At 39.5% G+C, this 143,881-nt stretch overlaps 2 protein-coding genes across 2 annotated transcripts in view; one reads left to right on the plus strand and one right to left on the minus strand.

Annotated features, from left to right (window-relative positions):
- Positions 1-40,971: 40,971 nt before the first annotated feature.
- Positions 40,972-116,226, minus strand: LOC311250787 (dolichyl-diphosphooligosaccharide--protein glycosyltransferase subunit TUSC3). Its single transcript, XM_084342835.1, has 10 exons — positions 116,092-116,226; positions 84,918-85,087; positions 78,411-78,528; positions 73,900-74,040; positions 71,126-71,266; positions 70,650-70,739; positions 57,931-57,994; positions 54,859-54,933; positions 44,837-44,927; positions 40,972-42,851 (listed from the first exon to the last, which is right to left on the minus strand). Exons 1-10 carry the CDS (start codon positions 116,194-116,196, stop codon positions 42,836-42,838), a joined length of 1,011 nt encoding a protein of 336 aa, XP_084198961.1. The 5' UTR covers positions 116,197-116,226; the 3' UTR covers positions 40,972-42,835.
- A 6,609-nt stretch (positions 116,227-122,835) lies between these two features.
- Positions 122,836-143,881, plus strand: part of LOC311272887 (zeta-sarcoglycan-like) — a 335,957-nt gene continuing 314,911 nt past the window's right edge. Inside the window, exon 1 of the mRNA XM_084379627.1 lies at positions 122,836-123,633. Within this exon, the coding sequence (XP_084235753.1) occupies positions 123,595-123,633 (39 nt within the window). The 5' untranslated portion in view covers positions 122,836-123,594. The remainder of the gene's footprint in view (positions 123,634-143,881) is intronic.

The following is a 143,881-nucleotide window of genomic DNA, read 5'->3' on the forward strand; positions in this document are numbered from 1 at the left end:
ATCCAAATGGCTCTATCATTCATACTCAATGGGCAATTTGTTCAAATGTAGCATCTGAAATGGAGTGCAGGTAATTTCTCTCCAATTTTCCTCTAAATTCTCAGCCGCCATGGGCAGTGCATCCTCTTAATTAAAGTTTAGCTGAGCAAATGTCAGGTCTTTCACCCCCCTTCTAATCACTTCTCGCTGATATGCTTCAATATACCAATCCTTGTTTTTTATCCTGGCTTGGGGAGAAAATGAATGACTCTGTGATCTTGCAAATACTGCCAGGGCCTAAGGTTATATCTCAACATGAAATAAATGGCAACCCAAGAAATAACACTCTTAACCAATGAGAGCATTCCAGTCCAAAGACCATGTGACAGTGTAATATTGGTTTGGAGAGTGAAGTGTCACAATATGGTGATTGATCACAATGGATATGTGGCGTGGTTTCATGTTTGTGGTGTGTTGGTTTGTGTATGAATGCATAGACACATTTTCACATTTGCATGGTTTCACAATAAATCCAACGTCATTTGATGTACGACTTTAAACAGAGGCTCTCGGCTTTAGCTCAGGGACTTCTTGTAGCTGTCAAAGCATATGTATGAGGGAGTGCATTCCCAGATGTTCATGTGTTTGCCTGTGTGCATACTGTAACAGCATGTGTGGCAGTGTGTGTGCGTGTCTATGCATTGGATGTGCAGTTATTTATCCGGTGTGTCAGGCTGACAGATCGTTATTTATCAATTATAAAGGAAAATTTGTTTAACAGAGCTTTCAGCAGAATCAATATAATATGGTCAGGCAAAATGTGTATGTGTGAATCATATGCGTCAGTGTGCAGTGTTTTCTTGAACTGATTGTATTAAAAAATCTGGGAAAATCCACTGAGACCCATTGGTTTGTTGAGTATCGTTTTCAAGAGTATGGCAGTTAGGTGAGGGTGAAGCTCAGGAGGATATCATTAGTGGATCTGACTTAGACCCTGAGGACACGCTGTGGTAGAGACTTAAGGTAGACTTCTGTTCAAGACTTGTTTGTGAAACCAATAGAGTCACCCCCTACTGGCCATTAGAAAGAATGCAGGTTAAAGGCACTTCCACACTGGCTTCACTTTTCAGGCCGTAAAGCTCAGTTAATATTTTACACAGTCAATGACTTTAACACACTCACTATCCTTTTCTCTCCCCAGGCAGGTCACATCCCATAACCTCATAATTCCTATTCACATATCACCAACAGACACCTCTCTACCCCGGTTTGCATGCCTGCTTCATCCCCCATGTGTTCATTCTGCTTTAGTGTTACTTTAATCAAACCCACATTCACATCCCCATTGACAACAATATCACATACCTTTTTTTTTCTCTCTGGCAGTTCTGCTGGTGTTTCAGAGTACCTTTGATTTGACCCCCGAGCTAAGTTCGCACTTCAAGATTTTATCCCTGATCCTCCATTCGTTGATGGTTTTTGGAGATCGCTGACAAAAAGCCCCAGTTTAGAGGCGATAGGGGAACGACGATAGGTATGTGTGAACTGTTCGAACAGGAGCTCGGGGACAGCTCTCTGACGTGTTGCCAATGCCTACAGTGACTAGCTAGTCATCAATTGTCCGTTGTTTAGCACTGGAACCCAATTGCCTGAATACATTTCTGCCAACCATGCATACGTTGAAACTATGCTTGTTATTTTTGGACATTTTTCATTTTTCTGTGTTCTTTTTGTTAAAGTTTTAATTTTATGTTGTGGTAACACTGTACTTATGGTCTTGTTAGGTTTAGGCACATAAACCACTTGGTTAGGGTTAGGAAAAGATCATGTCTTGGCTTACCTTATTCTGTTGCCACAAACATGGTTGGAAATTGAAGTGTTATATCCGGTAGTTTGCAGAAACATAAAATGCCAATATTATACCGGGTGTGCTGAGTGCTGTGCAGCTACTGCACAGTTAATCAGAGCTTTTTAGCTGAATAGCAGCCTGCTGTGACTGAAAAGATTGTTGAGAGTGGTGAAACTGAACTAAAACCCATGTTGTGGGTTGTGGGTGGGAGCTAAAACATGCTAGGATTAAGGTAGAGCTTAGCAGGGGGTTAGGGAGTTTGACTGTTAGTTTGTCAACAAGAGCAAACATAATAATTTGATAAATTATTTATCGTAACATTTGGAGCGGTTCGGCTTTAATATTACTTCAAATACATTTACAGCTACATCTCAAAATACAACAGAAAGGCAGAGGACAGTGTCAGGTGAGCACTGTGCTTTAGGGGCCAGATCCCATTTCAACCTGCTGAGGGACTTCAGCATTGATTCCAAGTTAAACATGAAAAGCACTGGTGCCTTTCAGAGCATGTTGCATCACGCTGTTTGCTTTCCAGTCTTACAGTTTGAGTGATGATGTCTGAACATTGAGATGCAGGCAGATCAGCGGTGCGCTGTAAAGTAGAATCTTTGACCGCATGTTGCAGTGTTTTAAACCACAAGAAGACAGAAATGCCTAAAAATGAGATGAGGTTTTGTGGCCGTTTCATACATGTGATTTCACAGAAATGCTCCACAGTCATGCGTGATAACATTTCACATACTCACACACACAAACACACTCACAGTTTATATTACAATCAAGGGATTCCAGGCTATCAAATGATGACAAATCCTTCTGAAGGAAAGGCAATCCTGCTCATTGTCTGCCTCAAACGCCATGCCGTGAATGGATTGCTCAGAGCTGGTCGGTAGCTGATACCTGGGGTGATGGTAAGCCACGCAGATCATTTTTGCAGTATTATCTTGAGTACTTGGATGTTATAGCTTCTGATTTAATAGATTTTTTAGGATCGGGATGAATGAGGTGCTGAGAGTGAGCGTGTGCAAGAGAGAAAGGCCGTCTAAGGTGAACAGAAAATATTTTATGCATGTGTTCATCCGCCTTGCCCTTCTTTTCTCTCACAGTCAGCCCTCTTTACCCCTCAGGGTTACAGCTGGGGATAAGGCGTGTCCGTTGTTCCCTCAGGGTGACAGACTCTCTGCCTTGGCTATGTTTCCTGCAGTCATTAGCACTAATCACATTAACAACAGTGTTATTTAAAGACCTACACTCAGTCACACAGGACAGTTAGGGCTTCCTTGGTGCCTTTATCCCAGACATTTTGATCACGTGAAAGGGATAAACGGTTTTCCTCTATGTCACAGTAGATACAAACAGCTGCGGAGATCAAATGTGTCTTAAATTGTGCAGCTACATGTTCGTCTTTTAGATATTCGTCCTAGTTTCATTGGGGCCCAGTGTAGACACTTTTCATCAGCATGGTTCTATCTCAACTATGTGAACAGTGTGGAACTATACATGCAAATATTCAGTAACCGTATGTCTCTGTCTTATGAGCTTTACAAACTAAAGAAAGAACAAAACCCCTGAAAGGAGACGTGGTAGTTAGGTTGCACTTGATTGTACTTGATGAAAAAGTCTTTGCCTGATTTCCTTAATTTGCTCGCAGCAGGTGGCTGTTTCCAAAGAATTCAATAACGGAAGGCACTATGTGACCTGCAACGGCAGGAATTCCTCAAGAGGTGATTGTCCGATAGTAAATTATAGCAACAATTCCCCAGTGCTCGGAGTTCCCATTCTGGGCAGAGTCAGCCAAAAGGACCACTAATTACACAGCTAGCTGAGCTAACTAGCTAATGGCAGCTAGAGTTAGCAGCAGTTCACAGTTACTCTGGTGATATGCTGCCCCCTATTTATTTGAATTGGACACATGGCGAAAACTGCACCTTTATGGAATGAAAGCTGCGTTTCACATTACGACTGCAAGATATCCTGACAACACATTTAACAAGAGAAAATTGGACTCATTTTATGTAAGAGCTCTTTATATGGCCAAATAAGAATTCACTCTTGAAATATATGTTAGATAGCATATGAAGAGGTCATTTTCAACTCTTTGTATTAAGTCTGAATCAACCGAGCACCTCAAGGAGGCTCAAGGACAAAGGACTTAGGACCAAAACTGGTATCGCAGCCTTGTGTTCACAGAATTACATGGAAAATTGCTTTGCAATAAGTTTAGTGAACCTGTGAAGTAGAAATGGTTATATTCACATTTTAAAGAAACTGCTTAAAATGATTCAAGTTCTGCTGTGTGTGTTCTTATAGTATCACCGTTGCTACTGAAATCAAAGGACCTAAACAGAAACATACCAAACATTATTGTGTTATACTTGTCAATTAAGGTGAAGTACCTAAAATAAACTAAAATGGTTTTGTTTCTTGTGTTTCATCTAACTTATTTTTGACAGTCTGAATGTAGCCCATGGAACTGGTTTACTGATGCTGTTGTTCAATCAGGGGTAAATTAATTACAAGCCATATGAATGATCATTGTGCTTTTTTCTGTTAACATGTTTAGTGCAATGACTTCAGGGGGCAATATGGAGCAGTGATAGCACTGATAAAGTAATGACAACAATAACAAATGGGTCAGATATAATTCATATAATCCATATTGAAATAACTGAAAAATGTTGGATAGCAAACATGCATTAATAATTTATATGTTATTATTTGTTATTATTGTGTGTATGAATTCATGATCTGTGCTGTTTTTGAGGCATTGCAGGATGATTATAACAGTAAAGCCAAAAGTAGTGACATTAATAGAAATTTACACTGCACAATACCATTATATTTATTTGTAGATGTTTCTCAGCTCTCTCAAACTCTTTTTCTCAACTCTTTGTGAATCTTTTCTTTACCTCTTCAGGCCTTTAACAGAGTATTAAAATGCTGATAGACAATAGAGAAATGGATTTGGTATGGAACCAAATATGATGGGTCACAAGTAGATATTGCTTCATTTTAAGGGATCTCAGACCAAAAAGGTTGAGAGTCCTCTGCTGTTACATAATAACATATTATACATGACATCTCACAGTCAAACTAAACAACTTGTTTACGCTTTTTACCAATAACTGTTAGAGACCGACACATTTCTCAGAAACACTGTGATTTCAGCACTCCCTGATAGAAAACAAGACCCCCACCATTACCCACTTCATATGTTGGTGCAGTCCAAACTTGACCTCAAAACCTCATCATTAGCGCACCTACAGAGAGCACACTTACCACTCAACATCAGAGGAAAGGCAGCGGAACAAGCAGAAGCTTTGAAGTGCTTTGGCACCACACAACACTACAACCTCACTTTTAACGGTCATATTTCAGAAATCCCTGAATATAATAACTCCATAAACTTTTCTTGGAGTTGGTCATAATGATCTTGGAAACAATATTGAATGCATCCTTTGTTAAAAATGTACAGAATATCAAAACAAAATATTAGCTCAGCAACTTAATACTGGTACCGTTGTGGGCCTTTAAAAACTCCATCTCTCCCTGCAGAGAACAGTGTGTTACCTCAACTTTATGAATATTTGTCAGGACTGTGGAATCAACTAGAAATATATTTTATAAAATGAACAGAACGCCCTACTTCTTGGGTTTTTCAACAATAGATAGCACATTGTTTTTAAGCAGCTCCCATCTTAATGCTCTGCAACTGAAGCTAAATTCTTGTCTTCGTCGTGAATCGGTCCTGTCCTCTTGGTCTGACCCCTAGCATGACGCAAAGAGAGCAAACTCATACAGCGACTGATTTACTGGAACGCTCAGGCAGAGGCAGAGATGGAGGCAGAGACGGCACAGTCAGGGAGCTTTTACAGCTCATTACAGGAGTCCTGGAGTTTCTTATGTAACTCCCTGTCCGTGTCTCTGTTGCTCTGTTTATGTGTATCTTGTTTGGAAGACAGACAGAAACATAGAGAAACAAAAAGTGAAATATCTGCTTCCAAAAGTACTGATAACAACAATGAATCATCCAGCCAATTAGGCTTGATATTTTTTCCCAAATGCTTTATTTATTCCATAACTTTTTTCTTACCAACATTGTTTTGCCTTTGATTTGCCTGTTTACCCTTTGAAACTCCATGAAAAGGAAAAAAAGTGTACTTGTTCGTAGCTCATTGCTGTGACTGCGCCTCGCGGAGAGTGGCTTAAAATCAATGCAATCCTGTTAAGTCCCTCACCATGAAGCTTTGGAGGGAAAAAGGCTGTTCTTCTCTGTGGGTTTCTACGTTCTCTCAGACATACATCTCTCTTATTCCCTTATGCTGTGTGAAAGCTCAGTCTTTTTATTTTTCTTGATGAATTAAAAGGTTATGTAGTGCTCAGGGAGTGAAGTGGTGCTGGGTACAATTTATGACCCCAGGACCAATGTGACGCCCACTCCTCGCTGATGTTAGGATTGCTCAGCTGGGGTTCTTTCACTCCTGAAAAGTTTATTTTTGATGTCGACTTAAGGTCTTTAACTCACAGCTGTGTTGTACCATATAATCTCCTCTTCCTTCTACCTACTGTGCACTTTCCTCACCTGCCTCTATAGCCTCATTACACAGAGAAACTTCTTGCTGATAAACTAATGGGAGTGAAAACAAACAGAGGAAATGAGTAAAACAAATTCTCCATCACTTTGCATTTAATCGAAGATGTGCATACCATTTAACCAGCAGATTTAAAGAACAACCACCTCATTTAGCATGTCTTTAGAAGACATCTATTAGGATGGCCTGAATAAACTCCACTGATAAATGAGAGCTTTATAAACATTCAGTTATGCTTGGCTGAGGTCATTAAGCTTAAAAGGCCATTAGTCGAGCACCCCTGAGTGCACTGGCCAGGCTTCAACGCGATACACATCAGTTAGTGTGAAGTTTGGGTCACTTACTCTTCGCAAAAAGTAAACGGTGAAGTTCATAAAAGCACTTGGCATCATGTTAAGGTTACACTTATAATTATACTAATTATTATAAAGCATTGTTTTTCATCTATAGAATCACTCACTAATCAGATTGGTGATTGCAGTGCTGTTTTTTTGAGCTGGCCAATTATTCTGATTGGCAAATATAAAGGAGATTTACAAGAGCCAGGTTGTTAGAGATTAAATCAATGTGTCAGGTTTCTCAAATATTAAATATACAGCTTTTCCTGTATGTTTTGATTAGAAATAAAACATAGACTCAGAGTAGAAGTAGGAAACAAGAAACAGGTTGGTTACAAATAATGTTAACTCTGCCAAAAGCCTGTGCCAACAAAGACAAGAGTTTATCACCTGAAGCATCACCATCCAATAAAACATGCAGATTGAAAACAGACTCAAACGCCAGAAGTTAAATCTCCTAGCAACAAACTGCAAGATCACTTTGAGTTTTTTCTCTCTGCAGAAGTAAACACATCACACCTGCTGCTGCTATTCGTTATCATGTTTTAATGAGGAATTGTCAAGTCAGAGGTGCCTTCTTGTTCTATAAGCTGAAAATTGGACTGTTTGAGAGCACACATGCTGGAGGCATACAGACTGTGGTGGAGGGTATTTGAGTTTGTTTACTTGAGTACAAATTCAAGGTACTTGTTCCATTTCATACAAAAGTATACTTCTACATCTCAGAGATAAATATTGTACTTTTTACTGCACTTCATTTGTCTGACAGCTGAAATTACTTATTACTTTTCAGATTACAATTTCCATACCTTTCCTGTCCAGTGAAAACCGTGTTTCTCCAAATTTGATGATTTTGAATGAGATTTTTTCTTATAAACTGAAGAATAAAGTGAAAATCCTCTTACTTCCTAAACGAAATAAATTCTTTAAATGCATGACATGGACCATTATTCTGTAGATCAGTGCTTTTTCTTTTGATACAGTATGTTCAATAAATCTTTACACAACAGCAAAAATGGTGTCAGATAATTGATTTATGAGTCTCATTCCCGACTTGTCAAATACTGAGGCTTTCAGATGGTGGCTGAACTGACTTGCAATCCCAAAGTATATTTGAAATGTTGAGAAAGCAAAAGCGTCAGTCTTACTATCTTACTAACAGGAGCTATATTAAGGCTTTGAATGCAGGTCTTTGACTTGCAAAGGAGTATTTTCAAAGTGTGGTATTGATACTGTTACCTCTAAAGAGCGTGAAAGGATCTTCTTCTAACAGTGCATACCCCAGTGAGCACCAAACAGGATTTCAATATTGATTTCTAGGTAGAAAGTAGGTGATATTTGGTCTGAATGTCTGTTACCCAAAATGTGATAACAACACCACAAATTTGAGTAATAATTTAGATCATTTAATCAAGTTTGGATTTTGAAAAAGAGACAATAATAATTATTGTGAAGTCATTTTGCACTGGTAAGCGATTTGTGGTCCACATCCAGATGTAATTTCAACATATTAAAATTTTATAAGATGTCATAAATATGTAACTATATAGGCTGTGAGCTGCAAACAAGAAGCTAACAAGACTTCAAACAGGAGCAGTTTGATACATTAATGTAAAATAAAACATTGTGCTTACTGCTATCAAGCACAGGCGCCACTACTTAGCTGTGGCTTAGTGGGGAGCGCGCCGTCCCCCAGTCAGAAGGTTGGTGGTTCAGGTTTGCTTGACCCCTACAGTGAAACATCGTTCAGAATGGGTTATTACAGGATCATCAAAGAGACATTTTTATCCTCTACAATGTGCAAATAAGAGCCTATTGTGATATTGGAGCCTTACTAAGAAACCACATCCACACAAGCCAGTAAATCCTGGTGAAATATGGTGTAAATGTGAAGGTTTTATTAAAGTGTCAAATAGTCTGTGACCTTCTCACTTCTTCTTGTTTAAATGTCTTTTCAATGAGAAAATGCACACTCCAACACAATGCGTTTCAGATATGCATTTGTAATTAGCATAACAATTGTATCAGGCTGGTTTAGAATAGCTGCCTCAGAATCACTGCCTGATTGAATTGACAAATCAGTTTTGTTACAGAGCGAGAGTCTGTGTGGTGGCACTTGTCTGAATCACTGCTAATAGCGTTAGCTGTAAACACAAGGTAAGTGCAGTCGGAGGCTTAATTTCAGGTCAGGGTGCTGCAGCATACTGTGAAGTGAATGAAGAATTGTACTGGACTGGAACTAAAGCATGTATTGCTGCTTGCTTTCACTTTGCCTTGCTTAAGCTAATACTTGTTTATAATAATTTCAGTGTACTTCAGTGACAGTGGCACACTCCAGTTTTGTCATGCATATAAACTGCGTGCAAGTCAATCGTTGAAGACAGCTTGTCAGGGTATTTTGCATGCTTAGCGTTTTACTTTGATGATATCTTGTGTAACCTTAGAGCTGCGTTTTTGTTATTGACAAAGGATCCAGTGACTATGTAGTAGTGAAAGGGATTGTTTATAGTGACAAACTCACAGAGCATTATCAACTGACTCTCCAGTTTCCCTCAACGCTACAGAAGTTTTTCTTTTTCATTTTTAAAAACTCATTCTTTGGTTTTCAGCCCAACATTCATTATTGTGGTTCAGCCTCACTGTTCTCATCAATTTCATTTTGAGCTGCTGCAGGCTGTTATTTTTGGTTATAAAAAAAAAGGTCTGATAAACTCACCGCACGTTACATGTACCTGCCTAGCATCACATGGTAGACAGACAGAGTTAGCGACTACAGTGAACACAGTAGAGCATGTTACAGCTAAAGAACCACATATTTCCCTCAAAAGGTGGTGGAGACCAAAGCAGAGTTATAATCAGCAGTTGCCTTTACACAACACTGACATTATAACCAGCTTAAATAGTATGAATCTGTAACAAACTTTATGCTGTATTATTATTATTTTGCTCACATGTTCTATGAAGGCTACATCTATAGTGCATGGGTTAGGGGACATTCAAAGTGAATTACAATGCATTCGTTATGCTTTATTAAGATTGACAGATGGGCTCTTAATACATTATGACCACCTATATACTCACCTCAACAAGCATCTGTAGGAAGGACTCGAAATGTGTGCATGCAGCGTCATAAATTACCATTGTAAGTGTTAAAGGTGCACTACGTAGTTTTGGAGAAGATATTCTGATCAGAAGGGAAAGATCTTCATTGATTGATTTTCATGCCTAAACAAACTGTCGACTGTCGATTTCATGACCGAATAAACTGAATAAACAACGTGACCTTAAAAGATAACACAAGTTCATACTGTTTTAGCTTTGTAGCTAGAAAGGTAGCAGGGTCTGGCAAATATAAACAAACAGTGTTTTGTGGACCATATTTTCCTCTCAGAATAGCTTGTTTATTCAGTTATGGAAAAAAATAAATGTATTATTATTTTTAATATTACCTCATTGATATTGTAAATATGACATGAGTCATGTCTGAGTTTGAATTTCTTTTCCAAACCACATAATGCCCCTTTAAGTAAAGTGAAGTGAAATGTATCTTTATGCAATTAAAAGAATGTTCTGATGTTATTTTCTATGCTTAAAGTAAATGGATAATAATCAGAAAAAAAGAAAGGAAACAATGTCATTAAGTCTCAGGTATCAATAACCATGTGGCTGATACACACCTGACACCTAGACAACTTTTCTAATTTGTCTTTTCAACCCTTTAGCAACACTGATACCACCGCTCTGCATCAACAACATTTGTTCTGCTGAAAACATTTATTGCTGCCACTGTCAAATTAAAAGCTTGCCCTGGAGAACTTTTGACTTTGAGGTGTAATCTACTTTCACCTGTAGGGACAGCACTCACACACTAACTATTTTATACGGCGTAAAAAACACCATGAGTGTGTGATCTCAGACAAAAGGATAATAAGTTGAGATGACACCTATCAGCTGGCCGGAGGCAATTACACCTCAATAAAAGTGCTCATATGTTACTGTGTGCGTCTTTGTGAGAGTGTGTCTGTGTGTGATTATCCTGACAATGTCATGCGTGATTATGGTAATAAGCAAATTACAGGATAAGATCAAGATTATTATTCCACACACAGCTGTTGAGGAAAACGACAGGAACACACACAAACGCACACACACACTCGGGTATATCAACGCAGACCCAATGAAGGGGTAAGAGGATGTGAGAGCAATATATCAATGCAAATGCCAATGTCCATCTCCTAATGTCCCCATGAATATGAGGCAGTGGGTTGGAACCATCCATACACAGATTATAAATCAGTGCTTAACGAGCCTAAACGAGCCTTAACGATCCTATAAGCCCTTGATTAGAGGTTGATTATCAGGACGGCGGGCTAAAGCAAATGGCTGTTTACCACTGGCCTTTGGCTGTTTGTTTGAAACAGAGGTAGGACGCGCCTGTGTGTGTGTGTGTGTGTGTGTGTGTGTGTGTGTGTGTGGAGAAGAGAGTCAAGTGAATCTTCGTGTGTATTTTGTTTTGTGTTTGTGTGTGTGTGGGTCTCCGCCTGTGCATGTGAGCGACTGTGTGTGTGCTTGCTTGTGGGCCTTCAGGGATGAGGTGCAGACTTTGGGTGAAAATGTGTTTCCAATCCACCAGGCTTTGAGCAGGAAACAAAAGGGGAATTGCAGTCACCCGTGAAACAAAACAGACATTTTCTCTCCCTCGCTCTCTGTTTCTCCACCTCGCTGCTATTTGCTAAAGACAGTGATCCATTGCCTTGTCTGAGATTAGGGAGCACAGGTTAAATAAATGGTAATGGCAATCGCAGACAAACCAACAAATGCTTAATTAGTCAGTCACTTAGTCAGAGTATTGCTGTAATTTTTTTAACATTTAATTTCATTTAGATGAATCTTTTGGATGCCTTTTCCACTGCCAGCTACGCTAGTTTAAAAATTCGCTGAGCAGTTACTGTTCTTCAGATGGGTTTCCAATTTGTTCTGTTTTTATATTCTTGATATGGTAATTAACATGACTTTGGTGTTTGAAATTGATAAATAACTGTCAGAGTGGCGTAATTTAGGGTAATTTTCTAGTTGCAGTTAAAAATGTTCAGAGTTTTGTGTCCCATTAAAATGAAACATTTCTAATTTACATGCATAATAAATATCAAGGAAAGCTCTTTGACTTTCAGTCAAAGTGGAGGGTGATAATTTTCCAAAAATGTCCAACTTCTGATCTAGGCATAGACATTCCAGGCACATGCCACAAGGGGGGCTCAGACATAGTTGAACTGCTTATTAATGTTGAACGTACTTATTTACATGCACATTCAACATTAAAATAAAAAATCTTAAAGAACCTCAGGTCTTTTCTTGTATGACTTTAACAATAATCTAAAATACATACCTAACTTAATGAGTATAATAATAATAATAATTGCGTGTCACTTAAAACATTTTGTTCATTTACCAAATCAAATCATCAAAATGTGCGTATCGAAAAAAGCTTGCCTATCGTAATCTGTCCATTTTGACACAGCCCTGTGTACGACACCAAACATCATGGCTGACTGTGACAAACAGGTGTTTCTTTGGCAAGTGTACACACAATTGAACCCCCTGTAAAGCAGCCACCTTGCATACATAAACGAAACAGAGGAGAAAAAAATGATGCCTGAGAGAAAACAGGCACTTTTATACTTGGAAGCAAATCAAAGTATTCCATTCATTACCCTAAAACAAATAGTCTACTATAGTCGAAACAATACATCCTTCCTCCCTGTAGGTGCTGCCATTGTTGTGTGACAACTGCTTTTTCTGGAAGTGTGGACAGAAGGATTTCCCTGGAGTTTTACTTAAGCATGCTAATATTTGCTTATTAGCCATAAACACAAACTTCATCTGAGGTCATCCAGTAGTGGTGGGGACATCTCAAAACCACAAATATCTGCTTCTACAAATATCAGCTGTTTTTGAGAGGAAAGCTTGGTTATCACATATACCGTGCTTTGGGTAAAACTGCTGCCAATTCTCATGCATTGACGGTGACACACAATTGACACTTTGCATATGCTCTCACACCACACGTTCGTTTTCTCATACACAAATTCATAACTGATAACGGCATGTGAAGAGGACACTAGCAGCAGCACTGTGCAGCAGCATGTTGTTCAGACCATCAGGAGGAAAGTGAGAAATATACACAAGTGTTTTATATTGTAATTTATGCTCCTCTGCCGACAACTCAGCGCCCCTTCCTCTCTTCTTACAAGCAGGAGTGACAGTTAGTTACTATGGTTACAACTCTGTTTCTCTATCGCTCTGAAACTCTCTCACGATTCCCAATAATAGGTTTCAATGTAAGTATAATGCAAAATCAAGAATGTGAGATAAGAATTAGACTTTATTGATCCTGCAGACGGGAAATTCAATTATCAAAGCAGTTCAATAGTCAGCAGCAGAGGAAAGAAAGTGATCGATGGATAAAAAAGAAGCAAGATAGAAGAACACAATAAAATAGAAAAGATTTTTAGATGATTAAAAAGGAACTCTTAAAGCCATTTTCTCTAAAATATATGTATATGCTTGGCTTTCTGGTCACACAGCTCAAGGTCTGAAAAGCAGGCCTTTTCCAGCTAGAGTCCAAAGCGCACCGTTTGTTTGGCTCTAAGCTAAAGATATAATTGCTTTTAACCAAGCGTTCGCATGGTCATGATGGTTGTGGTTGGTTCATCAGAAATGGAGGCAATACGTCTGCAAGATGTAATACGCACATGCACAGCAGGGGCAGTGTAGGGTCAAGTATGGTGATGTGACAAGTACAGCGGTCAGCAGTGACAACAACGTTTTAAAAGTTTAAAAAGTAAGCTGATACACAGAGTCTGCAATTAGCAACGAGAGAAATGGACTCACCATCATCACAATGTGTTTATGTAGGGGCCTCAAATACCATCTAGCACTGCGCCGTTGAGAGTCGCCAATTGTTTGTATCATGCAACTCCAGAACATCTATACTGCCTGAGTAACCTGGTGTGCCTTCTATCACAGGAATCCTCCATTGATACATGTGGAACATAGTATGTGAACAATTACATTCATAACACAGCTGCTTGTCTTCATGAGACAAGTTTATCTCAGGTCTAAGTTGACAGAGGCACACACATACAGCTCTAAAACAATAATAAAAATAAACATTCATGTATGCAGAGTTTTGCATTTTCACATCTACAACAAACTGAAATGTTCATAAAAATACGAGCTTCAGGATTAAGACTGCTTAGGTTAGATTAATTAAGACTGTCCCTGGAGGCGATCACTACACATTTGGAAATCAAATCATCATCGTCCATTAGTATTTATTCTAGCTCTTATTTATCAGACAGTTTTAGCAAAGACCTAATTGAGCTGCCAAGGTGTCAGAAGATGAATTGCCTTTGTACTCATTTCAATAAATATGTATGAAAGCACCTTTGACATAACCAACATGAAAAAATGACAAATCCAAACAGAAAAGTTCACCTCTTTCTCCCGCCTCTATTTCTGTGCTGGCTTTATTAGTTCAATAAAATATAGTTTGTTTTCTGGACAAAATTATCCTGCAGGATTTAATTACTTGGCAACCCTCAAGGCTCAACTCCACATTTCAGAAACAAAACTACTACATACATTCACTGCAATACAGGAAAACAGCTTAGTGAAATAAACAGTTTACTGGATACCTCCTGTTCCTCTGATGTCTGGAGATTTTCAAGTATGCTGATCAACCAAATGTATTCATCGCTGACTATTATTTATTATTATTATTATTATTATTATTATTATTATTATTGATTTGGCTTTTCATCTATAAATGCATTAAAATTGTGAATCTTGCTGCTGAACTTTTTAAACCAAAATTTGTAGAGTGAGGGACTGAGGAGTGATGACATTCACCCCTGCAGCGGGTAATGTCACAGGAGGCCAACTCATAAAATGTCCCGAATTCGATACTGACTCTCACTCCAAATTAGACTGAAAAGTTGGCACCCGTGCAGGAAGGTTCATAACAACACAAATGGATAAAAATGCTCATACTCAACACTAACACCAAACCCTTTAGCAACCAGCAAAGGCTTTTGTTTGCTTGAAAATACAAGGATTGGAAACTTGGATACAGCTGTCTTAGTTTTTTTCCAAGCAGATTACCATGATAGAGCTCTGCGGGCTAAAGGTGAAGGAGTCTCCACGCATCAGCTAACTTAAAGCTCAAACCTTTGCCTCAACAGACAGGACAACTGAGGCACAGTAGGATCTGGTTGGATGAGATCTGGAGCACACTGATATAATATGAGCTTTAACAGGGTGCAGCATCAAGCCAATGCAATGAAAACACGGACAAATACAAAATACACAATTTCTCTGAGTATTGATAACAATGGGATAAATTCATTTCTGGTTTTAATATATATGGTTCACTTGTGCTCACCGTGTAAATCCTGTAGCTTTTCTGTGTAACAGTTTGTTTCCAATGTCCCCTCCCCAAGGAAATCCTTCCAATACTCAAGAATTTCATGGCTGATCCATGATTTGCATTCACATAATGACTTCAGGCTTTATGCTACCATCTTTCTACTACTGCTGGGTTACTGCCCATGTACGCCTACAGATACCCAAAGCTGATCCAGGTGCTTGTGCAGCTAACCGGCTGGCATTGCAATCAGTGTTGGAAGAAATCACAAAAGGCCTCATTCTTATTAAAAGCTGACAGCTTCACTGTGGTTGTTGTGGTTTTTCGCAGTATTTAATCCTGAAAGAACCCAATGTTTCCTCTGCTTGTTTGTAATTGGCTTAATACATTCGTAGCACAATCTTGTTTCCTTCAATTAAATGTATGTTTTCCATGGGTTTTCTGTAATTATCAGCGGCTCTTGAACAACCTGAGTTAATGACTGAGTCAACGTGGTATTTGTAATTGGCGGCGAGTGGTGTTACCAAGCAGAACGTTCACCAAGTCCGTCTGTAAACATAATCCTGTTATCACTAATATCCTGCAGTTAAATACAGCTTGTTGCTCAGCTGACAACGAGGAACCTCTTTCATTGCAGTTCCCATCTGTCTTTTAACTGAACCCACAGTCAAATGTAGCAGACCATCTGTTGTCATTTACTTTCTTTAAGATTTCACCACTTAACTTCCATTACTGTAATTTTACGGTTTATCAGTTTTTAACTTGTACATATCATCATCACTGTCAATTAAAATCCTGTACATACCGTATGTATACATGCATATGTTTTTTTTATTTCTGTGCAGTATGTTTTAATACAAATTTGGCCAATATGTTCGATTCTGATTCTGCTTAATAGCCAAATGTACAAGCACAACTGAGCAACACTGTGTCTTTAATGACAACAGGTTATATTGTATTGTCCAAATGGCAAAGTCTTATTACCAGCTGCAACAGTTGGACTTGTATGTGTCTGTGTGTGTGTGTCATTATGGCAAAATTGAGTTTTGCAGCTGGTGTGATCCCATTGCATGATATTGTCAGGTTTCATGGAAATTTATGTGTGTGTGTGTGTGTGTGTGTGTGTGTGTGTGTGTGTGTGTGTGTGATAGGCAAATGTGATTTGTTTTTTTCATGGCGTTGGAAAGCAAATTATTTTCCCCAACAGGTGGTATATTTCTAGCTGCTAATCAAACGACATTTGTGCCTCCAGCAGTGGAAAATGTATCGGCTAAACCTGTCGTGTGATTTCGCAGCTCTCGGGATATTGCACCTGAAGCATCTGGCAAAGACACCGGAGGACCACACAATTGTTGATGAGGTGTGACCCAAAACAGAAAAACAGACGTCAAAAACACGTCAAACAAAAGTGTGACGCTGTGATGTCAAGCACAAAAAAAGCCACATAAGCTACGCTAGACTCAAATCAAACCTGGGCCCCGATACTGTTCTGGGACTGTGTGACAGGAAGTGGTCTGCAGGGAGAGACACATGCATCTCTGAGAATCTTATGGGAGAAGAAGAATTGACAGCTAAGCAGTCCTTCTGTAGTATGTGTGTGCGCTACATGCGCTTGTGTGTGCATGACAAAAAGCTCGAGAGCAAGAGAGAGACCGCTACAGTGTTTCTATGTGTTTTTATGTGTCCTGGCCCTTTTTTCATCAATCATTTTTATAAAGTCTTTCATGTTACGACTTGAATGGGAGATTAACCTTCTGATCTTCTCAGAGCTGTGTCCTGTAAATCTCACTCATCACTCTCGTTCTCTCCAGTTTTAAAAGCAGCCAGTTCTACATGAGTTGCCCACTATGCATCCAACTCTCATGAAAGTGTCCCCGTTTTTGCCGTGTTAGCAGTAGAGCCGAGGGATAATGATGTTGATCTGCTTCTTCATCAAAACTTTTAAGTCCTCGGGAGGATATCTCAGAACCGTCATCAGATTTGGTGTGGATATTTTGTTATGGATCAAAGTACCAAGAAAACCATTGCTAATGAGTGTGGTGAGCTTTTCTCCAAGGTCACTGTCAGGTCACGTGTTTTTCTTGATGAAAATAAATCTACTGATTACACTTCCAGAAAAATGAATTGCTCGTATTCGTGTTCTTCATCGGATCTTGAACAACTTATGGCAACCTTTCCCAGGCTAATATTTCTAAGGAAATAGTTAAATGAGAAATATTCATGGTCCCCAGAGGATGAACCCCACTCTGTCACTCCACCTTATTGCAATATCATCAGGTCAAAATATAATACATGTAAAGCAAAATTCAAACAATTTGTTGTGAAACTACATTTCAAAGACAAGTGCATGGGAAAGATCGTGGGAACACAATGTGAGGGAAGAAAGGAAATAATATCAGTGTGTTGTGTTTGTTATTTTGTTACATGGCATACTTAGGAGGGATCTGAACTCCAAACAACAGATGGTGGCCAGGAGGTAATGCGTTTGTAGACCTATTGTGTGCAGAGAAAAATCATCATTTCACCAGACAGCATGGCTCTACAAATTCATGTTTATCCCAACCACTCGCTCAGCTAAACAAAAAAAACAAATCCCTCTCTTCAGTCATCCAGTTAAGCATCATCTTTGTGTTCTTCTCGTGATTTGTAGCCGCTTCTGTATCCCCTCCCCTTCAAGGCTGAGTGAGCTGTGTTGTTTAAGATGCCCTTCAGAGCAGCATATAAAGCTGTTATTTGCATACTTGTAGGCCACCTGTTCACTCGCACCAAGTCCGTCCATCCTCTTCTGACCTCTGCTGATGCCTGCGAGGACTGCTTCTGTGCAGATATGTTTGGGTTATTCTCATTAAACCCCACACGCTGCAGAATGGTCGTTTCTGATATGCTGCAATGGGTCTGTCTGCCACCACTGATCCGGAAATGAACCAGTCTAATGAGTGTTTACTAAGGCTGACACACCTTTTTGTAGAGATGCAGAGGGAGTGAACGCTGGTGGAGGAGCAATAGTGACAGGCAGAAAGAGAAAGATAGGCCGAGATGTAGACAGATTAATGGCCCACAAAAGGCCCGACGCAAAACACTGTCAACGTGAGGAACCCAAACACCTGTGACTGACTGTGTCCGACATCATTTGACAGCCCGACGGGGGAAATCGTGACAGACACAACACAAATGAATGATCAGCTATTCCACAGAGATGGGAGGCTAATTCATGTGTGTGCACCCACAAACACTATGCAAAGACCTGACATGGCAGTGTTATAATTGGTTACGACGCTTCAGTAATGAGACTATAATAATACTCATGCTTCCTCACCTCTCATAAACACACACACAATGGAGAAAACATTAAAATGACTTGACACTCTCACAAACAGGGCTGGCAGCATTGGTTCTGTAGTGAAGTTGCCACAGCAGTTATTGAGATCCATGCAGTATTTGTTTCTGTGTGAACGTGATTGCCTGCATGTCTATCTGTGTGTGTGTGTGTGTGTGTGTGTGTGTGTGTGTGTGTGTGTTTGTGTGGGACTGTGTCTGAACAATCGATGCCTCCTTGTTCCAGATACCAAGAGTGGAAAAGTTGCCGACAGAAAGAAAAACAAGACGTATAAAAGTTATTACGCTTCAATTGGCTGTCCTCCTCCTCCATTCCTCCTCTGCCCCTCCCTCCTTTTATTTTTTTGCTTTTAGCTGTTAGATTATTCTCTTCATCTCCTCCCCCTCCATCTTCCCACATCACAAAATAAATGAGAGAAAACAAGCACATTTAGTGGTTATTGTCTTTCTTACTCTCCAGTTCTGGCAATTCTACGGGCTAGTGGCAAAACACACACACACGCACACACACACAGACACACACACACACAGGCACACACACAGAGGCGCTCTGTCACACTTCAGCACATACATTTTCACATAAACACAGCCCCTCATACACATCCATACACACAGAGCGCACGCAATCTGCAACTTGGATGGCGCTATAAACACATTGATAAAACCATTTCTATAATAAGCCGTGTTTGTCAAAATGTCATCCCTTGGCCCCGCAGCCATTATCACTGCTTCAACATTTATAGTGGCTCTTTAAATAAACGGCCCAGGCCTTCATGGCCTACAGTGATACCCATCTCAACGCCCACATACACACACAGACGCACACATTCTCTCTTCTCACCGCATCTCCGACCAATACACTGCAGACTTAATGGGAATATCTTCTTAGCTGTGACTGAGGACTTGTTTTGTTTTTTTTTGTTTTTCAACAAGTAGCCATAATTGACTGTCAGTGAATTTCTCGGAGTATGACACATGAAAAACATGAAAAAATACTGGAGAGTGTGGAAATGATTGGATGGACATGTGATGGAAGGTGCAAATTATAATGTTATTTTTTATTTCAAGGAATTCTTTAGTCTGCACTTATCAATATTTTTGTACGAACACTGGATCTGATTATGTTGTCTAATGGCCTAAAACACGACTCCAGTGGCCAGAAGCATGACTAATGTTTAAATAAGCTATTGTTTGCTAACTGATTCGCCATATCAACTTTAAGGGAGACAAATTATGCTCATTTTAAGGTTTATAAATTTATTTTGGGTAACTATTTGAACAGGTTTACATGCTTTAGTGCTCAAAGAAGACATTAGTTTTCTCATACTGTCCAGTGCTGAAGCACTGTATTCCCCCTCTGTCTGAAACGCTCTTTTTTAGCTCCTGTCTCTTTAAGACGCCCGCCTCCCAAATATCCAGTCTGCTATGATTGGTTAGCTCACAGAAGCCTGAGCCAGCACAGCTAACAACTGAGCGGCAGTACTAAATCAGCTTTTATGTACCGAACTAGCATAAATTATGCAAATGTGTGACGTCAAAAAGTCACTACTACTACTACTACTACGGACTACTGACGAGGCGTTTCGGGAGCAGTGTTTTTGTGGGAGAGAGGAGCTTCTGTTGGTGCGGACTTTGACCTAGCATAATAGGTCCCCTTTAAAAGGTTACAATATGTCAGTCCTATGTTCACAGTTTTTTTGCGCTGCCCCCCAAATGGCCAAAATAATCATCATCTTTCAGTTGAACATGAAAAATCATCTAGTCAACATCATATGAGTTTTGAATGGTCACATAAACTTCAAAACAAAGTTTTTGTTCAAATGTTTTTATTAACGTTTTGTAGCTGTTTAAATGTATTTTACTGCTACAGCCAGACTGTATTTCAAATGTCTTTTTTTATAAAAGCCCTTAATAAGGCCTTTCTAAATTTGCACTCTTGTCTGTACTTGTGTTTTTCTGGATTAAAAAATCAGTCCAGATTTATTCATGTACAGTCCAAACGACCATAGTGTTCTTACTCTGCCCATTTTATAGAGGATACTTCAGGAGCTGACTTTTGTCACACCAACCAGCAGTGATGAGATTTTTTGAGAGCCTGCACACAAGCATACCTCATGAAACAGGTCTTAATACTCTCACGTATCACCTTGTTAGTAGAATTTGTCACCACCATCACCACTGTTAGAGATTATTCTCACCTTGAACGTCTTTAAGAATTTGGACTGCTATTACTATTAAGGTCATGTCACAGCTATGAGCAGCTAGTTTGCCTCATCCTGTGCTTGTCTTGCTATGGGTCTAGAAGAAGAGAAATTCATTCATAACCTACTCCAAATCACATTTTTGTCCAAGACTGCTTTATGGAAAAGATATATTGACAATTTTATGGTTACACGGAGAGGTAATAGAGTCATGCTTCAGTCTTTTTAATGAACATTGTTCCTGACTGTCACTGTTAATTGATGTGATGATGATATGTTGTGCATTACTTGGGCTGTGACCAAACTTAGTACTGTGGAATATTGCCAGCCATGACTATGTTGAATATGTTAGGTAACAGTCATACTGTATGAATCTTTACGCTATTTATTATTTATGGTGCTGTGCTCTCCCGATTGTCTATGCACCAGCATGAAACCTTTGTTCAGTTTCTAGACTTCACACTTAACAAGGGGAACAACAGCACTACCCAGACTGCAACTTATTGTAAACCCGTCAGCAGAAACACACTTCTAAAAGCTGAGAGTAATCGCTCAAAACATCTAAACTGTCAGCTCTTTACACTACGCGTAACTGCAGTACTTTTGCAGAGTTCCAGTCTAAACCTGTCGAATTTAAAGAGTGTTTCCGGCACAGGGGTTTCTCCACGGCATTTATCTCTACTGCCTATCACAGGGCCCTGTATATAGTTGAGAAAACCAGAGATACCACGACCTCCTCGTGGATCACTTTCTCCATTGAATATTCTCCTGTGGCAGGCCGGCCTCAAAACATTATCCTTAAACATTGCAATGCCCTCAAAAGTGATAAATCTCTACCAGCTTCGTGCCTCCCTTGATCACGATTAAATGTTCTAACAATCTGAAAGACAGATTCAGGTTCATTCTGACACTAGAAAAACACCAAACACTGTCTTCTGGCTGTCTCATTAACCCACATTTTTTTCTCTGTGGCCACTGTGCATTTCGTCTTGAATCTCATTGGACAAAAAGCTCTTAACACATCCACGTACTGTAGTGGTAGAAAACAACACTATAACATCCATCACTAACGGCAGAAGCACCCATGCTGAAATGTCCTTGCGGTAAACTAAAATAGTTTATACTCAATTATATTTATACTCAACCATGGCTTTGCAGCATGATTGAAATTTCTGCTGTGCAGAGAGGGATATTGAATTCACACTCTGAAAACAGTGTAGACCTCTGGCCTAAATGAGGAAGTGAATTTGTCATGTTTCCTTGAATGTATTATACTTGATGGATGCAATACTTGTACCCCCGTACTTATATCTTTGTAACTGTAAGATACATGTATGATTATGTTGTTTGTTTGTTTGTGTTTGTTTCTGATGTGAAGATAGCACATGTTGCACTTGGACATTAATTATGGCAACTCCCACCATTGAATCTTTTATCTAATAGATTTAAAATCATGTTTAACCAAGTATCATATTACAACTGTACACCTATTCTACGTTGACTATATACTGTATGTGTTTATTTGTGTATATGCATGTTGACTATTGAGTGGTGTCAAGCAACACTTAATAGCTGCAGATCAGTTAGTTTGCTCCAGTCGCAGTCACACTCTGCTGCTAAATGTAGCCGCTATTAGCTAGTTAGCTCAGTTAGCCGGGCAGCTAGTGCTCCTATCAGCTGAATCTTAAGGAGCCCCTCTAGGGTCACATGGCAGAAAAAAAATGTGTGGACATCCGTGGGAATGGCTTTGTAAACTCTCGGATTCACAATCTGTGTGCACAGATTTTGCCCTATTCTCATTGATCAGCTGGAGGCACCATGGATACAAGCAACCCAGCACAGCCACTGACAGTCCTGTCTTTCTACATGGAGTTATCCTTTGATAGTGATCATTAATCAATAAAGATGATAACAACAACTCCGTTTGACTGCATATGAGCAAAATGCTCTCTTTAACTGGAGGAGGAGCACTGCGCTGCATTTCAGTGTGGTAAGGCAACTTCACTTTCTGTTGATAATCTTAGTCTCATTTTTGAATGATAGAATTTGTACATATTACACCTTTAAAGACAAAAATGCACACATTTGATATGACTTCATACAGTGCCCCACACCTCACATAATACAGTCCAAACTCAAGGCATGTTATGATAGCTTCATGAGCCTGTACCTGTCCACAGCCTTATGTCATACAGTAGGTAAACTGGAATTACTGTGTATGTGATTGCATATAAATTATTCCTGGTGTTTAGTTTGGGAATCATGACGCCTGAAGACTATAAAGTCAGGCTTAGTAACCTGGCAACAGCCTGATAGTGAAGAGCTGTCAAGAATTACAACGATTATCCAGACAAGTCATTTCTTGCTGCACACCACCGTCCACCCACACACTTACTGTATCATCATAGACACACACTGACAACACACACGTGTTATAATTGATTGTAACTTGTCCCTGCAGTAATTACATTTAAAAAAATGCACAATTTCTTCTGCAAAGGTCTAAAGCCAATAAGCGATCCAGCTTATTCAGTGACAGTTAACGCATATTGGATTTTTAAAGGTATGTACTATACGGTTATACAGTGTGATCTGAGAAAAAACAAACGTCTACCTGTTTTTATTTGTATGCAGCAATGGAGGCCTGCGTGGAGAGCAGTAACAACAGGATCTCAGAGGGAAACATTCATCTTGTTTGAAGTCATTGTTCTTCATTCCTCATGCAGGCCAAACCACAATGGCGGGCAACAGTAATGGATAATGGTCCCAGCTTTCTTGAAAATGATCTGCTGCAATATTCCCAGCGTTATTGTTTAATAAATTCTATCATGTGCCAGCAACCACACATTGCATTTACTGTAAAGAGCTCAGTTTATTATCTTTGATGTTCCAGAGATTTACCACATTCACTCTCAGGCTCCAGCGATTGAAGTGGTGATATGTGCATATGCAATATGTATGTGTGAAAACAAGCTTGCTTGCATTGTATGTATTGCAATACTAGTGCCTGCACTAGTTTTTTATTATTGGACCTACTTTACAACTATATTAAGCATTATTGGAACCTTCCAGTCACAATGAGATCTTTTCAGAGGCTGGCCCCGAGGTCAAACCTAACGGATCTCCAGAATATTAACAAAGATAAGAGGCCATGGGGCTGGACGAGAGGTGAGGAAGACTAAACGAAAGAAAAAGTGAATGCTTGAGAACGTTTGAGAAAGAAATGGAAAGAAGAATAAGTTGGAGGAAAATACACTGACACTTAAAAAATAGGAAGTCCATTATCATTAGAAGTCAGAGGTGGTGCGAGACTATGGCATCATATATCAGCACAGGGGAAAGATCATCATGGTAAATCTCTCTAAATCATGAGCGTAAACTAAAACCAGAACAAGCAAAACTATTTTCACATTAAATGGAAACCATAATGTTTTTATAATACATGCATTCCACTAATGTTAGCAGCAAACACACATTTTATTTCTTTTGGGCTCTTGTTCTTGGTTGAGATGTCACATTTACAGATCATTTTTCATTTAACACGTTTTTTACATTTATATTCCACGATTTGACTCCATATTTAAGCTGTTAACAATACACATTTGCTAAACTCATCACTAAGCAGGAACAATTGTATGAGTATGAAATTCCAAATATTTTCACATCAGTAGCTGATAGAATCACAAACCTATTCATGTGTTCTCTTGCCAGGCTTTATGACATGTGGCCAGACAAGAATATAATGTAAATTGTTTTGGGAAAGAACATTTAATTTTTCAAATGGTTTCCTTTTTAAACCATTCCTAAAAAACTAAACACACATAACACAACACCATGATTTCCATATAATGGGCATGTTACTTAACCAGTGCTGTACAAGGACATCACTACTTTTCAGCAGCACAGTCCACAGAACAATTTACAGCAAATGTCAGTCTGAAAGTTCACCACCTGTGGTTATATGTTAACATTTATACATTAACATAAAAGAGTGAAGGCACTGCGGTAAGAGTGAGACATGTGGTTCATTTTTTTTTTACTAAAAGGTAGGATTGGCTCAGTGAAGAGACAGGTACAGTGTTTTCCTAATCCACCCATTATCTGAGACGGCTTATCCTTTTCAGGGTCACGAGGGGCTGGAGTCGATCCAAGCTGACATTGGGCGACGGCAGGGTACACCCTGGATAAGTCCCCGTTCATCACATATAGGGACAAACAATGATTCACGCTCAGAATTTAGAATAACCAATTAACATAACTTTTTTGCATGTCTTTGGATTGTGGGACCAACCAGGTCTCGTACCACGGACCTTCTTGCTGTGGGGCAACAGCACTAAGCACTGCACTGCTGTGCTGTTTTCTTAATCCTTTAGGTGAAATGTTTTTAAAAAATCCTTTAATGGCAGAGTAGCTTGAAATGAGTGCCATGTTTAACTTCCACTGTACTTTGTTTAAGACACAATAAGAAAAAGGTGTCATATAAAAAAACCCGCCTAATCTCAGTCCCAAATTAACAGTGTTATCCTGGGAACACCAGAGAGAATACCTGCTAAACCTGATTATACCAGAAAATCCCTTTACTCGTTCAAATGCCAGACAGTGTAGCGTGCTTCAGGCTTCCAAAGAGCATTTCAAAGAGATTCACCACAGCTTCAGAGATTCTTTTTGAGGCCAGAGATGCACTCAAAATGAAATACACTAATTTAGGAAAACTTAATGAGACACTGCGCCGATAATTGGGTAGTTTCTGGAAAACAGAGTTTGCCATGAAGTAAACACTTCTCCAAATAATTACCTCAAGGGAGAACTTCAAGAAGCCATGTTGAAAAAACGGTTGTGTGCTCTATGACTGTAATGTACTTTAACTCTGCAGGTTAGACCTCTTTTGTAGTAGTACGATGTACAGTAAATGTACTTTTTAAAGATAGATAGATAGATAGATAGATAGATAGATAGATAGATCATTAAGTGGCAGCCTTTAGTAAACACATTTAAAATAGGGCCATTTGCTGCCACTGGGTAATTGTTCTTCAGTGCATGAAGTAAGTTATTATGTTTGAGAAAGACTGCATACTGTTTACAACAAGATGTCTTCCTTCTGAAAATCACACTAATGTGAAAACACATTCTAACGGCAGGCGTACCAGGACATCTTTGCTTTTTAGCATTGTTTTCTGCTGTCTTTAAGTTTAAATGGTCACAAACAAACACGTTATTCATGAACTAGAAAAGAAGGACTGGTGCTCCAAATATGATGTTGAGATTTTGTCTGACAAATCATTACTTTGTTCATCTTCTTTTTATTTTCACCTCTTCCTCGTTGCTTATCTAAACTGAAGAGGTGGAATCTCAAAATGTGACTTTACTCTATAAAGTTGGACAACAACTGAGAGACATTTACAGGAGCTATTTTGTTTTGTATTTTGCTGAGCTGAATCATTTCATGAATTACTGAGGTTGATGAGGTTTGGCTGTGCTAGCTAAGCAAGCCATCTAATTTAGTTTGTAATTTACTGAGGCGAATGCAAGCTATCATGACTCAAACCCAGAAATAGTCAAAGCTCATGCTCTTGCCACAATTATTCTTGTTGTTTTGCACGTTTTGCAGTCAAAACATTTGCAGGCAATTTGCAAACAAGGTTCCTGAAACTCAAATGAGTTCCCCCAAATGAATGTGAACTTCTTTACATTAAGATGCATTTTTTTTTCCTGATGAAAAGGTTAAATAGATCTGTTGCATTGCACAAGTTAAAAGTTAAAGCTTCTTCAGGGAACTGTTGATTCTGCCAGCCTTTGTGGAGAAAAGCAGTATGAGCCTGTGGTAAAGACCTTGATATGATGATAAGGTGAGTGAAGGAAAGAGGCAACGCATTTTAAAAACTGTTTTTCTTTTTTAAACACATCTGTTTACAGGATGCCTAGCGGTGAGGTAATGTACCTATTTGTTGGATTTATAGGATTATTATCTGAATTTGACTCAAATGAGCAGCAGAGTTTGGTCATCTCTAGACATGATTCTCACCAATTCATGCTCTTTAAGTCGTAGACATGTATACTGAATATAACATCAAAACACTGCCCTGACCACATGCTATGACAACCTGATATTTTCTCAAATCACGGCATCAAAGCAAGCTATCATGTCTTTGCTGACTGTGGGTTTTGTGAAGACAGCTAGTAAGTTTAGCAATGCAACAAGGCCTTTTCTTTAGCCCAGAACCATATTCCTTACCCAGAAATACAGTATGGCCGCCAACAGGTATTAAATCAACTCCTGTGGCCATTTCCCGGCCTCCCTTTTCCCTCTCGAGGCTCCTCCACCCTTTACTTTTTTATCCTCGCTCTCACTTCCATCTCATCTGACATTCACCTCCTTGCTCGATCCCCCATTACCATTCTGTTCACTGAACTGATATTTGAACTAATGAGAACGATATAAAGTCAGAAGATGAGGCTGTATTCACTTTGTAATGAGTCTGCATGTGAATATGTGTGTGAGACAGAGGGAAATGTGTGCACTGTGTGTGGGTCTGTGCATGTTGTGATTGTCATGTAGGTGCGTGTCTTTATGCATCCGTGGCCTGTGTCTACATTATCATATCTACAGTATGATTTTTATTTAATTCACATCTCCAGTTTAGGTTCAGTAGGATGTTCTTGGCCTGTGTACATAGATGAGTGAACTGTATGTACGTGCGTGGGTGCATGAACATGGTATGTCTGCGATTTCTTGTTTCCTCTTGTTTTCATGTGTCACTTTCTTTTGGCTGTTTCTGCTGTCTTTCAAACAAACACAGAGAGACGGCAGCCTGGCCAGTCCTATGTTAATGAACATGGCTTCAAAAAGTGTGAATATGTTACAGTCATTGTGTTCTGTCTTTCTTTTTTTCCACTGTGTATTATTAACCCCCACTTAAAGAAAAGCCACTCAAAGATTAAAACAAAATGTCAGGTTTTCTCCACGGCAGTCTGATTTTTCTGGAATGGTGGTAATTTACTTGAGTGACAGCTACCATGGTGAGATTGAGTTTGTTACTGTAGAGCGCAGATAACAAGATGTGTGGCGTATGCAATCAGCTTTAAACCAGCACACACATCCATGCATGTTGTTCTCACTACATGAAATATACATGCATCATTAAGGCAAGTCTTGAGCTGGAATCCAAGCACAGACGTTCAGTTCTGTTGTACATAGATTGTATTGCTGGTCATTACATTACAATAATGTTGCCATCAAAGAGTAACTCTACGTTACAGCGTTACCTACTGAGAAAACTCAGTAAACAATGAAAACCTTGTTGCGATTCTTTGCGCATATTGCTGCTCACGTATATTGTCCAGAGGTGCACATCTATCTTTTAATATATTGACTACTCACACTGAATAGCATATTCTGCTACCCACAATTTAGAGTTGCAGAAAAATGCAGGCAGGCTAATTATAACAGGGATGATAGATGCATTACCCTCTCAGAGCTCTTTATTAATCTTTTATCTTTGAGTACAAAACATAAAATCAAGTGGGTAGGCTGCAGGGGCGCATATCAAAGCCAATACAGGCTCATACAACACTTAATTTTTCTGCAATTCAACTGCAATGAAAAAGGTTGAATTATTTAAAGTACACAGAAACTGACTTTCTGACAGCAAACTATACGTAACAAGATATATGTAACAAGAAAACACAGGCGCGTGTAGTGTACAGTACATCATGTTTGAACATGCGACTGATGAACCAGAGGCTGCCCTCTCTGCTCTGGCAGAGAAGTAGAAAAGAAAATGCATCAGGGATTTTCTTTTTTTTTTTTTTCCTGGCAACAAAAGAAATTCCTGGGAAAGTACGGTGACATTCTTACAGTAAGGGATTACTTATTTGTAAACGGTAAAACGATAATAATGGATTACTTGGATTGAAATGGAATGAATGCGATGCAATGCGTTACTCGTTATAACAAAAAGTAATCTGAGTATTTTACTGATACTTTCTCAAAATTAGCTACATTCTCTAGTTTGTTTGCCGCTATCTTTCAGTGTGTTTGTGAATGTGTGTTTATATGGTATGTGGTGAGTCATCTGCCAGCTTGGGGTTGGTTTGTGTGTTTGTCTATGTGTGTGTATTGCTGGGCTGACCAAAATGCTTTGAAGATTCGAAGCTTCTACAATTGTAATGACAATAAATATCTAAATGAGTACTTTAAGTAAGAAGCTCAAGCTTGAACTTCCCTGTACAATTGCAACTGCTCAACGCTTTCTTGCTCTTATGACACTCATAACTGCACTAATTGCTAAGTAGGTTAATAATGAGCACAGGTTTGAACAGTTGTGTGTGATTCTCACTGAAGCTTCAAGGTCTAAAATCTGGTAATCTGGACAGCTCTAGTCTATAGTCCATATAGTCTATTTAGTCTGTGTATGTGTTCTATAACGAGCCAACAGGTTGAAATCTGACTTTCCTACATCAACTGGGTAACACTGTGACTGTGTGTGTGTGTGTGTGTGTGTGTCAAGCAGCTGAAAGGCCACGCAGACAGTTTCATACTCATCAGCGTCAAAACAAATGACAAAGGTGCTATGCAAATTACTAATATGCAAATGAGGCCCATGTTTTACCCAGGGCTTCCTGTAACCCGGGCACACACCGTGACTGTACTTACTCTTTGTATGTGCGTGTATGCGTGTGTGTGTACGGATGCTAGACACCAATCTTGGCATCGGAACTATTTTTGCTCAGCATCTCGTTGTCGGCAGCTGTCCCTGCACTGTCTCAACCGCAGCCAAAACCTGTGGGGGTTGTTAAGGAAGCACCTCCAGGGGAAACAGAGGAGGGATCGGAGGAAGGAGCTAGGTCTCCGAGAGTTCAGAAATGTTTTCTGAAAGTGGAGTGGAGATGGAGAAGAGCCAGGGAAGACACTGGAGAGGCAGACGGGAGACATTGTTTATAAATAGCTGCTGAAGAGTGACAAAAATACATGGAGGAGATACTAAAAATGTGTTCAAAAGGTTATATCAGCGCTGCACACAGAGATGATGTGTACGTGTTTATGTTTTGCATTTATGGAATTAATTAAAAGACAGTACTTAAATACAACTGTCATAATAAACTCAATAAGGTTTTTCTCTCAGGCAGCCCAACTGGTTTTTAGGTCGATTTAGTACAGCAAAAGGCCAGTCTGTCAAAGACTTTAAACTTGCTAAAAAAGCTTAATGTTAGTTAATCTTCGCACTTTAGTCATTTTGTCAAGGTTATGTTATCATTGCGTGGTAATGCAGTCAAAACCATTTCTTATCAGCGGGGAACTCCAACGTCGAGGGCTGTGGCACCGAAGTCATGGTTCTGTCCATACCCTTGATTAGAAGCAGGCTTGGGAGTAACGAACTACATGTCATGGGATTATGTAATCAGGATACAAAAAAAGATAGCTGTAATCCAGTAACAGGTTTACCACTTAATGATATATTAGTCTGTAACTGTGCACATGGGCACACATGACAACACTTCACGAGTCTCATACATACACATCACTCTGGTCTGGAGTTAAACCAAACACACAAGTGTGTATTCACACAGAAAACACACATTTCTTTTCTTTATTTGTATATTTTTGATTTTGAGGTAATCCAAAAGAAACAGAGTGAACAAGTTGAGTTACTTAAATTTTTTGATACGTGGATTACATCACTGACTACATTTTTTACAGGTAATTAGTAACTATTTAGTTATTTTAGTTTACAAATTAATACATTTTGAACCAACCCTTATTAGGAGTCTGCATTTTGTGTATTTATCTATATACCTTGTCTGTGTGTAGTTGTGTGCACTGGATTGTGACCATGGTTGTTCAGCACAAATACACAATCTGTTACAGTGCTAGAAATATTTAATATTTTACAGTCAGCTGCAGAAAAGTTCACATTATACTGGCAATGTTTCTTTTGTCCATATTAGTTAATTGTTAAATTGTCAATTTCCTGGTAAAAGTCATCGTGCTTTTTGGCCCCTGTGAAGAAAAGTCACAAAGAGTTGTATGTACTTTCTCATAAGCAGAGTCTCTGAAAGTTTCTTTTTAATAATGTACTGGCATAAGCTAAAAAAAAAATGTAAAAAAAAGACAAAGACTGCCTGTGCTACGAGATAAATAATCTAAAAATGTTATTGTGAAAAATGGCCTGAAGGCAAATGAAGTATAAACAAAGTACAGAGGATTGGTAAAAACACTTCTTAATGTTGAAATACAAACATGTCTATCTCAACTGACTGATTATTGTTTGAAATACTAAATTTCACTAAATAATGTCTTTTAAGGCATACTTGTTGGGGTGTAAATATATACCGTATATATATAATAATTAATAATTAAGTATAAACAGTCATCAACCTTCAAAATCAGCTGAACTCAGTTACCTAGCTTTGGCTGAAGGCGAGTGAACAATAGAGACTTGTGTGTGTGTGTGTGTGTGTGTGTGTGTGTGTGTGTGTGTGTGTGTGTGTGTGTCTTGATATGTGTTTGAGTGTCACTATACTTTTTCCACCTTGTTAGTGGATCTGGCAGGTGTAGGAGGAGGAGGTGGTGGTGGGTGACAAGAGATACAGAGTGTTGATATAATTAAAAACAAATTTCGAGGGTTATTACTTTTTCACCTGATTCCATCTAAATCTGGCAGGTTGTTGCCGAGGGAGACGCGCAAAAAATATATATATATATAGAGAGAGAAAGCGATAAAGAAAGAGCGAGGGAAGGAGAGAGACGACAACAGAGACTGAGAGCCTCCATGTAATAATTAAAACCCTCTTTGAAGGCTACCCTTTGAAGGGCTCTTTTCTCAACAACCAGCCAATGCGCGGCTAAAAAAGCACTTCTCTTTAAAGTCGTAACGTTGATGATGATCTCAGACCCCTCCAGTCGTCGTCTGAAACGTGTGTTTTGACGGTTTGTTTGTGAAAGAAAATTAGCTCTGTTGCTCCCTCGCAGGAAGGCCACTGACTTATCTAATTCCTCCTTTGAAGTCATGGAGAGAGGCGCTTGTTTGTGCTCAGGGTGGGGGAGGCTTCACTGCTGTCATCCCTCTGGGAACCCAAGGGTGGGGACTGTTCGGTTCCTGCCTCGGCACTTGAATCAATTTATTAATTACCACAATTATACCGTTAATTGGGAGCTGATGGTGATTTGATGAGTTGTCATTGTTGCCTTCTTGCGCGTCCTGAGGGGAAGTGGAGAGAGCGATTGAGAGACAGTGATAATATGGTGAGAAAGAGGGAAGTGCGTGAGTTAGAGAGTGACAATTACCGTGTATTACTGTACATGTTGCTGTGCGACAAGTACACTTCACAGAGAATGAATTGGGCCTGTCAAGAGCAACTTTACTGCATCAGCTGGGTATCACTGAAATTGTGTGTGTGTGTGTATGTGTATGTGAGAAAGTGAGAGGGAGAGAGAGAGAGAGAGAGAGAGAGAGAGAGAGAGAGACTGTATGTCTTGGTGATAGCAGTGTACCTACTTGAGGTATTGGAGCAAACTGTAGCCTGACAGGTCCTAAGGGTGTCACTGTACCAGCACATAACTACAGTCCGCATGGTACAGTTTGCATGTGTGTGACTTTGTAGGTGCCAGTACGTGTGTGTGTGTGTGTGTAACAAAGTGCAATTAGAAGCTTCAACACCAGAGGAAAAATCTTCATCTCTGAGAAAGTCTGAGACTACAGAAAATTAGCTGAAAAGCTTTTGAAAAGCAAAAGCAAAAAAAAAACCTTGTCGACAAATCTTGTTTAAACACAAAGTAATTAAAAGCTGTAAAAGTTATATTTAGCAAAACATGAGAAGAAAATGCAAATGGTGTTTTGCTCAGGCAGCTTGTGTAACTACTGTTTTTCCTCTGACGTCTCTCACGTACACATCGCCAAAAAAAGTTGACTAAGATATAAGCGATATAAGTGAAGTGTTATGAGTGCACTTCCTATACGTCTGAGGGCACGGTTTGCCATGGAGACAGTGATGTGGTGTTATTGGATGGAAGGTCTCGATTGACAGCAGATCTCAGATCTCTGCCAGAGGAAACTTTCAGACTTGCTGAGGAAGTTGACTGCTGTCTCTCCAAGGGTTCAGGATGTTGTTTGGTGAAGAAGTGAAGAGTCAAGACGGTTTCAGAAATCTTGGAGAGAATCGATGATGAGCATTCTGTATATTCTGTTATATTCAACTGTATGTGCAGTTAACATTGGGAATGCATAGTTATAGTACACATCGTCAGTTTCAGAATTAAAAGCCCTGCAGGTGTTCATGCTACAGAAAATCTTTGTTACTCAGCAACCAGTCACACTACCACAAGTTATTGTAAATCCAATTGACTTTGCAGCCCGCTCTATCACAGGGAAACAATAGGAATATATTTCAGTACAACTGCACATTAGACCACTCAATACTCACCTATATTTAACAGATGGGCTGAAATTGTCGTCCTTGTCTAGCTTGGTTTGACCCTTGTCCTGTTATATTTTTGCGTTTTAATTGATCTCTTTTGCTTCCTCTGGCTGCGTAATCACATCATCCCTGATGTAACATGTCATTTGATTCCACAAGCTGTCCTTCTGCCATAAATCAGAATGAATCCACCACTGAAAATAGTCCCCAACCAATGGCAGTTTTATTCTGTTTAAGTGTTGTTGTTGGGAAATTATTTGACTGTGGAATGTGCAATGACATGCATCCATATTTTCATGGACTGTCAGAAATATTAGGTGGAAAACTTTATTTTTACCCATCATGTTGTATATTTTATTATATTATTGGAAATATGAAGGTGTCAGAAGAGTTTTATTATTAATCTGGTCAACTGTCTTTGGAAAGAAAAGGTATTGAAAAAGATTGTACAATCTGTGAGTACATACAATCCCAAACTTTAGCACAGGATGTATTTTAACTTAATGCTAATGTCAACATGCTAAAATGTTCTAACTAGCATTAAAACACAAAATACAGCTGAAGTATTACTTAGTCATAACCCAAAGAAGTTTGGTGCAAGATGAAAAGTTAATGAATCAAAGACCTTTTCCTGAGGGTTGCATGAATGTCTATACCAAATATTTTAGCAATCCATCCAGTAGTTCAATTAAAACCACATGTGAACATCATGGTGGTGCTCCATGAAAGGTCAGGCGGTCACCAACGGATGAGGATTCACCCTTTGAGGACATCATGGCAATCCTTCCAATATCTGTCAAAACATTTTTAGAAAGTGTCAACCTGCTGGTGGTGCAAGAGGTAAAGTCAGGGAATCATCGACATTATTGTGATTTATCCGCTAAGGACCATGAATATATGTGCAATTTGTTATGTCAATCTATCCAATTGTTGTTGAGACATTTCAGTTTGGACAAAGCGTTGAGCCCAGTGGCTATTCTAGAGTCTGCTGGGGCCAAAAACTCCCAGAAGGGCCCCTCCAACCGGTGTTCATCACCATCATGTTATAAATGATCTGACACCAATGAAACATGTATGAAATCCAAATGAAATACCAACATTCACATTAACAGACTTTTCAAATATAAATAACATTAAAAAGAGAACGAATCCAAATTAAAATCTAAAGTAATAACGAACGCAGAGATGCACAATGTACTGCATTTAAGAGTGCTTTCAGTGGGTTTATACATTCCATTGAAAAATGTGCCAATACGAGCGGCCATCAGGGGCCAAATTTCTGCCTGGTTTGCCTCTGGCCGAACCAACCAACGTTGTCATCCCCCGAGGCTGAGAGGGTAATCTGCCATTCACTGGAGTGAGGGGGAGGAAGGAGCTGGCAGCCTGCGGTGAGGCTGCAGCTTCTGTTATTTTTGTTGTTCTTCTTCTTTATTGCTTCAGCTTAATTTACTTCTTTTAAATTTGCTTGTGTTTCAGTAAGCTTTGTCAATAAATGTCTTTTTTATTTGCACTCACATATCAGCCTGTTTCCTCAACATTTCTTTGAAAGTTTTCTAGTGATAAGCACCATCATCTGCACCTTATATGGGATGGTGGCATTACAGATGGAGTAACACATTAGTGGTTTTGGTCCTTTCACAGGATATACTGACATTAAGAAAACTTTCAAACTAGAGACCTTCTTGAGATGGCATCACACCAGCCCATCAACATGTTCATGCTCTGACCTGTGACTACTCAATAGTGATTACCAATTACTACATTAGAGCACAATCATCTTTGAACTTGGCCTTCGTTTTGATCTCAACTACACACCTACAATATAAAGTTTCCTGACTGAATCTTGCATCTTGTGAAGATAGACATATAAACACCTCGCAAAGTACTCCAACTCACTTCTGTGGTAGCTACAATGAGTGTCTCCAGTCTCCAGGACATTTTTCATGATAACACACCCACACAGACTCACAAAGTGAAGACCTTACCAGTCGACACTGTTGCCATTCTTTTTAAACAAGACACATCAAATAAATCAGTTTTCCAGCACATCTAAATGAGATAATGATACAAAATATACATTTAGCCACAGCAACATCAGCTTTTGGCAGAAATACCTTTTTGATAAATGCAATTTTCTTACTTCTTTTGAAATGTTGTACATGTAGCTGTTACCTGATAAAGGTGGAACATGAGCTGAAAGAAGTTTTGAGAAGTGGAAAGTTTTAACAAGTTTTAATGCAACACATAGAAGTTTCACAATTAGATAACATTGCATCTCCTCTACCCTCGAATTTCACACCCACACTTGCAGATTCTTTCCTTACTGTTTGTGATTATCAATTTTTCATCAGAAAAATAGATCTGAGCTGAAATGTCTCCTCGAAATGAGTTCCCCCTGCAAATAAAAGTGGTAATATCAAATGTGGTAGATGGTACTTCTGAATATCGCACCTCACAAGCCGTCAGGCCAAAGCATTATCAGTATTATCTGTAGACTTACCATTTTATTTATGCTTTTTCTTCGTTGCCTTAACACACTCTCTGTGCCTCTCCTTCTCCATCTCTGCATCTCTCTCTCTCTCTCTCTCTCTTTGCAGGTGATGCTGCTGTGATTGCTGTAAATCTTAGTCATTATATTTAAGGGCAGAGCCCCGCTTATCCGCAGGCAGGATCTGGTGGGAAGGGTGATGGCGGCGGTGTCAGTGGGCGTAGAGTTGGGGATGTAATCATGGAAATACTTTGCTGAATCTTCCTCCCCGCAATGCGTCTCCTGAAGTATCTTTTCTCATCAGTGTCGTGATTACTGCAGGAAGTTATAGAGGGCCCTAGAAGATGTTTCAGAGATTGAGTCAAATGAAAATAAATGAGTTCTCGCACACATCCGGGATTGATGGCACACATGACGCATGTCAATGCTTCCAGAAGTTAATGCATAGCCTCGCACGCTTTGAAACAAACACAATTGTTCATTTGTTTAAGGTGTATGAGGGGCTTCCAACAACTGGAATCCCTACATCTTATTATTATGTTATTTAACTGTATGCAACTTAGAGAAAATTATGACACTTGTGAAGATTTGTCACCCTGTCCTTGATGCACACACGAAAACCCAACACACAAAGAACTCATCACTTTCTGCAAACCACGGATATGTTTAATTTGTATGTTTCATATCATATCAACATTTCTACAATATGTGTCCAATCATGTACAGTTTACATGTGTTTGAGCTGACATTCATGTCAGTTACAAGAAAGAGGGGATGGTGGTGGTATGGCAGCTAAGAGGGACTGTCAAGTGAGAGAGCACTGCTGTAAATGGTGTTTCTTTACATCTGTAAGAGTGAAACCACTGGATATTTTCACAAGATGTCAGGACATTTTCCAGCTGTGTTAGTGGCAACAAAACAGAGACAGTTGCCAAGGGAGATACCACTGTTGGAGATGCTTTTTTAACATCTGTAAGCGTGAAACTACTGGATATTTTTATGAGGTGTCGGGACATTTTCTCAGCTCTGTTAATGGTGACAAAACCTTGTTAGTGGCAACAAAACCAAGTGAGAGACCACTGTTGGCGATGGTGTTTTAACAATATGAAGTGTGAAACCACTGGATATTTTTAATAAATTGTCAGGACATTCTCCAGCCTTGATAGTGGCGACAACATTTCTAAGCGTGAAACCACTGGATATTTTTATGAGACGACGGAACATTTGCCAGCTGAGTATGTGGCGAGAAAACCTTGTCAGTGGCAACAAAACCGAGGCAGTTGTGAGAGACCGTTGTTGACGATGGTGTTTTAACACTTGTAAGCATGAAACCACTGGATATTTTTAACAACACATCAGGACATTTTCCAGCCTCTGTTAGAGCCAACGAAAACAGATATTTTTGAGATATTGAGACAATTTCCAGCTGTTTGTGGTGATGGAACCAGGTGTCAAAACACAACCTTTCCCTCACCGTAACCAAGTGTTTTTTTAGCCTAAGCCTAACCAGACCATAAGCACAGTGTAAACTTTAAAATTGAAATAAAGAAGTGTAAAACTGCAACATATAGAAACGTAAAGCTTCAACAATCAAACCTAAATTTTCAAACAATCTGTTGTTTCTAGAAACATGTGTTGCCAACATTTATTCTGACATTTGGTGTCTTGAAACATCATAAAGGATCATTTTTGGAAAGTTCCTCTGACAAGGGGAAGTTTTCCGGAAAACAGCTGTTCAAGAGTGACGAGCCACAGAGATGTAACCATGTGGTCTAATTCTCATATATGGAATACAACTGTTTCCTCTAAAATTACTTGTCCTCATTCCAACTTGCACAACAAATAATATTTAAAAAAAAGCATGTATACTCATAAACACTTGCACACACTTTGATCCACATGCACGCGCACACAGACACAAGCACAAACACACACACGCAAACACAGACACTGATGCAACAAAACAGCAACAACCGGAGCAGCGCTCTGATGATAATTACTGTAGCTGTGGTGTGGGTGCCTGGAGAAAGTGTTTGTGGACTGCAGATGAGAGGAGAGGCTGTTGCACAGTGAGGTGGCATCACGCCTCGAACAGACAGACGGTCGAGGACTTGCTTCAAAGTTTGTGGTGACGCAGCAGGACGCCGACACAGAGGTCAGGTAAGACGAGGACATTAGACACTGGAGTGGAATCAAGCAAGGCAGCAGGTCGCAGCACCGCTGCTAAGAAATGACACACCAGTAGCTGTGAATTTATTCAAGATTTATTGTAATATATTAAGTTGAGGAAGCTGAGTGGAAATTGAAAAGTTCAATAAAGCTGCAAAAGACCATTCAAGGTTCCTCAAAGCTGAGAAAGTTTTTTTAACACAAGGCTTGGCCCAATGATTAGTACCACCTCATTGCACAGCAGTTCATGAATGACTCTGCTGAAGTGTTACGCCGCTTGTCAAGGTCGAAGAGATTCCCTATGCACACACCAACAGTATACATTACACCAGTTACAATGAGGAGGCACTGAATAGGTACAGTGACGGTGCATGGCGACCTGACCAGGAGCGCCTGTTCAAAGGTTAAGATGAAAAAACAGAAAGTGAGAAAGTGATGACCAACCTGCTGTCAATTCATGACTGTATTCGGGGACAGCAGGGAGAGCTTGTTGGCTGTGTGTGAGTCAGGTGGTAAACAGGCAGCTCTTTAACAGGATATCAGAGAGGAGAAAGAGGCTCCTGGAAAAGTGGAAACATTCTCTGATTTGCTATCTGTAAAATATAAATAAATAAATAAATAAAATCCACCATGACCTCCACAAATGCCAATCCTGCTTTCATCACCAAATGCCAATTGCATCTCTTAGTAGTTTTCTTCTTCCGATGGAAGCGCGGAAATAAACATTTGCAGGTACAAAAGGACGATAACACGTCGCAATGTGCTAATGTATTTTTCAAAGGTTTCTTTTCTTGTGAATGTGTTCCTCTGTTATTCAGAAAGCCTGTCTCTTTTTATTTAACCCAGGTGATTTCAGTTTGGACCAGCTCTAGTGCCCGTACTGGGGAACAAGTAATGCCTTCGGATTGTGCAGCAGATTTCCATTAATTTTATGAATGTGCTGTGTAGCCTATTCTGGGAAGCATTGGACTGAAGGCACACTGAACAGGCTGCCACTACATCACAGGGAAAGATCATGCCCACACCAATTGAGTCTCACCTGATGACTTGCTGTTTTAGTAATTATTTCCTGAATGTGTGAATGTCACCAGTCTGCCAGTTATTACTTTCTTCTGTCAGCCTATTTAATTAATACATGGTGACAATAGGAGATAAGTGTGGTGGAACACTTTAACCTAATGTTCTCTTTGGGGTTCTCGACACCCCATGTCCTCTTTAACAACTCATAAAACATAATTCATATTCTTTCATCAGCTTCATACTTAAGTCAGACACAGGATTTTAATACTTTACATCTGTGATTAGGTTTGACAGTAAGCTTTAAACAGCATTTCACCTCTCAAATCCCTTTATCCCCAAAGTCTATTTGGAATTCTGCTATTGGAGTTTTTCACAGGAGGTCTAAGAGACCAAGAACAGAAGTGATGTAATCTTCAATACTTCAATACATTTCTACATAGCAGGCTTTAATAAGGACAGAGGACAAGTGAAACAGTATTTAGAGGGAGAACGATGGATTTTCACAATACAGCCAGCAGTGGAGCCTATGGGTTCCCAAACAATGAGGGAGTAAAGAAACTTTCAAGGCTTAAACTGAAACTTAAGTGAAGTCAGTGTGATTGAAGTTGGTCCCCATGAAACACAGAAAACTGGTTTCACAGGTTGGTGTAATATATTGCATATTTTAGTACGATTACAAAAACATTAACAAACTTTGATTTAAGAAAAAAATACATTCCTCATACTTTATGTGGATTATATTATTTATCTTACTGTTCATTGGTTCTATTCTGTACCCTCTGGCTGTGTACATTCACATGTACAGTATTTTTATGCACGTATGTTTGTAATTAGCATATATTGTGTTTGTTACTGTGGATTTACTGTTGTATGCTTTTCTGGGTGCATTTACATTAACAGTGATTGTATTTGTCTTTTATGCGTTATAATTCTTTATTGTAATCATATCCATGTTTGGATTCTATATGTATGTATTTATACATATTGTTTATTACTTTATGTATTTTTTCTTTGCTTGCTTGTTGAATAACTTACCCATGTGCCTAGTGAAACAATTTTGTTTTGCATTATCGCAATAAACAATTGATCCTTCTTTCTCTCTCTCTCTCTCTCTGTCACACACACACACACACACACACACACACACACACACACACACACACACACACACACACACACACACACACAAAAAGACTATTATCCGACACGAGCCTAGAGGGTAACCAAGAGTGTATTTTCATCAACTGAAAATGGGATAAAATTTGCACATTAGTAGAGAAAAGCAGTCAAACTCATACTTTTATTGAAAACACACTAATTCTAAAAGACTTATGACTAATTTCAGCATGTAAAGTGTGACTTTTTGAATCAGAGGGGAGATTATTCTACATGTAATTATGTCTTTTGATCCACAAATGCCCTCTATCTAATATCCTCATTGATTTCACTCCATTTGCCAATACTTATCCCTCCCTGAAGGTGACATTTGTTCTGCTTATTTCCACTACACCGTAAAGGCCAACAGTTGCGGAGAAACAGATGGGAAAGTCAGCTCTCAGTGATGACAATCAGCACAGTTCTGCTGGTTCATTCAAATGTATTTAAATTCTGTTTTACCACAACTCGGCATTTATACATGCTCAATACACAAATAATCTTACTCTGGGTCCAACAATCAGCCGACTGTGGCATGGCATGCCGTTGGTTATTACTATATTATACTCAGTCTAGGGTAGGAAGTTATGTACAAGTACAAATGACCAGGTGTTATTTGCTATAATTATCTCTCATCTCTTACAAGTTGGCTATGCATTTTACTATCTTGCTAAAAGTAATTATTCTATTAATACAATCTCTCTGCAGTGAAAAGAAAAGAGCTTGAAGTAAGTTGAGATAGATCATTTACTGGCAAACTGAAATACACTATTCAACAAGTCAATAGCCAACTGAATCATATCGTTTTCACAAAGTTAAATATATTGCACTTCCCGACTATAAAAAAGGGAAGGAAAAGCTGAGAATACAGTGAGCAACTCAGTTTACAGTCTTCAGCTCAATGTATATTTGTGTTTTGGTGAGATCAGCTTGCACACACACACAAAGGTGGACAGTGGTTCACTCTTCAAACGTTTGGGAACAAAAATAGACAACAATGGGAAGTCTGAGAGGGAATATTTTTATTACATTTGTCAAAACTGGTGTATGTGCAGTACCATTCCTCTGCCCGCCCACGCACAGCAGGTTACATAAATGGTTTCAGTGCTCCAGCCCACTCAGTGTTTCAGTGGGCAGTCCACAAGTGAACGAATTAGAAATTTATGTATTCTCTAAATGACCTCCGTATGCTTCTCACATTCAGCTAGAAAAAGTTACAGCACTCGCAGCCAGTCTTCTGTCAACTCAGTTCATGTGCTACTATTTTGCATCAGTGATTAAAGTTTGGTGCCGGTGCAGAGAGAAGTGACTGTTGATGGAGTGCAGCAAAAAGTAAAGTTTTCTGTGGGATTTCTTCAGTCTCACACACAATTATTAAAATTTAACCCAAATTTTTGCTTAAAGGAGACATATTATGCTCATTTTCAGGTTCATAATTTTATTTTGGTTTACTACTATAATAGGTTCACATGCTTTAGTGCTAAAAAATCATCAGTTTTCTCATACTGTCCAGTGCTGCAGCACTGTATTCCCCCTCCGTCTGAAATGCTCTGTTTTAGCTCCTGTCGCTTTAAGGTCCTCCCCTCCTCCCAATTACCCAGTTTCCACTGACTGGTCAGCTCACACACGCCTGAGCCAGCACCACTAACAACAACAGAGCAGCTGTGCTATATCAATTCATACATGCCAAACTAGTCGCGAGGCATACATGATGCAAATGTGTGACTCTGTGACGTAGTGTGATGTCACAAAGTCACAGAATTAAAGGCGGGACTACTGTCGAGGCGTTTCAGGAGCAGTGTTTTCTGTGGGAGAGAGGAGCTTCTGTTGTTGCGGACTTCTTTTACATGCACAAGAACCTATATAAAACATAATGGCATAATAGGTCTCCTTTAACATAACATTAAGTATAGTTTCCTATAGTTGTCAGTTTAAAATACAGAATGAAAAGTTACTTTGGAAGGGAACATTTTGCAGACACATTTAACTTGAAGGTTCTGTGAGATTACAGTGTTTGAGTCAGGAAAGGAACAATTTTGGTACTAGTCCAAGAAAATCTATTGCAACCGCACTTGCATTCTGAGTAAACCCTGTCTAAGCCTGAACATTAGACACAAAGTTCTTACTTAGGTACTGAATTACTGAGAGAGAAAGCCCTACAGCCTGTGATAAATGACTGGATTTGTTCCATACGCGTCTGTATAAATCTGCAGAGTGTTCATTGTTTGAGCCATTCATATTCCAGCTATAATAATTCAAAACTGTTCGCCCCAGGAAACTGAATCTGACTGAGTTTCAAATCTACAGCTGTAGCAGCAATTTACCAGGAAGAGATGAGTATCTTTATCAGTGTTTCTCCAAAATGCTGCATGTGTTGTCACCGTAAGAGATGAAGACGTGACAAGCACTTGAAAAGATTGACTCTGTGGAGATTTTCCAACTCATTTTACACATGAAACTTCAGCTGGGTGCTTCTGTGTTTTCCACATTAACCATCTTTCTAACCTGCTGTGTCACAATTTCCATAAATAGGATCCAATACATGGATGGAAAAACAGAACAGTCACAGGTCAGTGTATCTACCCACACTATTCAATACACAAAGGAACCATAAAGAAATGACAAAAATACAGAGACATGCCAAACACCTTTATTTTCCAGTGTAAGAAGGATTAATTTATTTTCTTCTTTTCAGCTTGCAGAGTTTATGACTGCAGTCGATAAAAAAAAACAACACACAAAAAAAAAGAAACCTCGCCATCCACTCATCCACTAGACGCTGCCTCCTCCTCTTCAAGTATCTTCTCGACTCCTCTTCCTCTCACCTACTGCCTCTTTGCCATCCTCTGACCTCCTCTTCTGTCTCTTCTCACTTAATAAGGAAGCTGAGAGACAGCAGAGGATTAAACGGAGTAGAGAAGGGGAAAAGAGAAACACAAAGAGGGGAAAGGAAAGAGAAACAGGATGGGATATAAATAAAGTGTTTTGTTGTTGCACAACAACAACACATATTTTTAGCAGAGGCCAAAAGATAAAACTAAAAGCCTGCGCCCTTTCATGATTATTTTTCCAAAAATGCTTCCTGCCGGTTCAAACTGTTTCTGGAAGCATGAAATCAGGAAAAAAAATGCTCAAATGCTTGCTGAAGGTGCATATATCTGTCAAACAGGAAAGGAAATTGAGGAGTGCTAGTGGTCGACCGCCTCTAAACATGTCTATACGCCATTAAAAATTCAAAACATGCACTTCAATAATTAATGGGAAGTCAAGGTCAAATCAAATGCAACAGCAATTTAAAATACTACTTCTTGCAGCTCAAGCATAAGCAGCAGTTAAGTGAAAGCTGTTCATCACACTAAATACAGTACACAGCTGCTCTCTTGACTGCCTCTTCTGAGATGGCTCCGACTGCGTCCTTGTTTGTTTTTTGTTGCTTAACAGTAGAGATGCACAACGATTTTTTTTCAGCCATCACCGATAACTGATTATTACCTGCTCCTCATGGCCGATACTGACAAGATAACTAATAATTTCACATTTTCGTATTTTAAAAATAAGTTCCTGACCTGTAGTTTATGAACACCTGCGGGTAAGATGAGATGTGGTGAGCAGAAATGGATGATTTAATATTGTCTGGCGCTCTAGTCTACATGCCATAGGCTCTATTTTACCTCAGATAATGAAGGTTTCATGCTTCAGTTTATGGGCTTGTAACTTTAGAATAATGTTAAAAAATTTCCTGAAAAGTAATCTGTAATTTGATTAATAGGAAAAACAATGTGTTCAATTGGTACACTTCCCATTTATAACTTCCAATTAATTCCCAGTGCCAGAATCTTTTAGTCACTTGTGTTCAGTTCACTGTGTATGAAGAATAGTTTTCAATAATAAATGAATGACATGATGAATGATAAAACCAATGTTTTCCTTTAATAACATCCTTATTTTCCTCAAAATTACTGATTTCTCTTCAGGAAACTTCTTGGAAATTAGGAAAGTATCCAGGAATGATGGACCTGTAAAATGAAGCATCACCAGGTTCATACCATGGCTAAACTCTTCATCAATGGATTTAAGTCACCAGACAACAATCACTGAACTGGCACAAGCAATTTGGTCTTATTTCACACTACAGCTCACAAGAGGGCTTAAGCCCACATGACAGTAAATAACCTGCCCTGTTGAACCCCCCTTTCTTGTTCCAGAGGTGAGTTTCTGCAGCTGGAGATGTTTTGTAGTTGCTGTAATATCCTAGAGCGGCTCCAGTGGCAGTGAAGTGAACACAGACATGTGGAGTGTTTTCTGTCGCACATAAAATCTCTTTTATGTAGTGGCGACCTTTAGCTCAAAGTGGGACCAAATCGCTGCTGTTCTGGCTCACTAAGCTGAAGGGTTTTAGTGTCCAAACACATTCACTATATGACGAGCTACAGGCAACTTCCATGTTTCCTGTAGGTCTTACATCCAGGGTAAAGAAGAAAAGATGTGGGAATATACTGTGTATTGAGCGTACTGCAAAATGTCAAAGAAACATTTGAGTCACCAAAGTCAGACTGCAAATCTCTACTGAAGTTTTAGCTGTGAGATTGGCCTCCAGAGAAAAAAAGCTTGGCGCTGTGGCTTTCTTGAAGGGAGTGTTTTCAATCGAACAGCTGTCTTCGGATCAATGAAATAATGGGAATGGATGGATCCTGTTTTGGCCTGGACTTTTGCACTGTGTCTGCAATAACTTTTCAGTGATTTTATGTCAACTTCAGTGATTTTAAGATTCATTGTACACTTGTATATTGTGTTTGAATAACTGTTGAGTAAGCTTGATGAAACTTGTGCGAGCATCCGTGCTGTGACACTGTACAGTTGCTATAGTTACCTGTAGGGGTATCCATGGTACTTGGACCTGAAAATGGAGAGCAGGAAACTGAAGAAAAACACCACCAGGCCAAGGCCAACCAGGCAGATGACTGGAAAGAAACACACACACACACAATTGTGAGGACCCTTATTGATATTATGCATTCCCTGGCCCCTTACCCAAACTCTAATCATCAGAACTAAATTCTTACCCTCACATAAAAATAATTGTAACCTAATCCCTTAAAACCAAGTTTTAACCCTGAAACAGGCAAAATTGTAAGGACCAATCAAATGTCCTCTCAAGGGTTAGAGCCCCACTCCAGTGTATTCAGAGTTCTTCTCTGACAATATAAGCCACATTGTTCGCCATATATATTTTAAGAAGAGGAAGTACAATCTTTATTTGATCGCATATCATACAATGTACAGGATAGTGAAACTGGTACTCTGCATTTAACCAATCCCGAGGAAGCAGTGGGCAACGTTCACGCCTGGCGACCAACTCCAGATCTAAGCCAGTGCCTTGGTCAAGGCCACTAACTGGAGAATCAATCTAGAGTGCATGTTTTGGAGAGGGAAACTTTAGCAGTGAAGTTGTCCAGTGGCAGTAAATGTAGAGTACAGGTTACAGTTTCTCTATGAAGAAACTCTGCAACTCCTTAATTTCCATGAACATCTTCTGTACGAGTGACTCTTATTGCTGACCTTGCTAATATTGATCTTTCTAGAATGGCAGTCTGGTTGTGATGGTAACGAATAGGACAATGAATGGTGTGCGACTATTAACGACACCACTGTTTGATAAAGAAAGCAAAGCTGGCTGGACTGGGGATGGCTCACCACACCGGTATGTCCACACAAAGAAAGCAATCCAAGCATTACAATTCAAGACCAACACAAAGAAATGTAAGTAACATTAAACAAACAGTATCAAAATCAAACATTGATTAAGAAGACAAAAAAGTACATGGAGATCCTCCAGCATGGTCTCTCAAACTAAAGTTACGATAACTTCACTAAACGCCTTTGAGTTTCGATATTTTCCCAACTTTCTGCAGGTCCTACAGATACCCTGATGTATGCATAATAATAATTACACTATGGCCTCTGAGGATATTTGATTCCTGGCTAAAGGCAACCATTTAAAATCATTTCACGCACATTAGAACCGCTGATGTAACTCTCTGTTTGATCTCTGTTCAAATTGAATGTGCTTGCAGGGTTTAGACATGGTACACACTGAAAGCATCCTCTTCTCTTCATGTCGGTGGCTCACACATGCAAACACACATATGAAGGCACCTACACAGGCCGATACACCGGGAGCCAAATGCTGCTGAGAAAAATTAATTATTTGACATTTGCTAAACTGCTAGGAGAGTCTAACACATGACCTGGTGCTCCTCTTCATGCCAAAACCTTTTAATATTTGCCTTTATTCAAGCAATCCTTCAACTTGTGTGTGCCACTGCCTCCTTCTCATCATCAACCATGCTGTGCTGCACAAAATTGTGTTTGCAGCTATTATCATCTTATTTCCTCAGTGGCTATTCAAAGTGAAATATACATAAGCATGATCTTTAATCTGCAGGAGGAATTGTGTATGTCTGCATGTGTGGGTGTATGAGTGTGTGCACACACCCTCATGTAGAGGCTAATCCTTGAAAAGCACTGTGTTAAATTAAACTGTCACCACCGACTGATATTGTTAATCAGGGATTAGGATGAGGACCTCTCCTGGAGACTAAACAGTGAGATACGCGCCTGCTCTCACTGTGTGTGTGCGTGTGTGTGTGTGTGTGTGTATAAAGTCGTGTGTATGATAGAGGGAGAGTGAGTCAGAACAAAAGATTACTCTGTGTAAATGCTTCAAGTTTTTTTTGTGTCAATTTGTGTGTATGTGCTGTCATTCATCTTCTGGACTCCAGTGGTTGGTGTGTTCTGTTATCTAGACCTGCTGCTATTGCTCAGTGTCAGCTCCACTAAAACTATAACTCCGTTCTTTCTTTCACTATACACACATATCGTACAATTACAATTCAACATAAGACTCATAACACACACACACACACACACACACACACACACACACACACACACACACACACACACACACACACACACAACCAACCTCAGGGGCTGTATTATGGTGTGTGTGTGTGAGAGAGAGAGAGAGAGAGAGAGAGAACAAATGATATGACATTCAAGTCCGAAGTCATCTACCACAGGCGCACACACACATACTTACAAATACACAGGAGACCGACTCATTGTATGTGTGGGTGTGCTTTCTCATACTCCTATTGTTGTGAGGATCAAAAGTCATCAGCCACATGGGTACATTCTTGAAAACAATTTATCATTCTTTACTCAAAATACATTTTTGACAGGTGGGAGGACAGATCTGAGGTTAAACAAAGGTTACACTGATATCTAATTCAAGAAAATGTCCTGAGAAGTATTGTAATACAAAGCTGTGCGTGTGTGTGCGTGTGTGCATGTGTGTGTGCGTGACATTGACTGAGTGTCTTGATTGAGAGCACTGCATATTTGAGAGTACGTCTCCAAGGAGGGCCCTTATGCCCCGGTGCTCCCTGGGCTGCCACATCTACGTATGTGCCTGCGAGTGCGTGAGCGACAGAACGTCTGTGTATCTTCATTAAGTACAGTGGGATGTATTTCCCATAGCTCATCAATTATGACTGAGAGGTATCTTAGTATGCTTCCGTGGATAATGACGCTCCCGTATACACACGCACTAAGCATGCTAATACGCTGAGTGATTTATGACCTTGGCCAAATGACAAGTTGTTTAAGCTGAATGATTTCCCTCAATGACAAAGGTGGTAATCCCTCTTTTGACTGTATGACTTGGCTCAGTTCAAATCATGATATATTGGCATGGGAAAATAATTGTACGTTTTCCCTGCACGAAGAGGCCAATAAACATATTAAGCTAAGCCTATCGCATTAGGAAGACAAATATGAATGGATATTGTGATGCTAAATGGTTCTTCACAATTTATTCTCTGATTAGCATCAGGCTTCAAGAGACATTAACTGACTCAACCACAGGGTATAACCGCTAACAACTGTTTTATTGTTTTTATGTCAAACTACCAGAAAAAAGCTGTTGCCATTCTTTGTTTGGCTTGTCAATGTTCTCGTTCCTCAGTTACAAGTGAACCAGGGCTTCCAGATAGTACATACTGAATGGTAAAATTATTCTTTACCATTCTAACCATGTCCAACAAAAACAAACACATTTGAATCAAACATTCAAGTAGAGCACGCACGGCAAGAAAATGATGTATGGCAAGAAGTATACATCTATACAGTATACGCAAATGTGACCTCTGCTTTTCATGTAAATGTAGTAGAGCTACAACGACTGGTCGTCTAGTCATTCGAAAGAAAGTTGCCAGCTATTTTAATAATCAATTCAGTCATTTTTCAAGCAAAAATGTCAAAGATTTGCTTGTTCCAGCCTCATAAATGTAAGGATTTGCTGCTCTCTTTGTCATTAATGAAAGTACATAAAGATTATTTGGTTTTTGGACTGTTACAAAAGAAGCAATGTGAGGATGTCTCTCTGGGCTCTGGGAATTTGTGATGAGCATTTTTCACAATCGTTTTGACATTTTGTAGGCTGACTGTGAAATGACTGGCAGATTAATCAATAGTGAAAATAATCATTAGCTGCAGCCCTAATCTCTATGTTCTAAAGGTGAAGCATTTACATAGCATCCCGTCTTAAATTCTCACTATTAAAGAGAATGAAGAAATTACCAAACAGTGATCTCAAACAGGGATTTTCCCTTGGTTCTTTTGTTAAAACATTGTTACTTGCCTAAGTCTTTGTATTTTTCGGTCATGTCTGCCTGTCAAGTTTCTGCTGTTCTGAAGTGTGCACTGCTATGCAGAATGTTGGCATTTCACCAAAGAGCTGTGGTAATTTTCGGGTTGGGGCGTTGCTTTTTAGTTGTCTCTACTGCGTTTTGTTCTTTCACAGACCCATCTCACTTTTCCTGACTGTTCAAATCCCCCTCCCCCATCCTTAATGTGTCACACTTGAGCCTGCTTCACTTTCACCTTCTCTCTGTCTATCTCATTTTGTAACTCCATTTACTTGTTCTGCAGCTCACTTGCTGAAAAACGGTGTGTGCGCTGTGATTCCTGACTCAGCAATTTGAAAGGTATATGCCAGGGATTTAACACCCACATCCAGTGATTACACTCCCATTCAAACCAAATCTTCTCTCCATTACTGACAGACGACTATTCTCTACGCTGCTTTATAATGCACTTATCTAATTTGTGTGTCCACATGTGTTTCAATTCAATGACAGCTGTGTGTGGAATATAAAACTGTTTACTCTACACAAGCTTGTTTTGTTCTTCTATGTGGTTTATGTAACAGGTTTCTGCAAGCATTAGTATGCTTTCGCTGTAACAAAATGTTCGTTTCTGCACGTAAGAGAAGGAAAGAAGAGGAAGAGCGAGAAAGAGTGAGATGGAGAATGAAAGGATGAACGGAGAAAGGAACCTGTTGGAAGTGATTGAGCACAGGGAGAAGTGATAAATGAGTCTGTGCTGTACACGTGATATGTCAGCATTACACAGGTAATCATTATGTGAGCACATATGCATGTGAGTGTCTGTGTATGTAAGTAGAGTGTGTCAGTGTGTTCTTGTTCAGTCTGATACTGAAAAACAAGTCTTGAGGTAGTTATACAGTCATTATCATTTTAATTGCCAAGCTTTAACATCTCAAGGAGAACTCATTGGTACAGTTGAACAAAAAGTTCATGATATCACATTTAGATTTATTTGTGTGTGTGTGTGTTTGTGTGTGTGTGCGTGTGGCCTCACAGAGGCGACTGCAAGGCTTCTCAAGTTGCTTTTTCATCACACTGACTCTAATTAAAATCCACTTGTGTGTAACTGTGTCTTCTGTGTTTGAGATAATTACCAGTGTGGGCCATCTGATATCTAACGCTCCTTCTTATAATCAACAGATTATGCAGAAATTCGACATTAAGAGAAGAACTGAAAGCCAGTATGATGGCATTAGTATGGTCAGGTGGTCGAGAGCAGTTTCACTCTAAACACTTCCAATCATGACTCATCAGGAGGTGCCAGGGATCATCTGCACTTCAATCAAGAGATCATTGTCAGTTTCCTTCATTGGTTTTTATTGTTGGAACAGAATAATTTCTGTTTTCTTTTGATGTAAAATGACAGCACTTCAGTGGTCCTACATGGTCTCTGTATATTTATTTCCGACTCTATAATTTCATGTAATAAAAATCCACAGCATGAAGCCACTACAATCCAACTTGAAAAGTTGTTTTGATTATTGAAAGTCTAAGCATTTGAGATTTCACAGAAACCCGACATGACATCTTTGACATCAATTAATCACCCCCTCTGTGAACTATTTGCTGTTTTTTACATTGTGTACAAGTTGCTCAGACTTTTGAGGAAATCTTTTCGACTGCTTCAAGCTAGACAGAGGTCTTCCCAAGATCTTATATTGAAGCATAACCTCAAAAACAGCAAAGGCTACTTGTGTAAACAACCTCCTTGCTAATCAAAGTAACGGTTTCTAGAATTTCTGAGGCTGGATGTATAAAGTAAAATGTCACTCAGAGGCACATTAATAATCTTAATCTTAAATATTTACGAGTGATGAATTTTATCATTCCTTTTATTTACACTGGAGCCATCATGCCCGTTAATTATCTTTTCATTTGATCCTGAATTGCGAAGCACTTTGTAAAGTCTGTCACAATATGAACTCTATGGAATAATCATTGATCATCCTTCTGATGTTTAGTCATGATGATGGAAATATCACTACAATGATGGTTTACAGGTGAAGTAGGGTCCTTGAGTCTATGACCACTAGTCAATATAATTTTATTCTGCATTTGTTTAGAATGTTATACTTATATTTTAATTACGAAGGATAATATCAGCTAAACAGTTTGAGTGATACGTTGAGTCTTTATAAAAGGTACATACATTTCAGAATGTCTTAGTATTGGTATGTCCCCCTTTTGCTTAATGACAGCAATCACTCGAGCTGGCATGGACTCCATGACTCCACAAGTTTCTGCAAAACCTGATGACTCATGTTCTTCCAGCATAATTTGATAGTCTTCCACAAAATGTCTTGTGATGTCACAGAATGCTTGGCTTTCTCAGTCTTCAAGTGGCCCCATAAATGTTAAATGGGGTGTAGCATGTCTCTGAAGAATAGAGAGGTACTTCTCCTTGGTCAGGGTCAATTCTGTGCAGAGGTGGATATTCCCACCATGTTTCACTGTGGGTTTGAAACCCTGCGGTATCATTCTCTCTCCTGTTCAGTCTCCTTACATACGCCCTTCTGTTGCGGCCATAAATCTCAAACTTGGACTCATCGGTAAATAGGACTCTTTCCAGTCATCCACTGTAAAAAGCTGGTATCACTTTTCTCCCACTTCACTTCACTTTGGGTCAGCCTTGTAGTAAGGGGGGTAGCGTTTTGCATTTTAGGGTACCATGCACTGTCCCCTTAGAAACCTTGAGTCTGGCCATAATTTAGGGCTTTTTTTGGTTATTTCACTTCTCCCACTTTCATTCAGTTTCTGAACCTCAAACTTGAGGATTATTTCCAGTTTTAAGAGACAATGCTCAATATTTTCGACATGGAATCAGAGTTTGGATACAGCCATGCGTCATGACAGCTGTTCTGATGCTGTTTGAGAACCTTACTGATTAATTGCAATCAGTTGTACTTTTTCTTCCTTGCCATCCATCTCACTGACAGGTCAAAGGAGTGGTGGAGCAGGTACAAGTATCGATATGCAAGCTTGTGGGCGTTTCTAAATCACTTTCTGCGCCGATTTCCACAATCACTTAGATTTATAAAACAGAATCAGGCAAACGCACAGCTTTATAAATCTGATGAAAGAATGTGTTTGCACAGTTTTATTTTCTGGTCTTAATTTCTCAAGAGTACCAGTAATCTTAGTCTCTTACAGGAATGTTAAGATAAAAACCTATCCAATCGATCAGACGAAAATTATAGCCCTTTATCAGTTTTATACTAACTGCCTGTACTTTGAAAGCACACACATCAACTAACTTTTAATTGTCTCAAGATCAACTTGAGTAATTAAAAGCACACTAAATCATTTTCTTGTCGAACCAAATCAGGTTCATTTTGATAACGCAACATCAATCTACCTGCTAGTCAAGGTTGATCAACCACAATTCAAGTACATAAAGAAAAGGGGTCTTTGTAAGCCAAAGTCAATCAAGCATTCCCCAGATATATCTAAATACTGTAGTTGGGTATTCAGAGGCAGTTATGGTCCAGGTGAAGGGTCATCTCAGTGATTAACTGCAAAGTGAAACAAGTGCTTCTCATTTTCAGATAGCTGCTCCAGCTAATTGACAGTTATGCAAATACACATCACACTAATTAAAGTACTGCGATAATGGAGTGTGTGTATGTGTGAGTATGTGTGTACAGAGGTCTCACATCTAAGTCTGTATGTCTAGCACTGCTGTTAAATACAGTACTTTTTAAATACAGTTTTAATACAGTCATTTTCTCTTGAAAACTAGTTTTGGGTAAAAAAAAATTCTAAAAATATACAGTATGTGTATCTCAAAGCTGTTCGTCGTATGAGTTGGTCAAGATTTCAATCACCAAGATTAAAAGTTGACAAATTTCTTTTCTAAAATATATCAGAAGTATCAGAAGTTTGTCTGCTACCTTTGACCTCACTGTGAAGCGTTTTCACAGGGACCATTTCCTTACAAGAATATAGTCCTGATATTTGTGATTGAATGCCTTCTGAAGTATTATCTGCTGTTTAAGTAGTAGTAACTACTTTAAAATGGAAAACAAAGGTAACCTGTGGAGTTTTGTCTTCTACTAGCGGTATGGAGCAGTTTTTCTATGAGTGGGTCCCTGTTTTGGTTTTGTCAAGCAAGGCGTTGACATTGGCGGACTCAGGATGTTGAGGGGCAGGGGCAAAAAAAAAAATTAGAAGGGCACCAACTGTATGCGGTAGGGCACTGCAAGGGCATCCGAGAGGCCACCTATGGAACGTTTATTGGAACATGAAGGATGAGTCCACCACTGTGTGGTAACACACAAAGCTTCCTGACAGTGCACTGGCAAAGGTAGTGATGAAGAAGAAAGTCACTCATATTGTGTGTCAGGTGAAGGAAGAAGTTTACAACTGAAACAACATATATGTGATTTCTGAACAAGTTTGTATATCCACACAGAAACTGTATGTTGCAAAAAAATCTATTCTAACAAAACACAGGCTAGCAATCACAAAGCACAAGATGAGGCTCAAAAGACACTTGTCCTATTCAGTGCAACCTGGAGAGATTGGGAAGTCAAGTAATGAAATGTTATTTTCAGGTTATAGAGCGTGGCAGCGGGTGGCCTCACAAAGAAATAACTGCTTATGAAGTTGGCGAGTGTAAGTCCAATCTTAAAGATTCCTCTCCGCTCTCAGGGTAAGTCTGAAAGATATGATCTTGAGTGGAAAAACGATTTCCCTGCTGTTAGTGTTGCAGTCAGAGGATGCCCTTTTAAGAAATCTAGGAAACCAAACTTTAAAATGTAGCCAGAAGAATTTATATTTATTACCTGAACCTATGACCTGCTTTTGACGATAGGAAACTTTAATAAGTTAGCAATAAGTCTGTTAAGGTTCTCAGTCATCCAGTTCATGGTATATCTAGTGCTAGACAAAGGAAACTGGACTTGCTTGAAGTTCTTAAAGACGTTTCACCTCTCATCTGAGAGGCTTCTACAGTTCTATTAGACAGGTGGGAGACCCAGGCAACACCGTTTGCTTTTCTTTGTTTTTCCTTCTACAAGGAGCAGTAGAAATCAGCAGATCATATATTACATATGATTGCATCCAGAAGACGTTAAAACGAAAGTCTTAATAACAATCTGAATTAGACACGTTTTTTTTGATGACAGAGAAGTCTAGTGGCTATAAATGTAAAGTAAAGGTTACAGTTTGACCATAAATAAACTTTGCAGCGTCTCAATACACAAGAAGAACTTCTGTCTGAGTGACAGCTATTACTATCCCTGCTAATATCGATGCTATTGCTAATCCATCCAGTTGTTTTTAATCTTGCTAGAACTGCACTCTGGTTGCGATGGTAATAACTACTTATAATAACTATAAACCGTGCCCCCATTCTCTGTTTGAGAGAGAACATCGACCGTCAGACAGGAAGAAAAACTGGAGGTGGGCTTTAAAGATGTACAGTATCTTTGTGTTAATGTGTATGTGTGACTCATTAAAATGTTTAACTTTTTACTGTGTTGCTCTGTTTTTCTTAGTAATAAATTACAGTCTTTTGCAGTATGAAATATACCTGTGCAGACCTTGCGAGGCATTCAAATGGAAGCCATACTTGTATGCCATGTGCTACTGTAAGGTGCTTCCTGATTGTATTCATTGTGTTCCCCCTTCTTATATCATAATATAAAGTATAGCTTTGATTTGTTTGCCTTACAGTACTCTATTCAATACTTATAAACTACAATTCCTCAAAGGTGAAGCTTCTATCACCAGGGTGTGCATAAGTATTGCATCCTGCCAATGATTAGAATGGGATTGCCTATTTTTTCCATGCCTGTCCATTGTTTAACCATGTTCTGATGAAGGCCAACAGCTCAAAATAAAGTGAAACACTGCAGAAGTCTCAGTCTCAGAAGCTTTACAGGTAGTATTTGGTCTGTAGGTATTTTAACCTCTCCAGCACCTGTGCTACATCTTGAAAATTGATTTTCATGCATACACAAAGAGTGTTGCTAGGATAACTCACCTACCTGGTAGTTACAAGGTGGCTCTAGCAGCATGCCAGTCAGTTTAAACACATACCTTGCTTACACTCGTGACAATTGCTCCACTAACAACACTCCAAAACTGAGGAACTGAAGCTTGAAAAAGGACAGAAAAGGGACTAATAAAAAAAATGAAAACAATCTTGTCTACTTACTTCTCCTCTTGCCAACGTCTCCCTTGGAGGTGGCAGCTTCATTTAGCAGCACCATCCCCATGGTGATTGCAGCATCTGGGACAAGGTTGTCAAGGAAACAACACACTCGGAATACAGGAGAGGAAGAAGATGGGAGTGTACGCACTGCCCCAGGAAGAACTGCTGGACACACATATGCACTTACAGATATGCACATGTACAGTACATACGCGTGCACAGAAGCAATCATGCATACTAGCAAGAAAATCTGTCATATGTATGATAAAAGCACAGAAAATTAAAATTCAAACAGAAAAGGTTAGTTGGAATGAATCAAAAGCAGTTGTGTTATTTTATGTTTGAGTGAAAGTAAGTTTTCATGTGGCAACACGAAAATAACAAAATTGTTTTTGTTTATCTGTTGAATTAAATCTGAAGTGGCCTTAGCCATGGAAGGAAAACATCAAAATGGATTCCCAATTCAAAGTTTTTTTGTTGTTGTTCTTTAAAGCCCACACATTACAGTGATGTTAACTCGGCAAATACAACAGAATAACAAAAGCACAGTGTACACATTTCAAAGTCGTGGCCTTGGCTTCTGCAAAGTATGTTTTCAAGTAGTATTAAATTTGATGCATTACAAGAGCACACAGGTGTAAAAAGGTAAAACAATTTAATCCTGACAGCTTGATTCTGTATCTTGTTAACAAGGAGATGAGAAAGTAATTGCTGCAAGGCTGAAAAATGTTGTGCCAATCAGCCAGAATTCTGTGACAAAAAGTCACTGCGGCTGTGTGCAGATGATATCTTTTTTTGACCTGCTAATTTTGACTCATCTTTTACCTGCAAATACATTCTACATGTTTGTATTTTCTTTTCTCTATCTGTGGCAACTATTACAGATGCAGCTGACCATGAAAAGGTGGCGATCTCACTTCACTGCTAGGATTTCCTCTATAATACAGTTTCCCTTTATCTTTGTATAAAGCTTGGGACTGGGTAGCAAACCTGTAAAGCCAATTAAGACATTCTGTATTATTGGTTTCACTGAAAAATCAATTTTTTAATTTTTCAAACTGGTTGACCACCATTGGTGCACTGTACTTGTAGCATTTAGGTAATGTTAAAGTTATATGGCTTGTCGAAATAAAGACAAACATTCAATTAACAACAATTCATACAATATTATGAACATCTCTCATTTAGCAAGCACTGCTCCATTCAACACTTGAGCCGCTCTAAAATCACTGCAAAGCACAGCCTCAGGTGGCTTATAATTACAGATTATTTTCTTCTACATGTTCTGCATACAAGTGAAGAAAACCTGACGGGGTGCACAAAACAAAGGCTGCCACATGGGGAGATACAGAGCTGGAAGGGAGGCATCCTCTTGATGATATGGTGACAGATGATATGCTGGCGTAACATGGACACAGGAGATATCTCCACATACGGAAACAGAACTGAGCCATAGATGGTGGCAGTTGGGTGGTTGTTGGGAAGCTTTGCCACAGTGCGATAATGAAGTCATGATAACAAATGGAAACATAGTGTATGGAATAAGACCAAACTGAATTAAATTGTAACTATAAAAACAGACTTTTCCCTGCCCGACTGCAGGTATATACGGTAAGACCTGTCCGCGGCAAAACAGAACATCAAGCAGTTGCAAAGCACAGCACAGTGTACTGCTACAGTAGGTGTCCAATCTCACCATCCTACTGCCAGTTCTGCCATCTGCATTTATTGCATCTGTCATGGTATACCCTGATTATTCCAAAAAATATTCGCACTAAATCCACATGTATGTCGTTAGAATTAAAATGTATCTTTTTCCTGCTTGACTAGTGTATATTCAAGTTGAACAAAGATTTATATATATATACATTTGGAACCACTCTGAACAGGACTGGCACATGTGCAAACTACAAAAAGTCTGAGAAGTTGGCTGGTGAAAACTCTAGTGTGGGTTTTATTGTTTGGTTGACAAAACTCTTATCCGCTAATAGTGGAAGGAAAACCTATGCCACTAGGTAAATTCACACTATGCTTGATAAATGACAATTCTGATAAAAACGTCATAGGATATGCCCGCATCTGTTTGTCTATATGTCAGAATGAGATAAATACATATATCTGTGATTTGTATTACATCCTGAAATGGTCTGGTTATGCAACTGCACGTGGTACCATGATGAATGTGTGTGCACGTGTACAAGGAATTATACAAGGTACATCCATGGGGAAACTACATCTATGACAGTCATAAAATGTGTTTACACCACCTGCACAGACAACAAGGGTAGGTGAGTTTGCATTTCAGCAGGTGTGAATGTGTGTGTGTGTGTTTCATTTAGATGTAATCAGATGGGCAGAAAATAAAAAAATAAACTGTGTGAGCATGGACAAACAAATATTGCTCTGCAGCAGGTGCGACCTTGGACCTGCTATTTCCCATGGGGACAAACACAACAGCTAGGAATGAACGGTATTATTACCCACACACGTATAAAAGCACCAGTGAAAGTACACACGGGCGCACAAGCAGACAGAGAAGAAGACAAACACAAACAGAAACATCCCTCCTGCCAAACAAGTACACAAGTAAACACACACACACACACACACACACACACACACACACACACACACACACACACACACACACACACACACACACACACACACACACACACACACACACACACACACACAGCCTATCATCAGGGGTTGAATTTGGAACAAATCAGGCAAGGAGGTGGAGTTAAAAGAGGACAATTTCTTGTCTTTGTATTGTCTGTTTGTTCAGTCCAACAGGCAGCCTCCCCTATGGAGAATTCACACAGATGACAAAGCTTTCGTGTTGGGAAAATAAATGTAGCAGACAGTAAAATTGGATGCTGTTTCAGACATTTAAAAAGGTTGCTTTTGTGAAAGCAAATGGAGAATTAAAGGTATTTTTTTCCAGGATAAGCTTTTGTAGATTTTGCACAGAGTTCAATTGCTCCCGATAATTTGCATTTCGCAGCACCTTGTTTAAATTCATGTCAACATATGCAACTTGCAGTCACAAACACACTGGTGGAAGGATACTCAGAAGGAGGATGATGTGAGACTCGGCCACAAACTGAGCCTGACTGCTGCCATGGATATAACTCTGTGAAAGAGAGAAAGAAAGGGAGAGAGACAGATAAAAGGTTTACACATTGTTCATTCCAACTGACAAAAGGTCATACTACGCAACATCCTCAGTGAAATTTATGAATTGAAGAAATTAAGAAATATATACTGTATAGTGAGGAAAAGGAGGGTTTAGTTATGAACCATGAAGAACAGGACTGGAGTAAAGGTGGAAACACTGATGACAGAAAGCATTTGGGAAAACAACTAATGAAGAGGTCATAACCTTAAGTGACAAATATCTTTATTTTGCATAAAGTTACAGAAAAAGTAAACGTCTGGAACCATCCCAAGAGAGAAACTTCTAATGGCTAATGGACATAAAATATTTTATCTTTCAAGTACAATAACTCTCCTCAATATAAGCCAACCTGGTCATGGTTGTAGCCAAAATGGCATCCTGTTCATAGCTCCATCTTTTGCTTCATTATTTATTATCATTATCAAGGATATGTCTTATATTGCAGCAAGGCAGCAGCAAAATAAGTGTTTGTATAGTGCAATCATACATGGTTTTGTCAAATATATGAGCTGAAATGTCATTTGTGTGTGTGTGCAGAAAAGATTGAGAGTTCATGCCCGTGTGTGTGCTTGCCTATCGTGAGTCATAAAGATTTCTCTCATGTGGCGCATTGGTGTATAGAGGTGCTACGTCTTTACTGAGTGGGCAGGGAGGTCAATCTAACCCAACAAGAACACTCACACATTCAGACACAAGCAAAATGTTATGAAGTCACATTGACTCCCTTCTAAATGGAGACTCCTAATGTTAAACGCTCGGCTGTATGTGTGGTCACAAGAGGTGGGGGGGTGAGGATCGATTCTTGGATGCCAAGAATCTTCTTTGGATCACCAAAAGATGGTCTTGACAGAGAAAAGTAATTAATCAGAAATTTAAAACCCATTTCTCAACATTATGATCGCCTGAAACGTTTAAGACTGGGCTGTACATTTCATATGGCTTAACCAACTAGATGGTGAAACAAAACAGATGTGAACATGTGGGTGAGAGGGTTCAGTTCACATTGGTTGCAATCTGCAACCACATTTCTTTTTCAGTTAGCACCCATCGTCTCAACTACAGAAGAAAGTCTCCCACCCCAGCACAATGTTTAAGACTCAAACTCTGCACAAGTTGATAAGATGTCAAAAGCCTAATTTGAATCGCATCTGTCTGTCCGTTATGAGGAGAAGCAGAGAGACAGACAAAGGAAGATAAAGTTGAAGTCTTGCGGAAACGAGACAAATAGAAGGAAGTGTTTCAGTGTGTTTCTCATTGTTGAATCCCCGCAGATTATTAGCATCTAGGTTTACGCCACATCTGGGGTCTGTTTTTCCACTTGACTGCCCCAGTGTTCATTTCTTTCCCTATCAGACAGGAATAAGGACTGAAAGATGAATAGAAGATGACAAAGGAGGAGGAGTAAAGGGTGGACAGCTTTTTCTTGCTTCAGTGGAGAGAAATGAAGAATTTTTGCACTTGAAAGCCGACATAAAGACGACAAAGACTCAAGATTGAAACAGATCCTTTTGTCTTCAACACAAACCTGTTTCTCTGTATTAGCTGATTACAACCACTTTGAAAGAAAGTTTTATTTCAAGGTTGGTTAAAGATTGCCTTTTGCATTCTTAATCACTACATATTAAACTCCAAGTGCAACTCAGTAGTGTCATAAATTATATTAAATTATATTTAGTTAGTTATATTCCAGGTTATTTAAAGATAAAGGCCACGAACACAAGTGTTAGGACACTTAAAGGAAAGAAATATATTATGTTTGCTTAGCTGGCACAACATTCTTCTTGACATTTGGCTTCTGCACAAGCATGCACATGAAATTTAGGGGAGTGACTCAGGTGCTGATTAACTAGCATTGTTAATCATGGTGTAAAATGGGGTGTAGTTGTGCATTAAGATTGCCATGTCCGTTGAAAAAATTTAAAATGGAACCTGGCAGGTGTTTGTCAGGTCCTCCTTTAGCCTCTGGTCCAGCAATCATTTAAAATGAGAGCCTTTCCTACCCTTATCTAAGCCTATACATTCACTGAGTTACCAGTTTATAAGGTGCACCAAGCCACATCCAATGCACTCAAATACAACAGCTCAGCAATCAATCCTGCCTTTATGAGACTTTATGGGTCGGACAAAATCTTAGAAACACCCTTCCATATAATGCAGTGCAAGTCAACAGCAACAAAAACTGCAGCCATTCATAAGGATATAAACACAAGTGCAACCTTGATACAGTGTGATACAATAAAATAGTTGAATCAACTTTCCTCTATGAAGACAATACGATTGGTTGATAAAGGTACTGACTTTTACAAGATTAGCAAAGTGCACCAAATATATTGGCAACATTTTAAAGTAAGCTACTGATTTATGGTAGCACATTTGTGCAATTTCTCAAAGATACACTTTTTCTTATATTCCAGAAAGAGATTTTGGAGAAAAAAATATGGCATTATTTTTAAACAAGGAACCTGAGATAGGATGAGATGTTTAATGTCTTAAACATCCTAGTATAGCAAAGCACAGGGAGCTGGCACTGGAAAAAGGTCTGGCTGCACCAATTCTCTTTCTGGAACAGGAGAAGAAATGCTTTTGCTAGTTTATAAACCAAAAAACCTAGGACATAATCCTAGGATGCAGCAACAGCGCCCCCTACAAGATAGTGTTGGGGGAACTTGTTTTGCATATAGGGAGGTGAGCCCTGGCATTCAAATTGCCAAAATCCCCACAAAAGAAAAGGTAACAGCTGCTAGTGTGTTTAGGTTTGTACCATTAGCAACCAGGTTAAGGTTAGGGTAACTTGCCAGAGGAAGAGAGGAGAATCCTGCCTGAAATCGGTGCCCAATGTTAGGCTTATACCAACAGTCTACATCCAGTGAATCAGATTGTAAAGATCCTAACTTGCACTAGGATGAGGTGAATTAATGCCTGATTTCATCCATGATTCAAAGAGTGAGGGCATCTTCGTAAAATGTTAAATTACATTAAGGGGAAAAAGGATACTTGGAGAAATGGCACAGCTGTGCAACATTAGAAAAAGTTAACTAACTAGCCCATATGCAAACCCTAATTAAATGAGACAAGCTCAGTCCCCCTGTCAGGAGATTGTTGAACAGTCACTCTGGGAAATGATTGCTAAATCAAGTACACTACAAGCAGATGAGGCAGGTTTTAGGAAATTGGGGAGAGGAAAGGAAAAAGACAAAATGCATCACCTAATTAGTCCTGAAAAAACACAGATTAATTAGAGACAAGTGCATGAGTATCCAAGGGTAGAATTTTTCTTTCATTACTAAAACTAAACAAACATTACTGCATACTATTTTTCCAGAAACACCTTGCTTTCTTTATGTTACCTCCTCAACATAAACAGGACCTGCTGATAGAGGCAATGAGCAAGAGCAGTGCTTGGGGGATAAAAAATTCCTCAATCCATGGCCAGGCACTTCCAATTAATCTGATGGATTAGAATGTAGGAGTTCAATTCATTAGTGCACAGAGCCCAGTGTGTATGTAGCGCTGCATGTGTATGCTGAAAGTAAATGCGTGTTTGTGAATGAGACTGTTTCGGGAGAATTTGTCTCTATGAAACAAACTGCGTGTGTTCATTAGAAAGATGTAAGACATTGAGGTGGTCTGGGGGTAAAAGCCACAGCTTGCTGAGCTAACATGGAGATGAATGGAAGAGCTAACTCAATAGTAACACTCTATAACTCCTTCTCTTTCTGTTACCAAATCAAACACACAGGTTACCTATACAGATTAACTTTGAAATGTGGATTGGTGCCAAATATAGCCAGATACTATGAAAATTTTTTTTTACATTTATTTAAACGGCAATGGACTGAGGCAAATTAATCCTTTAAGATTCCCAAGTAACATATAAATGAGGAAAGCTTTGAATGCTTCAACCACCAAATAACCACCACAGACTCCTTGAAAACATAAGAGAACTTCACCTCAATAAAAAGTTGTAGACTAAAGAAAACGTTCACTGATGTACAGCACATGAACTAACATCTATGTTTGTCTAAAACAGCATTTTTTTTTCTTTCATAACATTCACCTTACTCCTATATGTAAGTAGTGGAATCGATCCAATAAACACTTTAATCGAATCAACTTTCATTTGTATCCAAACTGTGCCACAATGTCTAACCACCTGGTGAGGGAAAGGGCAATCACCCAAGATTATTGCTTCACAACAATGATTTGAAAGACTGCCTTTAAAGAACATACAGTATAACATATTTAAGAGTGGCTGTGTCTGTCGTTTGAGACATTGTTAAATTGTGATGTTTATAATTGATCTTTTAGCTCTAACTTGTTGACGAACGCTGCCTAAGCAGTGCTACAGAGCAAGGTAAGCAAATGCGAAAAAATACAAAATTGATGATGACAAAGTCACAAAGTTCATACAATTTAATCAGACTCTCCGGCAAGACTTAGTGTGCGTGATAATGCACCACTGCATCAAACAAGCTGCTTGCAATGGAAATAAAAGGCAAAACAATCTGACAAACCTTGAGGCTCAAGGGTTTTGTTTACCCAGTCTGTTAAGAAGAAAACATTTGTGTAACTGTTTAATTGCTATCAACTTTATTTTTCCGAAATTATATTAAAAAAAAGTTTAAGGATAAGACTGGAAACATTCTATGTTTTTTTTTTAACAATCAACAAATTCCTTCATAAGACCTAAAACAACAATAGTCATTCTTTCAATTCAACCCCTAAGCCCATTGGGTGCAGAAGAAGACATAAATCATTGAAAACAGGTCACGAAAATATAGTTTAATTTTAAAGGCGCAATTTCCCAAAACAGCTGGGCTCTGTTATTTTCAGCAAATGGTTTTTAGCATGACTAAATACTGTTTATGGACATTTATACATATTTGGTGATGTAGTGAGTATTTATGGCAGAAGGTTTATGTGGCATCGACTCAAAATGAAACATTGCCCATGTTCATCCTAATGAAGTAACATGTTACCTAGAGATGGTGTTTGGCTTCACAATGCGTTTCTATTAGTTTCTGGACAACAATGGAAGTCTGTGATACAGAGGACTAAGCCATATTAGAATTTGGAGAAACAGGGAGTACTTGTTGCTCAGATCATTTAATTGTTTAATCTTTTCACGGGAGAAAGAAATATAATTGCAATTTTATACTGACACATACCTTTCCCCCACTTTTACGTATCCTCTTCATGGCTCGCCTTCATAAATTTGGGCAGGTTCATGCCGTTGAGCTGTCCAGTACAACTTTAATCTGCTACTACTCTGATTAGTCTGATGGATTAGTTTTTTAAGAGACCCATGTCTGCGAATGAGGTTGAAACATCGAGATTAACAAAAGAAAATTGTCCATTATAATTGAGACTATAATGGGCAAAGTCAGTCAACCCAACATTGTAATGAGAAATGTTACCTCTTGTTAAGGACAACATTATTGTACTGTGCTTTTTTCAGCATTGATCATTGTACAAACACTTTTTAAAAACAGTGATGTTTTACAGTGGGTTGTCTAGGGCAATTGTGAAAACCATTAGTATTCTATCCACTTTTTATTTACCCTATCCTTGGGTGTAATAAATATCTAAAATGTACTGAATAACTTTAACACAAAGGGAAGTCGGTGCAAAATATAAACTCAATGATGAGCTTACTCCCTAGAGGGTCTCAAGGAAATAGATGGGAAAAGGTTAGCTCAATTAAAAATCTAAATATCAACGTTAAAACTCTAAAATATGTCTAGACCTTTACCAAACACTTCCCTTGAGGATTATTTCCTATACCATTTATTCATTAGCATGCTCTTAGGATCAAGATCTCAGGAATATACGTGTTTACATTCTTTCTAATACAAGAACTAAGATGTGAACAGCACTGAGTGTCTGTGTTCATGCACTCATTTGAATACATTGACATTAAAAAGCCTTGTTTATATAAGAGCTGCATAAAGCAGCCCATTTGTCAGACTTTGAAGCAAATTGGGTGCCTGCACCAATGCAGGCGTATAATAAGCATTTACATACAGACAAAGAAGAAGGCCATTGGCATCTCATATGTTTATGACTGTATTAAAATTAGGTTGAAAACACGCCTTGACAAGGCTGTCATTGATTTCCTTAATGTGCCACATCCTAGTGTGCTACGTGTCATAGAAAACAAACATGACAGGAACGTAAGTACTAAAAAAAATGTACAAATGTACAATCAATAGGAAGTTATGTCAAGATTGATATATATATGAGCCAAAAGTATACTTTGTCCTTCCTTCCCTCGAGTATTCTTGCTCTAAAACCAGACTATTGTATTGTAAGCTGTTAATAGCTGTGGGCCAGATAACCTTTACAAATAGCTATATTCATCCTTTTCTACCCTGTATCATGTATTTGTGTATTGTAGAGTGTGAATGTGAGTTTGTGTGTGTTTTGTTTGATAAAGGTCAGGAGGCACTCAGACAGGAAGAGGGATAAATGAAAAGTCAACAAAGCAGAAAGAACGGAGAGGAGAAAGAGTAAGTAACAGTTAGTGAGATGGAGTGGAAATACAGTATGTGCTTAATTTAGGTTTGATTGTGTGTATTGTCGTGATTGGGTATGATGACAGGAATGATAGGACATGAACCTTGCAAGGTACACTGGATAAACTAAATACCTATAACATAGAAGTAGTATGAAATTGTGAGTCCTGTTATGCGAGCGCTGATGTGAGCTCAGTCAACTGAAAATACTCAGAGGAGGTTAAAATGGCAATGCATTACTTTTGATTGACAGATGATTAGAAATTAAGTATTTCTCAGTTAAAAGAGAAATATGCTACACAGATCAATGATTCAATGTCTAACAATCTGAGAGCATATGGGTGGGGTGACTCATTCAGAACAGCAAAGGGACTATGGGCAGGTTCACTGAATCCTTCATTTGAACAAATACCGAAGTCTATTTTAGGGATTCAGGTGATGCTTTAAAATCTCATTATCTACTCACTGTTTATGCAGTTCAATGTTTACACACTCCGCGGAGAGTTCTGTTTAATTACCCAAGAGTCAATTAGAGCCATTTAAAACCTGTTTTCATTTTCTACTGAAAACATGTCAATCAGTAAATTCTTATTTCCTCAGCAGACTAAGTTTTATTTGTGTTTTTGTTTTTCTGCGACATATGGGGGATTTCATCTGGTGGCAATGAGATGTAAGAAAGGAGTTTAAAACATACTTAAAGAATTGCTGGCTCAGTCCAGACTGCTCAAAGAGAAGGGGAAAAAAAAGTGTTTTCACCACTGTTGAGGTGCCTTAAAGCAAGGCAGCTTACCCCCCAATTGCTCCACTGAAACTTTTCAATAGCCAACAGCTAAAGCAGTACTAGGTATTTTCCAGGTGTGGGTGAGTAAGTGGGAGACAGTGACTCAGATGTTCTGCAGTCTAAAGCTCGAATCACTCCAGCACCTAAAACAGTCAACCTTTGCAGTGAAATCTATTAATTCCAAGGGATTCGGTTTTGCAGATTCACTCAGAAAGGCAGAGTAAATCTCATAATAGACAATGCTCTAATAACATCGAATCAAGATTTGAAGGGTTTATGTTATGAAAAACGTATCTGTGAATTTCTTTGGCCCCATAACGGTAACATTGTCTCCTGTTTAATCTTTCTTACTCGTTTTAAATCTTATTTGTGTGCATATTCTTCTATTGTCTCTTTATATTGCCTTGTGTTTATTTTATTTTATTCTATTCTTCTGCATAACTTCTATGTCTTATATAAAGCACCATGTATACCTTTGATGTTGATAGATGCTAGACAAATAAAAAAAAAGCTCCAGTAGTCTACCACCTAGACCTGCAAGAAAGGAGTCACTACATCTATTTTCTTTTCTTTGTACACTAATCTCGTCACCCTTTCTGTCTTGCCTACAGGATTTATGTGTTTAATATATATGATTCTTGATTACAGTTTTCTCCTCAAAACACTGCTTCAAATCCCTTTGTGAGTAGCTGTGAGTGTCTGTGGGTGTGAGCATATTTAACTAAGGAGAAAGAGGGATGGTCAATGTCTACTGGCCTAAACGAATATCCAGCCTAAAGAACCATTTCACTGCTTGACTACACTGTTCAGTTCTCTCCATACCGGCACAGAACACAGATAAACACAGAAGCATTTCCTGAATCAATCAAAGGCACAAACACACACACACCTGCACATATGAAGATGTGCATAATACAGCGAAAACTCAAGCAGCACTCACACTCGCTAATACACACTACACACTGATGTCCTCTCTAAGCCAATAGTCAAATATTTGCAAACAGCCAATTAAAGTGACAGCAGTGTTTCTTTAAAATATGAAAGGTTAGCAGTTAATGTAGGAGGCCTCCCACCAACAGCTGCCAAAAGCCATCAACCAATCATGTGAAATCAGCTGGAAATATGGAAATGTCATCAGCCAAAGCGGTGGGATAAGGAAGTGGTAGAGAGAGTAGAAGCCAAGAGAGAAACAATGGCTGAAATGCTTCACAAAAGAACCTTTGGCTTCTCTGAGAGTCCCTGCCTTCCAGGCTGAGACGGACAGGTTAAACTTTATTATTTTAACTTGTATTCTTAAACTTGTAGAAGCCAATGTTCAATACAACTGACTTAAACTTTTGTCATGAAAACTACTCTCCTCCTTTACTTTCTTATCCATCACTTTCTATTTTCTCTTTTAACCACTCTTCTCTCTCACATGACTCAGAAGTTGCACAGCTGTGTGCGTGATTTTGTTTTGTTTCTTTTGCGTGCACATGACTGTATATGTAGCATTTTGAGTGGTTGTGTCATGCATGCAGGAATATGCATCAGAATAAACTAGTACCCTCATCTTGCTGGTAAATCAGTCAAAACTGCAAAACTAAAATGACAAAAACATAACATGTTGGAGATTACTACTCACTTTGGTGCTTTGTTCAAGGTGTTATTAATGATGCATCATGTTCCCAATAAATGTCCTGCCTGTCCACAGAATCGGTAATTTTTCTGCAAAGATCTTTTTTTTATCTATTTACATTGACAGGTTGATAGGGACACAGAGATACTGTGTCAACAGAATAAGAAAACACTGGATTTACAGGCAAAGAGCCTCCAGGCAGCGTAACAGCCCTGTATATTCTGAATAAATGGATGTAGATAACATGCAGCCTCACTCTCCCTATTAGATCCTTTTCCATAAAGGCAAATTTTTGGTCAGTTTTGGGATATTTAAAATTTAGATATGTTGGTTTTTGCTATGGCCAGTGATGTCACTCAAATTGCCATATTTTTAATACTCGAACTATAAAGGAATACATCCAGAGAAAATGTTACTTTTATGTTTGTCACAGATTATTTAAAAGGGTAAAATGGTATTTTCCACTGCATGTATTTCACTCTGGCAGCCCTTACAACCTCCACATCCCATTTTGGTTGTATGTGTGTGCGTGTGTCTGAGCAAAAATGAGCTAGCAGTATTTTTTTCTTGGCTGCACAGTAAGACGCTCACTACAATTTCATCTGCTTGGTCGTGCCATTCGTCAGTTGACAAATCCTTTCAATATAGTCTACCTGGCCACGCTCGCTCATCATTTTAAAGGAATTACACTGTCTGGGGAGAGAGGGTGAGAGAGGAGAGTGGGAGATTAGAGAGAGAGGTGAGAGGAAGTAACATGGAAAGAGGACGAAAGTAGAACAGGAAAGATAAGACAGGTATCTTTCAATATTGTCTGCCCAGTTCAAGCTATTCACTGTCAGAGGACAGAGAGAGGAAAAGAGGGATTTAAAGAGAGCATAGGGGTACAGATGATGGTAGAAATGGTGTGAAGGGAAGGAGGAAATAAGTAAGAGATGAGGGCCATTTATACAGGATCTAATGTAGCTATCCCTGCCGCTATTTTGGTTGAGTGGCTACAAAAAAGCAATCTGGCCTGGAAGCTCAAGAAAATGTGGTTGGGTTAAAGCATGTAGGTCAATGAGGCTACTGCTGTAGAGGAAATGGAAAGAGGGAGAGGAATGATTAAAGTTAGGCTATGAGGCCTAGGAGGCTAAGCCTGTAGGGGGCTTAACAGCAAGTTATAGCATAATAGAGGCAGCCCTCAAAAGGTTCATATAATTTCACACAATAGGTCCAAATACTCTCAGCGGTCTCTTTATTAGCTACAACTGTGCAATCGAATGCAATCCAACACGACAGCGGAAAATGGGAATACATTTTTGTCCTATACTATTTACATACATGTTGGCAGCAGAGTATTCGGAACACACAAAAAAAATGGCGCCAAGAGCTCGACCGGCCTAATCCAAGTCTCTGGAAGGCTGGAGCTCCCAAATTCATTGAAAAGACGCAAATTAAATCATGAATGCGCAGTGGAGATTATGCATTTACTTCATACTGGGTGCGATTTTGGCTCAGCAGCAACAGTGAAGATTTGTACTTGAAGATTTATACATGTACTCGCATTATGCTGGACAACTTGTGTGTAGCAATTTGTTTTGTGTATGTTTTTTGTTCTGTTTTTTTTTCCAGTTATTTTTTGAAATTTTAAAACCGCAGCTTCTTCAACGAATGCTGCAACTCTGTTTTACGTTGAAGCTCAAGCAATTTTTGGACATAACTTCACTGGATTTTCCATCTGCATGAGGCTGAGTAGATAATGACTGAATTTTCCTTTTTGGGTGACCTGTTCCTTTAACTTTCTGGGCAAATAGTAGTTTTTCAACTTTAGCAGGGCACACCATTGGTGCCTGCTCATCAGCCTTTCTGCCCCTAACTGGTATAATTTGTTTTCTGCGTGCTCAGTAATACATCTTTTATGACCTGCTCCCCTTGTGATTCAATCAGATGGCTATGGCTATTGCACCCTATAGTTAGAGAATGAATTTGTGTCTTTATCCGAAATGCTGTTTCAACACTTTACTATGTCAATGCCTTAATGCTGCTCAGCTCATACAAAGCCAAGAACAAGAGAGGAATACAGAAGACAAAGGCAGCATGCAGGTGAGAGTGTTTCAAACTAGCTGACTGTACTACTTTCTTATGAAGACCATGATGTGGTATGAAGACAGACAGGGATGTGAAAGAGAAAGAGAAGAGAGGGCATGCAGAAGAAAGGGAAGCAGTCGGAGGGGAGAAAGGGAGAAAGAACTGATGAACAGAGAAAATAAGTACAGAGCACGGGTAGAAGTACTTTAAAGGATGGAAGATGGGTCGTTATGAATGCAAGAAAGGGGTGCATGGAGAAAAGAGAGTAGAAAAAAATCAAATGAAGTGAAAAAGTGAAGTGATAAGTGAATGTGAAAACCAGAGAGCAGGCTGCCCTCACATCTAAAATACATCATAACATAATTTGGCTGATTGACATTATTTTGATATATTTTACTTGGCACTTGCAAAAGTCCTGAAGAAGGCCCTGAGTTGATTAGCAACTACCAATAACCAATGGAAAAAGAGTTAACACTAGGGCAAAAGTTGTGATATTGATAATTAAAGCAGTTCAGATACAGGTAGGTGGATGGAAATAACAGGACAAGAAAAGAAAAAGGGTGATGTCTGGGCACCACAGTTGAGAGCTACATAGGATGAGTATTAAACCTATTTGTTGTCAGACAGACTGAAAAATGATCAAGAGCCAACAGAACCTGACTAATAGAGCGCTTTTTACACGGAAAAAGAGAGAGGGGCCGGACTGTATGACACATGAAGGGACAAGAAGGAGGTTGTGATGCTTTTTTACTCTCTTTTTCTTTGACCTTACAGTATGAGTTTGTTTGTGCACCTGTGACTTCAGCTTCTGCATGTGTGGAATTGACTTTTCCTACAACATCCACAGTGCTTTGTATACTGAGGCTGTATGACACTGTAGAAGGGTTTCTGTACATGTGTGTTAAATGCATACATGGCACGCATCAGACAACATGTTTTTAATGTAAAATTCATTCACTCTATTCATTTCTATTTCTCTCTCTCTCTCTCTCTCTCTCTTCTATCTCCCTCCCTGCCTCACTATCCCCTTCTCTCCAGCCTCCCTCATTTTCTCAGTGTGTCATTTTTTTATTTTAATTTCACACTTGGATGAACAAACTTAAATGATGACCAGCAAAACTACAACTGCAAATGCTGCTTGTGTCTGTGTTTGCACACATAGTGGTAATAAGTGGCAACTGTCCAAAAAAACAGAGAAACTGTATAAAACAGAGGAGGGTAATGATAGAAAAATAGATGATAAAAGCATAGTGATATTAACACACAATGGCTGCTCCCAGCTGTCCAGTAACATACACACTGTCTCAGCACTGACTTTGATACAGACTAGTGCATCTTACTCAGGGCAAACAGCCTTGCGCATGTTTCTACGTTGATCTTACACAACCACAGATAGCAAGAAAGAAGGTAGGAGGACAGCAGACAAGGAACAAAGAAAAAAAAGGCAGGACAAGAAGGAAAAAGATGGAGGATAAAAAGAGACCAATAAGAGATGGACAGTTGAATGACAGAACAAAAGTGGAAGGATTATATGAAAAAACAGAAAAAGTGGATGATTGCATGAATGCATGGATGTACTCTATAAAGAGAAGAAATGATAATGTGATGAAAAGATAATGTGATTCATACCACTTGTCCATTCTGGGGGTTTTTGTGGGCGTAGGGAGGACCTCTGATGTGGTTCCACATCTGGCCGGAAGTCATCGCAAAAACTACACACTATCATACAGAGAGACACAGAGAGAGAGAAGAGAGAGAAGAGAGAGAGAAGAGAGAAGAGAGAAGAGAGAGAGAGAGAGAGAGAGAGAGAGAGAGAGAGAGAACATTAGTTCAGAAATATTTTTCATGGTCTTATCATTATTTTTAACTGAAACAATGAAAAATGTATCCAACTAAACATTTGACTCTGAAACAAAAAGAGTTAAGTTTTGTTTAAACAGGCAGAATTGAACTAATGAGGTGAGATTAGTCCACTCAACTTTTTTTCCGGTGCACTTACACTTGACTTATGTCCCTGACTTGTGAGGGCGGATACTTCTGGCAGAGCATGTAGGACTTCTCACAGTTCCCACCTAAAACCCAAAGAGTGTGTGTGTGTGTCATACCAGTGCAGCCATGGCCCATCCAGTCTTATTGTATATGAATTCCAAGTTGTTCCTCCTCAGATACAGCAGACCTCCGACCAGAGACACCAACAGAGCCAAAGCAATAGTACCTGAATAGTTAGGAGGACGGAAGACACGAATCTATTGGGATGGAGAGAGAGAGAGAGAGAGAGAGAGAGAGAGAGAGATGAAGAGCATATAACTTGTCTTGACTGACTGATTTCCACAATGCATTACTACTGATCCTTTTTTAAAAGAGAATGTATTTTCTTGGCTTGGCAATAACCAAATTAAAATAATAAAATAATCAATTCTACAGTTTTTACCATTTTTATTCCTATTTTTTGTTTTTTAGGGTTGTAGGCGGAATCATCTCCAATAGAATAATGACTATAATTTGAATGATGTTTTACTTTGCTGTGAAAGTTTTAAACCTTAGAATGAATACTCTTATTACAGCCTATTACAGTCGGTACAGGCTGAATGTATGGTCCATTGATTGAGCTCTTGAAGAGAGACATCTTATAGAAAACCAGCATATAAAACAACTAGGTGAAAGTGATGAGAAGAAACTGAGAAAAACAAAAATAGATGAGAGATGTTTATATGTATGGTATCATTATTTATATTATTTCAAATGTTTAGTTTCATATTTCCTTTATTGACTGTTGAAGAAGCTCATAAACAGTGGTTTTAAAAAGTAAATAAATGAAAAATGAAGCCGTTTTACAAAATTCCAATTCACAATACTAGGTGTTCAACAAAGGGTCTAACCTTGAACCTGTAAAATCAATTCATAAAAACCTTGTTATAGTAAAGTATGGGAGCAAAAAATGTATGAATGTGTCAGAATGTGTGAAAACTTCCCCTCAAATAAAAGAATGTATTTTTTGTACTAAACCATTTTGAGAGTATTTAGCGCAGCGTCAGGTAGTGAAATCTCACTGCACAGTTATAAAACAAGTACAATAAATGAAAATGAAGGTTTCTTTGGTCATGCCTTTATGCACAAACTGAACCCAGAATCAGTTCATTATGACTATTCCGCAGAAGGTCATTTCAATTAAAATACGATAAAAAGCATGGTTTGCAGCTATTTTTAATAAGAATAGCTCTGCAGAATTCTTTTGCATGTAATAACCATTGCCTATGTCATTAAATGAAAACTGCTTCTGCAGTATGTTTCTCACCCATTCTCTTTCTGTCTGTGTGTGGCCATGAAGCCAAAATCACTGCCAAACATGTTGTTTGCTATGAACAGGTGCAAGAGTAAAATGTTCCAAAAGTCAGAACATGTACAGCATGTGTGACCAACACTGATGTGTCACCAGTGAAAATGTGTGTAACGGTGTGTTACTGGATTGAAATTTAAGAATGCCTAACTGTGAGACATCTTCCAAGAATCTTCCAGCATAAACAGTGGCATCGCAAAGTAGCCATGGTGCTTTACTTGACTTAGTTTTTTTATTGACTTAATGTAAAATTCTTTAGGACAACAAAAGAATAAGCTTGTTTTCTAATTAATCAACAACAGCATGTTCTACTTTTGCTTATTTAGTTGTAGTTGAAGAAAACATGTAAAGTTACAGCGAGCTCTAATAATGTGTAATACAATGCACATATTATATTGTGGTAACCTCAAATATATGGTGTTTCATGATCCATTACATTATTTCTCGTTTTATTTTTGTAAAGTTGTTATCTATGCAATAAAGAACAGATGAGAAAAGAAAGAGTAATAGCTGTTTGCACAACAGTACTAGCTCTAATACATTCCCCATCAACCCTTATTGTCATTCTGGAACACTATAGGCACTAAATCTAAACAAGGACTTCTCCAACAGACTTTCATTCCAGTTCCTCCATCAAACAAATTTATTCATCTCACCATTTTTTGATCATATATCTATCCTTTCATTTTTCCTTTTCTGTTCTGTTCTTTATTCATGGGATAAAGTCACATTGAAGTGCCTGAAAGCTAGCACTTAGTGTAAGTGCTCCCCATCGCCTTCTCTGAAAGGCAGCCTTTTGAATCCAGATCCATCAACAGGATGTCAGCAGCATGCTTGGACTACATCTACCAGTACTTGGCAGACAGGTTTTTCAGGAAAGATGAGATTTTAGTCCGACGGCCGACGGTTTGATCTCTCTGGTGCCAACAACTTACGTGCCTCCAAGCTAGGGCATCTAACACCCTCCTGCATAACCCTGATCCTTGAAGTATATAAGGTTATGACATTGTCAACATGGCATTTGCCCCATCACAGACTATAGGCACCTTCAAACCTGTTGCTGAGCTATTGGTGCAAAATTGGTTTGCTTTAGTATTGCACGCCTAGACATTGTTCATGGGCATTGACGATGGACAATTTTTAAAAATATTTCTAAATTGATGAAGCAGGAAAAGAGATATCATCTTTTCTATTCCACGCATTTCTGTCTTTTTTGATGCCTACATGATCCCAAGTTAAATGCCCACATTAACCAAAATGCAACCTGAATGGTGAAACTTTAGACAGAGATACAGGTGTGTTATGCTAGTAATGGTCAATGTAGCTTTGAGCCCCTCACTTGAATCGAATCAATCGTATCGAGGCACACTTTGTGATATTGGCAAACATCATGTAGTTGTCTAAAGAATTGCAATATCGTACCGTACTTGTGAGATACACCCCTAGGTTGTATGTCCTAGCTGTATACTTTTAGCAACCGTGTGTGTATCTCTTGCAAATTTGCATTTTAGAATGTGGACATCTCTGTATGTACAGTAGTACCTGAACGTCTGTGCGGTCTGCAATCCACTTAGCCAGCTGTTCTGAAGCAAATCCGATTCTTTGCAGGTCAAATGTATCAGCTCTCTTTGGCTTTCCCTTCGCTGGGAAATGCATGAAGGTTGGAGCGCTGTTCATGTTCAACTAGAGAGAAAGAAGAAAATGAGGGGATGTCAATATGTCATACACACTGAATATAATACAATCCAAAGATAAATTACATCATTAATTATAATGTCGTCATCGACAGATTGATGCTGGGACTAGTATCACAGGTTTAGACTCAGTTGCTTGCTATACTTGCTGGCCTGTTTTCAAGGGGTAATTTTTATTTTCCTCTGTTTGTTGACTCCAAATATCAGTTATCTTAACTTATTCTAAACATCAGATGGCGAAAGGCAAAAATGTCCTTTAATTAAAAATCCCTCCTATAATTCTCTAGGCTCTGTTTATCCATGTATGCAGCACGAATTTAAATTTTCTTCAGGATTTTTAATTTACATTTTAATTAATGCATCAAAGAACTGGTGCAATGAAGACAGTAAATAATGCTTTTAATACTTTTTTGCTTGGCATTATGTAATTCTCTTTCTGCCTACCTAACACAGCGTTCTTTAAATTTTCATAACTTGTTTGAACATTCAGCAGCCAGCGAATGCTCCGATGAATAAAAGTATATCGTTACTGTGACATGCATGTTGTAATAGTGTGTATTACAACACTGCCATTACTGTAGGAACCTACTGGGTTGTGACTCTGTATTGGGCAACAACTCACTGCGATGACAAACAAAAGCTCTCAAAGATCATTAGATATAAGAAAGTGCATCAGTGTATTGTATTTCTATCAGGTTATATGCTTCTCTGTGTGTGTGTTTTTGTGTGCTGATTTGATTACAAGACAGTAAGTGGGTGTGTGTTGGCTATCACCGCTAATAAATGGATAGAGAGAACATCTCCAATAATTCTGTCCTTGCATAAATATATTCTATTGTACAAACACACAAACACACACACACAGCTAAATAAAGAAAAGTGGTAGTACTTTCTCTTCCTTCCTCTCTCCCTCCCTCCCTCCATGTTTCACACCTATTTAACTCCAAATCCCAGGACTCCCTACTATTATCAACAACAATAAAGTCAACTGGTTTACTCTCTCCTGTTTTTCCCAAGACCCATGGAAAAAATAGAGAGTGAGGGAAAGTGGAAGGAAAAGAGCAGAGAAAAAGGAGATGGAAGAAGACAAGAGAGGAGAGTTGGGCAGATTATTTATCTGTTATACATTCAGCCACCTGTTTCTTTAAGTCATTAAGGTGAACGATGGATTAGATGCATGTGTGCATGCATACATATGCATACAAATGAAGGTACATGCATAGATGTATAAATGCCCTTGAACAACAACACAAAAATATGCATTCATGCATGGGCAAAGCAACCCACATCTAAAATCTAAAAGAGAAAAAAAACACACCTAAAGATGTGCATCTAATTAACTCTCATTTAAACTTAAATAGCTAATTTTCTCTCATGACAATGACAGCTGTGGGTAGAGTTGTGAAAAACAAAAGGCCTGAAGGAAAAGTACAAAAGGAGTCACAAGCCAGAGGGCAAAGACATCACAATTAAATTAAAAAAGACAAAAAAAAAACAATGGCTAGCAGCAACGACAGGCAAAACTGCAGAAAGAAGAGGAAGAAAAGAAGAAATATTAAAGACTTAAGGAGCATGTGTTCATGTCATCTTTACTGGATTTAATCAGTCTAAAAGAAATAAAAATGAAGGAAAAAGAAGCAGAGCCAGGCTAATTCTGGCTGAGCACAGTTATTTAAAGTTCCAAGAGTATAAAATGTAGACCAAAAGACGGAGAATTAACCTCTGTATTAGTATCTTTTTCTATATTCAGGAAAAGGTATTGAGACAGCAGAAAGATGCGGGTGTTGCCTGAGTTGGAGAGTTTTATACTTATCAAGCAAGTCAGATGTCATAGAAGCCACATCAGAGAAAAGGAACAAGGTTTTCTAGTTATAAAACCATATCTGAAGTGAATAATGCTATGATACCAGAGTCTAACAATACAATCTCTTGAAAGCGTTTGTTTGTGTTTCTGGTTTGTGTGACAAAGTGACAACCACTGTGCCTCCAAGTAAACACCTCCTGTAGACAATTAACTTTACTGTGATTTGTGTCTGCCTGACCACCATTAGAAGCCAGTCATTTGACCTTAAGTAGATAATCAATGAAATGCTGGTTTTATGATATTTAGCAATGTTTAAGGGAATAATATTGTACTGCATTACAATTTGGCTGGTTTTGTTTCAAAAAGGAGTCAGTGACAGGCGGGTTGACCGTATGTTTATGTTGAAATTGGAGTTTATGTTGTTGTTGTTCATTTTGATGTCTATGTCTTTACATCAATTCACACTGCCTAGACTGAAGTTCACCTGTGTCTTATCCCATGACTTTGTGTGCAGTAGAGCTGCAGCTAGCTTTTTTTTTATTTTTTTTTTTATGTCTGAACACAACCTAGTGGATAGATATCCAGAAAATTATTTGGCAACAATTGTGATAATCTAAATATTTGGTTTAAGCCATTTTTTTAACAGTAAAATTCACACATCACACTTCCTCAAATATGAATATTTGTCATTTCTATTGTCCTGTATGATAGTATATTATTTGGGGGTTTTGGACTGTTGGTCGGACAAAACAATACATTACTTGGGATCTGATTTTTCACCATTTTCTGACATTTATAGACTACACCAATAACAAAAAAAATAATGATCAACAAATACAGGAAGTATAAAATCTGAACAAATCTGTAAACCGTTTAAAGGACCATTTTAGAGTGTTGTAAATGTTTCACATACTTTCACATACTTGTGGCCTTTCTTCCCATTACAGTGTGCTTGTGAGTGGTGTGCGTACTGTTTGCATGCGTCATTTGATATTTATTTCCTTTGCTTGAAAGGTTGCATGTTTGTCCTTGTGTCCATCTACGTTTGTACATGTTTTTATACCTGCCCTTTTTGTATTCTTCCTTTTTTTGTGCTACTGCAGGATGTTTTGTGTCATTGCATTTTTCTGTATGCATTGTTTAAAATTTCCTGTTTATCTAAGGTTTTCTTTATTGGAAGCAATTTCACAGGCAAAAACATAACAACGCAATGTGGCAGAGACAACTTCCATTCTGACCATTTTTCCTTTATCTTTTTATCCCTCCCACATAGAATAAATATCCCTTAATGTCACATTAACAATACAGAATACATACAATAAATACATACGCAAAGCAAAAGAAAAAGAGATGTCAAGGATTCAATATGACTTAAGAGAGGTCTCCAAGTCCCTTCAAATGAGTTTAAGGAGCTATTGAGGGAAACTCTACGCTTTTCAAGTCCAATGGACAATAACAGCTCTTTCACCCACCTGTTGTGAGATGGAGGTTGAGCATGTTTCCAATTAAGAAGTATGAGTCGCCTGGCCAACAGGGTTGTAAAGGCCATAACAGTCTGCATGACTTTAGTGGTGATAGAGTGCAAGGGGGCACCAAATAAGGCCAAGAAAGGTTCAGGAGTGATAGTAGTATTGTATGCTATGCTAATGGTTTTGAAGATTTCGGACTAGAATGTGGCAAGAATGGGACAGAACCAGAACATATGGGAATGGTCGGCTGGAGACTGTTTGCACCTATTACATAAGTCAGTTACATTGAGGTAAATACAAGATAGCCTCAAATTAGTGTAGTGAACCTTGTGCACAACTTTACACTGGAGAAGGCTGTGCCTCGCACATATTGAAGAGGAGTGAACCAACCGTAAGACTTGTTGCCAATAATCATCAGGTAGCGTAGTTCCGAGCTCTCGCTCCCAAGAATCTTTGGGGCCGGACGCTGGGCAATCAATAGTAGAATTGATGAGACTATAAATGCTAGAAATTGGCCAACTTTTTTCAGGATCAAGAGCCAGTAAAGAGTCTACCAGAGTTTCCGGGGGAAGACTAGGGAATTTGGGGTTCTGATCCCGAATAAAATGTCTGATCTGAAAAAAGCCATATAGGTGGGAGTTAGGTAGGTCCAATTTCTTTGAGAGCTCAGAAAAGGACATAGAAATCCCTTGGTTTTTTCCCTCGAGTTTTACTGTCTAAAGTTGGAATCCAACACTAGCTTAATGGCAATTAGCTGTTGGTGTCCATTATTTTTTATTTTCTAGGTCTTTTTTACTTTGGCATATCAATCTTCCTTGTAACACCTGGATTATTTACTAAATTAGAAGCCCACTGATTTTAAAGTCAAGCTACTGCAGTAGCACTATTGTGTCAATGTGTTTTATTACAGCCTTGGTTTGGGTTCTGGTGAGGGACTCACATAATCCCAGAGAGAAAACGGGTGTTATGTGCAAGCAGAGGGATGGGGGAGGTACGGAGGAGGAAAAAGAAAGCATGTATGGTGCAACTTGCACTAGGGTGAATCTATTTAGTATTGATAGTACAGGAAATAACTTGATACAGTACCTGTTGGAAAACGTCGGCTCCCTCATCGTAGTCCACTACCGTGAAGAAGAGCTTGTTGGAAAATGCAGATGAGTAACGCCACGAGTTAGCCAGGACCTGGTACTCCTCATTCGCCTGCCTGTAAGATGGTAATGAAAAAGATTGAAGGAATGAACCGAACAGAAAAAATGTCAGATACTGTGAAACACTTGCTTTGTCTCAAATACACAACTCAAGTACCCCAGGTACAGCAGATATCACTTAAGTCAAAGGTCACAAATAATTAAACATAATTTCAGACCTATATTGCCACAGTTGTGTTAATGAGGACTATTTTCCCATAGACAATAACCCTAAAGAACCTAACTGAAACTGGGTTCCCCCATCAGTGAGAATGTGGATTCTCATGTTCCGTAGAACCAATATTTGAGTAAAAAAATCGATTGATCGCTAAAAATAGTGGACCTGCCTTCTGAAGAATTTTATATTTTCACTAGTATAATTTTTATCACTTCAGCAGAACGTTCTTTAAGATTGTATTGAGTCCTTATTAACAATCACTGATTCTTTTTGTATCATGTTTTACAAACCTAAACACAGGTGATGCAAGTATTGCTAACAAAAAGGAACAGCTAAAAGAGAAAAATGTTGTGTATTCACAATGTCTTGTTTACATTGTCAATAATTTCGCTCTCCTTCTGAGTCTGTTTTTACAAATACTTGGTTTACATTGACTTTTCAGCTTTTCTCCAATTATTAACCTGCTCTTTATCCCCTAGAAGGCATTATTTTGATTCTGACAAGCTATGGGTAGAGGCACAGCACAAAGGACGAAATTAATGCATTTATTCATGAAGAGGAAATAAGGGGGCAAAAAAAAAACAATAGCACACAAAAAACACAACCAGTGACCTCAAAAACAAAAGGTAGAGTCAAAGATAGGGTAAAAAAAGATGGAGTAAGCAAAGGTCCAAAGTAAAAGAGATTGCACCGGACTCTAAAAGGATGCAGATTCAGAAAAGGGAGAAAGAGAGACGATGAAGGCAGAAGAAAAGAAAATACTCTAGATCCTCGGCACCGTCTCCCTCTTCATTCCATAATGGTCTTCATGACATGGGAAGATGATGCATTTTAATTTCTCTCTTTTTAGAACCTCATTTGTTTTATTTTAATTTCCTTAAAACGTAGCCTGATGAAGGTGTAATTTTAACCAGTATCTCACCTTATCCCCCTTCTACATGACAAGATAAACACTTAAAGCCGAGAAGCAGTCTATTTTCTCTCCTCTCTGTCTATTGTTTCTGACTTTAGCTAAATGTCATTTCCTGCTGCTCATCTTCACTTTGACATTGTGTCTTACGTCAACCGCTCCTTGTGTTGGCTTTAATTAATGGTAAATTGTCTGTCAAGATGTGTTATGCGCGGTGATGTTACATTGTTATCTTTGCAGCTAATGTTAGGATGGTCCCTTTGAAGTGTCTACCGTTTTAAACAGTCAGCACAGATGAAGTTGAAACTCAGGCCAGCAGACTGTCAGGGATTACAGTGGTGCTCATTTATGTTTGTGAACACGACTTTGCTGGAGTTGTCAAGGTGTCACTGAGATGTGGTAATAACTATCCTGATAGTCTTTGTTATTTATTTATTATATTTATTGTTTACTTAGCATCTGGCAGCTGTCCAAATGATAACTTTTCTTATTTTATTAATAAATATCATCATATTGCAAAAACAATAAACTGATGAAACAAAATAAAGAAATTATGTGAAGATGTTAAACCAATTTGTGAAATCAATTTTGTTTCATGAGACACTTCAATCATATATACCTGGGTTAATTTTTAAATTTAAGTTTAAAGGACGATTTAAACTTAAGTTTAAATTCTAAAACTATAGTTATACATAGTGTTTGAGTGCATAGGTAAACACCTTAAACGATGACGTGATATCAATATTTCTGTTTTTTTGTGTCACATCTGATTCGAGTATGAAAACTAACAATTTAAATCTAATATCAGTCTCCATGTCTGCCTCACCACAGTAACATAAATTAAGCAGCACAACAAGCTAGGGATTTAAATAATTAAAAAATTACAAAAACGCTTTTAAATTATTTATTTTTCAAGGTCTGGTAGTGAATATGCTATAGACTGCGGTGAACATTAATATTTAATTTTTTAGCATGACATCTTTGCTCTTACAGAAATTGTATATTAGCAGTAGGTGTTGCTGTAGGTAAACTGTACGCTGCTGTGTTTCTGTTTTTAAACTTCCCTTCGGTGTTTTCTGTTTTGTCTTTGTGTTTTGTTGTACACAATAAAACAATAAGACATGATAGTTTTTTGTTACTATTGTCAATGATATTGTGTTTATTCTGAAGTGTTAATTGAATTAATTTGCATATAGTATGTTTGTGATTGTTGGTATGGTATGGTATGGTCAAAAATTCACCTGATGTGATTCATGTTATTTTTATGTGAGCAAAGAAAAGCAGAATCTGTACATCTGACATAATCAATGGAAATGCTACAGCTGTATTTCATTTTTTTCCCAGAAAACAGTTGAAAATATTTGCTGGCAAACCTAAACACAAGAATTATTAAGCTGAACCTGAGCCGCATTCTTTTAAAATGAAAAAATATATATATAAAAAAAAAAAATGGGGGTGAGTAGCCTTTCTCTGCCGAGGTAAAGGAGCCAAAGTAAATAAATAAAAAATGAAAAATGAAATAGGAGAATAGGGAAGACTGCTTACTCCAGTTTTCTTGTTGGCGGTTACCAAACAACAATGATTAGGAATCATTTATGGCCACTGACAAATCTACCAAGTGTAACCTAAGTTAAGAAATATGAAGAGAATTTATCTTTCCTATAAAAGAGAAGCCAGTTTCATCCACAGTTTCATTCAGCATAAAACTATATTTTATTTCTGGGGGTTAAGCCTTAGCTGTGTCTGAACTGTTGTATCACTAGCCCCATTCACACTGCCCTTTCAGTGCGGGAATCATGTACCGATTCTTCGCATCGCTGTCTGTGTGAAATTTATAGATGTGGAGAGGGGGGACAGTTTCGCTGCGGCTCTGATGCGCCTCCGGAGGTAGTCTCAGAGCCACAGTAGAGGCAATCCAGCGTCTGTGTGAATGAAAAGGCCGGAGGCGCGGATCAGGGGTGTGTCGGTCTGATGGTGTTCACAGGCTGACAGCTAAACAGATCCTTTACTCATCAAATAAAAGAGAAATGTCCCCACTTCAACCCACAAAGCAACGTTACAGGACCAAACAATAGTGATTTGGTAACTGGTAGTGTCTCTGGCAACTTGTATTGAAAAAAAATCACCACGACTGTCAGCCCTCCCGACCAAGACTTCAGTGAACTTTCCCCCAGAAAACAGCATCCCTCCCCGCAAGTGAGAGACTCGGACAGCGTCCTGTTTACTGATGGGGATTATGTAATATCTTCTCTTTGACACTTTGCACGATGCATGGTTGGTCAGGATCTCAATCACAACACATTATAACTGCATCCATATGATTATAAACAGTCGGCGGATACATGTTTAGATTAACAGGTGGACACCGGGGAAAACAAGATGAAACAAACCACACTAATCTTAAGGTCATGATGTGTATCGTCACGCCTCTTTCGGATCCGCAGCGCCGGCGTGCTGTATGAGCTTCTTGGTTCAGTGTGAACAAACAATGGCAGAGAAATGTTGAGACTTCGCTGCACCGATAATGCGGAGTCTCTGTGTGAAAAGGGCTTCTGCCAGTCATTCCTTGCAGCCCTGCTTCGCTTGACTATCATTTGCGCCTCAATGCATTGTGTGAAAATACAGACCATTGGCAGGCTTAAAAAGTGAGTGACTATAGGTTTAGTGCCAAGACTGACATCTTTGATAATAGCTCATTTTGTCTCTTATCTAGTGTGAAAGCAATGATTACTTAAAAACCCACTTACTATACTATACTATATAGTATGTGTGAGTGAGGACCCCAGTGATTAGCCGTCTTTTTCACTGCCTGACAGTCCTCTAAACACAGATGCTCAGGTCACCCCCTCGTACTCTAAATCTCTCTCTCACTCTGTGTTTCTAATGATGTGATGCTATCGCTAATGTTAATAAGAAAATTCCTGGGGAAATGCAAAGAAAGAAACAACAGAGAAGAAGAAGCTATAACGATACTAAAGCAAGGGTGAATGAGAGCTGATTAACGTCAATGCACGCATCTGGCAATTTAATAGAAATAATTAGTCTAGATTTAGTTCTTGTGTGTGAGCATGTGTTTGTGTGTGTATGCATATTTTCAAGGGTCAGCCCACAGCAAATGGTGAGAAGAGGTAAGAGTGTGTGTGTTAGTAAGTGAACCTTATATAAACTGCTTTGGCATTCATTTATGTAATTATGCAGCTAAAGCAAAATTTGAATGCGAATTTAAGAACATAGCAATGGAAGGGAACTAAAAAGAGACTATATTTATATGTGTGTTGTGTTACTACTAAAAGCATAATTAAAAAGATATTTTATGAAGAAAAAAGACCAAGAGAAAGAGACATACAGAGAGAGAGAGAGAGAGAGAGAGAGAGAGAAGATGCTGAGGGCTGCTGATATGAGTGATGAATATGTTATTTAATCAAGTGACTGATGAAGTAGGATAGTGACTGATTAGAGTTACAGGGTCAGGATGGAGAAGGTCAATGTTGATTTCATCAACTCGCTGGATGTCCCCTAAGACACAGGGATATAAGTCAACCACCTGGTTTATACTACACAGACAAAAAGGTGCAGCTTTACCTGACAAAATCAAGTAATTATAAATTCCTCAAACTAGAATGCCAATCAGGCAACATGACATATCATTTTTCTTACCCAAACGAGTCACAAGACTGGTTTCCAATTTCTTTTGATACAGGATTAAACAACCCACACAAATGTCATGTTATCCTATGAGTTACTATATCTAGTGTCTGTCTATCCTGTCTAGCAAGATTTATGCTAGATAACAATGCCTCTTTGGCACTCTCTTTTTTCTTCTCTTCGCCCATTCAAGGTTACAGAACACTTTACAAAAGTATAAATATCAACATATCAACAGCAAAAAATGAAAGGACAAACAATCACAGCTAGGCAAGGAAAATGCAGCCACAAAGAATAACCGTGCAGGCAATTCAGATAACCTGAGAAAAGCATTTTAAGACTAATAATGTAGGTTGTAAACTGTGATTTTGTTGTTCTGTTCTGTACATGTGACATCTATTGCATGTCTGTCCGTCCTGGGAGAGGGATCCCTCCTCTGTGGCTCTTCCTGAGGTTTCTTCCATCTTTTTTTTTTTTTTTACCCGTTAAAAGTTTTTTTTTCCTCAATATGGCAAGTTTTTCCTCACTCGAATCGAGGGTCTAAGGACAGAGGATGTTGTTCACTGTACAGGTAAAGCCAACTGAGGCAATGTGATTGTGATTGTTTGGGCTTTATAAATGAAATTGATTTGATTTGTGCATAAAATTGGTTCCTTTTATGTACATGCTGTATGCAATCCAGATAGCGGCTTCTGTTAATTTTCACCGTTATATGAGGTGTAGTGTGTGGTGTCTGCATATTGTCAACACATACAGGTATACGACAATGTCCACAATAAAAACTTGAGTACATCTGAATGACAGCACATTTTTGCACGTATTCCTATTCATATGTCCGCTCGTCGTGCTGCAGTATTCTTTTCAGTAGTTTTTCCTTGTTGGAAACCCAATGGTATTATTTAGATTAAAAAGAAGGCAGTGTAGTTGTTTTATTGTTTCTTATTGTACTGACTGATCCAAAGCAGCTTTCAGAGCTATGGATGGTGCCAGGAGTCCTCTCTCTTTAGAAAGCCAGTGTTGTGTGCAGAGCTGTCCATGGTCCTGAAATAATGGTTGTCGGGACGTTAAAGTTATTAGATTTAAAATGCAAATTAATTTAAATTCTGAACAAAAAATTTACTTCTAATCTTGTATTAGCATTTTGGGATAGTGCTTGACCTTGCTGCGTTGCAATTGCTTCTACGAGTCAGATTTTGTCAAAGAAAAATCCAATTTAAAGCTCACTTTTGAGATTTTTTGGAAAATATCCTCGTGCATTAATGGCTTTTAGGTTGCAAGTGGGTAAGTAGGTCTAGGTGGCCTTATCCGTTGAATTTATTCATTCCCCTTTGGTAGTATATCTGGCTGGAGTCCCTTTGATACAAATGTCAACGTGACCCACAGGTTCTTGTTATATAATGCTGTTTTCTGTGTTTCCTAAGGTGGGCAGGTCTATATAAGGAAGGAGGGTACGTGAATTATCAGATGAGGACATCTAGGCCTGTGTGAGCCTGTTTGTGTGTGTGCGCATGTGACTTGATAGCTCAGACTTTTTTACTGTAGGTGAACTTCCATGCAGCGAGTAAACTTGAGGACATGAGAATCACAGGCAACAGAGGGAAAACACAGAGTTATGCCAGATTGCGGCCCACACCAGGTGCACTGGTCTTGAGTGTGTCTGTGTGTACACATACCTGCAGACAGAACACTGCCTTTGAGGCTGCAGGGCAGTGAACATGACGATGACAGAGTAGTTCCTGGGTGGGGCCTTGACAAAGCGACGGAACTTGTCCCCGTTCATCCGGACGACCGAACGCCGAGAGGACCACTCCATCATCTGGTCAACCTTCTCTGACAGCAGATTCTGAGCACACAGACAAGGAAAAGGGCAGAGAGAGGACAATGCATCCCATTAGGACATTCACATTCAAACAGAAACATTATTCCTGTGAGTTCAACAATGCTGATTACAAGTCATTTTAATTTCTTTAATTTTTCCAGTTCAGTTACATACTTTGGCGATACTTGTGCTTTTTCTGCTACTTTGTACTTCAACTCTTTAGTAATAAAAATACAATGATATGCATAATAACACTCTTTATGGTGCCATTTTGCATAATGAGAATTTTTTTACATTTTGTATTTTTTCATCTCTACTTCTTAATGCAGGTCTTTTACTTGTAACAGAGTATTTCTATATTGTGTTTTTTACTTTAAGGCTGACTCATCCAATTTTACACATATTAAACTGTGTTTACAGGTCTTGGCGAGTACTACAGCATATTCATAAAAGTGCCTCTAGTGATGTCACTATTGGCTAGGTTGCATTATGGGTAATGTAGGTGTTAGGTTTTGAAAAGGAAGAATAATGAGGAAATCACTGGAGGAAATCAGATATCAGATTACCAGCAGCTTCCTCTGGAGCCACAAAAAGGCTTTACACTACTTTTAAAAAAACAGATCGCAATAATTATACAAACACAGCTTTACGGTCTTCTGGGGGAAGAAAGCATAAAGAGTAAAGTGACAGTATAGAAAAGTTGCAAAGACATTCTGACCAACTCCTGAATGAAAAACATATATTTGTACAATCCCCTGGTATCATCCAGCTTCTATATAGAATACATCAAAATCTTAGTCGCTAAAGTTATCCGAGATTCCAGTCATTCCTTGACTAGACAGGAGCCTTACAGTATATACTTGAAAGTCTGATGTTGAGACACAGCAAGGTGTTGCTGGATGCTAGTTGCTAAATCTAAATTTTAATAGGTTTGACTTCTGGCCTGTTTTGACTAATGGGATGCAAAGGATCTGGAATACAGCAAACCTAACCATTATTTACAGAATATGAGCCCTGACTAGGCAGTTGAGGTGTGTGTGTAGCACAGAAAAGCCAGTGTGAATTTTACGAGTCTGCTGTTGATTAAACCTGGTCCGACTTAGCGAAAAGGTCACAACAGAGTTGGCGTGGGAACACAACGCTGAAGATAAACAACACACAGCATACACGTGTACACAAACACACCAGCTAGTGCCTTTGCAAGGTTCATGAAGCTGAAATGCTTATATTAGCAAACTCATATGATGGAGTACACTAATGTTTCAGTGTGGCTTTGTGCAAGTGTGTGTGTGTGCATTAGTCTCCTTGTGCTATGTGTTGTTGGGTTTGGCTGTAAATCTACTGTGAGACCGTGTCAGTAAGTTCTCAGCAGGACACTGCTTCGTTCCTACCAGCATCATCTCTGCCAAACTTGAGCTCTGAACTGATGAGTGATGAAATACTCAGACTGCTGATGAAACACTTGTTGTTTTCCAACCTCTATACAGCAACAAATCTGTATGGGAAGCATGTTTCAATTTACACCATAAAACTGTTGTTCTTATTTTGTGTGTGTGTGTGTGTGTGTGTGTGTGTGTGTGTGTGTGTGTGTGTGTGTGTGTGTGTGAACTTGACTGCATTAAATTTATGCTGATGATTTGTCATGCATTTTTCATTAAAGGCTTTTAGTCCTTCCACGTCTGCATCTTTAACACATAAATGTAAATAAAAATTGATAAATGTTTTTTAATAACCCTCTTTTAACCAGTTCCTCTTTAAACCATGGCCATGCTGTGAATGGGAACAGGTAATACAAAAAAGATGCACCCCTTGTTGAATCAGAATTAATGCAGTAGGCGTGCCACTGCCGTCGGTGTACACATATAAAAACACAGTTTAGAAAATGTCATAGGAATAACTTTGCCTAATGGTTTGTCAAAGCATATTATCTGTGCATGTTCTGCATGTTTTATGCTTGAATCACAAAATCCTACATTAAACATTTAAAAAAGGCCTCGATGCTGAGCACACTCTATTTTGCTGGACAAGTGACTAACATAGCTGTGCCCATTTTATTTTTTACTTCTAAATGTATTATTACAATGTATAGCCAGCTGAGCCTGCTGACGTCCCCAACTACTGTACATCATTCTCTCTCTCAGCCCACATATGCTTGCAAGTCTCTGGGCAAAGGGGCATCTGATGCAGGGCTGAAGTGTAGCAGTGCGGAGTGGAGTGGTGTTGTGGTTGCACTCTTTGAAAAATGTCTTCCCAATCTGCAGTCAATTTACACCAACTATAAGTGTTAGCGCATGCTTACACTGCATGCAACCAAGGCCTCTCAATGTAAACAGTAACTTTCTGTCTCTTCCACTCCATCCCTCTTTCTCCCCAGTAGTGCGCGAGTACTGGATCAAGTAGACAGTAGCTAAATAATTAAGCACTGCGTCTCACTGCTACTGCTAATCAGACACAAAATCTCTCTCTCTCTCACACACACATACAAACACACATATTAGGTCATGAGCTTGGCTGCAGACACAGAGAAGAGAAAATGAAAGTTCTCTGGACAAAAATGGAAAAGTGGAAGACGAGAGTGAGACAGACAGAGAAAGATAGACAGTGGTATGGCATGTGTTTCTGCTGTGTTGCTTGTTCACTTCTGACAACACACACTAATGGGCCATGTATAATGAGGGTGGAGATTCACTAAGCAACACAGCACAAAGGGTACAACACACAGAGAAGGGAGTGCACATCCAGTGAAGGTACAAAGAGCTACTTGTACACCTTTGCTTTTTTTGTCTTTAATTTATTTACCAAGTGTTTGCCCGTGTGCACTCGGCCTCAAAAGGAGATCTGTCAGTCCTAGATGCCAATCACACTGGCAGTAATGATGCACTGCCCTACTCATGTTCTGCACGCACACACACACAGACACACACACAAACAACAGTTTTGAAAACAGAAAGAAGTACTACTTGTGAGCAAAGTGTAAGAGATGATGTCGGTGCTGGAAAAACAATGGAGAGAAGGGCAGCTGGAAAAGGAGAATACTGTCATTTGAGGGGTCTCAAAATAGAGAATCCTATCAACGCTCTTTAAAATAATGTGTCAGGAACACTGAATTAGCTGGCCGGTTTTACCATTACAACAGGTAAACATGAAGAAAAGAAGGCTTCTCAGTATAATTTGCCTTAAAAAATAAAATAAAATAAACAGGGAATTAGAAATAAAAGACCTGCCAATAATAATAAAAGACTGCCTCAAATTAAAGGCCTTGTTCACGCTTCAGTTGGGCTGAACACAGCCACTATTTGAGAGTTCACAGGAATCATTACTGTCTGTATTCAGACAAAATGATGCCTCTAAACTACAAAGTAGTTAAAAACTCTTCTAAGGAGCACTGCCTGCACAGAGCTATTTAAATACCTTATGTTAGACCTTCAAGTGACTCCCACACATCAGTGTTATGGCTCCCTACTTTACCTGACCCACCACAAAAACATGTATAACACATAAGCACTCCAGCCCAGGACCATTAAAACATTTATTTTCTACCCCACTGAGCACAGAGGGCATTAAAATGAATCACATCTAGGGTGTGTGTATGTGCATATATGTCTGTGTACCTGCCTGTGTGTCTGCACTTTTGTGTACTGTATGTGAGTAAAATGCACAAATGGTTTGCAGATATCCTGCTTTATCCATCTGATTTTCTGTGAATGTCATAACCTCTTGCTCTCTCTCTCTCTCACACACACACGCACACAAAATAAGTCACAGGGTAAGCAGCAGACTATGTCAGTAACACTGAAATGAGGTCTAAATCACTATCTGTTTCCCCTGTTTCCTCTCATTCGATTTTTTCATTATGACCATTTTCCACTTAATCTGTAATTGTTGTTTCTCCTGTTTTTGTTTTATCCTTAATTTTCCTATCATCTTCTTTTCACCAGCTCCCTGTCATTTCCACGTTTGTAGCAATGCCAAGTCATTACTGCGAGCTAAGAGCTGGATAAGGTGGCTAAATAAAGAATAAAGGACTAAATAAATTAAATGACTTTCAAAGAAAAACTTTCACACTATCAGAGCATCCACAAACTGATATTAAGAGATCTTACACCAACTCTCCATGGAGAAGGGGAGGAAAAGAAAAAATAACTGATAGGAAGAAGGCCAACAAGCAGAGAGAAGAAAAGGAAATAATGAAGGGAGAGAAAAGAGATTGGAAGATGACACATACAGTTTAAGGCAGAGCTCACTCATACACTGATGACCACACAGTCAGAGGTTATGGAGGGCATGATAGAGGATGGTTAGTTTATCAGCCAGACAGTTTTTTAATCAAACCGTTACTCTGCCAGCCAGTCAATCTGCCGGAAAACCGTCGGATAAATGATCACGCCCTCAGCCAGTTGGCTAACCGGTCAGTCAGTTAATTAATTATTTAGCTAACAAATTAGCTAATTGGTAGATCGGTGAGGTCCTGCCAGTCACTCACTCAAAGAATCAGTTGGTTAAGCAGGAAGCCATGTGGTTAGCTGGTTTGTCTTTCAGGTGAGTTGCTCAACCAAATAATTACTAATCAAATAAGTATTTTAAAAGCTGAACAGCCTGAAGCCAGGGCAGACAAAAAAGGCCCATCCTGATACATCCCAATCTTCTCCTTTACTTAATCCTGTTTCCCTTTTAAATTTAAAAAATTAAGATGTACTCAGCAGTATGTAAAACATCACTACAGATACTAGTCCAAAACACAGAATAAATTAACCACATAAAATCTCATAAGCCATCAGAGCGGGAAAGGCCCTTAAAACTATGAAAGAAGTGCTGCAAAGGAAGACAAGGACTACTTAGAATTAAGGAACTTCTTTTAGTATTGGTACAGAGATGATGCGATCGAGTCCACAGCAGCCAGGCAGCTTGACAGAGGTGGTCAAATCACTTCTCCAAATTCAAGTTGTTTTGAATGACCTCTCAGTCCAGACTGTGTAATCTTCACTTTAGAGAAACTACCGGGTGTAAATCTGTATTGTGCCATTTGATTTTTCACTGCCTGTATGAAAGAAAACACTGCCAAGGAAACTCTTTGCCATCTCAAGTGTACTGGACAGCAAACTGTCATTTATTTTCCTCTTTTTGAGAACATTCTAAAAAGTTTGTGACAGGAAATGACTTTTGGTGATCATTCCATGTTACGCCCTCCCATGACCATGGCATAACAAGAGGAGGGGAGGTTCACGGTGCTCCCCACCCAAGAGGAAGTTTTCGAAAATAAACTGTGACATAATATGCTCAGAACTTTCTTCTTTTACCATGTGGATGATAGAAAATGTGTTTGTGACGAACAAAGATCTTTACTAGGACACCTCTGGGAGTATGAGTGTGTATAACTATCGCTTTGAAAATGACAAACCCAACCGAGCGCTGACTGCAGCAGAGCGAGTCGTCTTATGTTGTTATCATGGATATCCATCTCTCCACAGTGTTAGTTTCAGAAAGTGGCTGGCTACTCAGCGCAAGACCTTTGCAAAAGTGTGATGCATTAGAATCTGAATAGATGCAGTAAACTCATTATTGACAGGGGGCACACAATATCTTTTTTCCCTGATGACACCGCATTGTGAACATCAAATCCAGGACAGCTAGTTAGCAACTAACTAAGCAGTTAGCTCATGGCAGTTGGGGACAGCAGTTTCCTGCATTGTGTTTGTGAAAACACAACAAGTTTACAAAAAATAAATGTACTGAAGCACTTCACTTGAGTACAGTTTGGAGGTAAAAGTACTTGAACAAACAACTGATAACAACAAAGTAAAGAAACAACATTTTGATTTTGGGATGTTTACATTTGGTTTAAATTGTGTTTCAGGACCGTGTCGGAAATGTGGATCAGCCCGGAGCACTAATTGCAACATTGCTCTACAGTGAGATTAGTGTAGAAACCCCCCCACAGTGTACCTTCAAGTGTTTTGTAGGGACTGGATGGGGACAGCCATGATTTCCCCAGCCAGGGAAGGGTTTGATCTGTGAACCTTCCTCATGAAAAGCCAACAGCATTTGTTCAATCCACAATCCCTTGCTCTGAGCGGTCTAAACAGAGGTCTATTGTAAGTGAATGGGTCTCGGCTTTGGCCATCAAGCTTCCTCCAATTCTCCCATTGAAAGGGGGATTACTGGAAATTGGCTTCGTATAACAACGAACAAAGACTCATCTCTCACCCACTCTCTCACACACGTGCATTCACACCCACACACACACACACACACACACACACACACAAGTACACTGCCCTTTGTAAAAAGCAACAAAAAATTGCAAGTCAATTTATGCTAATCATAGTGTCCTTATGATGACTTTGGGACTTACTGTGTCGAGTTAAATTGAAAATACTTACATACACGAACACCTGCTCAAAGGGAACTCAGGAGGGCAGAACAAATGAAAGGGAAGGAGAGGCAACATTCCTCATAAGTAGGATGCTTTTAAATTATTTTCTATTAATATTATTATTATAACAGGGACAGAAGGGAATAATTAAAAAGGGGGGATAGTAAGATAACTGTGAGGTTAGAATCGAGGATAAATAAACATATTGGTTGAAGAAAACAGTTCCAGATATAGCAATGAATAAGATGAGAAGGAACTGAGGAGTCCATGAGGAGGAAAGCAAATGAGGCAGAAGAAGCGAAGCGATGCATGGAGGAAGAAGGGGTTCATGAGAGGTGACAGAGCAGTAAAGATGTTGGACAACTCAGCAGAGCAGCACAAGGAGCAACACAGACCCTTCCACACCAATTATTGTAACAGTAACATGCTTTTTGCTTTAATTTGTTTGTTTGCAAGTAAACATATACATATACACACAGACCACTGGAGAAAATGAGCAAAATCCTGTGAATAAAGGATGGAAAAGAACACTTGATTCGGTGTGATATTAAACACATATGCCATCACACATTTTGATAGTGTATCTGTTTGAGTCAGTTTGCCTGTCAGTCCTATTGTTTCCGTTTCTCACCTCCACTGAATCAAACCAATGTACTTTCATATTGCAGCTCTGTATCTGTCAGCCCATAATCTGCGATTCCCAAAAATACCGTGACTTGTCAGTGGCGGGGTTGGGGGAGGGGATTTGTCAGCTTATCTGTCTAATAACAATTACTCAAATAAATGTATTTTTCCCCTGCCTTTGTCCACATGTCTTCACATCCATCAACCTCCAGTGATTTTATTTTAGTTATATCTTTCCCCCCATTAGTGCCAGCGGTTGTGTGTCTCTCCGTGATGCTTATAGAATATCTAAAGATTTTCTTTTTTTTTCTTCTTTTGCTTACAGATTACAGCGTCTATCTAAACCTTGCAGGCACATGGTGTGACATTTTAAATCTTCTGTCATTTCCTTTCCCAAGGGCGCCTGTCTAAGTCTTTTGTGTTTGTTGGTTCAGGATGTCTGCAAGTTTCATTAAGTTAACTTTTAAACTTTTTCAGAGGAGTTAGGAGGATATCTTGCGATAATTTTGAAGCTGAAATAGCATGTGAAATTGATAAAAATACAGTATGTATGTAGCTGTGGGTGGCTAGGTTTCATTCTCACGACAATGACATCACATTATACTGTAGGAAAACTCAATTAAGACCATGACGGCTAAATCAAGACTACAGAATTGTCTATACTGAGGAGGGTTTTGAGCTCTTAAAAAATCATGTAAAACTACTTTTTCTCCGTGGGATTGCTCTTAAATAGAATGTGGATACCCCAGTTCAGGTTTAATTGGTTATTTGGATCTACAGTACAGCTTCAACAATAAGTCACCTACTGTTATGAAAATCGATAAATTGTTTCGGTAATTTTCCAAGAAGATGAAGATGTCACCTTGGGCTCTAGGAAATTGTTATTGTTTCCCAATAATGGAAAAAATTGATAGTTGCAGCCCTAATTTGTAGAGCCAGAGCAAGATAAATAAAGAACACATTTACGTTCCCCAGTCAAACATATGGTAGAATATTATAACAATGCACTGTAACACCAGTTAGCCCAGATGTTTGAACCATGAGTGTAATTTATTCTAGTTACACTTTACATCAGTCACAAAACACAAGCAGAATGCCAAAGCTAATTGTTTAGTCACTCTGCTTGACCTCCACTAACCCCCCTTTCCCCTTTATTATTTTTCTTTTCCAAATCTTGCTGATATCATTTCTCAGGGGAAGCAGAAAGCTCCAATTGGGTTTATGGGGCATCTGTGCAGTTTGATTTTGTTATAAAAGCATCCCAATAAAAACTGGGGGTGGACACAGGGCAAGGGGCCAGTCCTACTGTAAAAACAATAGGGAGGCAACGCAAGCACTCAGGGAGCATATGGTGACTGTACTGCTCCCTGCAATAAAGCCAAGAGATGGAGGGATAGAGGGAGGAGAGGAAAGTAAATGAAAAAATAGGAGGAAGACAGGGGGTGAGGAAGGAAGGAGAAAGGAGGAAAATCACCTGGGTTAGAGAGAGAGAGACCAAGAGAGAAAACAAGAGGCAATACAGAAAGGATCAGAGAAAGAAAAGGGTTAAAAAAACAAACCAAAAAAAATGTTGTTTAAAAATAAATGAGACGCAGCAGTTGAGACAGAGAAAGACAGAATTTGGTGATGTAACACTGATATGCAGCTAATCTTATTGTTTCAGGCTGGGGATTGTAAGCATACCAAACAATATTTTAGGCTGGCAATATCGTACAAGAGTAAACCTGATGATGGCTGCACATTTATATCAATATCAACACAGGGTTAATGCTTTTGCCACTGGCTACAGGGCAAAGATTACATTAGTGTGTGACAGTTTATGACTTTAATTTCTATAATTTAATTCAAGCTCAAGATCAATACCATATAGTATTTCAAAGATGTTTATCAATGCAGAAATGTGGACAAGTTTTTATGCCTGTTGTAGTGAAGGCTGATTAGCACAATACACAGTGTGCAGTGTGTCTACAGCCTCAGCGCTGTCACATACCCAATGTTTGCCTTGGCACCAACAACTGGACAAGCATCACTATTACATTTCTGTAATAATCCCAAAACAAACAAACAAAAAATAATTCCCTTACTTTTTCTAGTAGCCAAAAGCATGTTATAAAGGGAGCGAATGATTATCTGGCAAAACAAATCTGTGTGTAAATTAGTTTCCTCTAGGATTTATATTTGTTTTGGGGGGGGGGGGGGGGGGGGGCTTTAGCAGTCAACATCAGGTGAAAATGTAATAAAGGATTGCGTCACAGGAATTAGAAAAAAAAGTATTTCAAATTCCTTGAGGGGCTGGCCAGGATATGCATGGTAGGGAGGTAAAAAAAAAAGGCTTTTTTCTGTCACGATCGGCACCATCTATAGTTCGAAGGAAGCAGGTAAGAATCTAGTAAAGCCTTCCAACTGCTCCACATGGTTCTTGCAATGGAAACACAATTATGAGATGAATTGACTTTAACCCCAGAAAATGACATATTACAAAATGTCCCTTTATGTGGAAAGATAGCTGACTATAAAGAGAAACCTTTCTAATTCAGATCAAAACTAACAATCTCACTTTAGAAAGCACACACAGCATAACCAGCATCATACTTTGCTGTCCTTGGCAAAAGGAAGGAACAAAACAATCAAAACCAACTTTAGAAATCAAGAAAAATGTATGTGGATCTTTAAAAAAGGAAAAGGACATAAGTGAAGCCCTGGAGATGAGTCGGTTGCAGCAAAGAGCCATTCTCTTGAATTTGAAAGGAACACAAAGCGAATATGTGGGCTCCTTCATCTCCCCGACACATAGCTAATTCATCACAATGTAGGGGACATGGTACCATCAAGTCTTTCCGTGCCTTATTATCTTTATTTCAGCTCACTCTCCCTCTTACTCTGAAGTGGGCTTAAGTAAAAGAACAAACTTTTATCAACTTGCCACTCCGGGCTTGAGTAATCACACAAATTCAAGACTCTGCATGTTTAGGGTCGAACCCTCAATGTGGATGTGCGCAGGGTGTTCATCAGCCTCCACTAAGTGTGTGTGTGTGTGTGTGTGTGTGTGTGTGTGTGTGTGTTTCGTGATCAAATGGTTCAGGCATAAAGAGTCCAAATTTTGCATTCCACTTGCTTAGTGGTTTTGGTAGCACAGTTCAGCTGTGGGTGGTCTCAAGGTTTAATTATGCACTGCAGAGAAACCAGAAAAAGTGGTACAGCTTGATGCTTGATGCCCTCACACATCTCCACAACTTTCTTAATCCATTTCACATCAAATTAGGAAGAGAAATTTACTCAAGGACATTCAAAGGTTTTCGGTCTGTTTGCCAGTATGTGTGTGTGTGTGTGTGTGTGTGTGTGTGTGTGTGTGTGTGTTTGTAAAAAGGGTATCATTAGCATAAGACACCCTTTAATTGCAAAAGACAGAAATAGATATTTAGATAATTACTTTATCGACTTCTTGTACATATCTTTCTGACTTAATGATTGTACTGTGCATGGCCTGGATCATTTTTGCTGACCTCAATATTGTTGTTCACATGTATGTTTGTTACACAAGAAAGTCACAAATATTTTAGTCAACATGATGCCCAACTAACTCGGACGGTGTTTACTTCACTTATAATACCTGAACACAGCACCTAAGCATTTTCTTTTTTTTTTTTTCTTTTCACAATTTATGGAGTGTTTTGGTTGTTTTTTTGTGTGTTTTATATATTTAGGATGTATTCATATTTGTTTCCCATGCCATTTCCAAAGTCTAAATAAAGAGTAAACTGGCATTATCATGTGCTATTATATTGTCAGTGTAATTAAATGGTCTTAAAATGACAATAATATCATTTATTGCAATTGTTTCAACAATTTATCGACCAACAAAATTTAGTTATTGTGACAGGCCTAGAAATAAGAACAAGGTGGAGAGATTAATAAGGCCAAAGTTTCAAGGGCGAAGACCAGGAGGAAAGTTACAATCACATTAACAAGGTCAAAGTTCACGTTTAGCCAAGTCCAAGATCACATGGTAGAAATGAAAGTGAAAGAAGCAACCAGCTAGAAGGAAAAGAAGAGGAAGCAGACACCCCTCTTAGATGGCCTCCACTGGGCTTCATCTATAAATCCATTATGCTATGAAATATATTTTCTCCTAAATATAATAACAGATCTTGCAGACGTTTTCCCAGTAATATCCTCTGCTGTCCGCTTCCATTTTACAATTACAAAGAGACTTGATACTTGAGAGAGTTGAAACTTGAGACTTGACAGAGAATTGAAAATCACTCTCTTGAGTGAAGAATGAAATATGAGTTTTGAGGTTAGACTTGGGCAAGCATTACCTCAGTACTGCAGTAATTCAACACATATTACCTGAATGAGCGTATTACAGTGCTAATCAGTTTGTTTGTTTTCTTCCCATCTGATTGTAACCAAACAGCATCTCATCTCTATCAACAACTTGGTAGTCAAGACACTCTAAGCTAAATTTGGGTTTTTATTGCCGGTGACATCATGTACCCATCATCCCTGTTTTATATTTCCCACTTCACAGCCTCCGATCACAGTTGCTTTCGTGAAGGCTATGTTGCAGGTATCCAAACGTAACAAAAATTTCACATATGAGAGGCTCACTTTAGAAAATACATTTTGTCACAACAGCAAACACATTTCTAAACCTCTACCTTCTCATTTTCAATAATCATCCTTTGCTAACCACCGGGGAGCCTTCTCCAATCAAAAACAAAATTCAAAATAGCCCGTATTGTCACATCCTTGTTTCCGGGTACAGAGTACAGGGTGGACTGACCTGAATTCACTTCAGTTGCCTGCAGTACTGTAACATCAACAATAATTGGTGTTAAAAAAAATAGTGTAAGGTGAGAAGAAACGAAGAGACACGAAGGTGGCAACAGCTTATGTGTATAATAAATGATGGAGAGAATATGTAAGTAAGGGGTTTGGACTCACTAAAGGTCAAGAATGCACAAGCCTATCGGACTACCAGGTCAGATGACCTCCTCTTTTCTGCTTCCCAGGTGTGCTGCATGTCACTATTATGTGACCTTTAGCTCTAAACCCTCCATTTACTCTTCTTTCTCTTAGTCCTTTTACTTTACACACCTGCCTGGCATGCAGACTGAGCCGATCTGCCTGCAGTCATTATTTTTAATGGTCAAAGTCAGGGCCAAGCGCACAATGCACGTATAAGCATATTAGAAATACAAGTGTAATTGGCCTAGTATGCTACCTCATTAGCCTTTGGAAGCTAACACTAGTATTAGTGCCTAATAACTGTGAGCTTAATGTGCTCCTAATTAGCCTTATAAGCCATTCACATTTGTTATTCGCTTCTGCTTAGGTGAGCATTCAGTCTCACTAGACCTATTACACAGAGAAGAACAGCAGCTTTTCAAGGCACTTCTTATAAATATCTCCAAAAATACAACATATATACCTGACTTTATTGTGAAAAGAAAACACTAACCACCCACATGGGTTATCTTAAAATAGAAATTCAACCTAGGTAAATATAATGCATACTACTATGAGCAGAGTTCAGTGGGATTAGCTATTTCTTATAAACAATATGTTACAACATTAGGCTTAAAGAGAAAACAGGAGGACAGCTGCTTTGTAAATACTACAGATCATTTTACATTTATAGTCATGCAAACTTTAACACAGGATCTAAAGATTAAATGGTACTTCATGGCAAGTACCATGATTATTAATCGTATTTTATAGTTTTTATGTGTCTATGCTTCACTGTGTGTTTGTCTTTCCTTTTTGTGACCCTCTTAAGCTTTTCCTGAAAAGTTAGTTAAATATATAAATATCTACATACACTTAGTTGCAAACAAGGTGTATTTTTAGTAATTTTAATGGAAGCTATAACTTACTGCCCAAGTCTTAAGCTTTTGGTCTGATGCAAAGTGCTACATTAGTTCAATGACTCACACAGTAGAGTGTGCTCTCCCCCACAGAGAGAAGGTATTACTAACTTATGCAAAAAGGAAACACTGATTACTCATACTGTTGCCTAAAATTAGAATTGTACCTCAGGTAAGGTGTGCAATTTGTTGTGATAAAGTAGGTCTGACAAGCATAAAAGTTATATTTGATGAGCAATAAATTGCAAAAATGTATCATAAGGAGGATAATATGAATACTGCTGCTTTGTGAAGGCTGATCTATAGAATTCACACTGCACAAACTTTTGTTAAGATTTTTGTTCATACATAGACACTGTACAATATGACATCCTGTAAACATCTTATGTAATGACCACCAGACACTTGCACTGACATTTTATCACAGCACAACCTTGGTTTGATAAGCAGTTAGACTTGAATGGGCTGGCACACTGACTAAAGAGCTCATTTCAGAATGAGCTGGCAATAAAGCCACTAGAGAAAAGCTGCTGTCCAAAACCTTTCTTGTTTTATTGCCTGGAAAGAAATGCATGCATTAAAGCTTTACCCCCTGTCCAAGTACTCTGAATGCAGCCTTATGGGCTGTGATAACAGCAATGTTACTTCTTCTAGCCCAGCAACACTACAGCTGTCTTACCGCCAACTGCAAAGTGGTGTCAGTCTCACAGGGGAGATGGTGAGCTGGTTGCACTAATCATACCCTGCTCTGAGCTCGGCTGGTGAGACTAATTGGCAGGTCAATAATCTGAACAGCTGGGAAGGGGAGTGACCACCAGTTGCTCAGTTGAAACAAGGGTTGCAACAATCATTGCAAATCAGGCTCCTCATTAAAGACATGATCTGTCAGCCATAGTTCAAAGACCCTTCTCTCACTTTGCTTGTTTATTTCTACCTGCAGTCAGAATCAGGCTAAGCTTTAACTGCATACCATGTGTGGGGGTATCAACTGAGAAAAACTTCTTTTTAAATCAGTGAGAGATTCAAAACAGCTTTGCCATGTTTTCACAGTAAATTTACTTCTCTCGCAGGAAAGACAGCAGAGAATGTCTTCATTGATAGAAAATGAAGGAATTATAACAGAGCAGCCAATTATGTACCACAGTCCCCCAAAAACTGTTAAACGTCATACAGTATCAGGATGTGGATTCAAGTTACCTCTCTGATGACTCAATTTGAGTAAATCAAAACAGCTGCGCAACATCACTTTGACTGAAACGATGCGTAATGACGACACGTGGATTTTACCAGTTTGAATCGAGACGACATTCCCAAAGCACAAAGATTGAAAATGTTGGTATTTAAAATTATTAATATATTTGCTACTGTGCGTCAACACAAAATGACTCACTTCCTTTCATGACTTAACTTGCCCCACTCCTCTGCTTTAGTGATAAGTGAAATTACGATGGGCTTGTTGAAGGTGTTGAGAAACAATTTTGCAACCCAATTTGATGCTTTAAGATTCCTTACTGAGGTGATGAGGTGAGTGAGTGTCTGTGTTTATCTGTTGATGTTGCTGAAGAGTTTACAGTGATAGCAAAGCTGCCGATTTCATCGCTGTATGAGACTCAGTCTGAAATAACTGACATTCAGTCATTACAGGGCTTAAAGCTCCAGCTGCATGGAATAAACAAAGAAAACTCAGGTTGGCAGGTAAAGCAATGGCTTTTAGCAATTCTGTTTGTGTTTTAATATTTACCATTTAAGCACCCTGTAAATCAAAGTAAGTTTAAAAATCTTAGTGTCATTTTGTCCAATCACAGAATGTTCTAATTAGCCTGTGGTGGCAGTGATTGCAAAGGCAGCAGGGGGGCGCAGCATGTGAAGATACCAGATGATGCACCACCTTTTTTGTCAGAAAAATCTGTGTGCATAATTACTGATCAATTACTACAAAGTCCGAAAGACAAGGGGAGTCTTGGGGTTGATCAAATCCAACATGATCGCAGATTAGAGGTGTGAATCTTCACCTTCAGTTCAAGGATGATTCACCTGATGATTCACCTGATATCTTGTCCAGTTTATGCTTCCCAATACGTTCATAAAATCCTAAATGTCACCAGATGTCCACTTTTAAAATACTGAGTGCATTGAATTTGCCTGACAAAACATTACCTGTGTAAAAACACTAATTCTGTACTGTCAATTGTGATTACTGCCACTCCAATGACATCAAGTTACTTTCAATAAGAACTGAAGAGTTGAGAGAAAGAGTGGGGGACAAAGTGAGAAACTGAGATGGAGAGAGAAAGAGACAAAGTCTGACATGAGATGGCATTTAGCATTTATACTGACTACAGCTGTATGCTAAATAGCTTCAGTTCATCACGTTACATTACCGTATTCCTGGTGTGTATGTGTGTATGTGTGTATGTGTGTTGAATAACTTATTTTGGGGCTATAAATAACCTGTCCGTTAGACAGAAAAGCTTAGACAGAATTGTAATTCCTACCAAATCTCAATGCAAACAGGAGGAGGATGAGCTTCCAGAGCTTCTTCCAGAACTTTTTCATTCAGGGGATTTTTTTCTACCTTAATAATCAACAGAGCCTAGAGGTTTGAGATCCCAGCTCCTCACCACCTCCGCACCTCCAACTGCATCTGTAATACAGCTCCATGGTCTCCCAGGTTTTACGGTGTTTGACTGAGCGAATGAGAAGCAGGAGAAGAGCCAGAGAGACCATGGTGAGCACTTGACATTCCCTGGACAAATAAATGCTTTCAAAAGGCTAGGTTAACATAAATCAATAATTCATAACTCATTCGATTATTTCTAGGTGTAGCATTACCTAACAAGGTCTCACTCTGGCTGCATGAGCACTGTTCTCAGGTCAAACGGGGTAAGACAGAACTCTAGGAAATCTGCCCCTCTCACATGTGCAGTTACCCTCTCATGACAAGTGTTTTCAATAAGGCAGTCTTATGACAGCCTCTCTACCTTACAGACGAAGACAAAAGAACACACAGACAAGAACACACAGACAAGAGCACACAGACAAGAGCACACAGACAACACACACACACACGCACACACACACACACACACACACACACACACACACACACACACACACACACACACACACACACACACACACACACACACACACACACACACACACACACACACACACACACACACACACACACAGTCTTTAGCCCTGAGTGTTAACAGGCTTTCTGCCAGTGAAGCAGAAAGACTAAGAGTTTAATAAGAGTGTAACATCAGATATCTGAGACAGACACACACATAGTTACACATACACAGCATTGTGAAAAGCTCCACTATAGGGTTTTCAATCTAACAACGTCGTAGTGCATAATCAAGACTGTGCGTATGTACGTACATATGTGTATACTTGTGTATTTCTGTGTGTAGCTGTCTGTAGTATGTGAGCTTGCGTGTGGCCCGCGAACCGTCACAGCGACACAGGTCTGTCTGGGAGGATAAGAGTGAGACGTCTTATCAGTCGCAAGCCAGACAGACACACAAACACACATTCTCAGACACACACACAGTGGGATAATACGCCACCTCATATCAGCTATACAGCAAGACCTGTCACTTGGGGGGGGGGGGGTGAACGGCAACTGGGAGCAAGGAATGAAAAGAGTAGAGGCATTGAGGACGAGGGGGGAAAGTTGAGGGATAAAGAAGATGGAAAGGGGGATGAGGAGGGAGGAGAAGTGACAGAAGAGAGAAAGATAAAGAGAGAGGGGGCAAAAGAGACAGTACTGTTCTGACAACATTTCCCTGTGGAGATAAGGAGTGATGAAGAAAGGGCAGGGATGAATGATCAGAGAAGTATGTTGGACATTAGCAGTTAGACAGACTGTCTAGAAAGCTAGTTCAACTAAGGATGCATCATATTGGATTTTTGCTGATATCCGGTATACTGATATTATCCAACTCATTTTGGCCAATTGCCTTTTCCAAAACCAACATCTCAACATATTTTTTTAACCTCATTACCGAGATCCTTTACTCTGTAGTGGAGTTGACTATTATGCCTACTTTTATCAACACTTTTCAAATTACACACGTTCTCAGGGCAAAATAAAATAAAAAATACATTTAAAAAAAAAACAATTTGCATTGCTTGAGCATAATCAAATCATCATCTTATCGGCCCGTCAAATTGGTAGAAATGCCATGACGTCATTATAGTGCATAACTAATTTCAGCATTGATTGTCCTGATAAAACAGTGAGGTTAAGCATGTTTCAGTTCAGCAGCCATACAGAAATCAACGAGTGAGTCTAATAGCCTGACGAAGAGACCAATGTCATGCTGGTGTCATATGAGATGGATAATAGAAATTAGAAAGATTACCATGTTGACGACTCAAGATGGTTGTATGAGTGTAATTACCTAATTACGACTAACTTTGGATACCTTGAGGGATCTATATTTGATTTTCAGGCACTGGTAGCACCAGATTGGAGTCATAACTACAACGTGAATAGAAACTTGTTGATGTGAATGCTATATACAAGTCAAAAGCAGGCAATCATGGAAATGTCGAAATGCCATGAATAAGGCATAAAGTCTCAGGCATACTACCTGCTGGCTCACTTACATGAGTGACATGTAATCAAGTGACTTTGAGGGCTTATGTCACAGTAAAGTACCTCTTGACTTCATGGTGGTTAATTGAGTGAGTGGGTGACTGCCCACCTAAGGTTAAGTAAATGACTGATTCAATGGCTAATAGTTTCTGAAAAGAGACTGAAGCCATGACAAAAACGTCTATGGTCTAGATTCATGGTTTCGTCTTTCGGGAACACGACTCAAGATACATTTTTGCCTGTTTGTTATTTATTCACCACCAGAGATATGAACCTATCTGTGGCTCTGTGTGGAGACAGAGAGTGTCTCTAATGGCTAACTGAGCAAAAGAGAGAAAGACATTTCCAAAGGAGCAAGCGCCTATCCTGCTGATGAATGGCATTGAGAAATTCATGTTCACAACAGAAAGGCAACACCCTACACTCTCCCAAATTTAACAGGGCTGGCCCAGAAATTAGCCTTGGAAATGTCAGGAAAATGGCAAAGGAGTTGGGAGGGAGGGACATATGGGTATAGAGAGCGCAAAGGAGACTAGGAAAGGGCCCGGTGGAGGAGAAAAATGGGGAACAAAGAATAAGAAAAGAGAGAAATCATTTTATGACACCACATAATTATAGAAATGTCAAAGAGGTGCACGGAGATGGGTGGTTGAAGCAAAAAGACACAGGAGAGGTGACAGGGGAAGGGACAGGGGTGTGTAAGGGGATGGAAAGCTGGAGATGGAAATCCTTTTGCCACTCAGAAAATTTGTTATAGAAGTGTTGGAAAGGGGAGGGAAAATGAGGAGGAGGAGAGGGTGGAATAACAGAGGGGGAAAATGACTTGGGAACACAGGCCATCAGTCATTGGGAAAGCAGGCCTGACACTACTGCATCAATAATTCAGATGACTACGGTTAATGAGCGAGATCCAAACAAATCACCCCTGAATTCACTGAGAGAACATTGAAACATTTCACTGCACAAAATATGGCACCATTATGGCTGCTTTTTAGCTGTAGTTTGGGCTGTATTGGCAACACACAAGGGAAAGTGGGTTGGATACAATATTCATCTCTCTTGAACCCTTGAAACGTTAACATTTATTTTCAAGAGAAAAAGAGGACAGGGGGAATCAACCGAGAATGAGCATTGGCATGCATGCATAAAAGTTTAACACCAAAGGAAAAGATCCATTTTACAAAAGACTAAAATAAAAGGTAGAAATAAAATAAGACTGTGATAAAGTTGATCCAAAAGTAAAAAAAGGGAAGGAAAAGGATCGTAAAAGGTGAATTTGTTGTCTCTGTTAAAGCGTTTACAATGGAAACGGCTGGAGCGCAGCAGACATATAGAAATGTAAAGACAAACTCAGACAATTTGAGCAAACTACGCTTAGATCAAACCCAGTATGGCTGACTATTACAGACACACATATACACACACGCAGGCACCCAAAGTAAACATCTCCCTGTCAACCCACTTCCCCAACACCACTTGATATCAGGTATCTATTTATACAGTGTTGTAATTAAATTGGATGTTAACGGCAGGCTTTACATGGAAACTATAGTAAAGTAAGTCAAGTACAGTACAGATTGTTTGATAATCATGACGTTGAAAAAAGTCACACTATGTTAGCTCCAGTTTGAGACGACCAGTCTAAACACAAACTCAGAGGAAGGACTGAGGACAGCATCATCTTATTGCTTTACTCTTGGGGCTTTTCCATACACATGTGCTGGCTAGGCTTGACTCTGTTTGACTCGGCACGCCAGCCAAGCATGGCAGGGATTCGCACTTCTACCCACTTGAAGGTGTGTCTTTAACGATGATGCGCTTGTCATGAGTAGGGGTCGAAGGAACAACTGTAAGTACTCTTTCTCCTGCGGTAGGAATCGCTGCTAAAAATGTTTGGGTTTTTTTTATTAACACTTCAAATGATGAAGGCACTTGCAAGTGACATAGTACAAACTGCAAACAATACTGGTGTTTCAGTTTTATCTCTTCAATTAAGATTCCATTAGCCCTTTTTTTTCTCGTTTCACAAAATTAACCAAAACACTAGCAAGGGGAAGAACTTGGGTAGATAATTTGAATAAATATGAAGCTAAATTTAAATCTTTCATTAAACATGTCAAAAACTTAATATGTATTATTCATGAGGGAAAAGCTAGCCTTTCTCACACTGTACCTTTCTCTACTGTAAAATCCACTAGCAGAAAGACACAGAGCAGAATGCGTAAACAGTGAGCTATTTTTTTCCTCAGATGAGCAGGTCAGACAGGAAACCAAGAGTCGATAGTGCTTACACAGTGTTAAGCTTCATAAGCTCCAGTCTAAACTCAGCAAGTGGCTTAGGTTATGCCCTGAAGGGCCTACCTGGTAGTTTATTGCACCTCTGTGTGCAGAGGTAGCAGGCTCTTATTATTCCGATCCACTTATTAGACTGGTCCCATGGTGTGGTGGCAAGCCCACTACTTTGCAATCTCTATCTCTCTGTAGATATATAACTCTCCAGATATATAATTCTCCTTGCCTCAGACTCGCTGCCCTGGACCTTTTTTTTCTCTCCTTACATCCCCTGACTCCATATGCCTAGGTATAGGAAGTGCTTACATTGGTTCTTTCTTTATGCTGTAGTCAGCCTTAAGACAGAAACACAACACAGGCTAGATATAATATCTAGCAGAGCTGGGGTGATGAACGAGGGGGTATTGAAGGGATATAAATATTCTTTCTTTCTCCATGACTATTTCTTCCACTCCCTGAGGGGCATACAGCAGGATTTAAAAAGGAAGAGGTCCACCACTGCTGCCCTAACAGTTTTTATTTTATTTATTTATTTATTTATTTATTTATTTACCCAAATCTGTCACTGTTTTGATGCCTTAAATTTTCCTTGATTTATTCTTAACTTACCCTTACCGTTGTCCTCATCTTCCACCCATTCATCTATCCTGATAAGCTATATGGAAAAAAATAGGAAAAGGAATACTTCCTGATCCTTTTTTACACATTAAACTTTCTAAGGCACAAATGCCAGTGGCCAAAAGCCGACACTATCAGTGCTCTGGGGTCTGGCTTTGACTGTAATGCCATTTTCCATTGGCTTGATACAGCACACTTATGCTGCAAAGTGTGCTGTACTCTGCCGATCTGAAATTTCACAGCAAAGTCATGAAGCAAGATTACCAAGCTGACCCGCTCTGCCTCGAAGCAGAGCAAAAGTGTGACTGTGCCCATCTTCAACTGAACTTTACTGCCAGTCAAATGATGTACAGATGTGATTCCATGCAGACAAGAAGATATTTCAGACATCAGATGTCAGATTTACACTTAACGGGAGGAGTTAAGGATTCCTGTCATACACAACTATGATGTAGGTTTAGATTTATAGTTCCGCATTTGATCTTAATCCTTGATACACAGTCATCATAAGTGATCAGGCCAAAACAAACTATAATTATACTCTAAGCAGTAAGTTTGTGTCGTTTCATTCAACTACGAAGTCCACTTACATCCTCACACTGTTAATGCAAACTCAAAAATTCCTACTGCTCCTTGCTGCAGTGAATTTATGGTGGTGCCTCCTTACTTCATAACTATGCTGGGTTTCATTAAGATTCCCTGCAGTGTTATGGTCTCATTTGATTTTGTTGTAAAACAAAGAAATTGTGAATCAACATTATGGAGTCAATTTATATTATACAACTAAGAGGGTTTTATAAAAGCAATTGTAACCCCTACATTAATGGAGCTCTTTTATTGTGAAGCACATGCTGACAATGTTAAATTAGCCACCAAGGGCTAACTACTTGCTTGATAGAAGTTGGTATTAAATTCTGTTCCAAAAAAGTGTAGATAATAGGAAGAGAGATAAAAACACAGTTGGGCTCCTATTTGCTAGCTAAAGTGCTAAACAACAGCAATTCCTACATTACATCCAAGCTGAACCCAAAGCCTGACATCAATCTGTTCTCTCATGCAGCCCTTTCCCTTTTTCTCTCTCTCCACACTGCAAAGGCAGATCAAGTCATGATCAAGACATGATCAAGTCTGCCATTAACCTGTGATTCTAACCATAAAGAGTAAATAGACAATCAAGCACAGGAAAGAGACAATGTCAAACAAACAAATAATAATGCCTTCAATACTGACTAAAGATTTAAATATCAATGTAAAAAATATTTTAATGTTTGAATGCTTAAATAAAGTTTTAATTTACTTAAGTCTTAACCCTACGCAGCCCTAAAGTTTAGAGTTAAAGCTTATGATGGCCAGGACAGCAAGGAGGGCAGTGAGGGAGAACAGAAGCTGGTCGGATGAATACACAATGCTGCTTCACCATTTTGTCCATTTCCAGCTAAATAAGATCTTCCTCCGCCTCTGCCTCCTCCACCTTCTCTGCCATGGCCCCAGGCAGGCAACTGGGAAAGAACATTTCTCACATTATAACCCCTCAATATCTCTCCTGTGGCTCATTGGAAGTATGCATGTCTGGGTGTGTATGTGTGTGTATGTGTGGCTAGCTCCGGTACTGCTACATGGTACAGAGTCACACTCAGATTTTCCAGACAGAATGGACCAAAGTTAAATGCTTATGGACTAAATTTTAAACACAAGGGATAGTTAAAGATAGCGGCAATGTCAATGCAAGGAAGCAAACTAATAATAGCTGGATAGATTTCAGCTGGGTACGTGATAGAGAAATGCTTTTTTGTCACTCATTAGGTAATGTAGAGGTGTCCTTGAGCCGGTCAGTGTCTAACAGCAGACTGCAGCTATAATGGGCAGATCCCTGGTGTAATTTTGTGAATGTGAAGCAAGGCATCGCTGAAAATAAGCACCGATGTCAGAAGACTGCTGCTGGGTAAAAAAGGTAAAAATAGCAATTTAAGACATCATTTCGTTTTAGTTTTTAATTCCTAATAGTTAATCAATCTGCTTGATTTAACCTTGTAAATACTGTATAATGGCCATTACCTGCATCAACGTCTGTGAGCTTCCTGTGTTTAAAACTGCAAAACATAACTGTATATATACATGTTACCCCTTCATAAATTAAGTAATTCAAATTAGTTTGGACTTAACATAATCACTTAAACCGTCGCTACGAAAAGGAATGAGGCTTAAGATGCCACTGTATCAGAAAGTCACCTTTCCTAAATGTAAACATTACAAAAAGTGAGAAATATGCGCTCATTTTTGCATATCTTCACTCCTGTGCTTGTGACACATTTATTACACATACACCTTGCAAGCCATCAACATGAGTGATACAAAAAAATGAAGTGTTTACTGCAAACTGGAGAGCAAATATGTCACACTCAATTATTCATTCACTCTCTCTCCCTCAGTCAAATGCTATTTCATCAGGGGCTAATCTGTCCATTTATTCATCAGTTGATTCTTCCACTCAGCTCTTTCCATTTCCATTTGTTGACATTATTTCTTTTTTTTCCATTCATTCAAATATTTGTTCACCTGTCATGTATTTGTCCATGCATTCTGCAATTTGTCCACTCAATGTTCTATTCATATGCTAAACATGCTAAGTCAGCTGAGAGGAAAAGTGTAGATGAGGTGGTGCAAGAGTAGAGTCACAAAGGCACTGACTTGTCCCTGTCCATAACAAGACATTAATAAAACTCAGGCTGCCCACTAAACATCAATGATTTCAGCCACAGATCATGTTGACAGCTGAAGCATCGGATTGTTTCTTTGGCTAAACCAATGGAAAATAGTATGGTGGCCTACAAAGACTTACAAATGGTTTGAGCTGCAACTATTCAGTCAATTAACCAATTAGTCGATCAAAACTAATTTTTCTCTCAACTATGAACTAACTGATGAATCATTTGAGCCATTCTTCATCTGTATGTACTGGTTCCAGCTTTTTAAGGGGCGCTGTGTAGTTTCGGAGAAAATATTCAAGGTCAGAATTTTTATATTTACAATATCAATGAGGAAATAATACAAACTCAGAAATAATTATCTTTTCCATAAGTGAATAAACAAACTGTTCTCAGAGGAAAATAAGGTCCCAATGACACTGTTTGAAGTTAGAAAGTTGGCAACTAAAACAGCATGAAATTTGCCCTTTAAGGTCAGTCTGTTTATTCAGTTTATTCAGTCATGAAAACAAAGAGAGTTTGTTTATTTAGTTTGTTAAGGCATTAAAACATCAGTCAATGAAGATCTTTCTCTTTTGTCCAAAATGTATTCCCCCAAATTACATAGTAGACCTTTAAATGTAGGGATTTGCTGTTTTTTTGCCATTTATGACAGTAAATGAAGAGTCTCGTCGTGTTTAGACTGTTGGTCAGACAAAGAAAGCAATCTGAAGATGTCACTTTGGGCTCTGGGAAATTTTGCAATTTTTTGACAAATTTACAGTCAAAACTATTTTATTCACATATTTATCATTCAAGAAAATAATTGTCAGTTTCAATCCTCCAAACGCATATGGAGAAAGATGATGGAAAAGAAGAGAAGATTTACACATTGTATCTTCATTATTCTCTGTGCAGTCTGATGCTATCCGCTCTCTGGTACTGAGTGCAAGTGTAGTAAGTTCGACTTAACTACTCCAGAAGCAGCTTCCTGTATTGCCATCTGATGCGATGGCCACTTCAGCTAAGGCCTTGTTCAGACAGACTTAAGCCCTGTGTGCATGGTTCAAAACAATGTAGGGTTGTCCAGCATAAAGTTTAGCCAAGCTTAGCCAAGCCAAGTTTTGAAAAAAAATTATGTATTATGTATGTAAACGCATTATTAAACTCAATACTCTTTTACTCCAATCTGTCTTATCGAATTTTCTCACCATTATTGAAACAACATGATCCCACCAACACAGCCTCTTGCTTTTTTTTAATCCCAGGGCCACTGAATCCCTGCTAACAGTGCTGTCGCAAGCAAGTCAGTTGAGACACACACATTTTATTTTACTTTTGACTGTGTGAAAATCATGATTCTCTTGTACATTGCCAGTAAACGATGCCTCAAAACACGAATCACACAGATAAAACATGAGGCCTGACAAGCAAGCTTCTCAGTGTGAGACAGCTACTCTGCAGGTGAGCTGGACTGTATCTGCGTGTAATTGGACAGGGTCCATGAATAACTTAGTTTGGCGATGTGAGATGGTTGAAAGCTACAGAAAAGCTAATATCTTGTGGATCTAGAGTTAATCTTTACTTCATTAAACTCCTACCCCCATGGTCAAAACTTGACTTTCACACCCAAATGAATAGTATAGTATTTCTCATAATTCTTGATAAGAAGTCATAATAAATGGGTCAGTGACAAATAAGGGTTTGCATTATGATCAATTCAAAAATGTTTTTAAAAAATGTTTTAAAAGCTTGCATCAGGTTTGCTAAAATGTATATTTTGTATTTATGTTGGTTTCATGTAATTTGAAATAGCATTTGAACTATTTTTTTACGAAAAGTAAGACTGACTGCCCGTGAAATATCAAGTGGTGTAACCAGAACAAAAGGAGAAATATTAAACATTTCTTTCCACCTAGAGTGTATGTAAGTGTACTTATGAAAACAGTTACTTAATTTTAAAATATCACATGAAAATAGATTTTATTAGGATTATTTCAAATTAAAATTGTATGCGTTTTTTGTAATATAGAGCAGGACATATGCTGCAGAACTTTGTGTTTTCTAAATAATATTTGACAAATTATGTATAAACTGTTAAAAAATATGTTAATACATTGCAATAGAGGATTACATCTTATTCCACATGAATTTTCCTGTATAATATTTTTATGAAAAATACTGGTTACACCAATTGACACAAACCAGTTACACCACCTGACTATGTTGCTACTACAGTCAAAGGCCATTGTTTGTCGAAGAAACTGGCACTAAGAATCAAGCATGACTGTGAACAAGGTCAATTGAACTTTTTTTAAATTATTTTCAATGAAGAAAAAACTGTATTTTTCTGTTTTAAGGCAACGTAGTTGGACAAAAGGGAGTCAACTGTCTCCTCTGGTCTCAGGGCAGAAGTTGTTTTGTAGGATTTTCCTCATGGCTGTTTCGTCTCATCTGGTCCAAGGGCAGAGACCATTGTTTCCCACAATTTTGTCTGAGTGCAGGTGAATCCCTCCTGGTCTCAGGGAAGAAGTTGTATTTTTCTGTTTTAAGGCAACATAGTTGGACAAAAGGGAGTCAACTGTCTCCTCTGGTCTCAGGTCAGAAGTTGTCTGAGGGCAGGTGAATCTCTCCTGGTCTCAGGGCAGAAGTCGTATTTTTCTGTTTTAAGGCAACATAGTTGGACAAAAGGGAGTCAACTGTAGGGGTGGGGGAAAAAAATCGATTCTCATAAGAATCGCGATTCTAATCATCCATGATTCTGAATCGATTCATAAACTTCAAAATTCGATTTTTTTTTTTTAAATATATATATATATTTTTTTTATTATTTTTGTTCTATTTTGAAAAATCACACAAAACACCAATTTGTGTTATTTGTGTACAGTTTATTTTTGTAACTTCAGGGAGAAAAAGGCAGCTGACCTAACCTTTTATTTAGGCAATTTTATTTATGCAAGTTATTTCTTGTACAGTAAGTAAGTTTTTATTTGTTTAGCATTAATAAATGTTACCTTTTTTAATGTTTGCCTTTGTGTGATTACATCATTGGAATCAGTTTGTTTAAAAATCATATTATCTTATACAAACTGTATTGTTTTGATGCAATAATTTGCCTTACCACACTATGCACTGTATCAATTTTTGAATCGAGGATCGATTCTGAATCGAATCGTAACCCTAACAATCAGAATCGAATCGAATCGTGAGACACCCAAAGATTCACACCCCTAGTCAACGGTCTCTTCTGGTCTCAGGGCAGAAGTTGTTTTGTAGGATTTTCCTCATAGCTTTTTAGTCTCATCTGGTCCCAGGGCTGAGACCATTGTTTCCCATAATTTTGTCTGAGGGCAGGTGAATCTCTCCTTGTATCAGGGCAAAAGTTGTCTGAGGGCAGGTGATTCTCTCCTGGTCTCAGGGCAGAAGTCGTATTTTTCTGTTTCAAGGCAACGTAGTTGGACAAAAGGGAGTCAACTGTCTCTTCTGGTCTCAGGGCAGAAGTTGTCTGAGGGCAGGTGAATCTCTCCTGGTCTCAGGGCAGAAGTTGTCTGAGGGCAGGTGAATCCCTCCTGGTCTCAGGGCAGAAGTTGTCTGAGGGCAGGTGAATCTCTCCTGGTCTCAAGGCAGAAGTTGTATTTTTCTGTTTTAAGGCAACATAGTTGGACAAAAGGGAGTCAACTGTCTCCTCTGGTCTCAGGGCAGAAGTTGTCTGAGGGCAGGTGAATCTCTCCTGGTCTCTCCTGGCAGAAGTTCTTTTGTAGGATTTTCCTCATGGCTTTTTAGTCTCATCTGGTCCCACGGCAGAGACCATTGTTTCCCACAATTTTGTCCGAGAGCAGGTGAATCTCTCCTGGTCTCAGGGCAGAAGTCGTATTTTTCTGTTTTAAGGCAACGTAGTTGGACAAAGGGGAGTCTACTGTCTCTTCTGGTCTCAGGGCAGAAGTCATATTTTTCTGTTTTAAGGCAACATAGTTGGACAAAAGGGAGTTCACAGTCTCTTCTGGTCTCAGGGCAGAAGTTGTCTGAGGGCAGGTGAATCTCTCCTGGTCTCAGGGCAGGAGTTGTCTGAGAGCAGCTGGACCTCTCCTGGTCTCAGGGCAGAAGTTGTCTGAGGGCAGGTGAATCTCTCCTGGTCTCAGGGCAAAAGTCGTATTTTTCTGTTTTAAGGCAACATAGTTGGACAAAAGGGAGTCTACTGTCTCTTCTGGTCTCAGGGCAAAAGTTCTTTTGTAGGATTTTCCTCATGGCTGTTTCGTCTCATCTGGTCCAAGGCCAGAGACCATTGTTTCCCACAATTTTGTCTGAGGGCAGGTGACTCCCTCCTGGTCTCAGGGCAGAAGTCGTATTTTTCTGTTTAAAAGCAACATAGTTGGACAAAACAGAGTCAACTGTCTCCTCTGGTCTCAGGTCAGAAGTTGTCTGAGGGCAGGTGAATCCCCCCTGGTCTCAGGGCAGAAGTCGTATTTTTCTGTTTTAAGGCAACGTAGTTGGACAAAAGGGAGTCAACTGTCTCCTCTGGTCTTTTGTGGGTCTCAGGGCAGAGACCATTGTTTCCCACAATTTTGTCTGAGAGCAGGTGAATCTCTCCTGGTATCAGGGCAGAAGTTGTCTGAGGGCAGGTGAATCTCTCCTGGTCTCAGGGCAGAAGTCGTATTTTTCTGTTTTAAGGCAACATAGTTGGACAAAAGGGAGTCTACTGTCTCTTCTGGTCTCAGGGCAGAAGTTCTTTTGTAGGATTTTCCTCATGGCTTTTTAGTCTCATCTGGTCCCAGGGCAGAGACCACTGTTTCCCACAATTTTGTCCGAGAGCAGGTGAATCTCTCCTGGTCTCAGGGCAGAAGTCGTATTTTTCTGTTTTAAGGCAACATAGTTGGACAAAAGGGAGTCTACTGTCTCTTCTGGTCTCAGGGCAGAAGTTGTCTGAGGGCAGGTGAATCCCTCCTGGTCTCAGGGCAGAAGCCGTATTTTTCTGTTTAAAAGCAACATAGTTGGACAAAACAGAGTCAACTGTCTCCTCTGGTCTCAGGTCAGAAGTTGTCTGAGGGCAGGTGAATCCCCCCTGGTCTCAGGGCAGAAGTCGTATTTTTCTGTTTTAAGGCAACATAGTTGGACAAAAGGGAGTCTACTGTCTCTTCTGGTCTCAGGGCAGAAGTTGTCTGAGGGCAGGTGAATCCCTCCTGGTCTCAGGGCAGAAGCCGTATTTTTCTGTTTAAAACCAACATAGTTGGACAAAACAGAGTCAACTGTCTCCTCTGGTCTCAGGTCAGAAGTTGTCTGAGGGCAGGTGAATCCCCCCTGGTCTCAGGGCAGAAGTCGTATTTTTCTGTTTTAAGGCAACATAGTTGGACAAAAGGGAGTCTACTGTCTCTTCTGGTCTCAGGGCAGAAGTTGTTTTGTATGATTTTCCTCATGGCTGTTTAGTCTCATCTGGTCCAAGGGCAGAGACCATTGTTTCCCACAATTTTGTCTGAGGGCAGGTGACTCTCTCCTGGTCTCAGGGCAGAAGTTGTCTGAGGGCAGATCACTCCTGGTCTCGGGGCAGAAGTCGTATTTTTCTGTTTTAAGGCAACGTAGTTGGACAATTCTCATATTACTGGAGTTTTACATCTTTTTAAAGCTGCTGTTCATGTTCAACATTGTCACTGTTCACCCACTTCATTCTGCTAGATTATGAAATTACATATATTGCACTATATATTGCTTAAAATTGTAAGTGAATGGAATACAAATATATGTTAAAGTTAAACATTTAAAAAATATCAAAGCCATGCAAAATAATGATTTTATCCTAACCTTCCAGCTTTGATAATAAAGTTGGGGATTAATCACCACTTCTTCATAAGAAATATAACACTTAAAACTTGAAAATAGTTCCACATAGTAAGTTAGTTCATATTAGATCTTTAATCAGCATCATAAACTACTGATATTTGACAAAATCGGCCTCTAACCAAAAAGAATGTAATAAAAGTCAGATGGTGTAACCAGTTACACCATTTGACATTTCAATTTAAATTCAAATTTAACAGGCATTATGATGGACACCTATGTAAGCACATGGCCTTGGTGTGAAGATTTCAAACACGTTTTAAAATAAATACTTATTTTTACAATTATTATGAATGATAAATGTTTTCCTGGGGTCATACCATTTGACATGTAACCCTAAGCACACCTGACCATACCCTAAAAATGTCAAATTATCAAGATTTCAAAGAGAGTTACTAACCTGTCATGCAGCAGTTAGGCTAATCAGGGGTCCTTCTCTGTGATATAATTTCCTGTCACATGGTCTTCTTGCACAAATTAACAAAATGGCTCCTTGAATGTTGGTTACACCATCTTGACACTCAGGTTTACTTGACAGACACAATTCCCCAAATTAATTATAACATTCAGAATAATGGTGTTCCATTTATTTTATTCATTATTAAACAACACAAATGTAAAATTATGCCAAATTAGTTGATATGGTGTTTTATTGTGAATATCACCTTTTTTGAACAAGTTAAACTATTTGGTACGAAGTTTTTATAGTTACACCTCATTGACATTTTTGCCATTATCCCCTGAATATTCTCTGAAAATTGATTAAATCCAGAAATTTTAGATGAGGTCTTCTTGTTACTTTTCAAATTTTTACCTTTTTAAATTCAACTGAACCATAAGAACACAAAAAAAATTGCATCACGTCATTGACCCAAATAAGGAATCAATATAAATAACAAAAAGCAGGAATGACATACACATAAATGATAAACTACTTCTTTACTACTTAAAGTATATAGTGGCTTTGCACGTTCCACATAAACAGATGAACAAATCAGAGTGATAATCACGGGTAACCCTGTTCAGTGACTACAAGATGCAGATTGCACTTCCACCTTGAGGGGGTTACAGATTTCATTTTCTTTTAGGCCTCCCACCAAACACTATTCAACAATGTGTCGATACAACGGCAAGAAGCAATCCTATTGCCAATACAGTACATAAAGTCCCATTACTATCATTAAAGTACAAATATCTAATGTAACCAACTTAATATTCTTAAGCCATATTAATCGATTCATTTTTTGTCTCCGTTTGTATATTGTATATATTATAGTCACTCTTTGTTTATTGTTTATTGTCTTCAATGTATGCACCTTATTCACCAAGACAAATTCCTCGTTGGTGCAAAATCCTTCTTGGAAATAAATCCGTTTCTGATTCTGATTCTGATTCTGACAGCTCGAGCTAGCAAGCCACATGAGCCTCCTGCTCACTTCCGTTTCAGGTAAAACAGACCTGCCTTCACTTCAATAGAATAACCACATGGAAGTCCCGCATACTAAACCAGCAGCGGTTAAAAAGACTGTTCCGGTGCACTACAACAACTTAATTCAGCTAGCATGCAGCCATCTATTGTGATTACTGTGATATTTTCGCCAACATCAAACGTCACGGTTAAGCTACCGATAAAGTGAGACACAGCACGTCCTGCACTTACGATTTTCAAAATAAAAACCCCACAGTCGACAATGCATCAATGTATTCAATCAGATCCAAGTATTACAGGAGTTTCAATGTAAACACGTAAGATATCTTAGTAGTGCTTCCCGACCAAATCGACCTTCCACAGGATACTGTGCAATACATATTAGCTTAGCTACATTAGCTTGCTATGCCTACTCAAGCTTGTACGCCATGTCATATTATGCAGCACGCTAGCAAAGCTCAATCACAAGGGAGAGAGTCAGCGACAAAACGTAAAACAAACAACTTGTCAGTAGTGTCCCTTTCATTTACATCATACGAAAAGCGTTTATTATTCCGTTTCTCCCAAGCACTTCCTGTCCTTCGTAACTGAACGTCCCTAGCTTAACGCTCACCGGCAGACTCAACTTGCACGTTATTTTCATTGAACAACACAACAATATTCGCTGAAAAATACATTTATGCGGTCTATGCGTTACCTCCTTCTTCTTTTGTCCTCCTCCGGGCGGCAGACATAGCACCAGCAGTAAGAAAACAGATAGGACCGGCAGGTTAGCGATGGATTTCACCCAAACAGACGCCATGACGGAAGGATGCTCTGACAGCGAGACACGTCTCCGACAAGTGATTGGATTCTGTGTTGACCAATCAACGGGAAGAACCTGTAGAGCGGCAGCCTCTGGGTTTTGTAGTTTTTTAGACTAAACTGGCTTTACTGCTTTTATATTAATATCTAGAGGTCATACTTGTCATTTCAGCTAGGGGGGAGGCAACTATTGGAGCTGTTGATGCCATTATAATTATAACCAATAGGCTAATTAATTTTAATACACTGCAGATACTATTATAGTTTGTTTACGTTTCTTTAAGGATCCCTATTGGAAGCACATTTGATGTGCCTCAATTAGTAGGCCATAGTGTGCTAGTTGTAATTCTGATTTATGTAAGTGTATGATACAAAATCATAAAGAAAAAGCAATGAACATCGTGCAAAAGCTGCTAAATGTAACCTCTTTAAATGTCTACATAAATTAATGCAATTAGGTGCAGATACCACAGTGTCTTTTTTTCTGGTTGGACTTTAATGAAAAAAGAAGAAGAAGAAAAGGAGTAATTGTGTACAGTTCACAGGTTAGAGGCTGCATTAGAAAGGCAGACATCATTTGAACCCACAACATTTGGTTGAACAAAACTTTTTAATAGTCTTTTGGGGCTTTTCAAACAGAAATGCAGTCAGACAGGGAAATATGAATGTTCAGAAGTCACTCTACAAGATCTACATGCTGTCTTTTTTATAACTTCATCGTTAGTTATCCATTGAGAATGTGTTTTAGTTTGAGAACACTTGAAAAAGTCAGATGGCTGAGAGAAAATGTCCTCGATTTACTGGTCTGCAGCTGGGCCTGCTATTTGTCAAATGTCACATTCAGAGGAATGTGATGTCTGAACTAAGGACTGCAGAATTTGTCTCTGTTGCTCTCTCCCTTTCTCAAATATTCTTGGAGGGGTGAGACTGTTGCAGCCACTTGACAGAGTTAATTGAGGGGGACAAATGATTTATGAGAAATCACTGCAGGGTGACATTTGTCCCTCTCTACCTATGAAATTACATCTAAGCAGTTTGTGACTAATGTAACACAGTACATTAGTCTTGCAATAACTTACTTAATTACTGTGTAAAACTTTTCATAGTCAGAGCAGTGCTGACTTTTTGAGGGGGTTGTTAAGATTTGATATGTATTCAGATACATCTACACTCTATCAGCAAAAAGATACCATTAGGCCTGTAAGTAACACAGAGGATAATGTTCTCGGTTGCATTAAAAAGTGGATATGGCTTTCTCCTTTTTCGGCCACTCGGTGTACTTCCCTGGCTCTGACCCGGAGGCAAGAGAGAAGAAGTGGCTAATCTAGTTTACTTTGTTGCATTCACTCTCTGTGGTGCAAAAAAAGCTTTCTGTCCATCTTTTAGATTGCATGCCTCCTCAGGTGGTACACTCTCCATTGACTCACTTCAGCTCTTAGCAACATAATATTAATGTCAGGAGGTATAAAGTGTTGGAAATGCACTGACAAACCTGTTTATCTTATCTGAACTTACTTTGAAATAAATAATGTTGCAGTACAAGCATTAAAACAATCCTGCAGGACAATCCCACCCATGCAGGCAGGCTAATGTATAACCAACAAATCGAGAAAAACACTGGTTAAGAAAATCAATGTAATAGGACATTGAGGTAGATATCATGGTAGATAGCAATATGTGCACTGATATGCTGATATGTCAGAAAGAACAGATCCCTTCAGCAAAGGGATGGGTGGTAATGGCCCAGTAATAGACATGTAAGTGGCTTGTGCAAGGTCTAATGACCTGCTGGAAGAAACCAATGCAATCTTCTGCTAAGTGGAAGCAAGAGCAGTACTTTTGAAATGAAACTGAATGGCATTTTAATAAGACAAGCAACCAAATGAACACAAAACTCATAAATTACCATGGGATGAATGAAGTGAGTATTTCAAGCACGTGCACACAAACACGGCTGAGATGAAACGCATGTTGGAATATTAAAGCCAATGCACCGTGAAACAATCACTACGTGTTGCAGTCTTGTTAAACCACAGCTCATTCACTCTGTAGCAGCTCAATCATGGAAACAATCCCAGACTTGCTGAGCTTGGTCGCTAAATTTGTCAAATGATTCTGTGGAATTGCCTCCCGTGGTTATTACATTAGAACTGAAGTTTCTGAACTTTTTAACAGAAAGGTCACAGAAGTTAATAAGATGTACCGCAGACTGCATCTGGTAAACCTTTTATCTGAGGGACATTTATTCAAGCAACAACCAATGACACAGAGAAAATAATCTTTAATGAAAACCTATTGATTCATCTACAGATTACTTTCTCAATTAACTGATTGAGAAAATAATCTGCTGTTGAGTATTTGGTCTTAGTGAGAAAAATAATTAAAAATGTCCACCACTATTCCCCAAAATCCAAACGGATGTGTTCAAATTGCTTGTTTTGTCCAAAACCCAATGATATTGATAATAGTAGAGGACTAATAAACCAGAAAGATCCTCATATTCAAGCAGCTGGATCCAGTGAATATTTGGCAGTTTTGCCAAAAACATTACTTAACAATTAACTCATTTTTAGAATTGTTGCAGATTAATTTACTGTAAATCAGCTCATCACATAATAGACTTACAGTTTCAAAAGAAATTTGCTGTAATAGCGAGATATCAATATGGAGACATAATTTTTTTCTCTCAAGTAGTGATACTAACTCTACTGCATCATTCATCAGACCACCACTTGTCTCAATACATGACGCACATCTGTGTTAAGATGTCATGCTAGTTTACTGTATGTTAAAGCAAAATACTTAATAATAATTTGTTTTTATCTTAAAATAACAGCTTCAAACTCATGTTGATGGTACAGAGTCTTGTTACAGGGTGAATGGTGTCTCAGCCACTCCGCCCCCCTATCACTTGTTTCTGCACTATGTAAATTCAGTGAGAGGCTAGGGGGGGTCACACAAAATGCCAATTTCTACATAATGTTGCTTTAAATAACTTGTAAGGACCTGTGATAGTAACAATTGTATACACAAATTGTCCTCCATTTATTAACAAAATAGCAATGAAATAAACATGTTAGTGTATTGTGGAGACCCTGAACTCTCTCTTTATGTCCCTTCATTCTGCGATCACTAATGTTCTTCGCTCCCATTTCTAATGTATCCCATTAGTAAGCTAATGCTAACAGGTAACTTTCAAGTGGCTTTGTGCTGCATGGAAATAACAACAATAATGCAACTCTCCCACAGGCGCTTGCTCTCTCTGCCGGCTAGTAAAGCAAACGGCTGCACTTTGCGTTTGAGCCGAAGAATAAAGCTCCTATCTGATCACAGCCTAGCAGAGCGCTGTAAGAGGGAGAGAGAGCAGAGGAACAGAGTGAGAGACAGAGAAGCCTGTTAAAGTCAGTCGCTGCCACTTCACAGCTGCATCATGGGTCATTAGAGTCGTGGGGCAGGTAAAATTATGCACTACATAGTCAGGATGGATACTTCATTATACTGTAATAAGGGAACAGGAGAGATACATCTAAAATGAAGAGCAATTGTGAAACATAAAATGTGAAAACCACTGCCCAAGGGAAATTCACATGTGATAAATCTGTGTACTTTTGTAAGGGAAAAGACATTTAGTATAGTGCTTATAGCCATCCTTGTTTTGATTGAGTTGTGGCAATAAAGTCACTGAAGTAAGCGCTGAAGTAACTCAGAGGGATTCTGTACATTTGCATTTCTGGGCAAGCAGCAGAGATATAAAGCCAAGCACATGAGAGACAGTATGGAAGGAGAGAAAAACTGTTTATGGTGTTAAAATGCAGCGGAAATGCAAGGGGGAGACTGGAGGCAGAGGGAGAGGGAGAGGAAAGGGGGGAGCGATGGGTGATGTCATTTCCAGCTGGCACAGGACTGGGTGACCGTACCCGATATCAGCCGCTCCCTTGTAAAAAATAACGAGTCCTCGGCAAAATGATTAATTGCCCGACAGCACAAAGTTTATAGAAAAGAAAAAAAAGAGATGGTGGCAGGGAGGTGGAGGTGGTGGTGGTGGTGGTGGTGGGGTCCCCGAGTTACAGAGGAGCAGAAAATAGCAAAGGAGCACGAGCAAGAGAGAGAGAGAGAGAGAGAGAGTGGGTATGGAGAGTGAGGAGGGAAAAGCAGCAAAGAAGAGAGTCAGACAAACAGAGAGGGAGGAGCGGAGAGAATGAGTGAGGCATTCATTAATATGATGTTCGTTATCTCTGACCGACTCCCTCAACAAATGTTCCTCTGTGTTCTCTAGTGTGCTATTCAATAGGCCCATAGCTGTGTGTGTGTGTGTGTGTGTGTGTATGTGTGTATTCCCCTGTGTGTATGTGTTGAAGTATCTGAGCTTTGTACAGCAAAAATGTGTGAATGCAGGCGTGTGCCTATGCTCTCTCAGGCAAGTCTATTAAATTGCCTTTCGCACTCGAAGCTCACAGGAAGTCACAATAGTGTAAAGTGGAAGGACTTGAAATGGTGCTCGAAATTTACACTTTGAAGTTCCAGTAGAAATGTTGATGCATCTAATGCACGTGACACCATCTTGAAGCGGTCGTGGCGGTTGAGGACCAACAAACTAATGGTGAAACCTCACCCACATGTAGGAATCGTAGTTGAAGACATTTAAAAAATATATAATATTATCAACAGAATGTGAAGAACAAAAATTATGTTGTCAATGTGATATCTACTTAAGTTAACATGCTAACCAGCTAGCCTCGACTTTTCCTGGTCCAAAGCTCCTTTGCTTGTGGTGTAAACACCAACACTTTCGTGTCCCAGTTGGCATCGCTAGTTGCGCAGCTAATTGAGCGAACTCACAAACGTCAGCTGCAGTTAGCGGGTACTCTGGTGGTATGCTGCTCCCTTTTTGTTTTGAGGATGAATTTAACAAGTGGACAGTTCTTAAATATTGCACCTTCAAGCCTTGAGGCCAAATTACTGTGACGTAGCGCTAATAGCGACACTTACTGGTAGGCAACTGGTAGCTGACATGTAGCTAAGTGGCTTGTGGCTAGCCATAACTCTAACATTTAAAGATATGTAGTTAAACGTTGGTGTTCTGACCTAGCTGATGTTTCTTCTTCTCTTATTTTTAGTACTGTGTTGCTTTATTAGCAAGATAAAGAGATAGACCAAATCTAGCCGACAGCTATATCTGACCACTGGTCTGCTCCTATCATATAAAGGCATCAAACACATTTTAGATGAATGAGATGTACACACTTGACATAAAATCATGAACAAAAAGAAAATTAAATAGTATATAAGCTAGGTGATCAGAGGTTTAAGTTACCGTGGTTGCTTCTTTACATATGAAAAACATTGTTAACTAGAGAAAGTTATTTTTGGAGCAATTGCAGTGTGAATGCTGGATGTTGAACAGCTGATGCTACACCGCATTAATGGCTTTGAAAAAGTTGAATAAAACCGATGATGATGCAGCCAAACACACATCTTTGGAGCTTTGCAGACGTACGGGACATTGATACATTATACAAATGGATAATAACTGTTGTGGTTTAAATCCTCAGCAGAGTATGATTGGGTGAAACGATAATCATATCCCTTCTTGTTACAGCATGGCAAGGTGTTTTCCGCTTGGCCGGCAGAGGCCTGGGTCTGTGAGAGAACATTATTCAGCATATCCTGCCTGTCTTGCCTTGTCTGCAGTCATCATATCCTATACTACAGGTCGGGAGGACGGTAGTGAAAATGTCTTTGAGTGAAATGTTGCCACCAAAGACAGCAGAGGTCTGCGGATTTGAAAACCACAGTTTGTAATTTAAGAAAAATCTTATTTTCTGTTTTGTTTCTCAAAGATTCAAGGATAATAAAATATATTAGGCTACCGCCAACAGGTAACTTGTTTCCACACTTCAACTTTTGCCACTGAACCCCTCTTCTTCCTTGCCTCTCATTTCCCCTCTTTTTCTTCTCTCCTCTCACCCCCTTCTTTCCACTCCTCTCCTCTCCACTGCTCTTCTCCTTATTCAAAAGGTGTGTGACAGATAATAAAAAGCCCTGGTGGTCGACAGGCGGCGACACCATATTATGCAGGAGAGGGATGAGGACAATTTGCACCATGGGAAGGAAGGAAGGAAGGAAGGAAGAAAGAAAGAAAGAAAGAAAGAAAGAAAGAAAGAAAGAAAGAAAGTTTTTATAACCTAATCAAATAAATATAGGCTATGTTTTCTGTCCATACAGGAACAATCTAATTATATTTCTGTAATATTCATAGAGAGACATACTGTAATCCATTGCCTCCACCTTATGTTTGTGTACAGAAACACACACACACACACACACACACACACGGAGGCAGCACCCCCAGACTTTCTGCAACAGCCCTCCAACAGCCTCTGCATTTAAATCTCTTCCTTGTCTTCAGCGGCAAAGCAGCATTTTCGACTCATCTACTTGATTAGAGCGAGCCTTTTCACTCTCCTCCTCTTCCTCCCTCTCCCTCTTCCTCTGTCACACACACACACACACACACACACACACACACACACACACACCGGTGCGTCAGTCATTGGAATAATATACAGCATAAACCTTCCTTCCTTCTCTCCTCCCGTCTCAACTCTCGCAGCTCTCCTCATCTCCTCTCTTCAGCATTTCTCCCACCGGCTCTCTCTCTCTCTCTCTCTCTCTCTCTCCCTCTCCCTCTCTCTCCCCCTCTCTCTCCCTTTTCTTTCAGGGAGAGCTGATATCTCTGGCGGTTTGCCGCATGGAAGTCGCCCAGGCAAAGCAGAATATCATCTGTCTGATCCGGACTCCTTCTCTCCAGTCGCCGACCACTGCACGCGCAGACACCACAGCACACTCACATTTCCCGGGATTCAACGGGATATAACGGCGTCTATCCGCTGACCGACTGCTGCTGACAGGAGAGTCTGAATCCCGTCTCCATTCCTGCAGTGGGAGGGGAGGGGGGGTATATTTCTTACTCAGATGTAACAACAACCAAACAAGACGCACCGGATCGTCAAGTGCGCAAAAGCCGCATCTTAAAACATTACGCACGGCTCGTCTGATACTATCTCTCTCTCTATCTTCTCTTCCCTCCGTCCCCAGCGCGGACTAACCGGGGACCGGAGGTTGGGGGGGGGGACTTCCACGGTATGGAGTCCTGATTTTACCAAGCGACCCACCGGGAGGAATGAAACTGAGAAAATCCGTCGCCGTCGTGGAATATTAATAACCTGCTCCTCACAATAAACCAGAGGATGTTGCAGCAGAGTTTGGGACTCTAGAGAGCATTCAAACTTTTTTTTTCTCTCTCGTCTCCGTTTTTAATCTCTTTCCCTCTCCTCTTCCTCACCCGTGGGACTTCTATTTTCGTGACTGATTTGCAGCACTTCACTTCTCTATCATGGACCGGTCGACGTCTTTGGATATAGAAGCGCTCAAGGTAAGACGCTCGCAGCCTGGCGGCGCGCGCTTGTCCGCCTGGAAGAGAGTTGCGATCCTCCGCTGGGGTGGGTGAAGTGATGAATGGTCGACTGGGTGGCGTGGAGGGTGACTGGCTATGATGGGTGGCTGGTCGGGTGGCTGTTATCACTGGGTGGCTGGATGGATTAATCCGCGGGAGGGCGACTGATGGTGAAGGGTGAAGCTGATGCGCAGGGTGAATGGCTGGGTTTGGGCTGGATGGGTGACCCAGGATGCTGGGGACGTCTTGAGCTGCGATAAACAAATTGTGGCGGTTCGCCAGGGTCTGATACCCTGCTCTGGCTGTTGCAACACCCGCTCTGACACACATGCACGAATCCTCACTCTTTCCATGTTGGATAGGGAATAAAGAGAGAGAGAGACAGAGGGGGAGAGTGCATGTCAGTGTTCAGTGCGTGGGGTGAATTTCAATATGCTTCGCTTGCACTGAGAGTATAGTTGCAGAGAGCTGCTGTGGGCGTCGGTGGGACGCTCGATAGACGGGACGGGTTTGCCCGACGGGGCGGCATCTTTGTGCAGCGGGTCTGTGCACGGACAGAAGGGGAGAGAGGGGATGAAGGAGGAGATGGCGACGCTATCACCTCTCTATCAAATTCACGCAGATCTGCTTAAAAGTGAACTCACAGTGTGTACTGTGCGCGCTTGTGCGCGTCGACTTGTGTGTATGGGGTACATGGGTCTCTGCTCTAACACCTCTTCCCTGAGTTTTTGCCCCCCCCACCTCAATTAGTTCATGTGGATGCCGTGAAAGTGGGAAGATGAGCAGGTAAACTGAGAGCAGGTTTGTTAGAACTTAAATTTGACCACATATTTAGGCAGGCTAAATGATGTCAAGGTAAAGATCTATAGGTTGTGTTATCCTGCACTTCACACGGATCAGAATCATGCAAAACATTACAGAAATCCACTTGGAAGCAGGTGCACCAGGGGAGCACTCAGCAACTGCTCCCTCTGTACCAATAGTCGATCCCTCATCCCTCAGATTTTTACTCCCAAAATAAATGTTTATACACCGTCTGGACGTTTTGGTGTTGAGTTGTTATTGTATTTGTTTGTGTGCTCACCTGAAGCCATCCCAAACCCGGATAGTGTTAACATGAATGAGGAAAACGGTTTCCAATAGCAAAAGCTATTGGTCCCCAAAGGAATACAAGCTCGTTGTTGGAGAAATGGAAGTATTTTAATGATACCACTAGGAGTCATAAGACAGTTCAATCAGGTCACGGTCGCAACAGACATTAAATGCCACATGCACATACTGTAATGTCAGACTTCTCATCAAGGAATGTAAAGTGAAAGGAATTGTGGGTGGAAATGTCCATTTTCCACGTGCCGCTGCCGTTTCTGATAGCAGTGATTGGATAAATCAGTAAATCGATGAGATTCCCCAGGAGTTTGACATTTCAAGTAGCATTTTATGTGATCACATTTCTGAGAAGGGGACCTCCACACTGCGCCGATGCACTGCTCCAAATTGACTTTGACTCAGCTGGCTGGTCGCAGATTCCAAAGATGGAAATTGACATTCTGATTCAAAAATGACCTTCACTGTTAGCCAATGATCTTGAGCTGCACAGCTGTGTGGGCTTTCTTGTTGTTTTTGTCACATGTTTCGGCTGTTAGCTCAAGTTTGGTACAACCTGTCTGTGGCATTTATCAGATATATTCCAGGTGATTGAAATCTAAACTGTGTCAGAGCATGAAACTTGCTCGGAAATGAGAGTATGAAGAGAGTGAATATCTTACAGGCAGCGCAACTTAATTTATCTGCTGATGAATAGTATATTGTGAGCTTTAAATGAGGCTCTATCTGACTTGTTTTTACCCATTTGACATCTTTGAAAGCTTTTTTATGTTACGTGAGGGGAAAGTCTAGTATGCTATACCTCTAATGTTTAATATCTCAGCGTGGCAAGATCATGATATGACATGTTATGCATAGGCCTCCTTTACAAAACTTAAAAAACCTATATTTTCAGGACTTGTCTCTGAGTACGACTGAAAGTGAACACAAAGACCCCTGGTTCAGTTATTGAGCTTACTGCTTAAGAACCTTTTTTCCAGAATTTCTGCATTAGCGGTGGTGTTTGTGAACTCAAGGTCCTCCATAGTCAGAACAGCCACAATTATTAGAATAATACCTAAGTTTGAAACTGCCATAATTGTCCTTTAACTCATAATAAAAGCACATTACAGTTTGATGAGCGATTGGATATCAATTGTCATTGGCACCAGTGTTGTAGCACTATCGTGACTTCTTTTTAATAAGTAATTATCCTATCTGTGTGAAATCTCCTGTTGTTGGCACAAAGAAGGGTTTCTCTCACCCCCCCGTGTGACAGCATTGGGTGGCCACCAATTAAATCTCACCCGTGTCAGTGTTCGTGCAGCACTCTGCCCGTTGAGTTTAAAAGACTTCCATCAACTTCCACCAGTCCATCTACTCATCCATCTGCTGGTTGTTTTCTGCAGAGCTGGTGTCATATCCTTGGCAGTGCTGACAATCCCTGAGTCCTCATGCATTGGTAGTTGGCACTCAAGCGTACACACACACACACACATCAACACACACACACTCCTGCTGTGTTTGTGTGAAGGTCGCAGACGTGTGCATGTGTGTGTTTGTCACCGTACTTTAAAATATTTTGGGGAATTAATGTAAATCAATACAGTGTCCTCTCAGGTGTAGCAAAACTGTGCGTATGTGTGTGTGAGTGCATACAGGTTTGCTGGCCAGCTGGCCATTCAAACGAAAGTAAACTGGAGACACACACACACACACACACACACACACACACACAAAGCAATCCAATCTAATCTAAAAGCCAGATTTTTTTTTTTAGTCATTCAAGTGTGTGTGTGTGTGCGCGAGTGTGTGTGTGTGTGTGAGTGTGAGTGTGTACCTCAAAGAGCAATCACAGGAAATGAACAGCGAGCAAGGACAACATTGTGACACTGGGAAGTCACTGTATTATATCAAATATACAAATGGTTTACGTGTGTGTTTGTATTTGTGTTTGTGTGTTTCTGGATTTGACCAAAGGCCAACCTGCTTGTAAATCAGTGCAGGTTTCAATATCAATGGAGCAGTTTAAGTGCTATTGATCTTTAGTAATAGCTGCACCATAAATTATATGCAGTATAATAAAGGCAGTCAGATTGAATTTGACCCTCTAGATCAGAGGCTCTCAACTTGTAACAGGAACAAGTATTGCAAAGACCAAAGAATAGTTTAATTTCAGTAGTGCCAAATCAAAATTATGGTTTAACCCTTGCGTAACCAGGCAAAATGAATTTCATTTGTAATGGCACCAACGTTAAAATTGTGTTGTGTTGCGTATGAGCCACTTTCATCCATCCAATTGAAATGAAAGACCTCAATTTAGAGTAAGTCCACTGTTTAATAGATGGCTAGATGACTATGTGGCTGCTAGTGTCGCCATATTTATCAGATACTTAAACTAATTCTCATGCCAACTAGATTTTCAGAATAGAACTGAAGCTCCAAATGATGGTTAGTTACCTGCCAAAGTGGCTGGCAAAGTAAACCAACTTATGGTACAAGCATCAGCCAGAATGAACCAGCATTTGCATGGTGGCTGCTTTCCCACCCTGGTCGCACTCTTTCACACAACCCCATTTGGTAGGCACCCAGTGCAGCCACAGTTTTGCATTTCTGGCCACTGAGCAACTCAATTGGAGCAATTGGGGGTTCAGTGCCTCTTCCAAGGGCACTTCAACAGTAGCTGCCGAGGGATGGGAGAACATTACTCATTCATTTAAGCCAGCCAGCCCCAAGCCTGCCTCTCTAACCTTCAGGCAAGCACAATTCCTCATTTGTGTATTTGCAAGCACTGGTTCAGTTTCACCATGTTACAAGCACAAACATACACCAGGCGTGAACTGATGACTTAATGAGCTGCAGTGTGAAATACATTATATCTCAGTGACAGTTAAGTTTGTTGATGCTGCCAGTGTAACAGCTGCACACAATGAAAAGTGGGTGCCTCACTCCAAGCCAAACAGACTTCATTCCCGTTATAGTGGAGCCTTCCCGAACATCTGCACACGCGCTCGCTACATTTTTAAAACCATGGCAGATAGGCTGTGATGTATAAGTTTACTGAGGGTGACATGTTATTAATAACAAAGCCTCCAGGTTCTCAACATTTGTGATGAGAAAGGACATGGGATCATCTTATATGCAAACAGACTGTAGAAAACTGATGTACTGATATATATCTAACCCTCAGTGCTCTTGCAATCAGTATAGCAAGAATTAGTGTTGAAGTCAAGACCACCTAAACTGAGACCAAGTCATGAACAAGACCATAGTGTATCAAAACCCAGACAAGACCAAGACTTTGAGGGGTTGAGATCGAGTCAAGACCAAGACCAGTGCCAGTCCCACACTGCAAGACACACAATAAAATGTGACACCTGCAAACCATCGGCACTGGTATTGGCCCCAAAAATCATGTATCCGTTGGGTTCTAATGTATATATCCTTGCAGTCATGGTCTTGACTGGTCTTGAAATAAAATAAAATAAATGGTCTTGAAATCTGAGACCGAGGGAAGACGTGGTCGAGTCCGAGACGAGACCAAGGCCCTCAAAAAATGGTCTTGAGACTGGTCTTGAGACCAAGACAACACTAGTACTACAGCACTAAGACCAAGACCATGTCTTATGTCATTCATTGACATACAGTGACATGACATCTTTACAAAGCACTATGTTTTCAATTGAGGTGACAGCATTATTGAATCCCTGTAACACAATCTCAAGATTCATCCCAACCTTAGAACAGCTTTCACCAAACACCCCTCTCCATTTCGATCAATCATTCAAATCACTCAAAATTCTTGGTTTTCTATTCTTAAAAGTAAAACTACACAAACTAAAAGTATTTCCTGGCAATCTGAGTCCTTATATAAATGTCATGCAGAAGTACATCATTGTCTAGGGTTACACCCCGCCTTTCCGAAACCCCGCTGTTCCGAAAATAGACTTCCATTCATCGTAATGCCGTGGTTTCCCATTTTTTCTAAAGACCCCGCTATTCCGAAAAGGCTATTGTGGTACCCCTGACCCTAACCCCTAACCCTAACCATATTGGGAAGTAATTGGAAGTTGAAAGTCGGATTCGGAACAGTGGTGTGTCGGAGTGGGGTGTGTCGGGATGGAGGGGTTTTGGAATGGAGGTGTTTCGGAATGTCAGGCTGTTCCCATTGTCTAGATAGCTATGCGGTTTGGATTTTCTGATCTTGTTCATCACAGACCTTGACAGCTGAAGAACTGCCTAAACTTGATTGTGAACAGGTTAAAGACTGACTGTCTGTACACAATGTAGACTAGAAGTCTTTCAGTTTCCTCAAGGCTTTCTTATACTTTCCCATACTCTCTCAACCATTTCATTCATTCTATCCACACATGGTTACTAACACACACACACACACACACACACACACACACGCACACGCACACAGCCTGGAGAGCACAAGCATACAGTACTTTGTAAGTTGCCAATTCCAATAGTCAGTCACCTTTTTCGTCCACATCAGTTCATTTTACAGGTAATTAGCTGTTCCTCGAAGAAAGATCCTTCCATTACTCTCTCTCTCTCTCTGTGTGTGTGTGTGTGTGTGTGTGTGTGTGTGTGTTTGGGTGCTGCTTGAGTAGCATTGTTTAAAGGTCTAACAGCTAGCGGGCTACTGTTGGCCTTCTAAAGGTTAACTTACAGTATTTAATCTGTGTGTGTTTGTGCGCATACATATTAATGTGTGTGACAACAATTTTGTTATGCTTCCTGAGCAACAGAGTGAAGTCATTCACACTGAGGAACCCCGAACCTCAGTATTGGTTGTACTTTCTTTCTGTCCGTCTGTGAGTTTTCCACCACTTCACATCATGAAGTAAGTGAGGGTAAACTTCAGCAGCTGAGCAGCACTTCATTTAAGGAATATTTCAGATTCTAACTCAATGTTAATAGGAAACCTGAAATATGTAATTTGGGGAAAGGAGTTGATTATCTCACTGAGAAGTTGGAAGTGTCATCTGCAGCTCTTCATTCAACAGGTCCTTCTTGTTCCATTGTTAATATTGTAAGTAGTAGAAATGAGATAGTGCTTTTATAAGCAGTTATTGTAAATGCATAATGGATGGGCCTGGTGACTTCATGCATCAAGTCCTGTCCTCCTATTGAAGTATACGCACAAGTGATTATTCAATGCATTTTTGGCTATCTTGGCATCAAACAAAATGCATCATGTAACAATAAAACTTTGGACATTTTCTCTGTTGGAATAAAGTCCAAACATGGCCAGACTGTGTACTGACAGCATGGAGCATTCAGCATAAACTTCCTTCCATCTGTCATGCAACACATTACAAATAATTAGTGCAATCTCACAAAGAGCATTTTCAATTATTTTTCTGTGTTTTGGGGACATGCGCATCCATGGGATCCATTTCTTACATCCTGCCTGAGGCCACATACTACATTAAATGTGAGTCAGTGAGTCTATGTGTTGGGTGTGCACTTAATGTTTTATTTATAGTATCTGTGTTTAATTAGGACCTTAGATGTTGGGAGGCTAACAGATTGCCAACAGTTTGCATGCCATATCCCACCACACACAGTACAAATACCTAATGGGCATCAACTAGCCTAGTCTATAACAGCATTTATCATCCGATGTCAATGCATTTGGTGCTCTACAAATTCTGACAGTCAAAATTTATTTGGTCAAATTTGATCGTGACTGGCTCAGAAATTAGATTCCTAGCTAAGAAAAATGGCTTGGTAGGATGGATTATAGTCCAGATGGGTGCTGTGAAAATCCTATGGGCGCATAAAGTAGGATGCTGTAAAAACCTCCCTGTGCACACCACTAACCTACACATCATCTATTACCATTATTAGTATAACGTCCAAAAGATTTTGGGGGTCAAACAGAAGGTTAATGAGCTGCGGGCTGAATGGGGCAAATTTAATTATTTTTAAGACATCCTGGCATCGCCAAGCCAATGTTATACAGAAACTAGCGAGTGCTGCCAGTTAAGCTGTGTGCTCTGCAAGTAAATAGTCTTGGAAGCTAAACACACTTTGCATGAAATTACACGACGAACACTGACTACATTCAAGTAGAATTTACTCAAGCATCTGAGATGTTTCAGGGACACAGGCAGCATCCTCGGAGTCGCAATTACTGATACGGAGGCATTTTCAAACCCTCAGGGAAGAAATTATAGACAGGGAAGGTGTGAGTGGGGATTCACTGGTCCACAGTAGATGTGTACCTGGGGAGGTGAAGGCAGAGTGGACTGCAGAGGTGTTTTGTAAGCTGAGAGAAAACATGATGGTGTTGAACTTGGCCCTAGGGAGGCTCCCGGGTCCACATCACTGTACGGTTGTAATAATTACACACACAAAGGCACACACTCACACAAACACACAGCCCTGCAAACCATCACTTACTGCTTATAATAGCTTATGGGGAGCAGCGTGTGTGGATTCATTAACATATAGGCTTCCTGCATTCATATACAGATGCAGAAACGAACACAAACACATGTTTGCCTGAGGATATTTACCGTGCACCTTGGCCCCAGATCACCACTAATGGCAGTGATCACACACCCATACACACATGCACACACGTCCCTTGCCTTAACAGAGACTTATGCTTCACCTTACTACCTGCCACTCAACTTTTCCTCTGTAAGCCTCAGGGTGTGTGACTGTGTGTGTGTTTCTATGTATGTGTGACTTTTATTTCCCATGTTAGTTGACCCTGACGTGAGGAAATACTTTGTCCGCTTCACGTTCTTTCGTACTGTTGAAGTTGTACTTATAGTCCCTCTTGGACTGCAGACATTTTGACACTTGTGTGTGTGTGTGCATGAGAGCGAGCAAATGTGTGTCTCTGCGGATGTACAGTAATTCCAATGCAAATCATATAGCATTACACTGTCTCTGCAGCAAATTTAAGCCAATTTGATGCGTCCACTGTTGCACTGTGTGCTCTTGTTACATTTGACATATTTTCACATGTTGATTTTTCTATTTGTTCTCTGTGACTCTGTCCTGTTTTGACTTTCACTGCTGTCACTCAGTATGCTAATATTTCCAGTTTAGACAGTGTGTTATGTGGCCGGGCTTAGCACCAACCCTTTAAAAGCCGTTTCCTTTTTCCTTGTCCAATTAAAAGCAAAATAACTGCAACAAGATTCAGAGTTTCTCTCCGTGGCCTCGGTGAAATGTCTGCTGAATGCCGACTGGAGGTGTGTACATTATAGCTTTAATAAACCAGTTACCCAAATCTGTCATTTCAGCTTGGCACTTTGAGGAAATGTGGATGAAGCTGGCCTATGGTTAAAGCTGCAGTAGGCAAGATTTTGATATACAATTACAGCCTTCTTACCGGCCTAAATCACAATGTGGTGCTGCAACAGAGAATAGCTGAATGAATAAAAACTTGCGAGTAAAATACAAGCTGTCACAGTGCTCACAGCAGTGAGTGAGCACTCCAAACAGAGAAAGCACGGCTCAGCAACACTCGGTCTGATTCCCTTAATTCTTTGGTGTTCTGGGTCGGGTGCAGTTTACTGCGATCAAACAGTACTCCAGGGTAGTTTCACATAGTTACACAAGCCTTGCTGCCATTTGGAACCTCCAACAAGCAGCTTAAAGTTAATCTGTTGAAATCCAGATACAGCTTACACACGGTATCATTCATCTTTTTGATATTATTCCCCACAAATCATGTTAAAAGAAGAAGTACTGTATTGGCTTCATGTGCTATGTTGCTTATTAAAAGCTCACAACTATGAATGCAGAAGGCACAACTGGGAGTGAGCTAAATGCTAGCACCAGCATGGCATCACAAAATGGGAATGTCATTAGGTTAGCACTTTTACATAATAATAAAAAATAAAGCTTTTATGACAAATTTTACTCCATGCAGCAAAGCTACAGGGTGGATTCAAACCCTGAGCTTCAACCTCAGCCTGCATGAGGCATACACTTTACCGGGTGAGCTATTCATCAGAATTACGAAATACCATGTTTTGGTCATCCAACCTTCATCAGGATTGCATCGCATGTTCCAAGGAGGCTACTGCAGGCTACTGAGGTTATGCTGCATGGAGTAAAATTTGGAATAAAAAAAAAAACATTTGTTCTGGCTCTCCAGTGGAAGCCTTTTCCACGCCGTCAGAGACGTTGAATTGACGTCTTTTGGATATGTTTTGCTCAGTGAGTTCACGGTAATTCATCCAATAATTGTCAATAACAAATATTGAACTCATGGTGGCACTAGAGAAAGATTCATGGGATCAGCAAATTCATTAGGATACAAGACTAACCACAAGAACCAACAGAGTCTTGTGCCAATTCATTAAATAGATGTTAACTTATCAATTGACCCAAATTTGACCCACTTGTGGCCAAAGAGGAAAAATCACTGTAGATGTCTGTACCAAATTTAGTGGAAATCCAGTTGATAAAACACTAAAAAGCCATAATGTTAATCTGCTGGTGATGCTAGAGGAAAAGTCATGGAATCACCTCTGTCGTGATGGTTATTTGTGTCTTTCTTGCCTTGCAGGTCCTTGGTCAGCAGGGTTAGTTAACTGAGGTGGGAGCAGCTGACCTCTCACAGCACTCTCTCTCCCTCATTACCCCCAAGGCACCATGGTTTTGTTTTGTTGGCCTCAGCCCGGTTCTTAGTTCAGTTTCACACTCAACAACACTCTACATCGATCACATTCACTCACTCATACAGTGATGACACTGAAGAATTATTAATTAGTACATTTCTGAACCTTTCCATTTGAAAACCATGTATCTCCTGTCCAGTTGAGACATTTCAGTCTGGACTAAAGTGTTGGATTGACCAACTGACACGATCGTAGAGTCATGCCGGGAGCATAACTCAAAACAAACCTTCTCTTCATCTGCTACAGTCAATAAATCTGTAGATGTGGTGATACTGATACGCTGAGAAATGTGACAGTGGAAAATCCGTGTCGATCATAGATGGTGGGATATTTTTAATCATCAAAATTTGTTGAACTGGTTTTATGAGGAGTTCTATTTGTGTGCTTAATCAGGCAGTCCACACTGGAATGCAGCATAAATGAGATTTTAGCAGAGAAATTAGCATAGTGATCAAGGCTCATGGCAACAGTCATCCTTGATATGTCAAACTGGTTGATTGCTTGGCCCGGATTTAACAACTGTATGATCTATTGCTCTGATTCTGGCATTGACAGTCAAAACAGCTGGTCTGCCCCTGGCATGCTCAGTAAATCATTGTTAATATTGCAACTTTTAAGCCACATTTACTAACAATCAGTGCATACCTTCTATTTAAAATGTCCATAACTTACTAAATATTTCAGCTGCATACATACAAATCTGCATTTATCGCTTCAGGTGTCACCGGCATGTGCCTTTCCTCCCACGTCCTCTTTGAGTCCTTCAGAGACAAGGTGATGATTCTGTTCCTGTCCACAAGATTGAAATGATTTGGTTTCATTTCATCTGCAGCCTAAATCCCTGCGACAAGTCTGCTAACTACATATAGAGTTTGAGACTTTAATATGAGGTGTATCCCACCATGAAGGGACATTTACATTTGTCATTACGTGCGCCGCCGCAGGCTGTGTCCCCCTGTCCAGCAATGACAAGTTAATAGACTGCTCTGCACCGTGGGGCTAAACAGGGACTCGGATCCATTATTAATCTCAGTCATTTAATTCTCCCCAAATTACCATGATCATTTTTACAATATGACTCAATTTGTCAACAACATTATAATTTAATATTGAATTATGCTACGATGACAAGGTAATCATGATCTGGTAATTGTTACCTGATCCTGCTATGGCAGGCTAATGATCACCTGCGTTTGTGTCACTTACACAAATCAATGCCTCTTTATTGTTGCTGTAGTGTAAACACAGTGGTTGATTTAGCAGTTGTTGTTTTTTTTAACATGGATTATAGAAGGAAGTCGATTTATTTTGCTGAATGGGCACAATTGCCTTTCTGTTCATTAATGTGAACTGTCTCCAATGTATACTTAAAATTAAGGTTAGCAATGATTAGTTTGGGGAGCTTAAAATAAAAATATGCTAATTTAACAATCTTGTATACAGACTGTGTACTGTATTTCACTAATTTATAACCAAAGATCTCAAAGAAATTGTCCAAAATGCTCTCCTAATAACTCTGTTAAACTCTGTTTTCTTTTTCGTTTTTTTTCCCCCTTTTCTTCAGTGTTTCACATAGGTCTTTGTGCATGTAAAAGTCCACACATGTAGAAGCTCCTCTCTCCCACATAAAACACTCGTCAGTAGTCCCGCCTTTCGTTCCGTGACTTTGTGACATCACGCAAAGTCACCATGTCACACATTTGCATAATGAATCCCTAGCGGTTAGTTTGGCACGTAAAAACTGATTTAGCGAAGCTTCTCTGTTGTTGTTAGTGGTGATGGGTCAGGCATGTGTGAGCTGACCAATCACAGCAGACTGGGTATTTGGTAGGGGGGCCTTAAAGAGACAGGAGCTAAAACAGAGCATTTTAGTGAGCTGCAGCACTGGACAGTATGAGAAAACTGATGTGTTGATCATTAAAACATGTTATGAAACATTATGAAACTGAAAATGAGCATCATTTTTCTCCTCTAATGCCATTTGAGATATATATAGTTCACTTAACAAGGGGACAAGGGGGCTTGTTGTACCACTCTCACTCCCTGTCTCCTCGCCCTCCAGCTCACACATGTGGTTTAACCTTTATTCCCAGATAACATTTAGTTTGTCATTTCCCTGCAGCAAGCCAGCTATCATGTGCCCCAGCCAGGCTATCATTTACAGAGACTGAGGAAGTGACATGGGAATGACAGGCTAATATTCGTCTTTTCAGCCGCCATCTTGTCCTGTCTGTCACCTAAACCACCGCCTCTGCTGACACTCAATATGAACTCAGCTCAGCATCACAGTCAAAGGACATGTTAGGGTGGGAGGATTGTTTTGCCTTGATAATTAACTGTTTTTTTACACTGTCAACAAAGTGGACAAGCCCGTCCAGTCCAGTCTAGTCTAGTCTAGACCAGTTCTGCTCATTTAATTCAGTGCAGTACGAAATTCAGATTGATTCAGTCGACTCGAGACATGCTCAAGTTAAGCTGTTTCATTCTCATTTCATCTGGTTTAGTGAAACGTGCACTGTTACAGGCAGATGTGCCCTCGCTCACTCTGCATCATTGGTCAAACTGTACTATATATGTCCCAGCAGTACAGCCTAGCATCTTTACATTATCCCACCGACAGCACAGTGCATTTATCTGTGCACTGTATCTGCCTTCCTGTCCCTCAGCCCCCTGACAAGTAAATCATCTCTTCTCCTGCTGTGACAGCACAATCCTGACGTCTGTCACTTCTACAGGCAAAGCTGGGCCCCACACACACTAAACACGCATATATACAACGGCACACAGGAACAGGCAATCACGTTACACACACGCCGACATCAGCACGTACACACAAACACTTTTTGTCAGAGGGGATTCTCGCCCACTCAAGGGCAGAGCGGTGACACCTCATCATGAGCCAAATGAAGCAAGAGTGGCAAGGAGAGGAGGAGGAGAAAAGGGGGGAAAGAGGGATGGATGGAGCGGAACGATGGAGCAATATGGAGGGGGATGAGTGGAGCTATATGCCAGCGAGGGGACCGACGCTGGGCGCCAGATTTCAGGGCATGAAATAGGCTCTGGGAAACATGGAGGGACAGACAGGGAGCTGGAGAGAAAGTGAGGGTGGGGAGTTGGGATGGGTGTATTGTGATAAAAAGTAAAGAATAAAAAGCAACTAATTAAAATTACACTAAACTAAACAAAAATTGTCAATTCTAAATAATTGTCCATTCACAAAACAAAACCTTTCTCAAATATATAACAAGAATGTTACAGGTATATTTGGTAACTCTTTTTTAAAAGTCTTTGTATTAAGCGTTAGTCAATAGTTAATAAAGCCCTTAAGCCTATCAGACTACATAAGTGTTAATCAGGGGACAACCAATAATAATTTAGAGATGGAAGCTACAAGTTAACTTTTAATTAGTCCATAGTTAATTGTGTTATAAAGGATAAATTACTTATTAATAATATATTAATTAATTAATTAATCTTAATAAAGCAACAAACAGGCTTTGCAAAGGTTAATAATGACTGAAAAGGTAAGACACTTAAACATAAAAAATGTGTTTCAAATGCTATTTCAAACAATTCAAAGGAACTCGTAAGGCTTTTACTAGTGGTCTTAAGTAGTCTATTACTTTTTAACGAGTTTCCTGTAGGGCTTCTAAATGTCTTATGAGCTAACATATACATATTTATGATGCTATTATTCACATTATAAAGTATGGTGGCTCTGACGGTCAAAACACAATATTACAGAAAACACAACTGCATTTCCAAACACACACCACACAACATTTTAGAAAAAACAATAACTTTTCACAAAACGTAACATTTGACAAAACAGAGAAAAAAAACTCCTGCACACTGTCCACTTCACTTGCAATTACGTTTAATGACAACAATGTTTTGGTACCCTGATGAATGTCTTAGTATCGAAACGGTGTTGTCATTAAACTTAATTGCAAGTGAAGTGGACAGTGTGCAGGAGTTTTTTTCCTGATTTACAAAATTTAAAAAATTGTGTTTTATGAAATGCTGTTGTGTTTCCTGTGTGTTATTGTGTTTTGACCTTCAGGGCCACCGTTACATAGTCTTATTAATACATCATGATATTATTGCATTTTCTAAGGAACTATAAGGGCCTTATTATCTTAAACTAACTCTCATTAGAAGGACCTTCATATAAAGTGCTGCCATATATCAGAACAGTGTTGCAGTTGCCAAAAAAATTAGCAATCTGTCTGTTTGAAATACTGAAACCAAACATACGACACTAGCAATTAGCGAGGTCAACCCCAAGAAGCACTTTCAGATTATGTAATTAATTAAGTACTTATGAAAGATATCAACTCGGATGCCAGGTTGTTAATGATTGTGTGTGTGCAGTTGCTCAGTATTGATACAGGTCAAAGTATCAACTTGGCTAATAATAACATGGGGACATGGAGCAAGATGCATTAGGTATGCTGTTCAGTAAACAGCAATTGATTAAATGACGACTTAGTGTGACATTCTTTAACTATTTTATTAATAATATGACAATGTCATAGTTGCTGTCTATCTGGTTTAATCATCCGTCATTTGTTTTTGCCTTGGCAGAAATTTGTGAAATTTGTGGTGTGGTGAGTATTCCACGCCGGCCAAACTATAATTGAGAGAGAGAGGATGAAAAAATTAAAATGGTGAATAAAATCAGAGAAACAAGAGAAAGATGAGTTGGTCCTCTTTCAGCTCATATTAATATGCTTTCCACGTCACACTTGGATTACATTCACACCTGACATTGTAACATCCCTCTTGTACACACATTCAGATTGGATTGCGCTTTGCTGTGCTAAAATGCAGATGGCACTTCCTGTACTATATAAGCTCCCTGTAGAAGTGACAATAAACACATCTCATCGTGACTGTGCATGCTCACGACAGTCCATTCTGACAAGTGAGCTGCCTGACGCCTGACTGAACCGCACTGATGAATTGATTAAAAGTGTGCAGGAAGACTGATATTTAATCACGCTGTCGATACGTGGCCTTGGTTTTTAATGTGGTCAGATGCACCTGTGATTCCTCCAGATGTTGTTTGGATAGTTGGACATTAAATGCATTTTAAAAGCATTTGTATCTGTATTTAGTTCACTTTAATTCCACACAGAGGTAAATGAACTGAAAAATAAAGCAGAAAACAAATCCTTAGAGGATCATGGAATGTGTAGGAGAAACAGGTAGAATAGAACAAGGTCCTTGCCACCGCCTGTCTCCGTCATTTTGAAGCGAGAAAGTGAAGGATAGAGAGAGATGGAGTGATGGAGAGGAGGACAGAGGACTGTGTTTCGCCTCAGAGAGCCACAGATGGAGAGTGATGATAATGCAGCGGTAGACAGAGGACAGAGAGAGGAGGAGAAGGAGAGGAGGAGGAAAGCGCGGCGCACAGAGTGGTTTAGATAACGCAGATAGAAAGGCAGAGTTGAGGTTGACAACAAGAGAGTTCAAGATAAGCCAAAAGTGAAGTAAAAGTAAAATTGCCAAAAAATGACAGTAAGCATCATCATCCCTAGACCCGACCCCTGGAGATTTGTAAAATCTCGCTTGGCTGCTTGCCAAATTTCATCCTGATTTTATCAGGCAAATTGACATTGTAAACGGACTAGAAGCATGTGTCTTGTATCTAGTTTGATGCCCTATTTATTACGGTTATGAAAATGCAATCTGTTGCTACATATGTTATTTGGATAATAATCAGTCCGATCATTACCTTTGGCAGCTGGTATTTATTGCATCTATACTTTTCCTTTGCTGTGATCTGACTTAATGTGTGTGTGTGTGTGTGTGTGTGTGTGTTGCAGGAATTGGTTGAATGGAGGCACTATCAGCTGTAACAAACATGGCAGGTGTAGGGCACAGAGACAGGAGATTGAAGCGTGGATAAAAATCTTTATTTGAAATGGACAGAGTCATGTTGCATCACTCTTTTGAAGGAGGCAAAATAATGAACACAGCAACATTTTCCTCACTGACTGTGAGGGAAAGGAGTGATGACTGAGGGGAACAGATTGTGCAGGAGTTCTTCAGCGAGTGGCTGGCAAACTTCAGAGTGAGGCTTCTACCCAGAAGGCAGGACTCTCTCACAAATGAGAACACAGAGTACTGAGTGCACACACACTCCTGGCTGAGATCTGACCACCCACAGAGGTGGTCTGGCATCACATCCCTCCGCGTTTTGATTGGAGATGGAGCTGTGTGTTCACACCTTGTGCTACATGTGTTTTCATTTATTATTCAAGATAACCACACACAAATTCTGGACATTTGATTAGCATGTGTGGAGGGTGTGGGTGTTAAATGGGACATGACATGAAAAGATATACAATATGGTGCAATAACATTTTAGTCACCACCTCCTACATTTGTTTTGTGGTTGTAAACGTATCGCTTTATCCCACACACTCATCCCATGAAACATCAACATTGATTAGCTTTTTAAAAAAACATTATTTATGTGTCCTTCTCCTACGATTAATCCTCCGCATCATTTGAACCGGCAAATAATCTTCAAAAATGTGACATCAGTGAAGTTCAGTGGAAGTGAGTGAGAATCAGTGCTGGAAAAAATATCAGATCATTTACTTAAAGCAACAAATTGTAACCCCATGGAGAAGGTATTTGCATTTTGGTTGGCACCTCAGGCCGAATGTCAATTCAAAGAATCAGTATTTGACAATGCCAAAGGAATTGATATTGATGTTTTATGTTTAAATATGTAAATGAGACATAATCCAATTAAACAAGAACTAATTAACTTACATTTTCAGAACAGAAATCTAGAATAACACCTAGCTGTGTTTTGGACGTTTTATTGTCTCAGTCCGAAAGAAGCCATGTTATGGAGGCAAAATAGCCCAAAATCTCAAAATGACCAGTGCATGAAAAAACAATATTATGTCACAGTCCTAGGTCTTAGTTTGGTTGATTTCCTATTTCATGTTGAAAGTTTATCCTTATGTTTCATGTTTTACTTTCCACTTCCTGTCTTTGTCTGTTTCCCTGCCCTTTTTCTGTGTACACTTGTGTTGCATGTGTTCATTAGCTCTTGTGCATTGAAGTCTGTGTTTTTACTTTACTTTTAGTTAGTCTATTTCCATCCAATGTCTCCTGCGTCTCCTGTTTTCCTGTGGTTTGTCTTCAGTTTTGTATTTCTCATTGGAATACTTTCCTTGGACTTTCCTTTGCCGGGCTATTTGTTGTTTGTATTTCTTGGATCTTGGTTTGTACGACTTTGGATATCTGCTCATGACAAATTGGCTTTTTGTTGTTTAAGCTGCCTGCCTCTGTGTCTGCATTTAGGTCCTTTTTTGATGGACTGCGACATGTTAAGTACTCTGTCACTGAGAAATGTCCTGCATTCAAATTGTTACTTCTGTGAAAGGGTCTAGTATTATCAGTATTAACTGTTGGGTAGTTGAATTTGTAATGATGAATGAAATTTTGTGAGTTTATTGTGCATTCTGTGTGTAAAATCTGGATATAACCATATAACTATGGCTGTCAGTTAAATGCACAATATTTCCTTCTTAAAGTGGTTTAAAAGTACAGAGTGGCAGGGTATGGTAAAGTAGAAATACCTTAGGTTTGTAAATACAGTGATTGAGGAATTCACTCTGCAGTTGCATGGGGTGATGATGAGGTGGTCACAGGAAGAAGTTTACTCATCGTGTACTGTGTGCGTACGGCAGGAGGATTAATTTTCCCTTCAGAGATCAAGTATGACGTAAAACAATTCAACAAAGGGGAAGCACACACGCTGAACCACTAGTCTGCTGTAAGATGCTTGTTAAATCCACGCGCTGTTCCTCGAGATTATTACTTCTGCACTTGTTTGCGGTGAAATAGCTCTACACATTGTCCGTGCCACAAAAGAAGATAGCCAGCATGTACACCTTTCATTCTTGAAATTGAAAAGTGCATTGTGGGAAAATAACTTATTCCTTTTCCTTCTTGACATGAAAGAAACTTATTTGAAATTGTGTTATTGATGGTGTTCCTTTTTTTTTTTCATGTGGAGATTCTCTTGATCTTGTCCTTATACCTGCTTTTGATGCTTTGTGCGCAGTGTCTATGTGTGTCGGAGTGTGTGTGTTCGCGGATTTGCGGGCATATGCCTGTATCTGAGTGGTTTGATGTCAGTTGTTTGTTCTGTTTGTACCAGTTGAGCTTACTCTATCCTCTCTACCCTCCCATCTCTTCCCAGCATGCCGCAAACAAATGTGAACTTGTAAAGACTGCAGGCGTTCTCAAATGGAAATCTCCAGTGTCATCTTTGAGTGTGCAGCTCTGCAGCCTGCCTTTGTCCCAAAGTCACCCCGACATCTCTACAAAGCACCTTAACAAGGTGATTTTTTCCCTCTCAGCAACAAACGACAGCCACTTGGAATAACAAGCCACTATCAAGATTTACAATTGAACAATACATCCTGTTGCAAGTTGAGACAGACTGAACAGTGGTTGTGCTGACTCAAGAGGGAGAAAGGCATCAAGCCTGCTTTACACAGGATACAGACACAATTGCAGGAAATATATATACATTTTTATGCACAGTATATTCTGCCAGTTTTTTTCTTCCAATTACCGACCATCACACAGACATGAGCGTGGGATGGAGCTTATGGATTGCGCATAAGCAAATTGTCGGTCTCCATCTCCACATCATCCTCATTATGTTGCCTCCCAAATCTGGCTAACGATGACAATTTTCTGCAAGGCTGGCCTGAAAAAAAAGAAATAACTGTTGGCATGAGGCATTGGCGTATACTTTTTCAATACAGAATAGACGAGTAAATGTGGGCTCAGTCAGGGTGCTCTTTCAAACAGTCCCCTACCCCGTACCCTTATTTTAAATCTACAATCAAACAAACAGTTCCCAAGTTTTGTAAAAGCCAAGTAAGGTTGTGTGTGTGCTTATGTGTGTGTTAATGACGTCCACAAAGTACACATGTTTTAGCCTATTTTGTCAGACTTAACACACCAGAGAAGTAATACAGTATATCAATAGTTGTAAATGCCCCACCGTGTCTCTCTCTGTTCCCACCATGACTTTCCGCCACGTTTCCCCGCACTTCTTATTCCTCTCATTGCCGGTTTCAAACCTATTCTCTTTAGTGGAGGCAAACAGAGAGAAGTGGGAAAAAAAAGAGTGTGAAATGGCTTTGATGTGTAATAGAGACTCTTTTATTCCTTTTGAGGGGCACCTCCGCAGAAATTGTGTCTTTTTCACTCTTCCTTTCTTTCCTTCTCCCCTTGCATACTTTTTGTCCGTATTGATTTTTCCTCAGACATGAAGAAGGGTGCAGAGAACGTCGGTATTAGATGGGTTTGATGTGTGTGTGCCTCTATTTGTGTGTCATTGACTTTTAGTTTGCATCTGTATGTGTGTGCGTGTGTGCGTGTGTGCATGTTTGCATCCCTCCACTTCTGCCAGATCCCTTTCAAGGACATTATGCATACAACCTGAGTCATTTTACCAAGGAGAGGCTGTCTTTACCGTCTTCCTTCCATTTGAAAGTGATGCCACAAGAAAGGAAAGGGCTCCTTTGAAAAAAAAGCCTAAAGAGCTTTCTTTTTATTATTTTTTTTTAACCTTTGCAGTCATGAAGGGGCATTCATCGCAGCGGTATGCTTTACTTGCCTCTCAGAGGGCTGATGTCTGGGAACAAAATAGTGCTGATGACTAGATGTGTCTGGGAGGGGCGGGGGGTGTCTGCCCCTCAGAACAAAAATAAAAGCAGAACGCTGGACTGCTCTGCCCTGCTTGTACTGGTTAGAGAGGAACTTGTGTTTTTTTACTGTATTTATCGATCTGTTTTTGTTGCAGCAGAAAGCACACACACAAAAACAACACATACATAAAAATACATACACCTCAGGCACAATGTTCTGTACATGTGGTGGTATACCAACTAGCTAACATACTCATGCATTCAAACCTCAATCACACATACATGGAAACCCTTATGTCACAGAATCAAATATGGGTAATATCACCTAGACTTATGCAATCAGACTCCCGTGTTGAGTTTACAAATGCAAAAACACATATGCAAACAGTACATGCACATGTACAAGAAATATTACATTGACGCAACAAGATTCACTGTACAAGAATTCTGTGTTACACGACCAGAGAAAACAGAGAAGAAGGGCAGTGGTATTCCCGTTTGCTCAAAAGGTGGAAAACCTACAACAACCAGAATGCACTGTGCTGAACTAGACCAATAAACACTCAGCTCCAAGTTCGTTTTGAACAGGAGACAGTAAGCCAAAGCAGTAACAACCAATATCGTATCACAGCTAAACAGTCCCACTAAAATATTTCTCTGAGAACCTTCATGTGAGAAATAGCAGAGAATGGGATGTTGGTTGATATTTGATCAGCTCTGCCTGATTTAGTTTGATTATTCAGCCTCCGTTTTCACATTACATGAACAATATGGCGACTTGGCCGC

This window comes from Pagrus pagrus, assembly GCF_965226575.1.
Source record: "Pagrus pagrus genome assembly, chromosome: 2".
Classification (NCBI taxonomy): domain Eukaryota; kingdom Metazoa; phylum Chordata; class Actinopteri; order Spariformes; family Sparidae; genus Pagrus; species Pagrus pagrus.

Excerpts from the sequence above, each read along its gene's own strand:
- LOC311250787 (XM_084342835.1), bottom strand. The coding sequence starts at position 116,196 with ATGGCGTCTGTTTGGGTGAAATCCATCGCTAACCTGCCGGTCCTATCT. Across the intron at positions 70,740-71,125 it reads GATGGGCCATGGCTGCACTG|TGTGTAGTTTTTGCGATGAC; the intron begins GTATGACACACA and ends TCTGTATGATAG. Across the intron at positions 54,934-57,930 it reads TCACATCATCCTCCTTCTGA|ATGCTGCAATCACCATGGGG; the intron begins GTATCCTTCCAC and ends ACCTTGTCCCAG.